This window comes from Ursus americanus, chromosome 14 (genome assembly GCF_024610735.1).
Source record: "Ursus americanus isolate L20-20 chromosome 14, mUrsAme1.1.p, whole genome shotgun sequence".
Lineage (NCBI taxonomy): Eukaryota > Metazoa > Chordata > Mammalia > Carnivora > Ursidae > Ursus > Ursus americanus.
In genome coordinates, this window is record NC_142140.1 from 46,015,884 (window position 1) to 46,123,869 (window position 107,986).

A 107,986-nucleotide genomic window follows, 5' to 3' on the forward strand; every position below is an offset into this window, starting at 1 on the left:
GATTTTGTTCAGCAAACTGCCCAAAGATATCCATAAAAACAAATCATCAACCTGCTCCATGGAGAATGCCCAAGGATTTTAGCTTCTCAGATGACTACAAACATTTGGGAACATTTCATTAAATAGTGAAGATAGGGAGCTCACAAATGCATCACAAATTTCCTTTTATTTGCTCCCACAAAATTATCTCTAAGAGAATTCCTCTTTAAACAACCCCCAAGGGCCAATGACTAACTTCAGAATGAAGTGTCTACTACAATGGTCCCCATAAGAAAAACTGTAGCCTTCTTAGAGACCATAAGTCCCTAATTCCTTCCCATTGGAGGACAATGAAAATGACAATATTGGTTGTTTCAAAAGAGCTAAGACCACAACAATTTTCCCATGTTTGAAAATTACTCGGTCTAGCTCAACAATGGCAAAGGCAGATGAAGCTAAAAGCATATTCTGGGAGAAGGAAGAATTTTCTTGCCAATATTCATCAATCCTGCTAAGGCTGAAGGTGTCTTCTCTAAGGAAAGGGGAGATTTGGCCCCAGGATGTATGAGCTATCTATGCTGCATAACAAATTACTCCGAAAGTTGTTGGCTTAAAATTAAAAGTGTTTATTATTTCACAGTTTCTGGGAGTTAGGAATCCAGGTGTGGCTTAGCTGAGTCCTTAGTTGGAATTACAGGGCTGCAAAGTGTTGGCCAGGCTGTGGTCTCATGTGAAGGCTTGACTATGGAAGGATATCCTTTCAATGCTGCCCAGGTGGTGGTGAGCAGAGCTAAGTTCCTTGTAACTGTTGGACTGAGAACTTTGGCTCCTTTGCCAGCTGTTGACCAGAAGATACCTTTAGCCCCTTGCCACATGGGCCTCTCCTATATGGCAGCTTGCTTCATCAAAATGCGCGAGCTGAAAAGTCAAAAGAGAGTCCAGCTAGATGAAAGCCAGTCTTCTGTAACCTGATCATGAAAGTGACATCCCATGACTTCTGACAGAATCGCTTCATTACCAGCAGATCACTAGGTCTGGCCCAAATTCAAGAAGTGATCACACCAGGGTGTGAATACCAGAAGGTGGGGAGTCACAGGGAGTCATCTTTGAAAGTTGCCTATCACATAATACTAGTACAATTCCAGACATAGACGTTCTTCTTTTTCTTTTTTTAAGATTTTATTCATTCTGGGGCGTGTGGGTGGCTCAGTCAGTTAAGCGTTTACCTTGCTCAGGTCATGATCCCAGGGTCTTGGGATTGAGCCCCGCATCAGGCTCCCTGCTCAGTGGGGAGTCTGCTTCTTCCTCTCCCACTCCCCTGGCTTGTGTTCTCTTTCTCCCTCTGTCAAATAAATAAAATCTTTAAAAAAATAAGACTGAAAAAAAAAAGATTTCATTCATTCATTTGACCCACAGACTGAGAGAGTGAGAGAGAGAGAGAGAGAGAGAGAGAAGCAGGGTCCCCGCTGAGCAGAGAGCCCAACACGGGGCTTAATCCCAGGACCCTGAGATGATGACCTGAGCAGAAGGCAGACGCTTAACCGACTGAGTCATCCAGGTGCCCCTAGAGATGTTCTTCTTAGATTCCAAGTGCCTGCTTCGTCAGCCCATTTTTTTGAAGATGAAAGGAACAAAAGAGATGTAGGCTTTCAGTCCTGACATGTACTTAAGACTGATGAGAGCAGGTTATTCGTACAAAGCTTTAAAAACAGCCTACTCATGGAGTCCCTGCTAAAATAAGTTTTATCAGCCATCCTTCCCCACAACAGCCTGTTTTCAACATTGGTGAAAATTGGTCAAGGCAAGAAACCTTCCTTACTCAGCAAACGCCAAAGAGAATGTTTTTAGCAGCTGGCGTAGCCTCACTTGGCTCACTGCCACTCATTCTGATGCCATGATTCCGGGCCTTGAACTCATGGGACCGTCAGGGGCTCATGACCAAAATTTTACCAGCAACACTTTTAGCAGCCTCCAAGCTTTGGAATCACCAGCCTCCTGTGGGAGTCTTATACTAGAAGGTGTCTTACAATGGGGCTCATTTCCTGGCCATATGTTCAAAAGTTTGTACATTGCAACCGTATCATTTGCCTTGTCTATTTACCTTTCTTGCTCAGGCAGTTTTCTTTACATATGTCATTCATTCTTTCCCTAAAAAATGGAAACACAGGGGCACCTGGGTGGCTCAGTCGGTTAAGCATCTGACTCTTGGTTTCAGTTCAGGTCATGATCTCAGGGTTGTGGGATCGAGCTCTGTGTCCAGCTCCATGCAGTGTAGTCTGCTTAAGATTCCCTCTCTCCCTCTGCCCCTCCCCCTACTAGTGCGTGTGCATGCTTTCTCTCTAAAATGAAATAAAATCTTTTAAAAAATTGAAACACAAAATATGCATAAAACATAGGCATAGAATTACAAAGCTAGTGCCCAGTCAAATCGCAGAACACTTCTCATTCATGTAAGATGAAAAAATTCTAGAGATTTGCTATACAACATTGTGCTTATAGTTCACTGTACCATATACTTAAAAAAGTAAGAGGGTAGATCGCACACTTTGTTGTTGTTGTTGCAGGGTTTTTTTTTTGTTTTGTTTTTTTGTTTTACACCACATTAAAATACTGGCTGTGCCCACCCACCCCCTCACCTCTTCCGGGCCACCCTTTCAGGCAACCACTGGTGACTGTTTTTCTTTATAGTTTTATTTCTCTAAAACCTTCCATCTATTTTTCTGTTTTAAAAATCAACACAGCAATGGAATCATCACATATACACACGGGCCTTGCTTCCTTGATTTCCTATTATGTTTGCAAGATTCACCCATGTTGTCCCATGTGGTTGTGGTTAGTTCCTCTCCATTGTATCATGATCTATTCATCCTGCCGTGGGTGAACATTCGCCTTGTCTTCAGGGTGGGACCTTCAGAACACAGCTGCTCTGAACCTTCTTCAGAGTATCAGCAAATTTCCAAGGGACTGGAATTAGTGGGCCACAGAGTATACAGAGCTTCAACTTCACCAGATAAGGCCAAACTGTTTTCTAAAATGATTGAACCAAACGATGAACAATATACGAGTTTTCCCACTATCATTCGTTGACTTCAGATTCCTTCTTCTTGAGCAGTTTCATTCCATGCACAACATCTGCATTTTCTTTCCACTTTCAAACCTTTTTTTTATCACTTCTTTTTTTTAAAGATTTATTTATTTATTTGAGAGAGAGAGAGAGGGCACACAAGTGGGAGGGAGAGAGGGAGAGGGAGACAGAATCTCAAGAAAACTCCAAAGTGGGGCTTGATCTCACGACCCTGAGATCCTGATCTGAACCGAGACCAAGAGCCAGAAACTTAACCAACTGAGATACTCAGGCGCCCCTACTTCCTTTTTTTAAATTGCAGCCATATGGCACTTCATACCAGGTCTCCCAGTATCTCATTACTTTGAATGTGACAGTGAATGATGTTTGTCAAATACTTCAAAACGAAGCAAAAACATGGCAAAATACAAAATAACAAAGTAGCAGAAACTAAAAATTACCCTTAGGGCGATCGGCAACCATGCACCTGTTTCTGGCTGACAGAATTGCGATATTCTACTCTGAAGCTTATTTTTGTTCCTAGCTAGTTTATGAGTTAAAAACTGGCAAGCATAGGGGCACCTGGGTGGCTCAGTCATTGGGCGTCTGCCTTCGGCTCAGGGCGTGATCCTGGCATTCTGGGATCGAGCCCCACATCAGGCTCCTCTGCTGGGAGTCTGCTTCTTCCTCTCCCACTCCCCCTGCTTGTGTTCCCTCTCTCGCTGGCTGTCTCTCTCTCTGTTGAATGAATAAATAAAATCTTAAAAAAAAAAAAAGAAAAATTGGCAAGCATAATGGCAGATACATGTCATGACACATTTGTCAAACTCATAGAATAGGGGCACCTGCGTGGCTCAGACGGTTAAGCATCTGCCTTCGGCTCAGGTCATGATCTCAGGGTCCTGGGATTGAGCCCCATGTTCAGCTCCCTGCTCAATGGGGAGTGTTTCTGCTTCTCCCTCTCCCTCTGCGCCCCCCCAACCCGTGCTCACTCTTTCTCTCTCAAATAAATAAAATCTTTAAAAAAAAAACCCAACTCATAGAACATACAACACAGACAGTGAACCCGAATGTAAACTATGGACTTCAGTTAATACTCACATATCCATATTGGCTCATCAAGTGTAACAAATGTACCACACTATGCATATTAATAATGGGGGAAGTGGAGAGGGGAAGTAAGGGAGCGTATGGGAACTCTGTACTTTCCACTCAATTTTAACGTAAATCTAAAACTGCTAAAAACAAATGAAATAACAAAAAAACGCAAGCAGATTAGCTTCTGTAGAATGGTGAAGAAATTTCCATTTTCTAGACTTCAGAGTCTAGAGCAGGGAGCAGCACTACTGTCTATGGGACAAATCTAGACTGCTGTCTGTATATGTATAGCAAAGAATGGAATATATAAATAATAGTAACTTATATAAATATATGCAACAGAAATTTTCAAAAAAGAATAATATTTTGTGATTCCTGAAATTGGCATGAAATCCTAATTTTAGTATACATAACATTTTTTGGGGACATAGCCACACCCATTCACTTGTACATTAATTACGGCTGCTTTTTGTGCTACAATGGCAGAGCTACCAAGACTGGCAATTTTACAGATTGTATGGCCCACAAAACAAAACATTGACTACCCTTTTTTTTTTTCAAATATTGAAAAAAAACTGTCAACTCTGGTGCTAGAGAAAAGATGCAGGCAGTCTTCAACAAATCTTGAGATTTGACTTCTAAACTGTGTACATATGTGATCTTGGGTGAGCCACGCACCATCTCTAGGCTAACTATTAATTCCAGAACGTAACTCCATGGGCGAGTTCTCATTCGAAAGTGGGTGTGGATTCAGGCCATCACAAATCAAACACCTCCAGGTTTTCCAAAACTGACTCTGTTGATAAATTTATCCTTGCTTTTAAGAAAACACTAACACATTTTTTAAAGATTTAAAAAAGATTTTAAGTGACCTCTACACCCAGTGTAGGGCTTGAACCCACAACCCTGAGATCAAGAGTCACATGCTCCGCCAACTGAGCCGTCGAGGCATCCCAGATTTTTTTAATCTGGGAAAATGCTGGCAAGTAGGAAAGGAAAATGGTAAACATATAGGATGTTCACTCTTGTGACGGAAAAACTAGAAATGAATTAAATGTTCAAAATAAGGGAATAGTTAAATAAATTACAATCTGTCCCTACCAGATAACATACTGTATGTCATCTCGGAGTTATGTCCCAATTAGGCAGAACTCATGTGGAATGGCTTCTAAGATATATTACATGGGGGCGCCTGGGTGGCACGGCGGTTAAGCGTCTGCCTTCAGCTCAGGGTGTGATCCCGGTGTTCTGGGATTGAGCCCCCCATCAGGCTCTTCTGCTGGGAGCCTGCTTCTTCCTCTCCCACTCCTCCTGCTTGTGTTCCCTCTCTCGCTGGCTGTCTCTCTCTCTGTCAAACAAATAAATAATCTTAAAAAAAAAAAAGATATATTACATGAAAAAAAAGCATGCTACAAATTAACAAATACAGAATAATCCCTTTTGTTTTATAACAATACAACGATTTCTATGGATACATACTGATGCATAGAAAAGTCTAGACAGTGTATAGAGTTGTGGGACTACTATGTTGTATACCTGAAACTAATGTAACATTTGTGTGTCAACTACACTTTCACGACAACAACAAAAAGACCAAGGGACCCTGGCTGGCTCAGTCAGTAGAGCATTACAACTCTTGATCTTGCCGTTGTATGTTCCAGCCCCATGTTGGGCATAGAGCTTACTTAAAAAAATAAGTAAAATGTTGTCACAAAGAAAAAAGAAAAAAAAAAGTCTAGACCAGTGCTGTGCAATAGAAATATGTTGCAAGCTGTAAATGTAATTTTATATTTTCTAGTAGTTCACTAGTGGCTCAGTCGGTTGGGCATCTACAGTCAGCTCAGGTCATGATCCCAGGGTCCTGGGATGGAGTCCAGCATTGGGCTCCTTGCTCAGCAGGGAGCCTGTTTCTCCCTCTGACTGCCATTTCCCCTGCTTGTGCTCGTGTTCTCTCTCTCTTTCTCTGACAAATAAATAAAATATTTAATAAATAAATAAAAGAGTAAAAAGAAACTGGTAAAAATTAAATTTAATAATATATTTTACTTAATCCAATATACAAAGCATTATTTCAACATGTAACCAATACAAAAAATATTTTAATATTTTAATTATTTCAACATGTAATCAATACAAAAAGATATTTTACATGTTTTTTTCCTATTAAATCTTTGAAATGTAATGTGTATTTTACACCTACAGAACATTTCAATTTGAGCCAGCTTCATTTCAAGCACTCAATAGCCATGTGTGGTCCTAACAGACAGCACAGGTCTAAAACACATAGAAATGATAACAGCGGTTTCTCTAGTGAGGGAGGGGAAGAGATAAGAGGGATACTTTATTTTTTTCTCTATAATCTTTTGCATTGTTCAGTTAAAATGGTTTCATGTATTATCTTATTTACAATGAATAATGCATATTTAAAACCATTCAGAATTATAGTATGTACTTCATGTCTCATTCCTTAATATTTTTATTAATCTCTTCTGGTTTTTAGTATTGCAAACGCAGTAATAACAAGAGAACAAGAACTTATTATATGAACTATTAAAACAAAAATTTTTATGAAACTGATTCAACTAGATAAACATTTTCTGAGTTTAAGTTGTAAGGAGTTAGGGTCTGCACTATGGCAGACAAAAAGAATGGGACACCGTTGTCCAAAAGATTTTTGAAAACAGCTTTTGCAATTGCCTCTACAGTTTGCGTATTTTCTTCAGGTTGGACTTGACTTCTAGCAACAGTCCAAAGCCCTCCGGTTTGGTCCAGTAAATCAAGCTAGATGTTACAGTTTTGTTTCAATGAAGTGTGACTCAAGTAAAATGAAAGATTTTATTATGTGACTTGCAAACTGGCAGCTCCAAATTACTTCCAAAAACATTATCGGCAACAACAATAAATTAAGTAGATAATGCAAGAAGACAACGATGGAAAGGACAGCTTAAAATGGATACCTTCCGGTTCCCTTAAAAAGAAAAAAAATTGTTACTCCATATTCACATAGCCCTGGGTACTTTTGTATTCTTTTCCCACTTATGATCATCTTCCACAAATTGTTAAGCGTGCAAAACAAGGAGCCAGTAGATATTCACAAATTTCAGTATTCCGTAATACTTGATTAGAAGGAAGTTGACTAATAATCCAGGTACAATCACTTCCTTTATTTCTTGCACGTGATTATTTGTTATCTCATGCTTTGCTAAAGTAACAGATAAATTTAAGTCTTTTCTTTCCTCAGGACCCATCAGTGATTTATGATTGCCCTTGAAGCGTGAGCCAACACCATGACATTGACAAAACTATTTGCCATGCTAGGGTATTGATACATTTTGGAAGAAGGGGCCATCAGGGAATTTTTTAATTACCTAGACTTTTTAAAGGAACGGAATTTGCAATTTCTAGAAGATGGAACTAGAAGTACCAAAAGTGGGGCACCTGGGTGCCTCAGTTGGTTGAGCCTGGGACTTCTGATTTTAGCTCAGGTCACCATCTCAGCGTTGTGAGATGGAGCCCTGCCTGGGGCTCTGGGCTGGGTGGGTGTCCGCTTGGGATTCTCTCTCTCTCTCCCTCTGCCCTTTCCACTGCTCATGCTCAATCTCTCTCTCTCAAAATAAATAAAATCTTTAAAAAATAAAAGAAAGTGCCAAAAGAGTGAAGATAAGAGCAAAGGGGAAAAAGGTTTTGTTCCCCCATTTGAAAAATTTAACAGAATCATTTTATTTTTTTATTTTAATTTTTTAAAGTAAGCTCTCCAATCAACGTGGGGCTCAAACTCACAAACCCGCGATTAAGAGTCGCGGGGTCTTCCCACAGAGCCAGCCAGGCGCCCCCAGAATCTTCATCTTATACCGCAAGCGACCTAAACCTTAACCCCCTCGTTCTGTAAGTGGAGCTGACTTGCCTTCGAGGCTCAAGGCTGAGGGACGGCCGGCGGACAGCTGGAGGGCCCGCGCTGGGGGCCGGGCCCAGCACTTCCAGCCCTTGCATCCCCGCGGCGCCCCGCCGGGACAGACGCCGGCCGGGACAGACGCCCCCGCGGCCCTGCGCACAGTCGCCTCCGCCCTCTCCCGGCGCCCGGCGCGGCTGGCGGGCCGAAGCGTCCCAGCCTACTTCAACACCTTTCCGCCTTCCCAGCCGGGGGGCCCTCCTTGGCCTCTGCCGTCAGCCTCTGGGTCTCTCCTCACCTTCCTCCCTCTTGCTGAGGGTCTCATCAACAGAGCTTTCTTAAATTTTGGACGTCTCCCTTTGCCTTCACATCTTTTCCCTCAGTCCCAGCCTTCAGTCTGACAGGTCTCCCCTCCGTCCTCTCCCTTGGTCCGCAGGGTCACGCCCCTCCGTCTGATGGGGGTGCCCTCCCTGGGTCCGCCTGATCTCTGCACCCTCCCTCTGAGGGGTTCCCCCCAACCCCGCGCGCCCGCCTCCCCCACTCACCTCGCGCCCGCTAGCTCTGTAGAGCTCGCGGGCGCCGGGCGCGGTCGCGGGGCGCGCACGCCGGGCGGGCGGCGCGGGTCTGCGCGCGCAGCGTACGTGGTGACGTCAGTGCGCTGGCGGCGGCGGCGGCGGCGGCGGCAGGGCTGTTTGTTCTGCTCTCCCGCAGCCGAGGAGCCGAAGCGGTGGCTGCGGCGGCGGCGGCTGCCGGCAGTGCCCGCAGGCGAGCGGGGCCTGTGAGCGCGGCGGAGCGGCGGGCGCGGCGGGCGGGCCCCGGCGCCGCGCAGGCAGCCCGAAGAGGAGGGGGCGGCGGCCGGCGGGGGCGGCGTGCGGCCTAGCGTCTCAGGTGAGGACCGGTGCCCTTCGGGGCGGCGGGCGGCGCGGGGCGGCCGGCGGGGACCCGCGGCGCGGCCCGCGTAACCTGCATTGCGTAATGGGGCCGGTGCGCCAGCACCTACGCCATCGGCGCGGCGCGGGGGCGGGGAGGCCGGGGCGACGCGGGCTCGGGCCTCCGGGCCCTCCCGCGTCCGCGCGCGGTGCCGCTTGCGCCGGGCCGGGCCGGCCTGCGCCGTTGGTGTCGGAGTGGCCGGGCGGCTCGCGGCTCCCCGGCCGTTGGCGCCGCCGCCCCCCGGCTTGGGCCGGCCGGCGGGCGGGGGCGCGGGCGGGGGGCGCGGGCGCCGCGGCGGGGCGGGTGGCCGGGGGCGGGCGGGGGGCGGGCCGAGGCGCCCGGCACTTCCTGCCGCCGCCATTTTGTCAAGTGAGGAGGAGGAGGAGGAGGAGGAAGCGGCCCCGCGGAACCCGCGGCGCGCCCGGCCCCGGTAAGTCCGGGCCCGGCGTGGTGGCCGGGGGCTCCGCTGTCCTCGACCGCGTTCTCCGGGGCGCCCTCGGCCCCGCCGCTCACGTGGGCCGGGCTCAGCGCGCTCTCCCTCGGCGCCTGGGTCCTCCTGCCCGGGCTGGGGCAGCGCGCCCCCGCCCCCATTTCCTCGCTTTCCCGGCCGTCCCCGGAGCTCTGCGGAGAATGGGGCTGGTCCCCAGGTGGAGGGAGGAGGCTGCCGCTGCACGCCTGCCCGGAGACATCCCCGTGGGTGGGAGCGGTGCTGTGTGGGGCGAACCTGACCCCCTTTACCCACCCACTCCCAGCCTGGCAACCCTGCGCTGGGCGCTTTGTTTTGCTGGGTCGGTGCTCGCTGGCGTCCTTGCCACGGCCTCGTCTGTTCGCAGTGTTGCGCGGGGTGGTGATTTGGGGTGGGGATGTGGGGGAGTTGTGATTCAGCGAAATAAAATGACACCCCCCCCCCGCTCCAACGGAAGCAGCATAACTTTACCCGACTGAGCTGCCCCCAAGGCCTGGCCTTGGATGAAAATGGGAAATCCCACTTTGGTGTAGTAGACAGTGTAAATACTTATATTCAGGCCCTTGGATGAGTCATGTGCTTTTGCTGAGTGGCTGACCTCCCATTTACTCAAGACCACGCATTGTTTTTTGAAATGTTATTTTTATTTGTTTACTCATTTAATGTTTTCTGCAACCTGGTGGGGTTTATCTTGGTCTTTGGGTTCATTTTTATGTGTATGTTGGATGCAAGAAGTGACCTCTTGGAGTCTGTTTCGTGAGAACTGAAGTGTCTTTGCTTCCCTTTGAGAGGGCTCTATCTGTCCGTGTTTACAGAAACCAAGTTTCAGTGTAGCTCTAAGCCAGTGGCTCTTTGGTGCTGTAATAATGGTTGGGAGATTTTTATGAATGGGGCTGTCAAGTTCCTTAAGTTGTTAGTCCTTAGAATTTGTAGTTTGGAAGTGGTAAAGAAAGCTATACTCAGCAGGATTTATGAATGTGTTTTCAATTCCAAGTAGGTTTTGGATGATAAAATTTGTTTTATGACCTTGCCAGTATTTTAATAAAACATTCCTTTTGGTTTAATTTGGATGGGGATTATCTTTTCTTCAAGGTGTTACATATAACCAAGCTCTTCTCTCCCTGAACTTCATCCTGGGGAAGATAAACCTCTCAGATGGTTTCCATTGACTAAATCTAGAAGGAAAAGCATTATTTGGGGGAAAAATGCATTGCTCCCCTGTTATCCGCCATACCCCTTTCATTAGTAGAAAGCATCGTATCTCAGGGCTTAGGCCGTGGAGTAAATTTCCTAGTAAGATCACTTTAGTTGGTCATAACTGGAAGGAGATGAGCCCACCTGTGTACATCTAGCTAGAATTCAGCCCCAGCCAATTTGCTGAACATAAGCTTTGCCTACAGATGAAAGTTGGAACTTGAAAGTGGCTGCATTTTGAGGATAGGTTGACGGGTCCAGGTTGCCCGTATGACTGGCTTTCCTAGCTTGGATGGTGATGAGGAAAAAAAAATTACCTAAGAATTGTAAGAGAATTACTGGCCACTTTGTAAAATTTTCACTAAATTATTGAATTGTTTAAAGGAATTTAGACTTTGTTTCTAAAAGTTACCCTTTTGAGCCAGTTGTTGTGATCTTTGTACTAAATTGCACTTTTGTTTTTGGAGGTTTGGAGGATGCGATATTTTTCTGTTACACAATTCAGGTTATTGAATGACTTGAGATTTACAGATCTAGAAGGAGATGGGAATCCTTGTTCTTAATTTTAAAGCAAAAAACTATTTGGTACTTCAATGATTTGAAGACTCTGGGCTGTTAAATCTTTTGACGACCCACTGTCACCTGTCACAATTGTAAAGTATTTCGATTTCTGATTTTGAATAAATTTGTAAAGTAGATTGTTTGTCTTTATGTTCCTGGCATATGCATAAAAAGGGAAGAAAAGCTTGTCATTGGAAACTGCTACTAATATTTCATAAATCTTTGTGACTTTTTATGTTTAGCAAGGGCTGCATGTTTGCAAGGTGAGAAATGTGGGGATTCTTTGCAAATGCTGACAGTTCATTTTTAATTCATAAGACATGAGTTTGTAAAAAATAAAATTTTATGGTTTTTTGTTTGTTTTGTTTTACTGGAATGTAAGTTCCATGTAGGCAGGGTTACGTTTGCTTGGTTTTGCCTATTTTAATTCTGTTATATCCACAGCACCTAGAAGAGCACCTTAAATATTCTGTGAGTGAACAAACTGGAGAGATAATTGAGCAAGAATTTGGCATACCAAGTGCAAATAATTCTTCTTAATGTTAGGAGGGGACATAATTGGTTAGTAGTGATTTACAAGCAATGTGACTTTTAACTAGGATTGTAAGGTCCAGGAATTGCAGTGAACTTATTTATAGTCCGGGCAGTGTGGCATGCAGTTGCTTCTGTGCACTGTCTACTGTACATTTCCCACTTAGTTTGAAATGTGGTGAGTGGGTTTGGGCTGTGGTTCAACACTGGCCTGGGAAAAGTATTTTAAGAGGGAGATGAAGTGGGTAATAAACATGTATGGGTAGCATTTCTTAATGTGAATCTCCTGTTGTCAATAAAAACTTGATCTTTTTTATTTTATTTTATTTTTTAACATTGAGCATTTTCTTTTAATATTCGGGTTTCATGTGGATGTGATTGCCCAATTTCAGCGATTAATTCCTTGGTTCTTACTATGTGCAAAGGAAGACAGGATATTTGCATGAGAGTTTTCTTTGGTGGATTTGTTCTGTATTAACGTATTTATCTCTAAACATTTACTGAATTTAAATTCTGTATAACTTGAGCATTACAATGTTACTGTAATAAAATCCCACCACATATCCTTCTTTAAAGAAATAACAGCTTTCTCGAGATACAGTTCACACACCCAATACAGTTTTCCAGTTTAAAGCATACAATTCAGTAGTTTTTAGTATATTCAGAGTTGTGCAGCCATCAGCATAACGAATGTTAAGACATTTACATCCCTCCAAGAAGAAACCCCTGTACATTAGCAGTGGCTCTCTATCCCTGCCCCGCGCCCCCAATGCCTGGCAACCACTATTCTCTAACTCTATAGATTTGTCTCTTCTGGATATTTCAGGAATCATACAATATATAGCCATTCGTGTCTGATCTCTTTCAGTATAATGTTTTCAGGGTTTATACTATAGTATGAATCAGTACTTCATTCTTTTTATAACTGAATGATATTCTATTATGTGAACACATACCACATTTTATTTATCCGTTCTTTAGTTGGTGGACATTTGGATTGTTTCCACTTTGGCCGCTGTGAACATTCATGTACAAATTTTTGTGCAGACATTTTCTAGTGGGTAGATGTTTAGGAGTGGAATTGCTGGGTCAGGGTAACTATGTGACCATGTGCAATGGCTTTAACTGCCTTGATTTTCTAGTGCTTTCACAAGGGGTTAAAGGAAAAGCTTGCTGAGCTGTGGGTGTACCCATTTAAAAAAATGAGGAAATGGAAGTGCAAGGATGTCAGCATGTTGCATGTAGTACAGTCTGCATGGTTTGATCCTAAGTTTTTAAAAATTGTACATTCCTAGAGAACAGTTTGAAATGCTGGTAAGACAAACCCATCTGGAAGATGCACTCCAAACTTCTACTGTTGTATATTACTGTTAAAACCCTTACTTTTCTTTTGCAGTCTAAACAGGCTACAGCTCATTAAACTGCATCCACACATCCCAGCTTAAATCATGGGATATATTCCACTCTAAAGAAATAGATGGAGTCCGGTGTCAAAGTTAGGGCAAACAGCTATCTGTCCCATTCTTGACTGAACCCTGAAGAGGAATAGCACCGATTGGTCCACCATCATTTGAAAATGATATTGTACGTTGTTTATTTTTTTTTTCCTTCCTTAAACAAAAGTAGTTTGTGGTCGTTTGAAATAATTTGAAAAGTAAAAATGTTAACATAATGTTAAGTGTCAAAAACTATCCTTTAACCTCATTTGTATTCTAATTTTTATTTGTGAGTAACAAAATTAGATTATACTCTTAAATTTTCAAAAAATATTACATTGTGAACACTTCCAAGATGCTCTATTTAAATAGTTGTCTAATATTCTACCATATGAATGTACTGTAATTTAATTCTGCTATTTTTGGACTTGATTTTCAAGTTTTCTTCTTTTTTCATGTCTAGGGAGGGAATCACTACATCAAAGGGTGTGCATTTTTTAAACCTTGATACAAATTAGTTTTCCAGAAAAGTTCCATGAATGTCCATCTCTCCACAATTACAGCTTGACAGTGTCTTGTTTATAAAGGTGAGGTTTTTAACATTTTTTCCCCATAAAAAGCAATTGGGGAAGAACAAAATGTCGTCTATGTGATCTGAAGGCTTCTGAGAAGCGCATGTGTCTCGACATCTTGCTCTTTGACCTTTCTACTCTCTCCTGCCAGAGTTGGACTTTGTTTCCTGAAATCAAGTCTCAGAATTCCTGATCCTGTGATAGGAACCCAGTGTTATCTGAGTGCTCTGGGGAAGGGTACTGGGGAGGGCTTGTGCAGCCTCTTGGCATCTGATCCTGTCTCATATTTGCTAGCCTGCTCCAAAGACTGATAACCATCAGTGTGACACAGACCTGAGTTTGAGTCCTGGCCCTGCTGCCACCTGTGTGGCTTTCAGCTTGTCTCTCAATCTCTTGCAAACTTCACTTTTTTTCATCTGAGGGTATAATGAGGTGGTGCCCTCTCAGGGTTAGCTACTTACTTGCTATCATTGCCCAGGATGAAATATAGAAGTGGGAAGAAGTAGCCAGGTATGAGAGTAGTGCCCCTGAAGGTTAGGAAGGTGCACCAGCGGGTACTCCTAGAAATCATGTCACCAGGTGACACCAAGGGCAGCCAGGTGCCTTCTGAGGATTCCTTCCCTCTCTGTTGTGTCGCGTTCCCAAGAAAACAGTGCATGGAGACCAGTGGAGGAGGTGATTTAAAGTGGAGATTAGATTTTTTTTAAGTGAGGATTTGTTTTTATCTGATATTGAGATTAAAAGAAATGCTAATGGGATTAGGGGAAATTCAGTGGTTTGGGGGCATCCACTCTGGGATGTTGACCTCAGAGTTTGGGGAAATGATCCAGCAGGGAAATATAGCCTGGTGTATTTTTGGGCCTAAAGTGTAACTTTCCTATTTATTAAAACTTGATTGTATGAATAAAGGCAATGGCCATGGTGCCAGAAGTCGCTGGTGGACTTAAGTTTTTCCAGAGCACAAGCGCAGCATCTTTCCCTACCTTCTTTGGCCCTGATTTGAATTGTGGTGACATCTGGGTGTGACAGAAGGACTCCGATCTCCTTTAAATCAGCTTCTCCCTGGAAAAGAGGCAGGCAGCTGGATGGGCCAGGAAAGTGAAGTTCCTGATGGGAGGCTGAGGTCCTACTAATGGATTTTGGGCCTTGTTGACCCAGTGGACCAGTTGATGTCAGTCATTACTAGGGACCATCCAGATCCAGTGCCTTATGGGGTGTTTTTTGTGTTCAGCCCAATTGGAGAATTACTTTCAGAGATCAACCAAATCTGAGCATTTAACTGCAAATTAAAAGTGCTTCATTGAATATGCCATTTCTTCTTTTTGATCTATGACATAACAAAGATTTTTTTTAGTTCATCGTAAGTATAGGCTATTCTGTGATCTTTTCCTTGACAAGTATTGGCCTGTTCTACCCAATGTAGGAAGTTTTAGGTCTTTGGCCTGTGGAGAGCAGGCTTGGTTGGAGCTGTGTCACTGGAGAGGAGAACTGTGGAGTCCACTGTCGAGGTTCAGTCCTAGCCCTGCCCCCTTCTGGTCTTGACCTCAGGTGATTTACATAATCTCCCTAGACCTCAGTTTCCTTATTTGTGAAGTGGAATCTGTATACCTGCGCTTTGGCAGGTGGCCAGAAGGTGCAGGGGCAGGAGGGCTCACGTTTGTATTGTATTCGGATTGAGTGGGGTCTGAAGGGAGTGCTTGCTTTGCTCTGCCTGAAGGGCTTTGAGAAAAGCTGTCCAGACTCTACTTGCATGTGGTCACCTTCCTTGTCTTGGTTCCATTTAAGGCTGAAAGTCCCCTTGTTGCTGTCAAGTCAAGAGGCACTGGCACACTGTGGAAGCGGTGCCAGGGGAGAGGTGTTGGGCTTGGTATTACCCAATTTTCAGAAACAGGAATTAGTAATTCCTGTGTCCTTGTAGGTGGCTAATGTCCCCACTTGTCCTACCCCAGGCAATAACACATACACATCTATGAGCAAATTAGCCTTTGAGATTGTTTTGTTCCGTGTTTTAAGAATAAAGAAAAAGAAAGAGTGAGATCAGTTTGGGGATTTTACACTTGAAACATTTTCCATTGTTTTTGAGGAAACCTATATTTGGTGGGAGCAGATCGTTAATGTGAGGGTTGAAACAGGAGAACTGCGTGGGTGTGGAACCTGCCAGCACAGAGAGAGAGAGAGAGAGAGAGTGTGTGTGTGTGTGTGTGTGTGTGTGTGTTGTTACATACGTATGTACGTACACACGGGTGTGCATGTGCATGCATGAGAACTGGCTACAGGGGCACACTTGCATTGGACCACATACCCTCTCAAGTCTCAGTTTCTCATGCAAAATGGGGTAGTAGGTTTGGGCTCCAGAAAACTTTGACCAGAATCTAGATTTTAAGAAAGTCATTCTTGTTTTACATGTTTGTTTGTTTTTCCCCAAACTGATGGTAATGATGTGAACCTTATGGTTGCAATCATTGTTTAAGGGGAAAAAGGAAATGTCAAAGAGTATCACACATTGAAGAGTATTTCATAAAACCTTTACTTGGACTTTATGTATTGCTGTGTACATCATAAAACGTGTATCTTACCGTGGGTCCTGTCAGAACAGTGTGAAATAATATTGTTTTAGATACGACTCACTTTTAACTGTAGGTACCTTGATGGTAGTTTTTCCTCTTAACCTTATTGCAATCTATTTCTTCCCCACTTGTCCGAGGGTGACTTCTGCATATGCTTTCTAGTAGCAGGTGAATTGCATTGCTCTTCAGTTTTTCTTCCTTGTACCCACTGTTTGCTGAGTCTTCTCTGTAGGGCCTGGAGTGGGTGGGGGAGTCGAGAAAGCATGTTATTAGTGAAGGTTGTCAGTAGTTTGCAGCAGGCAAACAAGTATATAAAGAGTGGTGTGTGTGTGTTGTTAAAAAAATACAACCGAGTAAATTTTAAAAGATCTTAGTTGACTTTATTTGATGATTCATGAATCGGGCAACATCTCATCTAGTAAGTAGAAGGGAGCTCCAAAGAGCTGTATAAATAAAAGGTTTTTTACAGGCAGAAGGGGGCAGGATGAGGAAGTTACAAACAGTGAAAAGCAGATGGTTTTAGGCAAGGTCACCTTCCTTTTAGGGGCTGGGGTCTGTTGGGCAGATTACCTCACTAGTACTGACCAGGTAATTCCAGATTGACTGGTTTAAAATTCCACTCCTGGGAGAAGTTGAAACCATAATTATTAAGTCTCAGTTTGGTGACTGTGGGGCTAAGCACAAGTGATTCCATTTGGGGCCTTTTATCTCTTCAAGTGTGTGAGGCAAACTACCTGTCCTTTATTCTCAGAAACTGTCCTTCCAACTTTCTAATTAGGGTATCTCCCTCTCGCTCTCTTTTTGGAAATAGTTTTATTGGTTAGGTCTTTTTGGTATAAATAACTAATGTAAAACTGTAAAAGGGAAATCTGTTGGCTGATGTGACAAGAAATTGAGTGGGTCTCGAACAGGGACATCAGAGCTTGTTACCTATCACCGATACACTGATCTCAAGGTCAAGATTGAGTCCTTCCCTGGTAGTGCTGTTCGATGGCAGAAGACTCTGACTTGGATCATTGCCCATCACTGACCGTGTACAGAATGGGAATGTCAAACCACCTTGCCTCAAACATGGGACCTGTAGCCCATCTCTGCCCTCCACTTGCTTACCCCAAATAGTAGCTCCAGCAGCATCTTGTTCATCATTAGGAGGCATGCTAGGTGAAATACTTTGGCTGAGCAGTCTGTCTTTTCACTAGAAGTAGTGTGCCACTTAACTGGAAGCAAGAAATTTTGGATGGCTGAAAGGGAAGCCAGTTTCCCATACGAAGTCATAAACCAGAATTAAAATCAGCTTGAGTAACTCAAGAAAAGGGTATAGTGAGGATGGTTAAGAATTATGAATTCCAAGTCCTTTGGTAGAGGATTAAATCGTTTATTTTCCCAGGTGCTGGGTACAGAGGGAGCCACTGTGGGGAGCTGTGAGTGGGGTCAAGCCAAGTCTCAGTGTCTCTTTTGGGGAGTGAGAGGACTCAGGTCACCAGTGATGATAGCGTCCAGTTTGGCCAGAAAAATAGCCCTCAGGAAGCACAGGGGTGAGATGGGCTTATAACATCGAGGAAGCACAGGTTAAGACTTGGAAAGGAGACCGGGTAGGTAAATTTCAGTAAATGCTTGTATGAATGAAATTGTAATGGAGAACATTTCAGTGGACTGGGTTCATCTTTCGTCTATGCCTGTGAAAACTACAGTTGTAATTTTGCCATTTGCTAAGCTGTTTCTGTACTTAAGTTCTTGTAAAGTCTGCTGCTTGACATTCCTCTAGTATTACAGAAAGCCTACTCAGATTTCCATAATCAAAAACAAGTTTTAAGCACTGCTAGAGTAATCATTTTCCTACAGTTCTTGCTATTGAATTTATTCAGTCCTTTAAGGGGCTTGGAATAATTGAGGATCCAGTGGCCAAGGATGAGACCTGCCCTGCTTCTCTACTAGAGCTTCAGTTCTTAACTTGAGGGGAGGTCAGAGGTCATGTTGAGAATGTGATGAATGCTATGGGGTCCTTTCTCCAGAAAAAAAAATGCATATGCGTGAACATTGAACAGTTGCAGAGATGGTTCTCATAAACCAGAGTCCATCCAAGGAGCATGTACTAAAATGAATTTCCTAAATTTTACTTAGAGAATGTGTTTATTATTATGTTAATTAAAAGGCTCTTGGTGGTTTTGAAGAGTTTCCTTTTTGCACGTAGCCTGCTTTTGCAGACATTTACAAATTTATGATGTGGAAACAATGTGGAGTGCCCATTTTGGTTTGTCCTTGTAAAATCCTCCAGAGGGTGTTATAGAGCTGTTTAGTGTGAGAGTCACCAGTGGTACAAACCTGCCCAAGACCCCTGTGCACCCCCCTCTTTTCCCGCTTGTTTTCTTTCCTGGGGATGAGGAATGTCAGAATGGGTCTCTCAGTGGCTGCAGAGGTTTTTGTTCACTGAAGTTGCCACTGTTCGTAAAATTGTCTCCAGGATTTGGTGTTGGCCTGGAGCTTTTGCTGCAGAAGGTAACCCAGTGGGCCATTAGCTAGCCTGTCATTTGGTGGTGTTGGATGTGGGTAGATTTAGAATTATGGCTGTGGGTCCTTATTGTGATTTAGTGTACTTCATGCATACACCATGCATACACTAGAACTACATGCTGAGGGAGATAGAACTTGTGGGATAGCAAAGTATCATTCTTCAGCATAATGTTTATGCCTAGGAATATGTGGAACGTGATCCACTCTGCTGTCTCTCCCCACATCCCTGTATCGTGGAAGGAATAGGAAACACGGTAGCATAAACTTGAATAATTCATACTTCTGTAATTGGGGCAGAGTTGTTGGAGGAGGGAAAACAACTCCTGTTACTTCTAAGAATAGTGCATATTAAAAACTCCCTTACTCCTCCTCAATCTCTAAAGTTCGAAGATTAAACTTGTTATATGTTGATGGATATTTCACCCTTTCATTTACTGTTGTTGTTGGCTTTAATTAATCCCATTGCTCTGCTCAGTTGAATTACAGTCTTATTGTACAGGCATGATTTTTGTTGCTTGAGCAGTTTCCCCTTTCTATTCTGTAATTAAGAGAAAAGATAGGATACATGGAAGAGTTTTGTAAAAGGTGGTGCCATCCATGTGTAGGTTGTTTTCATTTATAATCTTTGTTGAAAATTACTTGGTGCTCAAGAGCTTTCAGTTATAAAAAACTGCTAAGTAAGAGAGTCATGTGTATGTGTCTTCATTTGTTTTCCTTTTGACACTAGGAAACAATTGAGCTGACAGATGAGCTGTCTGGAAATAACACCACCTTTGTGTTCATCTATTTCAGAATCATAACACGCATCTTTGTAATCTCGGGAATGCAGTTTTGAGTTACCAGTGTTGGAGCCCTTTTGAGTTGCAGCACATGCAGCCTGTAATTTAGTTGACCTGTCCTCAGGGTCCTCTCTCAGGACATCTCTAGGCTTGTTTGCTTTGGGAACCCTGTGAGCATCCTTCCCTTGTACTTGTGAGGGCTGAATGCTCTCCCTGGCCTGTGGCTCTTTCTGCTTGCCTTCCAGACCCCCACATTCCCTTTGTTCACTTTGAGGCAGTGCTTATCTTTAATCCATGACTGTGAAAAGGTTTGTGAAAAGTGTAGAACTATCTTTTCTGAATGTACAGGTTTTTTTTTCTCTGTTACTGCTTGCCTTTTGTTTAATGGGGAAGTTGAACATGAGTCACTTGGCTGTCTGTCAGCCTTAATGTATGGAGCTGCAGTGTGGGTCTCTTCTTTCTCACTGTTTCCCCAGACGGGAAGCTCGAGCATATGTTTATGAGCACTCTGTTTTAGTGAGTATTTGAGTGGTTACTGTGGCCCAGGTGCTAGATTTCTAAGAAAAGCTCCTATGTTTTCCTTAAGTCTTAAGAAAACAACCTTACTAACTAGATACTAGTATCATCTCCATTTTGTAAAAGAAAGCTGATGCCCAGAGAGCTCAGTCACTTGAGCAGGGATGTAAGGGCATGGAGCTGGTAAGTGGCAGCGCCTGGCTCCAGAGCCCACGTGCGCTCTCTATTCTATTCTATTTATTTGAGAGCGAGAGACAGCACGAGTAGGGTGGGGGCAGAGGGAGAAGCAGAGTCCCTGTTGAGCAGGGAGCCCAATGTGGGGCTCGATCTTGGGACTCCAGGATTCTCCAGGATCATGACCTGAGCCAAAGGCAGACGCTTAACCGACTGAGCCACCCAGGCGCCCCCTTTTCCTTTTTTTTTTTTTTTTTTTCAAGATTTTATTTTTAAGTAATCTCTACACCCAGCGTAGGGCTTGAACTTACAACCTGGAGATCAGAAGTTGCATTTTCCACCGACTGAGCCAGCCAGGTACCTCCCACGTGCTCTTGAGTTCTGTTCTACAAGCTGTGGAAGGAGGAAATCTGCCCCATGTAGATGGTTGTGCACATAATGTGCACAAGGTAGATAGCAGGAGTGCTTTCTCAGAGGTATAGTTCAGCCACTCTCAAGGAAGAGAGACCTTCCAGCTGTGAGCATAGGAAAGGAGCTGACATTTCAGCTGGTCCATCTGAGGACAGCTCAGGCCTGCATGGGGATCTGGACTGTTCTGCAAGCAAGCACCTGTCCCTTGGAGGCACTCACCAGGGTGGGGAATGGTCAGAGGAGGGGCATTACTCTGGCTGTGCAGATCTCCTTTTTATCTGGGCATCTGGTCACTAAATGCAGTGGCACTCTCCTGAGGAGTCTCACGAAGAAATTCACATGAGTGCAATTAAACTTCACCTGTCTTGATTCGGTTTCACCTCCATTTTTTCCTTGTTAGTCCAGTGAAAGTCTAAATACAGGAGAGGGAGTTTGGGCAGTCAGTAAGCTGGCGTCAACTTCATCGTCTTTAGTCCATGTGCCCCAGGCTTGTTAAAGCAGGGGTGTGAACTGGATGATCTCTTAGGATTATGATGAGTCTGTCTGTCTCAAAGTGCTGCTTATTGTAGGATGCAATTGAGTTCCAGCTTATGGGTGCTTATTTCCCACTTAGGGACTCTTGTTTAAAGGGAATTTCCTGCCTGAAGCAAACAGGCCAAATTCTGCCAGGGTGTGTGTAGGACTTACTAGGTAATCAAGCACTGTGCTATATTCTGTGTGTGCAGTGAAGATTCAGTGGCGAATAAAGATATTTTCCATGTCTGTGCCATGTACAATTAAAGCATGACTGAGGGCATAGTGAGGCAAGTGTTTCAGGGGTCTTAATATGTCCAGTGGTGGGCAGTGGCTCAGTGCTAGAAAGGTGGCAATTTATTTAATGAGACTGCCCTGAAGAAACAGATCATTTTACTTTGAAAACCTTTCTTTGACCTTGTAAGATGACAAATGATTTCATTGAGTAAGAGTTTGGTTCTGAGTAGCTGTGAGAAAAATCCAGTCAAGAGAAGATGGTAGAAGTCGTTAAACAGGCTTCGTGCAAAACAAAAAATTAGACCAGTAAGCTAGTTGGAATATGATCAAAATGTAATAGATTTATTGCAGAGAATTCTGTTGCTCTAAAACCTCACTGCATATGGGCTAAAACTCCCATCCTGTGGTACTCTGGGCCCTAGCTTCTATGACAGACTGCCGTCCCAGGTCTTTGATTCTTTGCTTTTTCTAGATGACCCCCCCCCCCCCCAGCTTTCAGGGTCCAGTTTGGATCTTATTTTACAGTAACCTACCCAATTTTTTTAAGTAAGCTTCACACCCAATGTGGGTCTTGAACTCACAACCCTAAGATCAAAAGTCACAAGCTCTTCCGACCTACCCAGTTTTTAAAGCAGTGCTGTCCTGTGGAACTTCTTGCAGTAATGGAAAATCTTGAGTTTCGAGTTATCCATCCAGCACAGTAGCCACTACGACCATGTGGCAAGTGTGCCTGATTTGACAGGTTTTAGAGAAGATAGGCTTATTTTAGTCCCGTGGTGCTTGTGGTTGAAACTGTCTTGTAGGCAGGTGGATGTGCAGTTCTGGAATGCAGGGGCAGGCCTAGGCCAGAAGTGGGGACTTTGGGCATTGCTGGGAGGATGGGTGAGGTCTTCTGGGGCTGTGTGGAGAGAGAAGAGGAGGGGCCTGGGGCCACATTTAGAGTAAGAGGACAGTCAGGAACTGAATCCTGATTTGTGGAGAAGGGCAAGTACCTTGCTCCCATTTCCACAGGAGGTTGGAAATGCGGTCCCAGCAAGGTCCCAGGCTAGAAAAAGCCAAGCCTGCATAGCCTAAGAACTCAGGTGGAGAATTAACCTTCATCAGCTCAGAGAAAGGGTTTTCTTTTGAAAACTATCCATTGTGAAGTGAACTCCAGTTACCTAGGTAAGTATGGTATTCTCCAGTCTCTTCCCTTCTGTTTTTATGGCCTAGAAAATTCCCTGCTCCTCCTTGGAATTTGCTTTATCTGACATCTTTCATTTCATTCATTCCATATATTTCCCTCCTCCCCCATTTTGTGAGCAGAGCTTTGGGGGAGGGCTGGTGCATTTGGCCCATTATCTTTGGGTGTGGAGAATGTGAACAAAGTCTGAAGCATGGTTATAGAAAATGCCGGTGGCGGGTCTGCCTGGATTGAGTCAACTGAACCAGGTGGATGAGGCCTGCCCACAGAGCTTGTGCTACTGGGCTGCAGACCAGACCTCAAGGCCCACTGTGATTGCATTATGAAATGTGCAAAGTTAATACCAAATCATAACATTCACTTTTATTAATAGGATTAATAGAGTTTATTGAACACTTGCTTTCTGTTGCATCCCATTTGACACTTAACGCCAGCCTGTGAGGGACAGTCTTATCTCCATTTCTGAGTTGAGGAATCTGTGGTGAAACCATCTGCCTTTTCTTTCCCTTGGTCAAAAATATACAAAAGTTTATCATCTTAATGTTTTTAAGTATGTGCACGTTGTTGTGCAATAGATCTCTAAAACTTTTTCATCTTGCAGAACTGAAACTATATCCATTTAACAACTCTCTCTTTCCCCTTCCCTCCAGCCCCTTGGCAACCACATACTACTTTCTGTTTCTAAGAGTTTGACTATTTTAGATACCTCACATAAGTGGAATCATGCAGTATTTGTCTTTTTGTCACAAGCCTATTTCACTTAGCAAATGTCTTCCACATTGTCACATATGAGAGGATTTCCTTTTTTAAAGGCAGAAAATATCCTATTGTACATTTTTTTTTTTAAGATTTTATTTATTTGACAGAGAGAGAGACAGCCAGTGAGAGAGGGAACACAAGCAGGGGGAGTGGGAGAGGAAGAAGCAGGCTCCCAGCGGAGGAGCCCGATGCAGGAGCCCGATGCGGGGGCTGGATCCCAGATCCCAGAATGCCAGGATCACGCCCTGACTGAGCCACCCAGGCGCCCCTCTATTGTACGTTCTTACCACATTTTCTTAATCCAGTCATATGTTGATGGACATTGGGATTGCTTCCCCTTCTTGGCTGTTATGAATAGTGCTGCAATGAAATGAACCTGGGTTTGCAAATAGGCACTTGTCTACTTTTGAACAAAGGTTCCTTTCCTTCCCTTTCCCTTTCCCTCCCCCTCCCTCCCCCTCCTCTCCCCCCTCCCCCTCTCCCTTTTCTTTTCTTTCTTTTTCTTTTTCTTTTCTTTTCTTTCCTTTTCTTTCCCCTTCCTTCCTTCCTTCCTTCCTTCCTTCCTTCCTTCCTTCCTTCCTTCCTTCCTAAGATTTTATTTATTTGTCAGAGAGAGAAAGAGCCCATGCACAAGCAGGGGGAGCAGCAGGCAGAGGGAGAAGCAGGCTCCACACTGGGCAAGGAGCCCGACACAGGACTCAATCCCGTGGGATCATGACCTCAGCCAAAGGCAGGCACTTAACCCCCTGAGCCAGTCAGGTGTCCCTGAACACAGGTTTCAGTTTAGAACTTGAATACAGAAGCCTGCTACAAAATTCCCATGTCCTGTTTGCATGCTGAAACCTGATTGGAGGGTTTTTATTAGGCAGCTGTGAAAAGTGGACACAAGGGTGACTGTAAATGCAGTGGACTCCACCCCTTCCTAGGGTCTTATCCTGTCAGTTACCCCACAGCCTTGGCTTTTCAACCCAACCCACTAACGACATTTTCCATGGCAAGTACCTTGACTTAGGTTTTCATTTCAGCCAGTCTAATCCTGAAACAGCTCACAGAATCATTGTAACTTAACATTTCTCTATGCATTGCCCCAGAATATGACCAGAACAGCTTAATTTACAAAATCCTTTAAGTGGGATGGCTCTTACCAACTCATGATCAGATAGATGTAGCAGAGGTGAGAGGTGCTTCCAGCATCAGTCTTGGCAGGCTCTGCCTTTTCCTGCATTCAGTGTCCTGAGACTTATGCCTGGACAGCTTAGATTGCTTCATCCTTCCTCCCACCTAGTGCAAGAAGCACCAAATGCCACCTGTGCTTGGAAGGCGAGCATAGAGCCTCAGGATAAATAAACTAGACAGCTTGCTCCCCCAAAAGGAAGCAGCTTAGATTTTGATTTTTCCTTTTTCAGAAAATCTGGTCACATTCTTATAAATGGGACCGTCCATTCATCAGTTCATGGACATGTGAATTTCTGCTTTTTGGTTCTTAAGAAAAACGCTACTATTAAGTTTCACATGCAAGTTTTTGTGTATACATGTTTTCCTTTCCTTTGAGGATATAGCTAGGGGTGAAACTTCCTCCTTATATGGTAACTATGTTTAATCTTTCCAGGAACTGTGGACTGCTTTCCAGAGTTGCTGCCCTATTTTTACATTCCTGTCAGCAATATATGAAGGTTCCAGTTTCCCTACATCATTGTCAGCACTTGTTATCTTTCTGATTGTAACAAATTCCTTTTCAACCTAGCAGAATTGAAGTAGTTTCAGCTTTTACTTCTTACTCTCTCCCTTTTGATCTTCTAGATAAGCAGCAATTGCAGGATAAGATGGTGTTTTCTCCGTGTTCTTGCAGGATACTTCTGCCTAGATGAGTCTTGTCATATGACATGCCAGTTGCAAGACACTGTATGCAGATCTGAATGCATGATATTGTCAAGAGGTTGAATTTTAAGTTGTATCGTGGGACTTATTTCTGTGAACTTTATTTCTAGTGATGCCTTAATCGATCTTTTAGGTAATACAGTGTTGATGTCTTCAGGTGAGGGTTCCAGGGCACATTCTCCATTCTAGTTTTACTCACAGTTGTGCATGTGTACCTGAGGCTAAAGATTTATCTCAGAACCCATCTTACTCTCTGTGCTTGTTGGTGAAACAGCTTCTGGTCCAGGGCAGAGGATGAGGGCTTGATTCATCAAGGATCTTAAGCAGACTTTGCCTCCCAGGTTTTGAAACCAGCTGTAACCTTGAAGTCACTCTTTACTGTTAAACAGCAGTTGGCATTCTCTTGTCCTGGTACCAGAATGGGCTAGTCACTCAGCATTTTGTTTCATGCTTAGCAGATGTTCTCTTTACCTCTGCTGTGTTTTACTTTGGCCAGTAGAGCATGCTGAAAATGGAATGGACCACGTAAGGAGGTAAACAGATGAGCTGTGACTAGTGGTATTAAAGCTGGAAATGGACACTCACTGGCATTTGGAGAAATGGATAGTGATCTGGGACAGGCTGCTTAACCTCTGAGCCTTTGTTTCCCTGTCAGTAAAATGAGATATCAAAAACCCCACCTCCCTCAAGTTTGTGAAGATCTGTCTGGGATCAAGTAGCTCTAGTGTTATTAACACACTGCCCCTGTCAGGCATAGCAGAGGGAACATGCTCTGATATCACAGAAGATGCAGTGGATTCAGTCATATGTGATTAAAGGTGCAGTGGTTTGCACTTTAAATCTGAGTGATTCTAATTTCTGTCTTCCAGCTTGAGGAGACCTCGCGTGACCAGTTCAGTTGCCTCTGCTTTGTGTATGCTTCTTTCCCTACCTCATTTCCTTGTCCATCCTGAATTTTGAAGTCGTCATCCTTTTTAATTTTGGTCTCAGTTGCATATACCTCTAAAGAGTACATTGCTTAGTATTACTGTTTTTCAGCTTTATTACCCAGGCCAACACATTATTTACAGACATCTGCCACTTCCTCATTTAAGTTCATGCATGTTGTGGTAGCTATACCTCATTCATTTTCACCAGTGTGTGAACGTATCACGATTGGTTCTCATATTGGTGGACATTTGGGTGCTCAGATTGATTGATTTTGAGATTTTGTTTTTAAGCAATTTCAATCCCCAACATGGGGTTCAAACTCACAACCCCACAATCAAGAGTCACATGCTCTACCAACTGAGCCAGGCAGGTGCCCCCTTTAGATTTATTTTTATTGAAGGAGGAAGGGAGGGTGGAATTGGTGTCATTAGAAAGCATTGTTGTTAGGAGCATTCTTCTGCATACAGACATGCCCCTGAGACCTGTGTACAAGTGTTTAAGTCAGTAAGTGCCAGGAGTGGGATTACTGGATCATCGGGGATGCCTTAATACCAAATGATTTTCGGAAACAGTCCCATCAGTTTACCTGCCTGCATCCTAAAATGTTGGACCACATTGTCACAAACATTGGCATTAATGGACTTTCTTATAGTTTACCAATCTTTTTTTTTTTTTTAAGATTTTATTTATTCATTTGAGAGCTCAAAAGCAAGAGCCAGAGAGCACAAGCAGAGGTGGTGAGAGAGCACGAGCGGGGTGAAGGGCAGAGGGGGCCTGATGCAGGGCTCGGTCCCAGGACTCCAGGACCATGACCTGAACCAAAGGCAGGCATCCAACCAACTGAGCCACCCACGAGCCCCAGTATTTTACCAGTCTTGATGGATACAAAATGTCATTGTGGTTTCAGTTATCAGGGAAATGAAGACTAATGAGGCTGAGCATCTTCTCTCTTTTTAATTTAATTTTATTTAAAATCAATCAGTTAACCTGTAGTGTATTACTAGTTTCAGAGGTAGAGTTCAGTGATTCATCAGTTGCATATAACAGCCAGTGCTCATTACATCAACGTGCCCTCCTTAATGCCCGTCACCTAGTTACCCCATCCCCCCACCCACCTCCCCTCCAGCAACTCTGTTCGTTTCCTATAGTTAAGTGTCTCTTAGGTTTGTCTCCCTCTCTGATTTCATGTTATTTTTTCCCTCCCGTCCCCTATGATCCTGTTTTGTTTCTTATATTCCACATATGAGTGAAATCATGATAATTCTTTTTCTGATTGACTTACTCTGATTAGCATAATACCCTCTAGTTCCATCCACATCGTTGCAAATGGCGAGATTTCATTCTTTTTGATGGTTAAGTAGTATTCCTCTGTGTGTGTGTGTGTGTGTGTGTGTGTGTGTGTATACCACAAATGTATCTATTCATCTCTCCAATGACATCTGGGCTCTTTCCATAGTTTGGCTATTGTGGACATTTCTGCTATAAACATTGAGGGGCAGGTGGCCCTTAGGATCACTATGTTTGTATTTTTCGGGTAAATAGCTAGTAATGTAATTTCTGGGTCCTGGGGTAGCTCTATTTTTAACTTTTCGAGGAACCTCCATACTGTTTCCCAGAGTGGCTGCACCAGCTTGCATTCCCACCAGCAGTGTAAGAGGGTTCCCTTTTCTCTGCATCCTCGCCAACATTTGTTGTTTCCCGACTTGTTAATTTTATTTTATTTATTATTATTTTTTAAAAATTTTATTTATTCATTTGAGAGAGAGAGAGAGACAGAGAGAGCACAAGCAAGGGGAGAAGCAGAGGGAGAAACACACTCCCCGCTGAGCTGGGAGCCGGACATGGGGCTTGATCTCAGGACCTGGAGATCATGACCTGAGCCGAAGGCAGATGCCCAACCATCTGAGCCACCCAGGCGCCCCCCGACTTGTTAATTTTAAAACTGAGCATTTTCTTTTTTTTTTTTTAATAAAGATTTTTTATTTATTTATTTGACAGAGATAGAGACAGCCAGCGAGAGAGGGAACACAAGCAGGGGGAGTGGGAGAGGAAGAAGCAGGCTCATAGAGGAGGAGCCTGACGTGGGGCTCGAACCCGGAACGCCGGGATCACGCCCTGAGCCGAAGGCAGACGCTTTAACCGCTGTGCCACCCAGGCGCCCCATAAAACTGAGCATTTTCTTGTGTGTATTTAATGTTGTTGTTGAAATGCTTGTTTCTGATTTTCATTTTTTTAGCTTGTTTGTTTATTTTTTTTTTAGTGAGTATGTGCAGGTACTAGCCGGGTGGGTGAGGGAGGGGCAGAGGGAGGGAGAGAATCCTAAGCAGGCTCCATGCCCAGTGCAGAGCCAGACGTGGGGCTTGATCTCACAACCGTGGGATCCTGACCTGAGCCGAAATCAAGAATCCCGTGCTTAACCGACTGAGCCACCTACGTGCCCCTAGCTTGTTTATCTTTTTTAATTGATATGCAGAAGTTGTTTATAGAATATGAGTGCCAGATCTCTGTGGATAATAGATTTTTTGCAAATATTTTTCCCTAGTTTAGTGCTGCCCCCCTCCCCCATAGTCTTTTGACAAACAGGAGATGTTAGTATTAACATGGGTGAATTTATGAATCTTTGTTTTACAGTTAGTGAGAAGAACACTACCTGGAAAGTACTCTGTATTGTTTTCTAAAAGTTGTAAGGTTTTGCCTTTCCAGTGTATGCCCTTAATTCATCAGGAAATGATTTTTGGGTATAGGGTGAGAAGTTGTGCAGGCTTCGTGACCTCAGAGGAATGAATGACATTTCTAGCATCAGCAGCCTCATCCATGAAACTGAGATCTTAGTCCCTACCTGTGTAAGTTTCTCATGGGGTGTGGGATACAGCATCCTAGCACACTGGGCCTGAGAGCCTCAGTAAGCTCAGTAATTGCTCACTGGTCTGAGTCCAACTGCATTCCCTAAGCATGTGGACATTCAGGGAAAGTTGGCGCTTAAATGGGAAAGTTGTTTCTTATACATCGCCTGCCAACCACTACAGGCATCGTGGCCAGACTGGGTTTGGCTGCTCAGCAAATCCTCTGGCAGGGCACTTGGCTAGCTTGGAGAATGTTCAGCTGTATGCAAAGCTTGCCTGATTCAGGCAGGTGCTCAGTCAGTACCAGAGCTAATTGCTGTGATATCTGATGCATTCTAGAAGTGGCTGCTTCCTAGGTCCCTAGTGTAGTCCCAAGCCTGAGTCCAAGATACTCTCCTAACCAGGAACTTTGGGCCTTGAGTGGAGCTTGTTTAGTGACTGACATTGAGTACCTGTGCAGACACGGACATATCTTTGTGTGCTCTGGGAGGTCAGATGTCAAAATGAGGGCTTTGGGAGACCGAAGGGCATTGATTCCAACCCCTGCTCATGGAATTTGTTGCGGTGGAGAGTGCCCTCTCTGTGAGCCTTTTCCAGTTAGGCTCTCCCAGTGTTCTTGCTGGCATTTTGACCAGGGGCTTTGTCATATACCGTTTACGGAGGGGAACACTGAGCTGGGCATGTGATAATAAGCCATCAAATGTTTTTTGATCCCTCTCAACCCTGTAATGTCCACATTGGAAAACTGGAAATATCTCAGCGTAAAACAGCTGGCTGTGGTTTGTGAGCTTTGGCCTTTCTTCTAATGATGGGTAGCAGTGGCCGTCACTTCACTGTTAAAGGTGATGGGTCTGTATATACATCCCATCAACACTAGAACACAGAATATGAGGAGAATATTGATTGTGGGTAACCCTGGGTGCTTCTGCACTTGAAAATAGGTGTTATTACTTTTTAAAAAATATTTTATTTACTTATTTGAGAGAGAGAGCATGAGCAAGGGGGAAGGGTAGAGGGGGAAGCCGACTCCCCGCTGAGCAGGGAGCCCGATGTGGGACTTGATCTCAGGACCCTGAGATCATGACCTGAGCCGAAGGCAGATGCTTAACTGACTGAGCCACCCAGGTGCCCGAAAATAGGTGTTATGATGTGGGGTGACCTTTTCCCTACTTGTGGCTTTGTTGCATTTTATTGTAAGGACAGTGAAATGTTTTAATCAGAAGACCTCATTTCACAGGTAAAATTGTCCTGCTGCTTGTTCCCTCTGAACCTGAAGGTGTTCTCCTGTTGGCCAGGAGGGAATTGCTTGCTTCTCTGACACTTCATTGTCTAGGAGCCACCTCACCTGCCCCTGCCCCCCTTTACTAGTTTTGAGATTCAATCAAAACTTTAAAATTGAGTCAAGGTCCTCTAGGAAGCATTTAGTTTGAAAAATTATTCTACCCAGTAGCTTTGTGTATCTCGGTAAGTTAGTTGTCTCAAAAGATTAACGAACTGTACTTGGATCACAGTCATGGATCAAAGATAAGCGCTGCCTCAAGGTGAACAAAGGAAATGTGGGGGTCTGGAAGGCAAGCAGAAAGAGCCACAGGCCAGGGAGAGCATTCAGCCCTCACAAGTACGAGGGAAGGATGCTCACAGGGTTCCCAAAGCAAACAGGCCTAGAGATGTCCTGAGAGAGGACCCTGAGGACAGGTCAACTAAATTACAGGCTGCATGTGCTGCAACTCAAAAGCTGAGTATCCGTTTTCCCCCTGCTCTGAGTTAGGAGTAGTCCTCTTCCTCGGTTGATGTGAGTGCAGGAAATGCTGTGGTCGTACAGCCCACAAGGATTTTTGTTACTGTTTTATGATTGTTAGTCTTGCTGGTTTTCTGTCTTAAGTATAAACCACAAATCACAGAACCCGTTCTTTACCTTCAACTAGAGCTTTCCTTTCAGAAAAGTACTTTTTAACACTTAATTGTTTAGCTTTCCAGTCGCTCTGATTTATAGGAGTCTCATTCTACACAGGTGGATTTCTAGTCCACAAAATAGAATATTTGGGTTCCATCCCCCTTGCTTTTAATAACTGTTATTAAACAACACTGAGCACTTCACATATGGCAGCACCCTTTGTAAACCTGCTAATCCACGGGACAGCCCTGAGGGTCGGCCCTGTGAAGCATGGGTTCACAGATGAGGAGTCATGAGCCTGACAGTGACTGGTGTCTCCTAGCTCAGCTTTGGAGCTTGGTGTTCAGACCAGGCTATTCCTGTTTTTGTTCAGCACTTGCAGGTCTGTGTGTGCCCTCCTTGCATGGCAGCAGGTCTAAGTGGGCAGGGCCCAGTCGTGGTTTATTTGTTTATTCATTTTCTTAACTTTGCTGTAAAAGTCACTCTGACAGATTGACTACCAGAGTCAGAAACAGTATTTCTAGCATCCCCCCCAAATTCTCCTTGTGCCTTTTTGTAGTCAGCTCCTCCTCCCACTCCCAGCTCTACACATGGGTTTTTAAAACAAGCTCCCCCCAAAATTAACTTTGCAGCCAGAGATGAGAGCTGCCACCTTACAAGCTCTTTGCGGAGCAGCAGTCAAGTCATTTTTTGCTTATGATCCTTGGTGTGGGTGAGGTATAGAAATGGGTGGTCACAGATAGCACCAGAATGTTGGGTCCTGCTCCGGAGTGGTGGCTGCCTTGTGGCAGCCTGTTGCTGCAGGAAGGAGGAAGCATTGATGGCATGCCACGGAGTGCACTCATATTGGGCCACCAAAGGAGCCCTGGAAACGTGTCCCTGTTCCATTTGCCTCTCTATATCTGTCCATATTGGGAATTCTGCCTGAGGTTAGGGCATCTTTTACAGGGACTCCCCAAATTGCTTTTTTAGCTGGGATTGGCCAAACCTGGATGCCCCACATGTCCCATCACCCACTTCTACCAAGGGGCCCTGAGTTGATTACTCTGCTGACTGAGCACGGATATCACTGCAAAAGAATTGTGTGACTTAGTGAAAGTTGCAGAACTCTCTAGGGGAAGATTCTTCTCAAAATGTGGGGGGACACTCTGCTCATTCATGCGTAATTACTTTCTATTTTTTTAAAAATATTTTTTTTATTTATTTGACAGGGAACACAAGCAGGGGGAGTGGGAGAGCGAGAAGCAGGCTTCCTGCTGAGCAGGGAGCCCAGTGTGGGGCTCTATCCCAGAAGCTGAAGGCAGACGCTTAACAACTGAACCACCCAGGCGCCCACATGATCACCTTCTAATAAGATGCTGGGATCTTCTGGGGCGCCTGGGTGGCTCAGTCATTAAGCGTCTGCCTTCGGCTCAGGGCGTGATCCCAGAGTCCTGGGATCGAGCCCCACATCAGGCTCCTCCGCTGGGAGCCTGCTTCTTCCTCTGCCACTCCCCCTGCTTGTGTTCCCTCTCTCGCTGGCTGTCTCTCTGTCAAATAAATAAATAAAATCTTAAAAAAAAAAAAAAAGATGCTGGGATCTTCTGCTATAAGACAGGCATGTGGATCACAAGTGAGCAGTGTCAGGTTAGAGCCTCGGGTATTCATGCAGGTAGCTGTGGTAGCTGAGCACATTTGCTCCCCAGGTGTCTGTGTCTGCAAGTGTTTGTTGTGCCCTGTGACAGGGAACAGCTCTGTGCCAGCAGAAGTCATCTGTGCAGGGCATGACCCATAAAGGTGACATAGTGATGTGCCAGCAGTTAACCCAAATGCTGGAATCCTAGGACATTAGCCTGGACTGCTTAGGGATCTCTTAGCAGCATGGGGCCTATTTTCTTTGCTGAGACCTTGGGTGGAGTTGGATTGTGTCTTTAGGGATAGCTTTTTGGCGTCCTTTCTGTTAAGCTGATTTTCTGGTTATAGGAAGTAGATTGTTATAATTTTGGTTTAGTTCACAACTCTTAGGGAAGCTGTATAGAAGTGCACTTTCGTACCTTTTTGGGGGGGGTGAGGGGTGGGAAGTAGGGAGAGGAGTGATGTGACCACAGGCTTTTACGTTAAGAACGCCAGGAAAGGGGCGCCTGGGTGGGTCAGTCGTCAAGCGCCTGCCTTCGGCTCAGGTCATGATCCCAGGGTCCTGGGATTGAGCCCCACGTCGGGCTCCCTGCTCAGCGGGAAGCCTGCTTCTCCCTCTCCCACTCCCCCTACTTGTATTCCCTCTCTCGCTGTGTCTCTCTTTGTCAAATAAATAAAATCTTAAAAAAAAAAAAAAAAAAAGAATGCCAGGAAAGCATTTTGCAGCTTTTATTTTTATTTTTTGGACATCCTTTTCAATTAACCACAATCTTGTTACCAACTTAGCCAAGATTCAGGCAGAAATGAACCAAGTACTTTGGCAGTGCTTACAGTAAATATTTCTGTTTGTGGATTCTACCTCTGTCCCATGTTTGTGTGTTTTGCAGAGGCCATCAGTAAACCAGTGCTTAATAATGAAGTTCAAATTAACTGGGTTGTGAGTATGTTGGCTGCCGAATAACCAGGTATGTGGCGGCCTGTCATGTTGTTGCTGATAGTGATTCTCCCAGCTAGCAACACTGGTTGTAACAGAACTTCCTGTTGTGCTTCACCTTCATCTTAAGGATGAGATTGCAGAAAGGCCTGATTAGGATTGGGGATGGAGACATTGCAGACAGCACCCCTTTCTCCCTGCTGCTGGTCCTTTGGGAGTCCAGGGTGTTTGGTTTAAGCCGGGCCCTTCTATTCTGCTCTTAGCATTCCATCTTCTTATCCAATTCAAACGGCTGCTTTCTGCCTCTTACATCATCCACCTATCAGGAAATGAGGACGCTCCTAGTGGGAGCCCACATCTGTATTCCCTTTGTCAGCACGTGGGGCATTTCCCACTAGACCTGAGCCACGTGCAAAGGCAGAGATCAAAAAGCAGATGAAAAGTCAACATGCTCTGAAAGAGACCTGCTGACTATGCAAATAGAAAATTTCTTATACTTGTCCAGCAGACAAAACAAAGGAAGGTGTGGGAGTGTGTCAGGTTTTGATGAGTAAAAAACTTAAGCAAGGGAAGCCCCCACAAGGCTCTTTACAAATTTTGTGAAGGCATACTTGAGGGGCTCTGAATGCTTCTCTATGTTGTTCGTGCATGAAGATGAGGGAGTAATATATTCCATCTGATACGTGCTTAGCAACAGAAAAGGGTAATGCTCTCAGTACATTTAGAACTGCCTCACGAACAGTTTGAGAAGGCCTCATAGCCTCTGTGCCCTGGTCACAGGAGGGTGACAGGTTTCCTTGGCCTTTTTGACCTGTGAAAGTGCCATACTGGTTGCCATGCTGTGTCCTTTGTCAAGATTGTGAGAATGTAACCAAAGCCTGTTACTGTTTTAAATCTTGACATTAGGGGCACCTGGGTGGGTCAGTCGTTAGGCATCTGCCTTTGGCTCAGGTCATGGTTCTGGGATCGAGCCCCACATCGGGCTCCGTGCTCAGTGGGAAGCCTCCTTCTCCCTTTCCCACTCCCCCTGCTTGTGTTCCCTCTCTTGCTGTTTCTCTGTTAGATAAATAAATAAAATCTTAAAAAAAAAATCTTGATATTACCTATTTGTGTGTGGAAAGGGAAGGAGCTGATTTTTTTTTTTTAAATCATTTGCTAGAAGCTGTGCCAACTGCTTTTTTCTTTTTTTTAGTCCTTACAGAAACGCAAGGTAGATATTTAAAAATCCTACAAGAAGAAAGGCCTCGGACTGCAGTTCCTGCCCAGGGTTGTATGGATAGGATCTGAACCAAGGTCTTGCTGGATTTGAAGTACATGTTTCATGGGGGGGGGGGCGGTGTTGGGTGTCACCACCATCAAAAACCACTCCCCATGAAAGGGAGGCAAAAGGGGTCATGTGTTTAGAGAAGTGGAGAGAAATCAGTTGTTCTCCAGTTTAGAGACGCCTGTCAATATACCTCCTTTGTTAACTGAATTTTCAGAGGATTTGAGAGTTAGTTTGTCTTCCTTTAGTCGCTTGGGTTTTCATATCTTAAATTTAAAGCCTGAGGTTGAGCAGAGTGCTGCTTCAGGAGCCGGAGTTTGGTGCAGTTGAGAGATCAGTGGACTGTGCATTGGGGTGCCATCCATTCCTATGCTGATTGCCTGGGCTCTCTGTTGACTTTAGCAGCCATCACATACTCTGCATTACTGCTGTCTGAAGACATATTGACTCATCTGCAGGCATCCTGCCCTCTTTCTGGGTCTCTGTCCTAGACTTTAGGCTTTGTGTGACTGGCATTTGTGGTTGGTTTCTGGCTTGCTTTAACATTTACTGGGACCTTTCAACCTGCCAGGTGCTGACTTGATGCTATTCATAGCAGTATGAACTTGGAGGAAAAGGAGCAAGCACCATCATAGTTTGGTGGATGCTTGGTTGCTTCCAATTTCAAATTCCAATTTTTCATTGCTGGTATATAGGAAAGTTAACTTTTTGCGTATCAACCTTGTATCTTGCAGCCTTGCTATAATTGCTTCTTAGTTCCAGGCGATTTTAGATTCTTTGGGATTTCTACATAGACAGTCCTGTCATCTGCAAATAAAAAGTTTTATTCCTTCCTTTCTGGTCTGTATCTCTCATTTCCTTTTCTTAATTCATTAGGACTTCCAGGACAGTGTTGAAAAGGAGTGGTAAGAAAGGACACTCTTGCCTTGGTCCAGATCTTAGGGGGAAAAAGCATCGAGCTTCTCAGCATTGAGTAAATCCTGTGTTTGTGATGAGACAAAATCTGGCCACAGGAATCCTTGAGAAGATGACGTAAGGCGGACTTGGTGTATGTGGGGGTAGGGGTAGGGACTCACGGAAGGCTTTTTGAAGGAGAGGGGTTTGCCAGGATGGGGTGCTGTGGAGGACAGGGTATTCCAGACAGGGAAGGTCTAGTATATTCAAAGAAAGAAATCAGGAGTGTCAGGGGGTGCCTGGGTGCCTCGGTCAGTTAAATGTTGGACTCTTGATTTTGGCTCAGGTCATGATCTCAGGGTTGCAAGATCCGAGTCCTGCGTTGGGCTCCAAACTCAGCATGGGGTCTACTTGTCCCTCTCCCTCTGCTACCCTCCCCCCTCCCTCCGCTTCTGCCACTTGCACACGCACTCAAGTCTTTTTTAAGAAAGTGTCAGAATGGTACATGTGCAAGCAACAATGAGCATGTCTGTGGGAGAGAAGGGGAACCTGACTAGAATCACTGGGCTCCTAACATTTGCCAGGTGCCCTGAGGTGGCAGGGACACATTTTACGTAGCTGCCAGACCACCCCCAGGCTGCAGTCGGAGTTCAGATGTGGCGTAACTTCCTTTAGCAAGCTGACTCTCTGGAGTGGGCAGGGTCTGCCAAGGTTGAGCTTCAACTGTATCGCTTGTTCCTTGGTCCAGTGTCCCCCTTCATGGCCCCTGTGATGGGTGGCTGACTTGGAGAGTCTACACAGCACAGGTAGTGTTACGGTGTTGAATGTTGAGGCAGTTGCAGAAACAGTCATAGCTAAAGAATAGTTTTATCTCTTCCCTTTTTGAAGGTAGACATGTAATTCTTTGTTCCCTGAATGGCTTCCCGGGTCTAGGATAGCTTGCCCCATGCTGTTCACTCTTCTTGACTGTCGTGCCACTTTACCACACGGGGCCCCAAACTCCATGCCTCGCCCCATACTGGCTCTCTGCATCCTAGGAATCTTGGATGTCAGCCAGATCCTAGAGCTCCAGGCTCCGAGGAGATCAGTGATTCTGTTCATTTTGGATTAGCCCTGGCACCCAGCCATCATTTACAACATTCTTCCCTGGGAATCCAGCAGAGAAAAGTCCCAGGAACTGGCTTGATGTTACCTTTGGAACATGAGCCTGCCCTAGGTTTCTGGTTGGCCGTGGTATGTTAAGATTTTTCTGCAAGAGCAGTGGGAAAGGGGAAATTTCCACACCCAGAAATTAGCTCTGGAATTATAGCCAACTTTTAATCATATTCAGTGCTAGTGGCAGAATCCTATCCCACCATTCCTCTTTTCATCCCCTTGGCTTCTGGACTGAAGAGGAAATGAATGGACCCAGGAAATCTCTACATGAGGGTGTTTTCGTCTAAGCTGGTGGAGATCACAGTGAAGTGCCTGGTGCCTTGTCTGTCACATGTGTACGTAGAGGTCGGGGTGTCTCCTCCACTGTGAACTGCCCATCCAGACCAAAACCAGTTACAGCTGCAGAAATGCAAGTGAAGGAGAGCATTCCACTTTGGTGTTTTCATTTATATTTTACTCAACACAGAAATGTTTAGCTTCAGATTATGAGCAAATTGCCATGAATTATATATGTGAAAACTTGTGGACTCCGGTATGTCCTGGCATGGTGCCCCATTTCTTGATCTTGATTGTACAGTGGTTCACAATCTTGGCTTGGGTATTAGAATCACCTGGGGAGTTTTTGAAAATCCTAATACTTGGCCCCCACCCAGGATCCTTTTCATTGGAATCTCTGTGGGAACAGGCCAGGGAGTCACTATTTTTTAAGGTTCCCTGAATGCTGTCAGTTGTATACTTCTGTAAACTGCTGCTTGTACCTGAGTTCACCCTGGTCAGGTGACAAACGTAGAGCATACTAGAAGGGGCACAATGTCATGAGGAGAGACATGATACTGGGCAAGTTGCAGGCTCTTCTGGGAATGCTTGGCTAAAGGTTTTTATTTATTTCCACCCCTGGATTTTTCCTTTGCTATCTTCACTGCTGAGCACCATCTTCTTAGTCTGGGGACTTGAGGGAATGGTGGTCTGGTTTATTAAATTAAGACCCAGTTGACTGTTTCAGCTACATTTGCGCCCTGCTGAAATCTGGGAACTGGGGCCCTGACTGCTGCTGAAGCTATTCCTGCTATTTATTTGAGATGGAAAACTTTCTGAAATCTTTGCCCTCGGGTAGAAAGGGGTGTGCCTTCAGCAGTGTTCATAACAGCACTGTTCACAGAAGCCAAAAGGTAGAAGCAATCCAAATGTCTACTGACAGTCGAATGGATAAACAAAACATGGCATAGCTGTATAATGGAATATTACTCACTTGAAAAAGGAAGGAAATTCTGGCACATGCCACAACATGGATGAACCTTGAAGACATCATGCCAAGTGAAATAAACCAGATACAAAAGGACAAATACTGTATGATCCCACTTATATGGGATACCTTATAAAATTCCTAGAGACAGAAAATGGAATAGTGGGTGCCAGGGGTGGGGGAGGAGGTGGAGTGGGAGTTATTTAAGGCAGAATTTTGGTTTGGGATGATGAAAAAGTTCTGGAGGGTAGTGTTGATGGTTGCACAACAGTATGAATGTACTTAATGCCACTGAGCTGTACACTTAAAAATAGTTAAAATGGTAAACTTTATGTTGTGTATATTTGCACACACACACACACACAATTTTTTTTTTTTTTAATGAGATGTCTTGCCTCTAACAGACAGATAGCTGGGGGCCCCCTCGCTGAGTTTTGATCTTAATTCACCACAGAATAATAAGTGGCGCCTGCATAGGTTGCCTAAGGTTGTTGCCCTCTACCATGGCAGTTAAATTGTTCACTGTTTTTCTTTTGGTAAAACGGCATAGTTTTCTCCTTGCCTGCTATCACATTGCGAACTGTTGCTTCTGCTCCTGTGCCTTCAACTGCTCCGCTCCCCTTTCAGCGGGCTGCCTCTAATCTGGTGTTATGGGAACAGAGATAAGCCTGCCTTCCCAGTGGTGTGAAACTTTGTGGTGGTCCTACCCAGGGCCACTCTCCTAGGACTTCAAGTGTCCAGGAACCCCCCTCATCAACCACTCTGGTAGAGCTAAACTGTTGAGTTTCAGGTTTATTTTTTAGCTTCAGTTTTTACATTGACATTCCAGAGTTAGCTAATCTTGTTTTGAGTTAAAGAGGAGTTTGTTATTCACTGGTTTTTCTGTCTCAAAGTCACTTTTTTTTTTTTTTAAAGATTTTATTTATTTATTTGACAGAGACAGCCAGTGAGAGAGGGAACACAAGCAGGGGGAGTGGGAGAAGAAGCAGGCTCTTAGCGGAGGAGCCTGATGTGGGGCTCGATCCCAGAACGCCAGGATCACGCCCTGAGCCAAAGGCAGATGCTTAACAACTGCGCCACCCAGGCGCCCCTCAAAGTCACTGTTTTCAGTGGTGCTTCCATTGGTCCCCCCTTAAGCTGTTGGCATCAGCTGTAGATGGCTGTCGTGAGGACGCCTGGGTGTGCACTTGGCATAGTGGTCTGACATGAGCCAGCCTTTCCAAGGGCACTGAACATCAAGAGAGCGTGCTCGTCCTCCTGCCTTCCCAATGCTGAGCAGAGAGCTCCTCTCCTTTTGCTGGAATCTGCTTGGGGCTGAAATTGTGAAACCCAGGACTTAGGATGCTTTCAGTTTGGGGTGTTTGGGTTTTTCAGAAAACATCTGTAGATGTTTTCTCTTGTGCTCATGGTGCCTTATTAGGCAAACAGTTTTTCACATAGTCCATTGTGTAATCCAAATAATGCCAAGGGCTTCTGGGGCCGGGGTTTCCAGCAGCAGAGAGAGACCCATGGGGTGTAGAGACGTCACCAGAATCTGCAGTGAAGGGTAAGGGTCGTGAAGGCATCTCCCCAGATGGTTGTGACGTAAGGCTCTTTTGCCTTCAGCACATAGGAACTGTGAAACCTTTGAGGATTCTGGGATAGAGAGAGGACCAGGTCGTTACGTGGCTTGTTGTCATAACTAGGGGACTCTTGGGTCCCTGGGTGGCTCAGTCGGTTAAGCGGCTGCCTAAGGTCATGATCCCAGGGTCCTGGGATTGAGTCCTGCATCAGGCTCCCTGCTCAGTGGGAAACCTGTTGCTCCCCCTACTGTGCACTCTCACTCTCTCACAAATAAAGTCTTAAAAAAAAAATAATTAGGGGACTCTCTTTTGGCCTGCTTTCCTTTTTTTTTTTTTTTTTTTTAAAGATTTTATTTATTTATTCGACAGAGAGAGAGACAGCCAGCGAGAGAGGGAACACAAGCAGGGGGAGTGGGAGAGGAAGAAGCAGGCTCCCAGCGGAGGAGCCTGATGTGGGGCTCGATCCCAGAACGCTGGGATCACGCCCTGAGCTGAAGGCAGACGCTTAACCGCTGTGCCACCCAGGCGCCTCTTGGCTTGCTTTCCTAAAGTAAAGATGGAGCATATTTGTGAAATGAAAAATCAGGACTTGGTCAGCTGAATAGCTGTCATTCAGCTTGCAGTTGTGGCATTTATTTATTTAGGGAATCATTTAGTAACTATCAGCAAAATAACTGGTGTACTGAAAGGAATTAGCATCTTTCTGACTGTAACAATATGTAAGCCTAGGGTTTGCTGTCACCCTAACCTACCTGAGGGATAAAATCTAAGGCGACATGACTGACACTTGATTCTGCAACAAAATGTGTCTATACTGGTTATAATCAACGTCTAGGCTAAAAGTAAAGTTGTGATACAGAACAAGCTGTGTTGTCTTGTCCGTAAATTATCAAAGGTAAATAAATTCTGTCCTTTTTCGTTGTCTTTAAAGATGATAGTGTAAAAATGGTATTACTGAATAGAAGCTGCAATTTTAAGTAAGCCACAAGCCTTGGTGTATATAGCAGATATATATAGATATATATAGATATATAGCAGATATATATATATAGATATATATATCTATATATCTATATATATCTATATATATATATAGATATAGATATATATATATATCTGGCTTTAGAGTATTTTACCCGTGAAAGATGTTTCTGTGGAGGAAGTTTGTTTTCGGGGCACCTGGGTGACTAAGTCGGTTAAGTGTCTGTCTTTAGCTCAGGTCATGATCCTGGGATTAAGCCCCACGTCCCACTTCCTGTTCAGCAGGAAGTCTGCTTCTCCCTCTTCCTCTGCCCCTCGCCCTGCTCGTGCTCAGTTGCCCGTGTGTGCTTGTGCTCAGTTGCCTGTGCGTACACGCGCGTGCTCTCTCTAATAAATAAATAAAATCTTTAAAAATAAATAAGTAGTATTTTTTTTTAAGTTTGTTTTCTGGGTGGACTGGTATCCCATTTAATGAATAATACGGAGGAAATGAGGTCAGAAACCACAGAACCTTGCTTGTGAAAGTCCCAAGGGATTCCTTTTTAAAAAGCTTAAAAATTTTTAAAAAGCCCCAATCTCATGTGCCCCTGCTTTCTTTTTTTTCTGTAGTATACCACATAATTTTAGTTGTCATTTTCATTCTTGATCGTCCCCATCCCCCCACCTGTGGGCTGAAATGTGAACCCATGACTGCAGGTGTCTTTGTGTTGAATCCCAAGAGCTTACAGTGTTGCAAGATACATAGTTTGTTGAGTGGCTGAGTCAGAAATCCAAAGTTTTTACCTAAACCACCAAAGATGGGGTATACCCACTCATTCCCAAGGTCCTGTTTCTTGGCCAGCCAGGAGTTGATTTTCAGCCTGTTCTTCACCTCAACACCCATCTCCTTACAGACCTATGCCAAAACATACATACTAGCACATAACAGATACATATTAGCATATATCAGCAAAGGGGGGCAGCAAAAGTCAAGCAGAGCAGGCCAAGTAGATACTGTTTATGAGGGGAGGAACAATATTCACATTACAGGAGCAAAGCTAACAGAAGGAGCCCTTACCAGAACCCCTTGATTTGGGGTTTTGCAGGGTCCAGAGTGCCTTTACACCTGCCTCTTCCCATCTAGGTCCTGCTGTGGGACCATTACTTCTGTGATGCAGTAAGGCTTTTTTCATTTATAAAGAACACTTTTTAAAACATCTCAAATCAAAGCTTGGGTTGAAATCAGATCTATCTACAGTGGCCTGTGTCTCTGCCTTTACTCACTAGAGATAGTGACCTTATCCACCAGGGACCTTGTGTCTATTTCGGGGGAGCGGAGCTTACATTTTCATGAATATGGGTCAGTATGAAAATGGAACAAATCAGAAACATGACAGCTGTGGACCTGGAGCCGGAAGAAGGCATGTGTGCTTTGAGCTTGATCACTTCTGGGGTGTGCTAGGGTGGGAGCAGAGTTATGGTGGGTCTCAGTAAGAAGGCAGCCTGGCCAGGTCAGTTGTGTTTGCTTCCAGGATCTTCCCTAGGGCTGATGTTCTATATGTTTGTGTTGTGTGAATGAGTGAAATTCCTTCTTCTGCCAGGCCTGTAAGCACGTCTGTTTGGGCGGTGGTCTAGGTATACTTGAGGTACTTGCACCCATTTATTATAAAAGGGATTTGAGTTTGAACTGGATTTGATGGGGATTTTTCTTCAGCACCCATGGTGCATTTCTTCACCCGAAAGTATAATGCATTTTGATGCCATTTCTATGGCAACTGGTGAACTCCAAGGGAACAGATTCTATTTTTGTGCTCTAACATGGTAACAGGATTAGTGAAGGCACATCAAAAATTCCATTATAAGTCAGTGCTACATTTTGAAGAGAATTGAAATGGTCCAGTACTAAATTTTTAACATTGACTCCATTTGAATACATTTGTAATAATTTGCATGTCAGGCAACTTAGTCTCTGTTTTCAATGTCATTAAATTTTGTAGGGTTGGGAGGGGATTGATGGGAGCTTATTTTTAATTCCAAATGGGTCCTCCATAAAGTCTTAAGGAGCTCTGTTCTCTGGGTTTCAAAAGTACCTTGTTCAAACACCTTGTGTGAAGTGTGTGACACCCTCCCCCCACCTGAACCTGCAGGTCAGGTGTTTTTGTTTTTGTTTTTGTTTTTGTTTTTGTTTTTGTTTTTGTTTTTTTTTTTTTACTTGTCTCTCCTGCCTTTAAACCAGACCTCTCTGAGAGACAAAATAAAACAATAAAGTGAACTCTGCTGTGGACCTGAGAAAGAGCACTTCCTCAGGAATCCTTCCAGGACCTGAGCCCCTTGCTGAGGTGCCAGTGTCCCCCTGGGACGTAGTGCCCTCTACCTTCCTGTCTGAGGGCAAGGAGCTAGTAGTGGTGGGTGGCCTCCCGGTGGGAGGGGGGTGGTCCAGTGCCCCAACGAACACACTTTGCTCCCATTGCTTGTGAGCCATACCTTTCTTGGCTTCCAAGCTCTTGGTTTCATTAGATTGAGCTCTCCTGATAGCAGTTTGGGATTGGGGAAATGATACCCACCTGTTTTCTGATTTTAACTCAGTAAGAAGCCTAAGCTTTCCTCTGCGGTGGTTTGGAGACATTTGGGATGAAGCATCTCAATCCTCGCTGGCTCCAGGTACTTGTGTCTGAACCTGGAAGTGGGGTGAGGGGTGGGCGGGGATGTGGGGAGCTGAACAAGGGTAGCCAGAGGTAGAAGAAAGACGAGAAAATCTGGTGTGGTTCTGCACTTTGGTTTCCCCTAGTTGTTGAGGACAGAGAGACTGTAGCTTCTGTTTAGCTTCTTGTGTTAGGCCTTGTCTGTTCCAGCCGCCTTGAATGATAGGGACCTGGGCAATTGTTTTTACCAGAGTGTGGAGGGCTGAGGACTTCGTGCCTGTTCCTCTGACCTTTCTCTCCCCTCAGCAGATGGTACTGTTGGGTGTTCTCCTTCGCCGGTGAAAGAGCTCATTCATGCCATTCACTGAGGGTGGACTCAGAGCTCTGCCCTCCTCCATCTGCTGGGGACGGGACCCGCCACCCAGCTTGGAGGCTGCCCTCATGTGTTGACTTCCTCACGTTGGCCTGATGCCAGGCACTGTCCTGGGTAGCATGAGCTGCTCAGCGGCCAAATCTGAACAAGGAAATGCAGAGTCTCTCTCTGCTTCTGCGCCAGTGAGTTTGGGGGGGGGGGGGTGTGCTCAGGGCAGCGTCAGTAGTCCGGGCTGCATTCTGCATGTGTCTCACAAAACAGCTTCTGGGAAGGAGTTTATGGGTGGATCCTGCATGCCATTCCCCTCCTAGTTATGAGGAGCCTGGAGGCCCAGGATCACGTTTTGCCCAGGCTCTGAAACCTTTGGAGGTTACTTTCACATCTCACCTCTCCCTGTGTTTACCTTGGTCTAAAATTCTCCTTTAGGCTCTGGTGCTTTTTTCTAGGATGGTGTCCACTTCCTCCCCTTTCATATTACTATTCATCTCTCAGAGGACAAACACATTTCTCCCAGTCCTCTGGTTAGGTTGCCCGAGCAGCCTGATTGAAGAATCTCAGGAGCAGCTGTGTGCCTGAAACCAGATGGCACACGCCTTGTCTCTACTTTGCCTTGCGGTGTCCGCATCCAAGAGGCTGCAGAGTCGTCCCCAGCAGGGACTTCAGTTGATATTCTTCTGGGTACTCTCCTCTCTGGGCACAAAATTTCCTGTGTGGTCTTACTCAGCCCTGTTACTCAGCTGCTACTCTGCTCTGCTCCTATTCCCTGGTAATCAGCTTTTCACCAGAGACAGTTTGTCTTGTGATGGTTCAGCAGTTGAGGTTAATCCTGGACTCTCCCTTGACCTCAACAATTGGGATTCAGCTTCTTAAAATTGTCTCAGACTGATCCCATCCTCTGCCCTTTTTTTGGTCTTGTTTTGCTCCTACAATAAATAGCCTCCATGTTAAACTTGCTCTCCCCCCCCCACTCCCCCTGTCATAATGTTCCCAGATTGTGGGATGCCTAAGTTAGGTGACTGTAGCTAGACCAGGGCTGGCATTCCCTGTGGGAGGAGGGCACACTTTGCCCTTCAGTTTCTTGCAGTCCTGCTCACATTGAGGAGAAAGTCTCGCTGGGTGCTAATCTCCCTTGGTGCAAATTGAGCGTGGCTCAGACTCCGGCCAGCAGCCACTCCAGTGATGATGTTTTCATTGTACTTATTTTTACACTGGCTTTCTCTTCATAGCAGCTGGTGCTGGTTTTTAAGTTAATGACTTTTTTTTTTCTTTTAACTTCACATATTTATCAGTGCACAGGTTTTTTGTTTGTTTTGGTAGATCTTTTGAAAGTGAATTGCAGATGTGATTTTACCTCGTGTGCTAAGGCAAACATCCCTTTAAGAATAAGGGCATTTTCTTGGAAAGCAGGGACTATATGTCTGTGTTCGAAGCAGCATCAGTCAAAATGGCCAAAAAGGTAGAAGCAACCCAAGTGTCCATGGATGGATGAATAGATAAACAAATGTGGCCTAACTAACCATACAGTGGAATATTTATTCAACCTTAAAAAGGAAGGAAATTCTCACACAGGTTACAACATGGATGAGGACATTTCGCAAAGTGAAAGAAGCCAGTCGAAAAAGGACAGATTGAATGATTCCATTTATACGAGTTACTTAGAGTAGTCTGATTCATGGAGACACAGTAGAACGGTGAGTGCTGGGTGAAAGGAGGGAATGGAGAGTTACTGTTTAACAGCTTTGGTTTTGCAAGACAAAAAAGTTCTGGAGATGGATGGTAGTGAGGGTTGCACACCAGTGTGAATGTACTTAGTGCCACTGAGTGGTACATTTAAAAATGGATAAAATGGTAAATTTTATGAAAAGTCCATTTTACCATAATGAGAAGATTTTTCAGAGATTATTAAAATTGTTTTTTTTCTTTAAGATTTCATTTATGTATTTGAAATTTATTTATTTATTCATTTATTATTCATTTATTTATCCTCCAAGCAGGGGGAGTGGCAGGCAGAGGTGCAAGTATACAGTATCTGCTTTCTCTCTGCAGCAGCTCCCACTACCATCCTCCGGGTCCTCCTCTTATTTCTCTTTCTGGGCTACTGAGATTTTAGGCCCTGTTGGGTTTTGGTGAATTCTCACTGTAGTCTCTTCCACTTGCTCAGTCCTTCTGTCTTAACAAGGCCTCAGGCCTGTGAGTATGTGAGCCCTAGGCACACCTGCGCTCCTCTACTAAGTATTAGGCTTAGTGGAAGGGGCTCTGTCACATCCCTACCTGTGCAGGGTTTGCTGGGAGGCAGGAGGAATATGAGGTCTGATTCGTGTTCCTGGCTACATGAGAGAACACCCCTCTGTTCCTCCTCGGTCTAGCTCTTTGCCCCAGGTCCTCAGCAGAGGTGTGGGAATCATTGGTGGGGAGGGCATTGGGACCCCAGAGTGGATAGAGGGGGCACTAGCTCAGCTCAGCTCTACTCTCTCCCTGGTGACACAGGCCCAGGATGGAGAGCTGGGAAAGGCCTGGGTCTCCAGCTTTCCCTGTGCACAAGCTCAAAACCACTTACTAAACCCAGTGCGGGGCCGTTTTCACTGAGGAACATGCATGTGTGCACATTTTTGTTTATTCAGTCATTATGCTAGACCCTAGTTCGAAGATTCATACACGATGAACGTTAGTTCCACTTCCTTAAATATTTTTCAGTTTTAATACAAAGGTAGTGAGGAGTTGTGGGGAATGCTGCAAGTTCGTTGAGTGAGTGATAGTCTGTGCACGGGGGCAGGTGTTTTGGTTTTTGACGAGTTGAAAGCTCCTCACCAGTGAGCAGCTCTTATTCCTAAGTGGACGCTAAGGACAAGCTGACTGTGTCTGCCAGGGAGTAAGTTTGAGCTGTGCAACAGAATCTAAGTCTGAGATGTTGGCTTGGCTGCATCTGAGACTCTGGGGCAGGATCACTGCCTGCCGTCAAGGCCCATGCTGCGTGGGGGAGAGCGGTGGCCTGGAGACAAGAGGAGGGGGACCGCAGGTGGGTCCTGCAAGGAGATCAGATATGCTTTATGTCATGTGTCCTTTTCTCTGTGATATCTGCATCCCCCCTCCTGTCAGAGTTGAGGGACTTAACCTCTCTGGGTCATTTGCTTCAGTGGAAGTTAGGTGGGATTAATGGCAGTAAGATCACTATTTCTCACAAAACAACAGATCCCTTCAAGATCTTTTGCTTCTTTGGCTGTTGTCTTCTGAAATGATGTGAGTTTTGTCCCTGCTCAGCTCCTTTGCACTCTGAAAGTTACTGAGATCGAGAGGAGGTTGGTTTATTTAAATCCACCTCAAAACTGATGCGGGTAGATTGTCAGGATAGAAGTAGACACTGATTGTTTGCTGAGGGCTGAGGCCTCCCAACAGACAAAGGAGTGATAAGCTTACCCTTTACCTGATAGAAGAGGTGCCTGACAGGAAGTCAAGGCCGTGTGGAGGGTGGGCCCCTTGGCCTGTTTTCCTGGTGCTCCTTGATTCTCAGAGGACCAGCCTTTGCTGTGTACTCCTAAGTAATATCTCTAGTTTTGATGCTGTCAGCTCTCATGACTGACTGTCTTTAGGCCTTGGGTCAGTCTTTCAGTTCCTGCTTTGGCAGCTGGGGACTTGGGGTCTTTCCAGTTCTGATGTTAACTTTGTCACTTTCTTTGTTCCCTTTCCTTTGGGAAGTGATGTTCTCTCCTACTCCCACCCATATTATTTGGGTTCTGTACCTGATGAAAACTGAGGCATGGTGAGAAGAAAAGTCATCTTTCCTAGAGTCATTTCCTGAGAGTGCCTGATACTGACATATGTGATCTTTTTCACTTTTTTTTTTTTAAATTCAGCTTCACAGTGAGTGTCAGAGGGTGACACTGTTGAGGTAAAGGTTACCCACCAAATATCAGCTCTTCATCAGTGTAACCAAGCTCCTGCAGCTCTAAACCCAGAGTCCGCATGTGCCCTTGTCCTTCATGGATTCACTGTTCCTGGCTCCTTGGAATGTCTTCATGTCTCTCTGTGTCCTCTTGGCCATTGAAGGCCTGGTTTGGCCTTTTCTCTCTGTGAGGGCTCTCAGTGGTCATGGCATCTCTGGAAACACTTTTGCCGGCCCTGTTCCTGATGCCCATTTGTCCCCAGTGATCATGTGGGTCCCAGGGACACCTTGAGTCTTGCTCTCAGCCACCATGCTACTGATTTGAAGAGAAGTTTAGAGGCAGGATATGCTCTTGGGAAATCTATCCTGCCCCACCCTGTTACGTCTGCTTCCCAGGGTATGAAATTGTAGGAACGTTGACTGGAATGTTGCCTTTCCCGCTCGTGGGTCTGTTCACGTGTTGAATGTTGTTTCCACTTACATACAGCTGACTTGTGTGCTGAGAGCTGGCGTGTTCTGGAATGTTTCAGCCACAGGCAGTGAACCACCTCTCCCCTGTGTGGTGCTAGCCACTGGCTGTGCAGGTTGTTCATCACCTGCACTTCACTCACCTCCCTCTTCTTGGCCTCCCAGATTCCCAAAGAGTTTGACATTGATCAAGCACTAACCTGTCTCCCTGGTGTTTGATGTGTTGGAAACACCATAGCTAATTGTCTTTTTTTAAAATAGTTTTGAAGTTTGTTCATGAGGATCATGAACTTGATTTTTATCCTTTTGTTGGAAGTGAGAGGGTTCCAGAGGATACCGTATGATGTCATCCTCAGAAGCTTTCTGATCTACATCGGGGCAGCCCAAGACTATATATTATCAGCCTAGTTGGGACTAATCCTAGTTTCTCACTCTTTTCCCCCTCATTTCAGTAGTTTTCACTGTCCTATGAGAGGTGAACATTGACCCCCACTCTTGGTGCCTCGAAGATTCTTCTGTTTTCCCAGTAAAACAGAAGAATCTTCAGGTGTCTATGTGTCCTTCCTACTGGAAAACCTGTGTGTCCTTCCTCCTGGAAAGCCCTCATCTAAGTGAAGGAAGAACTACTCAGCCTCGCTCTCTGCTCAGCTTTGCAGTCTGCATGCCTTTGTACCCGTCTCAGAGTTCATCTTTCAAAGCAGGACTTTTCTACTTGAATTAACAGTCCTTTTGCATTCCATATTACAGTGTAGGTTAACCTCAGTGCCCCGTACACCATACCAGCTCTTTTGGAAAAGCAGATAACTGGGGAAGGGGGGGTAGTGTAAAAGTGAAGTCAGGTAAAGAAGTTGGAGTAATAGCTTTATTATTATTTTTTAAGATTTTATTTATTTGACAGAGAAAACAATCATGGGGAGCGGCAGGCAGAGGGAGAGGGGGAAACAGGCTCCCCACAGAGCAGGGGGCCCAATGAGGGGCTCGATCCCAGGAGCCTGGGATCATGACCTGAGTCGAAGGCAGATGCTTAACCGACTGAGCCACCTGGATGCCCCCGGAGTAATAGCTTTAAAAAGAGGCAACCTGAGAAAAATGTCACTTAACCTTCCTATGAAGGGCACAGCCCTAGACCCAGGTCAATGGGAATGCATCATTTGTATTAATGGCATCGTATTTCTTTTCTTTTCTTTCTTTTTTTTTTTTTTAAGATTTTTTATTTTATTTATTTGACAGAGAGACAGCCAGCGAGAGAGGGAACACAGGCAGGGGGAGTGGGAGAGGAAGACGAAGGCTCCAAGCGGAGGAGCCTGATGTGGGGCTCGATCCCGCAACACCAGGATCACGCCCTGAGCTGAAGGCAGACGCTTAACGACTGAGCCACCCAGGCACCCCTGATGGCATTGTATTTCTATCATAACCTTCCAGCCTCTAATTTGGAGTCTTGGCCCAGGTCAAGGCGGCTTTGAGAAGCAGTGCCTGGAGGCCAGTTCACCAGGTAAAGAGGCAGACAGGCAGAGAGATGCACCACACCAACAGAGGTCAGTGGGGGCTTATGAAAGGAGGCTGATCACCAAGAGGCTAGGCTGTCTTTAAGTATGTATTGGTTTGGTTTTCAGGGTTAATAGGTATAGTCACCTACAGACCCACCACCTATGTCCCAGTTTATCCTATAGTTCCATGTACCCACTCATTTGCACATCTTTACCTAATTTCATCTGTAATTTTGTATTCTGTTTATCTTTCTTTTATTTATTTAATTTTAAAGGTTTTATTTATTTGAGAGAGAGCGCACAGGCGTGAGAGAGCACCAGCGGGAGTGGGGGGAGAGAAAGAGGGAGAAGCAGGCTCCCCGTTCAGCAGGGAGCCTGACAAGGCGCTTGATCCCAGGACCCTGGGATCATGACCCGAGCCAAACGCAGATGCTTAACGGACTGAGTCATCCAGGTGTCCCTCTAACATAACATTTTCTAACATAACACTTTGTCATATGTTTCCCTTCCCTTGACTTTAGAACTCTTTGGAACAAAACTACAGCCTGTGGGTCAGTCTGAGTTTTATTGGCACACGGCCACAACTCATTTGTCTAAGGATTGTCAGTGGGCTGGTTTTTACAATACAGCATGGCAGAATGGAGTATTGCAATAGACTGTATGTTTTATACAGCCTGACTGTATTTACTCTCTGGCTCTTTATTGGAAAAATCAGCCTGCCCCTGCTGGAATATGTTTTAGCTTAGCAGTTTTGATCTTATCCACATCAGAGTTTTGTTTTTACTACATGCCCATCACAGGAACTTTTTTTTTTTTTTTTTTTTAAAGATTTCATTCATTTATTTGACAGAGCAAGAGAGCTCAAGCAGGGGGAGCGGCAGGCAGAGAGGGGAAGAAGCAAGGAGCCAGATGCGGGGCTTGATTCCAGGACCCTGGGATCATGACCCAAGCCGAAGGCAGACGCTTAACCAACTGAGCCACCAAGGCGCCTCTCACAGGAGCATTTTACTTTTTATTTTTTAAAAAAGATTTTTATTTATTTATTTATTTATTTATTTATTTATTTATTTGAGGGGGCCGGATAGGGGCAGAGAGAGAGAGAATTTTTTTTTTCTTTTCCTTTTCTTTTTTTTTTTTAATGATTTTTTATTATACTATGTTAGTCACCATACAGTACATCCCCGGTTTCCGATGTAAAGTTCGATGATTCATTAGTTGCGTATAACACCCAGTGCACCATGCAATACGTGCCCTCCTTACTACCCATCACCGGTCTGTCCCATTCCCCCACTCCCCTCCCCTCTGAGGCCCTCAGTTTGTTTCAGAGAGAGAGAGAATCTTAAGCAGGCTCCATGTTCAGTGCAGAGCCCAATGTGGGGCTTGATCTCACGACCCTGAGATCATGATCCGAGCCGAAATCGAGATGGGTGCCTGACCGACTGAGCTGCCCAGGCACCCTCACAGGAACATTTCAAATTCACAAGTCCATCCACCCACTTCTAACCATCAGCACCATGATGTAAACGGTATGTAACAATGGAACTTTACTGTGGCTGAGTTGGTCATCCCTCCAGCTTCTGGCAGGTTTTGCAGGAAAAGATGGCACAGAATTCTCAGTGCCCCTGATTTAATGGGTCTGCTGATTGGTTTATAAAGCAAAAGGAAAGGAATTCTGATTGGCATTGTTGTGATCTGCTGGGCCTCGCTCCCAGTCCTCCTGGCTACTGAGGTCCATGTGAGCCTGGTGCCTCCTCCCCACCCCCCCACCCCCTTGGGGAACAGAGAGCTTGTGTGTGTCTCCACTCCCCTAGCAGGAAAGTGGCTCATCTCCACCTTGGGTCACCTTGCTCAAGGCAGGCTGCAGGGCTGAGTCTGAGGTAATGCGCCCCTGCTTGGCAGGTCTGAGGGGCAGGAGTCAGGGTTTACAAGCTGCACGAAGGAGGATTAAGTCTTCTGAGAGCTGCCTGCCTTAGCGTACAGCCACTGGCCAGGCTCCAGACAGTGCGGTCTGGCTGATGACACGAATGCTTTTCTCACCAGCTGCCTGAGCCGGTCAGATGGAAAAGTAATCCTGTTTGTGCTTCCTCACTGCCACAGATGCACAATGAAATGGGCTGTGGCCATGAATGGAAATATCTTCTGCTCTGGGACCAGGAGGGAATGGACCTTCTGATATTAGTGTTCCATAACTAGTGTAACCATTTCAAGAAAGAGGTTCTTAGGACAGGATAAGATTTGTTGAAATTGAGTGGTACTGAGAAAGTACTAGATTTTTACCAAAGTCAGGATCCCCCAACCCCTTCTTTTTATCTCTGGGTAGAATCTTGCACTTCCCCCAAATGATTCTTTATAGGAGAGCCTTGCAATGGTGGAGAGGTGTCTTCCTCTGAAGGATGTGTGTAACTGTGAACTTGTAATTTCATGAAGGGCCAGGGTCAGCTGGCATTGGCTAGCATTTTGCTTGGCATGAAACAGGTTTAAGTTAAGTCACAGCTCTTTGTGGCCCTTACTGTGTGGGAAACATAACAACTTGGACTCTGTTCCCTCAACTCTGTCCCTGTGACATCAGCAGGGAAGTATGTTTCAGATTTCACCTAGGATGTGGGCCGAGTCACACTATAAACCGACAAACAGCCAGGTGCTGTGAGAGTTATCTTGGCTCTGATTTGTTTCTGGGGGGAAATTCTTTTGGAAACAATACTTCTGGAAATCTGACTTGAGACCCAGCTCGAGGGTCACATGGCATTCAGCTGCTTCTGCGGAGGGGCAGTCCCGGCCCGCTGATTAATACATGCCAGAATGTGGAAGTGGGGTGCCCTTGGGCGAACCAGTCCTACCAGGCCCAGCAGCCAGTCCTACCAGGCCCAGCAGTGCTGGTCAACTGGGCCTCTGCCCCTGTGCTTGGTGAGCAGAGGCAGCTGTGGAGCAGAGTACTTGAGATACACGCAGCCCCGGGTGACCTCCAGTTGACTGACCAGGCCACCATCCACTCTTATGTTACCACAGGGATGAAGGTGATATTGCCACTTGCCTTGTAGGGTTGCAGTGAGGATTAGCTAAGCAGGTACAGCTTAAGTGCTCAATAGGGCCCTGGCCCAGGACGTCGCAGGTACCGATGAGCTTGCCTAGGCCGTAGTGCAGGTGAGTGTGTTGATGGCTTGCGTAAAGCTGGTCACAGTATTTCATTGGAGAATTCATAAGGCCTTCCAGTTAACCTGCACTTCTCCTATTTTCCCTGGTGTCTTGCTGCCTAGGTGCTGTGTCATGTTAGGGTGAACATGACAGAGTGGAGGTGGGGTCCCTTGGCTTTGTGGGCTCTTTGAGAGTCCAGGATTTCGGATGGAACTACAAGTACAAAATCTACCTGGCCACAACCCCCTAGGTTTACTCAGCCTCTTGAGATGGATAGAACTAGGGCCAAATATCCAGAAATCAGCTTATTTCTGGGCAGTTGTATATGGCCTTTCTCTTCTCTTGCTTGTCCTCAAAGTCCCAGAATCAAGCCTACTCATGTCAGTTTCTGTCTTGCCTCCTAATCTCCAGGAAATGAAACTTGCTTTCTGTTAATTTGAAAAACATAGTTGTATTGTCTGCTAAGTACTGTCTGTCCTTAAAATTTTCTCAGATCATTTAGAGGAGTTGGGATGTTAGCAGACAGTATCCCTGAAAGCAGGAATGTTTAATCTGGGGCCTACTTAGGAAAAAAATTTGTTATTTTTATTTTCATTAACCCAGAGGTTTCCAAACTTTCTGGTTCACAGCATCCTCAGCATCTATTTTTCGTGATGCTCCTAGGCCGAAGGAAATACCTAACAGTTTTGTTTATTAGGTAGTTTTAGATACAAAGAACTGAATAAGTACTAATGTCCCAATAACTGTTTGAAGAAATAAAACACAGAAACTGAAAGGGAAAATATTATACCCTTTCATAATCACAGTTACTCCTTAATGGAATGTGTGTGCCTGTTGGGCACTGCTTGATTCCTCAGACCTTAGAGCCAGATCCGATACCTGCCACCTGCATTTCCTGGTCCATGTCGGATTTTATGTGGGATTTGCTTTTTAAAAAGATTTTATTTACTTTTAGGGAGCGGTGCAGAGGGGCAGAGAGTCTTAAGCAGACTCTGCTGAGCGCAGAGCCCAGTGTGGGTCTCAGTCCCACAACCCTGAGATCACGACCTGAGCCTAAATCAAGAGTCAGACGCTTAACCGACTGCATCACCCAGGCACCCCTGTGGTATTTGCTTTTCGTTACAGCATTTGCTGAATGCCAAGCTTTGTAAGATGTGACATTGTCAGAAGGCATATAATGCTATCTAATGTTGAAATTATTGATTGCCTTGTACCTGTAGTTCTGTGGTACTCCTCTGAGATACCATGAAACCCTTGACACTCAGTTTGGGGACCAGGGCACTAACCATCTAATCTCTCTTCATCTTTTTCTTATTCCTTAAATTGGGAAATTGTTGTAGGATATCTGTTGGGAATAGATCCAGGAATAGGACACCCAGTTTAATCATGCAGCCTTCTTTGAGTTGGAAACAGTAGGTGAAATTCTCTTCCTGTCCCTTGTCCTTCAACTAACTCAACACAGTGAGTGGTGGCTCCTGACTCTTGGCCACAGGTCGGTATGAAAACAGGCAGTAGCATTTTAGGATCTTTTAGATTCAAAACTTTGCTTGAAGATGATGTCTGCCGTATCACAGGAATCCTCCATTCTCACATGCGCAGGTAGATTTTTGAGTTTCTGAGCTTTCGGCTTGTCTCTCCCCCATTTAGCCTTGGTGCTGAGCCATTGATTTACCCTGTCCCTTTGCATTGCCTTTTGGGTTCTCTGTCTTTTGCATCTGTAAACTGCAGTGGTGTAGGTGTAGTTGAAAATGAAACATCAAGCAGGAATGAGATTCTCCTATTGTATCTACGTGTTCTGAATGACCCTGGAATCTGCCCTCCATGCCCATCCAAGCACAACCCTGCCTTTGCTCCTCCCACTGTATTCTCTACCCTGAGTCAAGGACACATGAAGGACAAAAGCCCAGTGTGGTCACATGGCCCCTGTGCTTTGTCTCCACCCCTACCCCCCATCAGCTCCTCAAATGCTGTGGTATCTCCCCTGCCTCCAGACGGTGCCTGTGTCACAGCATTGGTCCTGCCTTCTTTGACAAGCCTGGTCCTTTTCTGTCCCTCTCTGCCCCACCCACCACATGAGCGCACACCCTCCCTGTCCTTGGCCAGAGCAGCCTGGCCCTTTTCCTTACGGTACTTGCCCAAGTATTGCTTAATCACTGGAAGAATGTCATGTTGACCGCAGAGTCCTGGGCCTGGCATGTAGTTGACACGGCATGCATTGGCTGAACAAGTGAAAGTCTGGCAGTCACCACATTTTTCTGTGTAAGAGCGAGAGCTGCTTTCCTTTTCCAAAGCTTCAGGATTGATCTAGAATAGAATCCCCAGGGTGATGTTCGTGTGTGGTCAGTGTAGGATGTCTTCTGTACCTGAATCATTCACTGAGCACTTGCTGTATATTAGGAGGACAAGAATGACATAAAGATGGCCCTGCCCTTGGGCTTCCAGGTGTGTGTGCGTGCGTGGGGCCGGCTGGCAAAGCCACTGTAGACAGATCAGGGAAGCACAGGTGCAGTGCAGCAAATGAAAGGTCTTCAAGGTCACAGGGAAGGGGGCCCACCGTGGCAGCTCTGTTGAGAGTGTTGATGCTGTGGTCTGGGGGCAGTGCAGGGTGGGGGTGTCCGCTGTGGGAAGAATTTAAGGTGTCAACCTAGTTGGATCTGTGTGTCAGAGAAGTCACCCTGGCTCTTACACAGAGCTGCTTGCCAGTGCCTCTCTTTCTTGGCCCAAAGCAGGCTAGAGAGTCTTGTTCGTTTCCCTTGTGTTCTTTCCTGAAATGTGGGTGAGTGGCTTCGGAAGTTTCATAAGGATTGTACTTGCCTGCAGTTCTGTAAGGGCTGAGCTGCAAGGTGCAGGTTGTCGGGGCATGGCCTCTCAAGGTGTGGGTGCTCTTGAGGCCCGAGTGAGTGTGGAACAGGACATTCTGGGCATCTCATGGTGATTCCTCACATCGGGGCCATGGATGTCACCTGTCATTGGTTGTCCTCACAGCCTCCTCAAAGAAACTTTCAGGTGTTTGTGTCTCCCAGGTCCGTCTGATCTGTTAAACTGTATCATGCCTTCCATTTGAACTCTAGCAGTTTCTGTCCTTGTGAAATTGACCTTGGTCATTGAAGTGTGTGGGTCTTGTCCTTAATTTTTCATGTGACTTAAGATGGGTCTGCCTGTCCCGACCATTTGTACTGGACCCTTCTGGGGTTGTATGTTCATCTCCTAAATGGGGACTTCCTTGGTTCCAAATCCAGCTGAAACTTCCCAGGAGTTGTGCTAGACTCTGGGCTACTGTGACTAGTTAGGTCTGATCTTTCTACTTCCTGGATAAGTTATTTTTCTGTGCCTCAGTTTCTTCATCTTTAAAATGGGGATAAGACCAGAAGCAGTCTCAGAGTTGTTTTGAGGATTTAAATGTTACTGTATATTAAATGTGAGAGGGCTGGCTAGGGAAGGGTGTTTTGGCTTTTGTTGTGAAGGTAGCGGTTTAAACCACAGAAATGAGGCAAAATTTAGGGTCAGGCTTTCTGTATAAAAACCTCTGTTCATTTGGTGAACAAAAAATGCAGCTTCCTTGGCTCAAGGGCCCATCTGGCCTGGCTCAAAGGTGAAGAAAAGTGGTTATGTCCAGAGCCCTCTGTTCCTTGGCCTCCCTGAAAGACCATTTGGAAAGGGAAAAAAGTCTATAGCCCACAGGTTCCAGAACTCAGTTACCTTGACTTCACCTTGCCTCCAGGAGATTTCAGAATAATGTCGTTGCTTAATGGAAAATGGGACTGCTTCCTCCCAGTGGGATGCTCTTGGCCCCCTGACATTCTTTGTCCTTGTGGCTGACCGGGCTCCTCCACTGCCCTGGGTCCAGAATGTCTCCTCCACGATGGGGCTGCCCCTTGCCTGCTGCAGCTTACCTGGCATGTGCTTGGCTGTGTAATTCTCAAGTTGCTTTCTAGGAGAAATTGAATAGCAGAAACCAAACTGCATGTCATTCTTTATACTCACTTAATGCCACCCTCCCTCCCGGGCTCACTTCAGTGCATCCGGCCTCCCTTCATGATGGGGCCACATTTACACTTGTTCCCTTTTATTCTTGTGGACATTTTGGTCCTGTTGCGTGGAGACCCTCTCCTAGCTAACTCCAGGGCTCCTTAAAAACCCCACTGACATATTTCCTTCTCTGTGATGCTGCCTCCCTGTTGATACTTGTTATCCAAGCACTCAGCATGTCCTGTATCTCTCTGTGCCTGGTCCATGGCCACCATACCAAAGGATCCTGGCCAGCTGGCACATTGTCCATGTCATTCTTCCCTATGTCCGCCTCACTGGCCCCACTCCAGTTTCTGTAATTGCCCAATAAATGATTACTCCCTTCTACTTAACTGTGGAGGATTTTTGAGGGAGGTGCTCCAAAGTCCCTGCAGTCCTGTGCATGGCTTCCCATCCCTCACCGCCCCCCCCCCCCAGCAGTTTCCTGCAAACTCTCCTGACCCACCGGCTTCTCCACCTGGAGCCCGTGGTCCGTCTTGGCTGGCTCCCCTCCAGAGAGAGGTGTTTGGTTTTGTTTTTTTAAATCAGTTTACTCTTTTGTTTATAGTACCTTTATTTTGAAAGGAAGCTAAATCAAAAGCCACACATGGGTATAAGTAAAATTAAATATCATGAGAACAAAACAGCGTTGTTAAATTCTATGTGGATGATCATACTGTGCACCTCTGTGCACAACCTTTTACACTGGTACCAGGCAGGGACTTCCCTTGTCAACACTGGAATGAGTAAAATGAAAACGGAAACACACACCAGGTAATTAAATGCCGTCTCCCTAAAGCTGCCCTGTGAACCCTCCCACAGCCCCACCTGAGCCCTGACATGTTGCTCTCTGGTGGCTGTAGACCTTGCTTCTCTGAGATTGAGGTCCCACTCTTCATTGATGAAAGCTCGGAGCTTGGAGAAACCCTCTTCTGTCTTTCTTGCTGCTTACCTCAGCAGTGAAGGCACGCTTTTTGAGGGCTTCCATGCATGGCTGAATGCAGCTTCTGGAATGCTCCCTCCCTTCTCTCCAGGTCCTACTCAATGACTTGTGACTCAGCCATGGTCTCTTCTTCCCTCTGTTCTCTCCTCTGAGCAAGCTTTTTCTGATGGTTTCACACCTTACCCCACCCTTTGGGTGCTTCCCCTCCCTGGATCTGTATGTGTCTCCTTCCTGCTCCCATTGGGGTGCATTTACTCAAATCACTGGCCTCTGGGGCCCACCCCAGAAATGCTTTCTTAGCTCCCAGCTGGGCTCACCTCATGCAACCCTCATGTGCCTCCCTCCCTCCTAGTAGGGCCTCCATCCCTTCAGTCCTGCCTTGATTCATGCCCCAGGCACTTCTTTGCAGGACCACATGGCCATTAGTTCTGGCCAGACTTGTACCAGAAGTACCTCTGAGGGGAGAGGGGGGAAGTGTCTTATCCCCTCAGCCTGGAGCAGGCGTATCCAGTCACATTTGCCCTTGGAGACTATTGTAGTCCATGATATTCTCACTGTTCCCATCTTTGAATGAAGTTGATTTGGGGAAATGCCCCTCTGTGGTCCTGAACTCCTGGAGCACCGCTCTTGTCTTGTGAGGTGCTCTGCAGGCTGCTGCCCAGTTCCCCACCTCCAGTGCCCCCTCAGGCTCTGATGCCAGATGACTGGTTTTAGCTCTGGGTGCTCCTTCCCCATCTTTAGCACCATGCGAGAGGTACCAGGAAATGGCTTCACACCTGCAAAGCCCCCCCTAATTTCCCTTCCTTAAGTGTTCTTCCTGGGCTGGTGTTCTCCCAGTAGAGCACACCCATTTTAGAGGTTGCCATAGGAGCTTCCCTCCCCTTCTGGAGTCTCGGGAGGACCCTGAGAGGGCACAGACTATAAGTACTCACCTGGTGTCTTGGACACAGTTGGGCCTCATTAAATACTTAAGTTGAGCTTGGATGCTAAAGGCCACATCTAGACCCCTCTAAGTTGCACTGCTGTAACATACCCACGCTCCAGTGCCTTGGATAGCAGCACTAGTGTTTCTCTCCACAGTGTCGTCCCTACTGTGAGCTAAATGATTAGTGAATTATTCAGTTTTGGGTTTTGAGTGATTGTCATCCCATCCGTGAAAAGGCGAAAGGCACTCATAGATCTCTTACTTGTTTGGTGAAAAAGGATAAAGAACAGTCTTTCCTCTTAAAGCAAACATGGATTCAGTTCTCAGACTAAGTCTGTAAGATTCAGGGTCTTGCACGTGATGGCTTTGGGCTGTTCCCACCTGGGTCCCCTCTCTGCAGCAGCCTTCTCCTTGTAGCAGTGTCCTCTCCACGTGGTCACTAGCCAGTTGATAGCTAGACCTACAGTCAGCCAGAGCACCCTGGAAGGAATGTTGTCTCCTTGACCAGGTCAGTTTTGTCAGCTCTTGGGCTCATGCTGCAACTAGGACGTATGTGTGGGGGTGGTCAGCCTCAGCCTAGGAGTTCCAGCTCTCCACAGCCCCCTAGGACAGACTCAGCACGGAGTTGCATTTATACAGCAAGCTTTCGTCTGGTGCTTTTCAAATTTGTTAACTTGCCAGAACTGCATTTACAAAAACCTTTGTGGGGACTTTGGTTTAAATTACACTTGGGTTGAATTATAAAGGAATACTTTAGCAGCCAGAGTGCATAGTGTGTCCTGTATTCCAGAAAGAAAGCCATGATAGAGCCAGCGAACTTGTCCTGTCTTTTTTCATCATTTCTGCCTACCAGAGTGTGGTTGTAAAATCTGTCTGTTTTTCCTCAGCCCTTTCCTGACTTCCTCAGCCAGAGAGGTTTTCTTACCCGCACTGGACTCCTAGGTTTATTACTGGAGATGCTAATTAGATGCAGGCAGCTCCTAGATTACAGTCTTTCTTATTCCAGGGACTGGGTTTAAAGGTGATACTTCCTTTTTCTTGCCGGTAGAAAAATGTAGAAACACAAAACACAGAAAGAATGCCAAATAGTACACGTTTGAACAAATGTTTCCTCTCATTAATAGAGTGTAGGAACTCTAGGCACTACTGCAAGTAAGGGGTAGGTTAGTGTGTTTCTGGAGGGCAGTTTGGCAGTAACAACATGTACCCAGGATCTGTGGTTTTGTTAGAGTAACTGGACGAGGTGCACAGAGTTGCCATTGCAAGGATACTCGTGACAGGTTTTGTGTTGTTGGCATGGCCTGAAGCAGGGGTCATTCAGGTGAGGGGAGTGCACAGGATGGGGTGCTCATACAGGCCTTGAGCCTGGGGGTCTCGTCTCGCACCCCCTGTGCAGGTCGCAAGAGGTGCCGTTTTTATATCTCTCTAAATAAGCTTTGAAAACTTGGTTAATAAAGTGGGAAGTGGAGTGTGGATTCATTTTTAGGTTAGCAGTTACCTTGTAGGATTTCTTGAATCAGCAAATGTGCATTATTTTCAGTTACCAGGGAAGTGGTCTCGCTGAGTGTGAGGCTTTACCCTGAGCAGTCAGCAGTGACTACGTGGGCCACTCTCCCTTCCTGTCCCCAATCACCAAACAGAATTACTGACATGGCTCGATGTTTCGTGAGCCACAGGTGCAAAGAATTTTAATGTAAAGGACACATTTGGGGGTTTGCAGGTCCTCCTTTCTCCCACACAGGCAGTGTCCCTTAAAAACTCTCGGGTGTTGTGAAAACCTGGTTTGTTGCTCATTTTTCCCCTTTCTGCGTGGATTCAGTAGTGTCCACAGCCCTTGCCTCTTCCTGGTCGGCTCTTCTCTCCGAGCCCTGTGTCCCTCTTGCCCCTCGCCGCTGGTGCTTGAACCCTCTTCCCTGCTGTAGGATACATCTTTGAGGAGAGTGGACACAGGGGCTCTTTTAGTCAGTGCATGGAGTGGCTCTCTGGTCAGCCCGGCCACTTTCCACCAGAGGAGCTCAGCCCTTGGAGGCCACAGCCGTGTGTTACTATGAGTGGTGCCCATCTGTTGCCTGGTTTCTGATGATGGCTTTTCTCTTTCCTTGTAGAGTGCCCAGTGAAGAATGTGATGGGATCAGTAGCATGTCTGCGGAGAGCGGCCCTGGGACGAGATTGAGAAATCTGCCCGTAATGGGGGATGGACTAGAAACTACCCAAATGTCTACAACACAGGCCCAGGCCCAACCCCAGCAAGCCAACGCAGCCAGCACCAACCCCCCACCCCCAGAGACCTCCAACCCCAACAAGCCCAAGAGGCAGACGAACCAACTGCAATATCTGCTCAAAGTGGTGCTCAAGACACTATGGAAACACCAGTTTGCGTGGCCTTTCCAGCAGCCTGTGGACGCCGTCAAGCTAAACCTCCCTGTGAGTAACTTGGGCAGGGCCTAGGGCTGCTGTCCTCCAGGTCTCTTCCCATGTTGCTACTGGTGAGGGTGGGCTCGTGGCGGGGACAGAGATACCTTTGGGGCCCAGCTCTTGAAGTCCCCAGTACTCACAAGGCCCTTGAGTGAGTGGTTTCAGTTGTCCTGATGGTTGGAAATAGGAAGGGGGAAGAGAATGTACTAACTCACACGGTAACTAGCTCTTAGATGTTAGGATCCAGGAGGTACTGTGTAGAGCGGTTGAAATAGGGGTGAAGGAGTGCTTGCAACTTTCCTTCCGATTCCATAGCGGAGCTGAAGTGGGAGCAATTGGTGGTCCAGGCCCCCTACTTCTCAGACATGGTTGGCTGACTCAGCATAAGTAGATGTGGTTGGTCACACTGTGGAAGGGGGACTGGTTTCCTGCAGTATCTTCTCTGGTACCGGCATCATCATTGTCACCACCCAGAGCACAGGGCAGGAAAAGGTAGTGGAATAGCTCCCAGGGAGCAAGCACATGCAGGAGGCCTGGTTGGAGAGCAGTGGGGTGGGTGCAGCTGTGCCCTCAACAGCCTCTATGCACACCCTCCACCTGCTGTGTCGTAGCCACAGTGTACTTGCTCTTATTCTTTGTACCCCTCCTCTTCCCCTATAGAGTTTTCCTTTTGCCCACATCCCTAACAAATGGTTCTGGAAATCAGTTTGTATATCTGACTGAACCTTAGGGAAGAAATAGGATAGATTTTTTTTTTTTCTTCTCTTCAAAGCATCAAGGTCCGACTGTTTTTAAGTTAACCCCTGCTGGGGTGCCTGGGTGGCTCAGTCAGTTAAGCGTCTGCCTTTGGCTCAGGTCATGATGCCAGGGTCCTAGGATTGAGCCCTACATTGGGCTCCCTGCTCAGTGGGGAACCTGCTTCTCCCTCTGTGTGCCTCTCCCCCTACTTGTGCTCGCTCATGTGCTCGCTCGCTCTCTCTCTCAAATAAATACATTTTTAAAAAAAGAAAAGTTAACCCCTGCTGTTTGCTAAGTCCCACACACCCCCAGATGAGGAATTAGGTGATTATTGCCATAGACCCAGGCAGGGGTCTGTGAGTGTTAGAACTGCACCAGTGTAGGAACCTCAGCCTCTGCCAGGCATTCGGTTTCAAGACAGGTGAATACAGTAGTGTGACCCTCCTGTCTGTGGCAGTTGTCGAGTTATCTCTGCTGAGTCATATGCATTTGTCATATGCAAGTCAGGAGGAGGCCCTGCAGGTCTAGATAATGAATTAGCTCAAGAGAGGGGTTGGAGACAAAAGAGGGTCCTTACCAGATCTGGGCTTCAGAGGCTACTCTTACTCTTGACCATAAGTAGGAGTAGAGGCAGACTGCCTGGCAGTCGCTGGGGGGAGGTTCTTGGGAGAGTTTGCTACAGCATAACCTTGGGCTGGGCCAAGCCTCACAGGGTCCACAGGTGAGGGTGACCTTCCTAGAGTAAATGCAAAGAATGGGGACAGAAGGAACGGGATTGGGGGGGGGCGGGATCCAGGGGGGCTGAGGCTCTGATAGCACCAGAGGGCGGTGGGAGGCTTAACAGAAGAGCCAGGACAAGCACCAGCAGAGAGCAGCCCCCCACCCCCCGTTCCCACATCAGAGGCTACAGGGAGGTCAAAGAGATGAGAATTCCGACCTGACCCTCCTGTTGGCCTTTAGGAGGGCATTGGTGACCTTAGGAAGATGTGACGCAGAAGTAGAAACCAGATTCCCGACGGTGTGAATGAGAAGGTGAGGATGTGAAGCCATCATTTCAAGAAATTTGGCTTTGAAGGGAAAGCACAGCAGGGCCAGAATGGAGGAGGGGTTGGTTTGTCACAGGAAGACACAGAGGGCTGAGAGGGTGAAGACAGAGGAAAAGGGGGGCACTGGGGGACCTGAGATCCTGAAGAGGCAGTGTCCCAGCCAGTGGGACAGACACGGGTGTGGGTGGTCTGTAAGGCCCACTGCTTGGGGGAGTTTGAGGTCATTCACTGTGAAGTGGAGGCCAGGCTCCCCAGGGGTAACGGTGAGTCTCTGTCTCTGTGACTATTGGATGTCACCCTCAGCAGCTCTGACTAGGAAGAAGAGGGCTTTGGAAGGTGCCACTGATCTGGTATCTTCAGGGAGGTGGGAGAGCAAGGAGCTGGCCCAAAGAAGCAGGGCGGGGCTGGTCAGCTGGGAGCCATGTCATGCTCAAAGCCCCATTTTCCCGGGACCTGTCCCTGGAAGCATTTCTTTCTCTCCTTGAGGAAATGTTAATACAGCCACCAAAAGAAGGATTCCTTCTTTTTTCTTTTCTGACACCTTCCAGGAATCTTGGCTTGCGTTTGGCCTCTGATCCCTACTGGACTTTTCACTAGAATGCCTGCCTCTCTTGTTCAGTAAACATGTATAGTGGGATTGTTATGCCCCTAAACCCACTGCCCCCTTGTCAGCGTGCTCTGCCCTCAACAACTGTCCTGTTTGCCCTTGAGCCACTTGACAGGCCATGGGCGGTTCAAGCCTTTGACACCATTGTCGGCCATAGAATAAAGTATGTTTCCACTGGGGCACATATATTTGGCTTTGGTTCTCTTGGGAAAGGTGGTCAGAGCCATGGTATAGGTTAGAAAGTCTGGTGGGATCTGTCCTTGTGGCCTCCTGGCCAGGGTACCCAGGCATGCATGTGCAGCCGTCATCCGGTCAGGGACTTGATCTCTGCCACTCGTTATGTGTAAGCTTGTTGTTTTTGTTCCTTTCTCATGGGTGTCAGAGCAACCTAAAACCTTACACCCCGTGCTCACCTTTTTAGTACTGTGCACCATTTCCAGGCGAGACCTTGGTACTTGCTAAAGGATAGGCCTCTCTTTCTGCCATCGGTTCCCACTTGAACTTGGTTCTGATATCCCACTCGTGCCTAATTACGGGAGACTCTGAGATTGAGGACCTTGGAGTGGGCCAGATGACACAGGTCCCCCTGCCTTCGCTCTGTTTGATCTTTCTGCCTGGAAACCTGTTGTGTTGCCTGTTCTGCCCCAAGACACCTCCTGTAGTTTTTAAAAATAAACATTTAGTTTTAGGATAGGTTTAGATTTGGTGAAAAGCTGGGAATAGTAGAGTTTCATTTGAAGGGCTTTAGGATATCTCCACCTGCCATCTGGCTCCTTCTGTTTGGCACTTATAGAGTAAGATCTGAAGCTTTGAGGAGTAGGGTCTGTGGATTTTTTTAAATTGAGGATTGTACAGATTGTCCAGATTCCTCATTAACCTGGTTAGTTGTTCAACTATATCCAGGTACTACTAATGGATCCTTAGACTGTGTGCTAGTAAAAGAAATGGAAGTGCGATGAACTTGAGTGAAGGTGGAGGTTTCTGCTCCGTGGTTCTTCAGTGTGCCCAGAAGCAGGGAGTCCAGTTGTTCCAGGTGGGCTTTAATGCTGGTTCCATAGGATTTTGCATTTTATGGACCAGTAACATTTCCAATGGTAGAGGAAAAGTAGAACTTGCCATGGGGTGGTTTTATTAGATAAGAAGTGCTTTTAAGAAGGCTTTATGTTTTCCCCATTATTAGTTAAAAATTAAAGGATTTTAACACCACCACCACCAACAACAACAACAACTAGAAAAAAAGCATAGATCTCCGTAAATACAACCTGTTCCCAGACCAGGCAGTTGAGAGACTTGCACATTTTTCCTCCAGATTGCCACCCAACATTTAAGAATTCTTCCCTGATTCACTTTATCTTGGGATTCCCCTTGAGATTGCTTGCCGAGACCATGGAAGTCTGTGCTGTGGCTCTCACCTGTGCTCCTAGAGTGAGATCCACAGGTCCACCATGAGTGCTGTGTGGCCCGGGAGGTGACACTGGCCTTTTGCTCTCTTTGCTCTCCAGGATTACTATAAAATCATTAAAACACCTATGGATATGGGAACAATAAAGAAGCGCTTGGAAAACAACTATTACTGGAATGCTCAGGAATGTATCCAGGACTTCAACACTATGTTTACAAATTGTTACATCTACAACAAGGTGAGATGTGGTGGCATATGTCCAGCTGTCCTGCGGGGAGGGGAGGGGTGGATAAGGAGGCTGGCATATCTGGAGTCTGTGGGCAGGGGTGCTTGGGAGCAGGTGGGGTTAGTGTAATGGGAGGAGACCATTTGGAGGCAGAAATACTGGGACCCATGGTTTTGCCTGTGACTGGGTGTTTCTTTTTTGGGGAGGAGGGTGCTGGCCTTGTTTGACTTCCAAGCCATCCTTGTTAGCTTGAAGCATGTGCTTGGGATTTTGGTTCTTGAGCATGGTCTAGAGAAGGTGTGACTGACAGTGATGACTCATTAAAAAGTCCCATTTGGGTGATACAAATGGTCAGGAAGGAGCCTACTGAAATGTAGTTGTGCAAAGGTGTGCTCAAACAGAAACCTCAAAGTAAGAGAGGGTGTGATGGGGCCCACTGCATCTGGAACTGTGGACATCACAATTGACAACTCGTGGCCATAGAATTGAATGTCCCCTGATCTCACACGTAGACCTGAAGGTCCCTTCTTAACCCCGTTAGCCAAACCTTTCGGCTCGGCTGTGCCATGAAGCCAGATCATTTGTTTACAGTTCAGACCACAGATGTGATTAAAACCAACCCTTTCATATAGAACGGCTCTGGAGGGAGACCCTATACAGAACTCAGCTTTTGGCCTCTGCTGGTGTAGTGGGTAAAATTGCCCAGAAGAGATGGGTAGGTGAGTTTCTTGAAGTTTACTGTGTTTTTTTAAAGTCTTAGCTCCCACCGCTAGGTTTAAGTAACATGTGCACAGATAAGGTTCTCTCGGGTTAGAGCTGAGTGGGAATAGCATGTTGTAGACAAGGCAACAGAGTGGGGATCCATAATCAGTTCAAGATAGGCATTGCCCTGAGCCCCGATGAGCTGCCTTGAGGGTACACTGGGGAGCATTATCAGAGCCCTGCTAATGTATCTGTGGCAAGAAATCCTGTGTAATTCAAGTATTTGTAGTGAAGTTGAATTGTGTCAAAGGAGGGCTTCTGTCAGTGATGGGCAGGGCTTGTTAGATACTTACGGCATTAGGATGGCTTCTCAGGCCAGAGTTTAAAAGACGAGAGGGAGGTGCAGGCAGATGGGTGCTGGTTCAGGCATATGAGCCTTCATGATAATCTGGTGGTATAACTGTTGTGGCCCTTTAGGGTTCAGATTGGGAAGGACCCTGACTATGATACCAGATGCTTTGGAGCATGGAGTGGGTGGCACAGGGTGGGGAGCTCTTGCTCTGTCTGGAGAGGTGGTGAGGGCTTTCAGACCCTCACCCCCGTGTCTCCTTTTCCAGCCTGGAGATGACATAGTCTTAATGGCAGAAGCTCTGGAGAAGCTCTTCTTGCAGAAAATCAATGAACTGCCCACTGAAGAAACCGAGATCATGATAGTCCAGGCAAAAGGAAGAGGACGTGGGAGAAAAGAAGCAGGTAGGGTACCTCCAGTGCACCCAGCACTGTTGGCTTCACACTGAAACAGCAAGGACATTGGCTTTCCTTCTCCCCAGTCTTTGCTCCTTCTCCAGGTTCAGTGGAGGGCCAGGGGCTGAGGCTGGGGTCAGGGTTGGGGTCGGGGGGCTGGCAGGCTTAGCAGTGGACGTGCCCCAGAGGGTCACATGACTGGGTGGCCTCCCACAAAGTAGAAATAATGGGGCCTTGCCTTTTTTGGTGGACTTCGGTTAAAAAGGAAGTATAATTTTTTCAAAGCATTTTTAAGTTATTTGAATTATTCACCCCATTTTAGAGAAAAGAAATTAACCTGGCCAAGGGCAATTTTAACTAATAATCCCTATCCTGGAACCTCAAGGTTGGTTATTTTAATTACCTTAAGATGCTTATGTCAGAGCCATGTCTGCTTTATGATGCTGCTTAAGTCGAAGTGAAGCCTTCCACTCCTTGCCCCTGTCTCTTAGCCTGACACAGGATTCCAAAGGCCAGCTGGTGGGGAGGGAGGAGAAACAGTGAAATGTTTCTGTCGGGGAAAAGCTCTAAGGGCTGCCTTCTGCATCTTGCCATCCTCAGCTCTGTGCTGTGGTGGCCTATGCTGTGAGTTGTTTGCTTCTCTGCAGAGAGAGGGCTTTCACCTGGCTTCCCACCCTGTTCAGAAGTGGTGGCTTCACTGGAGCAAAGGGGGTTGGCTGGATCCCAGACAGTGCTGAGGGGTAGCCAAGGAGAGGTGGTCCTGAGGGTCACCCCTTAGCCGTGGATCCTGCCAAGAGGTGTCCTGTATCCTTAACACCCAGGAGTACTGCCCTTGTGGCCTGGGACCAGGAGTTTAGTCTGCACATGGGACAGACGCGGGGTGTTGTGTGTTTGGGCTCACGCGCACAGCTGCAGGGAGGCAGTCTGAGCCGGTCACAAAGGGCAGCAGCCGTCCAGCCTCCTCCTGTGGCTCAGGGAGGTGGAAGCTTGCCAGTTTCCAGAAACCTTGTCCACGGCTGCCAGTGCCGGCCCCCTGCCAGAATTGCTTACTCAGAAGGCAGCGCTTCTGGGAATGAACACAGCTCTGTCCGAAAGCGCCAAGGAACATTTTTCCCCTCTCCATCTACCGTCCTGGTGCTAACTCTCAGCGTGTATTTCCTGCTCCTTTGGCCCAGGCCTCCGCGCTCTTGAAGGCATCTTTGTGCCTGATTTGGGACTTGAAGCCAGGATGCCTCAGGAAGTGTGGAATGTAGTGTGCTACTTCTCTCAGAGAACCCGAGGGCAGGTGGACCAATTTGGCCGAGGTCTGGGGTGTTCGGGTTGTTCTGTCTCTAGGCGAATAGTTACCGTGACAGTGTGGGCCATGCCCACACACATGTGTGCTCACCACATGTGACAGCGTCCCCATAAGGTCAGCCAGCATGTGTCAGGCTCGGTATCTAACCACCTGTCCGTTTTATGATTGATAGGGACGGCAAAACCTGGCGTCTCTACGGTACCAAACACAACGCAGGCATCGACTCCTCCGCAGACCCAGACCCCCCAGCAGAACCCTCCGCCAGTGCAGGCCACACCTCACCCCTTCCCTGTGGTCACCCCAGACCTCATTGTCCAGACGCCCGTCATGACAGTGGTGCCTCCCCAGCCACTGCAGACACCCCCACCAGTTCCCCCTCAGCCACCACCCCCACCCGCACCAAACCCCCAGCCTGTGCAGAGCCACCCGCCCATCATCGCGGCCACCCCACAGCCTGTGAAGGTGAGCATCCTGTTCGTGCGTGTGCGGCCCGGCCCGGCCCAGTGGCTGGCGGGTTCCTGCCACTTCAGCTAGCGCCCCCGCTCTTGTCTTCTGCTGCATAGCAGTGAGGCTGGCAGGAGACAGTCACTTGTCCCTGCCAGTGCTTCATGAAGATCCTGTCCTGGCTCTTGAGGCACTTGTGGGTGTTTTGGGGGGTGGGGGGGGGTGGATTGTGCAGTGTTCAAGTCACAGCCTAGAAGCTGCTTCCCTGATGGCCTGGAGATTCCATAGTTGAGACCCACCTTGCTGGGGCTTGCTGACGTCCTCTCCTGTATTTCTCAGGCAGACCGTGTGTATTTGCAGATGCTGCCCAAGTAGTCTCTGTAATGTACCTCCTGTGGGGGGCCAGTGTGATGAGGCTTGGCTTTGAGCGACTTCCCTGGCATTAAGTAGGAAGCTGCTTCCAGAGGTTTCTTTGGGCTCCAGTGAGCAGGTTCTGTACTCGGGTGTGTGCTTCCTCCTATCGCTGGTGGGTGTCCTGTCCCAGCTGCAGAGCAGAGTGGTGGGACAGGGTCTTTTCTTGCCACGGTTCTTCACCCGTGGAGTTACCTTTGAGTCTCATTCCCTGAGAATGTTGGAACCCTAGAAAGGACCTAGCTTCAGGAGTGACCTGAGGGCCATCCGTGCCAGCAGCCACCTCTGACCACACTTGTTGCACGTGTGCTCTTGGCAGACAAAGAAGGGAGTTAAGAGGAAAGCAGATACCACCACCCCCACCACCATCGACCCCATTCATGAACCACCATCACTACCCCCGGAGCCTAAGACCACCAAGCTGGGCCCCCGGCGGGAGAGTAGCCGGCCTGTGAAGCCCCCCAAAAAGGATGTGCCCGACTCACAGCAGCACCCAGTGCCGGATAAGAGCAGCAAGGTCTCAGAGCAGCTTAAGTGCTGCAGTGGCATCCTCAAGGAGATGTTTGCCAAGAAGCACGCAGCCTACGCCTGGCCATTCTACAAGCCCGTGGATGTAGAGGCGCTGGGTCTGCACGACTACTGTGACATCATTAAGCACCCCATGGACATGAGCACAATCAAGGTGAGCAGATATCCCCTCCCAGAGCTGGGGATGGGGCTTCCTAGGACAGAGGAGGTCAGAACCTCCTAGGCTAGTCCAAGAGGAGGGCCCAGGCTTTGGGCTCTGGTGAACTGTGCTCTTAGTAGCTTCTCTTCTTACCAGCTCAAAAGAAGCCCAGCGCCCCCTGCTGGGAATTGTGGGGACAACCTCCAGGATCTCGTGCTTTTCTTCTCAGGCAGCACTGCTGCCCTCTTGTTTAGAGACAAGCCCTCTGTGGCTTTGGGCCCCACTGCCCATAGGCACCTTGCACAGTAGATGCTCCAGGACAGGTTGAGGGTTGGTGACTCTGCCAGGCTCTGTCATGCAGAGGGCCTTGATGTCATGTCTCAGTAGGAGGCACACAGTGCTAGCATTTTCATTATAGTATTTTGAGGCCTTTTGATTGTTTATTTTAAGCCATTTTGCATGTTTGATTGGGAGTGGAGTAAGCCTGCCCAAACATGGGACAGGTGGGAGGAGGCAGTGCTTGTGTCCCCCTACCCCCCCCCCTTTTAAAGACGTATTCATTTTAGAGCGCGTGAACAAGTGTGGGAGGGACAGGAGGAGAGAGGGGAGAGGGAGAGAGAGAAACTTTAGGAGCCTCCGCGCTGAGCACGGATCCTGACTTGGGGCTTGATCTCATGACCTGAGGTGAAACCAAGAGTCAGACACTTAACCGACTGCGCCACCCAGGGGCCCCCGCTTGTGTTCCTTTTGACCAGTGTCCTGCCCTTTGTCACCAAGACCAAGTGTATGTCAGGTCAGAACTCATCCTAGCCCTCCCCTTAGAGTCTGGCTCAGGCTCTCCCTCCATTTATTTTGTGCCCCAGAGCCCATCACAGTGGCCAGGGTGGGTGGGTCTGGCATGGCAGCAGGGCGTTTCCCAGCCCTGAGCCTTGATTTTGAGTGTCTCCTTGTCCACTTGACATAGAGAAGAAGTAAGGTGATGATGACTTCTTCTCTGCTCCACTGAGAAGCCAGCTTGCTCCTACAGGCAGCCCTTCTGGCTGTCACATCCCCATTGGAACAGGGGCAGGCATAACCAACAAGGACCTGTCTGTCTTTTCAGTCTAAACTGGAGGCCCGTGAGTACCGTGATGCTCAGGAATTTGGTGCTGATGTCCGATTGATGTTCTCCAACTGCTACAAGTACAATCCTCCTGACCATGAGGTGGTGGCCATGGCCCGCAAGCTGCAGGTGAGGTTCTGGGGAAACTCCGAGCACAACATCCTGTGGTAGGCAGGCTGGGGTCCTATGTGGGCCAGGCCCCTGTGGGCCTTTGTATATTTTATTTCTGTCATTTGCTTTGGTATGATGCTGTGTTGTTTTGAAGATGGACTCAAACAGGATAATGTGTTCTTTTACATTGAGATTATTTCATTATAATTAAAGCAGGGTGGTTAGTTTGGGTCTTGGGTATTTGGGGTTTTGTTCTGGGGTGTCCCACTGAAAGCCCCCTGCCCAATAACTGCATTTGGTTGCCCTTGGCCAGGAAGAGTGCACGTGCTGTGGATGGCCCAATCTGTACTCCAAAACAGACCTGTCTCACGTTGGTGTATGACAGTCTTGTAGACGCTTGGATACAGTTGTGAGCTGAAGTAACTATTTGTCTGTGGGCATTTCTACACCAGAGCCTTGAAATCTTTTGCCTTCTAGCTGTGGGGTTGCTGCTTCGAGGCATTCTGTGAGGCCACATCTCCCTCATGGGTGCCCTTGGGGATTGTGGCCCCTTCAGGTTGATCTGGGTGGTGCACACTGTCAAACAAGTGTGGGTGGAAGGGAGGGGGGCAGGTGACCACATAATTTATGACCGGACTTTACTTTGCTTGATTTAAAAAAGGAAAAATTTACCCAAATTTCAACAGTGGTTATCTTTGGGTAGAAGGATCAGGGGTTAAAAATTATGGAGAATTGGAGCACCTGGCTGGCTCAGTCGGTGGAGCCTGCCACTCTTGATCTTGGGGTCGTGAGTTTAAGCTCTACATTGGGTGTAGAGATGACCAAAAAAGAAAGAAAGAAAACCCAAAAAATCCCACTCTTAAAAATATGGAGAATAAAGTATATTTAGTACTTTCATAATCTGTTTTTTTTTTTTTTAATTCTTTAAAATTACAGATATAAATATTTCCAGCCTTTTCTCCTCAAGACCCCTTCAGTTCTCAGTCAGAGCAGGCCCTGGGCTGGGTCACCTGCCATCACAAGGGGCAGGCAGTCTGGTTGGAGCCCAGTGCCAGTTTGCACATCTCCTGTCCCACTCCCACCACCAGGCTGGGGGGAGGTGGATGGGGGGGGTGTGGTTCCTCACACCTGGCTTTCCTAGCCATCTGTGGAGTGCTTCCAGGGCAGAGGTGAGGACTTGCCTTTGGCAGTCTGTGGGTCTGTTCTGTTCAGAGGCTGCCTGAGTCCCTTTGCTCACCTGCCTTCTAGTTCTGTTAGCTCCACACGTTGTCCCAGACTCAACATCGTAGTGTCTCCTACGTCCTCACATTGGAGCCAAGGCGCGCTCTCTCCTGTTCCTTCACTTGGCCCCTGGTCTGGGTCTTGGATTGCCTTGGGTTCAAAGGAATGTCCTGAAGCTCTTAGGGTAAATAAAAAACTAACTACTGTATGAACGTGGCTGTTATTTAAATGGCACATTCAGCCTTGATAGTTTTTACAGTTTCTCCTGCTTGTTTTTTGGTCTTATTTTTGCTGAGGTTTTTTTTCGAGGGGGGTGGCTCTTAATTTGTTGCTCTCTGATTTCTTAACAAAGCTGCCCTTTCACTGTTTACTTCTGCATTTCCCGTTCTTAAAGGAGCTCAGACTTTGTGATTTTATGGCAATTCTCCTACATGGCCACCAAGTGGCAGTGGTGCCCTCAGATCTGTGTCTTCAACCTCCTCTTGGGAGGACTAGGGAAAGGCGGTAGCTTTTCCCCAGATTGATGCCCATACTCTTTATTTGCTCTCCTGGAAACAGCTAAACCAAAACAAGTTCTCTGTCAGCACCAAGATTGCTATTCTGAGCTACTTTACTTTAAAAAAACAGAAAAGAGAAAGAAAGTCTAGCACTCTCTCTCTAATATTTTTGCCTTTTTTTAAGTGTTTTGATTTTGGTTTTTCTCCATTTTTCTCCTGGGAGTGGCGTGAACATGGCCCAAACATGGGGTTTACCCATTGCAGGAGCACTGAGCTATATTCCACACAGTAGCCTCTTTCTAAACATACCAGGCTAGCCTAGGTAAGGTCCTTGGCCTGAAAGAGGGTCCATTTCAGGCAGGGGCAGTGCCTGGGTGAGCCATTTGGCATGGAGCTGCCTCTGCCCCTCGCCTGTTTTGCCCACCTCAGGGTGGGTTGCAGTGTTACTGAAAGTAATGTCATTTCTCCATTGCCACGAGGCAGGTGGAGATATCTGCTTCAAGTGCAGAGTCAATATGAAGGGCTTCTTGTCTGGAAGGTAGTTACTGGGCTTGTAGCATTTCAAGTTTTTTCCTCTTCCTCTCTAAGCTTTCCTGGATCAGCATGGTTTAGATGACTAGATTGTCCAGAAGAAGGGAGGAGCAACAAAGTCCCAGTCCTTGTTTGCCTCTTCAAGAGGTGTTAGACCTGCCTCCTCTTAAGTAGACTGTGCCCAAGGACTGGGATTTACCTGAAAAGTTATATGGAAAAGGATCTACTGTGTTTTCCTCTTCTGGTCTCTAAAGTCCAGGCCTTTAGAAAACTCACATCCCACCACCTGGCAGCCATGGTCACAAAGACACGTCAGGAATGTCTGGGCTCAGGGTTTCCTCAGCCCAAGGGTGGCTTGGGCTAAGGCCTGCCAGCCTATCTGGTAGGCCCAGAGCTTCTGGTGGTACTCTCCTCTACTCTGTCACGAAGTGAGGAGTCATTTAGGAAGTTTGGTACCCATGTAGATTACCAGAGTTCTATTTCAAGAAAAAGTGCAAATTCAAGGTGGTATGCAATTATTTTTACAGCAAGGAAAAATGAAAATTGCATTGGGATATCCTGCATTAGATCCCAGAGGCAGGAAGCTTTTGAGGTGTGTGTAAATGTGTGTGTCTGTGTGTCCACTCATGGCTGCGTCTCCAGCACCTGGCACCTAGTGACCTGCCACTGCCTGCGTTCTACTGCATCGCCACCACCCCCATCCTCCGGGCCCTGGTATGCCCAGGTATGGCCATGCCCCACCGCCATATCCAGACTTGGCCATGCTTGACCTTTTGGCACTCCAGCAACTGGTTTAACTAGAGGGGTGGGGGGGTGTGCTTGCCCGTGAATCTGATGCAGCCCAGAGTAGGTGAACATTCTAGCAAGAGGAGACACATGATCTGAAACCAGTGTGCTTTGCTGGTTGATGCTTAGAGTTGCAGTGTGGGTGGAAGTGATGGCATCGGTGGAGGAGCTGGGTCCACCTGGAGACACTACAAGTCCTAGTGTGGGAGGCTGAGCCCCTGTTCCCCTAGAGAATGCTGGTTGTTGGTATTCACTGCTCCTTGCCATCACTGTCCTCCCTCACAAGACCTTAATCTAAGTGCGTCTCATTTGGTTTTAGCATCCTTTTGCCTGACCCCACGCCCTTTCCACCAATTCTCCACCTGGCCACCAGGATGAGCACCTGGATTCATGAGTCACACCTTTCTCTCCTTAGAGCCATCCTTGCTGGATCTCTGTAGCTGTTGGCATCATGTCCCCCACTTTCGGGTTTCCCACAGGCTGTCCACCGCACCCTTTCTGTGTCCACCTTAACACTTACAGCACTTTACAGCTATTCATGTTCACTCCTTGAGGGCAGGGAGCACATCATTTGTGTTTACCACACAGTAGGCCTCAGCAGGCGCCATCCTATCTCAGCCACTTGGGAAGGTTCTTCTGCCGTAGCCTTTGGCTCACTGGCACTAAGTAAGGCTCAAGTACATTTCCCAGGACGTCCCCCACTGGGGCCAGAGCAGATGGGAGGAGGACAGGTCTTACAGCTGGGTATGGCCAGGAAACCAGGAGTCCCAGCTTGCAGGTGCTGCATTGCTTTCCCAGCCAGCCCACCTGGTCTCCTGTCTTGTGCTCTTCGCTATTTATGGTCTTGGGATGGCAGGGTCCTAGAGTACCCTCGGAGTGGAAAGAGGCCACAGGGTGAGTCCTGCCCCCCCCCCCCAATTTCCCCAACAGCCACAGCCTGTTGGGGAGGAGTAGGGAGTGGCAAGAGTAGTACTGTCTGGCAGTTGGCAGGAGAGGCTGGGTACACAGACAAGTGGCACGAGGCAGCTCCCACCTAGTAAAGGCTCATCTCCCAGCAACAGCAAGTACTTGGCCGTGCCTGCCGCCCTCTTCCCTTGGTGGGGTCCTGACACACCAGGCATACTCCTCTAACCTGCCCTCTGCTTCTGGGCAGCAGGCCTGGCTTTTCGTGGATGCTTGTGTAGGGCTCCTGGGGACCCAGGCCTGCCCGTATCCACGGCACTGTGGGGCCCCTGCTCTGGTGCGAGCCTCTGTCTCCTTGGCACCCTGGGCGGTGATGGTCTCTGCTCAGCCCTTTTGTGTGTCTTCCCCATTGCTGTCAGACCTGCTCCAGAATTTATTTTTGTGTGAATTAAATAAGACATTACCCTCCCAGTATTTAGTCTGGTAGCAAAACCATTTAGACAGCAAAGTCTAGGTTCTCCCTTGCTGGGAGGAGGAGCTGCCTTGGAGGAGGCTGAACTGGGTGGTCTGGAAGGGAGGGGACAGCACTGCAGTTGCGGATGAACCTACCCTTTTCCCTGGGTCACCTTTCCTAGCTGCCTTGGGGAGGGGAAACCTGAAGCTGTTTCCAGGAGAGGTTTCTAGGGCCAGCAGTGTCAAGTGTAGCCTAGTTTGTTTGACACAGCAGCCCTAGAGCTTGATCCCACAGCCTTCCTGGGCCGTGCTGCTCTGAAGTATCGACTCACATTTGGGGAAGGCCTCTTCTCTTATGTGAGATGCCATGTTGACCACCTTTTTGCAGGCTTAAAGCAGGTCCTAAAATCCTGCTGGGAAGCTAGCTCTTTCCTTTCACAGCTGTGCTCTGTCCTGAGTCATCACTGGATTTATGATCCCAGAGCCCTCAGGGTAGGAAGGGACCTGCCAGCTGGCTGGTGAGGCAGCACAGGTGGACCCAGATCCCCAGGCGGAGCTGTTGCTCCCAAGTTCTGTGACCACACATGAGTTCCATCAGATTCCTGGGTCTTAGATTTGGAAGGTCTCAGTCTCCTGTCAAGGGATCCCATGCTTAATAGCCCTGGGGCCTTTGCTTAGGTCACTGGCACCTCACAAGACCTACTCCCTCCTCCAGCCCATCCTCAACACCCCCCACAGCTACTCTCCTATACCTTTCCCACCTTGCTGGGCATGCCCTGGAGACAGCTCAGCCACTGGCATGGCTCTGCTCAGTTACATGCCGCAGAGGTGATCTCTGAGGAGTGGGGAGGCAGGTGCAGACATGGGCCCACTGTAGCAGAGGCTTAATTGCCTCGCTGGCCATGGGCTGTGTGCCAGGCATATTTACTACTGCAGGGCTGGGCCTTTGCATGTGCTTTTTCCTTTGCCTGGAATGCTTTCTAAAACTGCAGAACGCAACCACTTCCTACAGGAATGTGAACCCGAAGTGGGCAGAGGCTCCTGTTCTGTTCACTGCTGTTTCTTGGTGCCTGGCCCCAGCATCCAGAAGGCTCCCTGAGGAAGTGCCGAATAAGTACAGACCTGACGAGAGCCTTAGGGCACTCTTTGTGGGTCCTTCCCTTGACCTGCCATCTGTCTTCAATCCACAAGCAGACATCCTCAGTGGACCAGCTGCCTTCTGTGACCTGGGTCGCATGTTACCTGGGCTGTGTCTCCTGGGGAGTGGGTGCCAGGCCATGGCAGGAGCGTATTTCTTTCCAAAGTGAAATTTGTGAGGAGTGTTGGAAGAACTGGCAAGGGGTCTTGGCCCACCCGTTGCCTTAGTGGGCAGGGCCGGGGGGGTCACCATCAGCCCAGCCCTCTTTGACCCTCCCGCTTACTTCCTGTTGAGTCAACCCCAGTAGCCAAGGAGGCTGTGGTGATGCTGAGCCACATCGCAGGCAGCCCCCTGCCACACATGCCTGGGCACTTGGGAGCCATCATGGGCACGGCTTCTCCCCCCACCAGGATGTGTTCGAGATGCGCTTTGCCAAGATGCCAGATGAGCCAGAGGAGCCTGTAGTGGCCGTGTCCTCCCCGGCGGTGCCACCCCCCACCAAAGTGGTGGCCCCACCCTCATCCAGCGACAGCAGCAGTGATAGCTCCTCGGACAGTGACAGCTCCACTGATGACTCTGAAGAGGAGCGAGCCCAGCGGCTGGCAGAGCTCCAGGAGCAGGTGAGGGTGCAGGAGGCCCCATTCCCAGTCCCCCAGAATCCATGGACTGGGCTGTCTCCCCAGGGGTCTCCACGATATGGGGAGTTCTAGTTCTGAGTTCCAGCAGGAGCAGAATTCCCACTGGTCCCCCCGTGCCAGGTGCACATGCATTATAAACACAGAATTGACCCTTGAGCAATGTGGAGTTTAGGGGTGCTGGCCTCCCGTGCAGTCGAAAATCTGTGTATAATTTTTGACTCCCCCAGAAAACTTGTAATAGTCTACCCTTGCCCAGAAGCCTTACCTGTAATAGTTGATTAATATATGTTTTATAGGTTACGTGCATTATGTACTGTATTCTTAATAAAGTAAGCTGTTAATAAAGTGAAAAAAACCCGTAAGCAATAGAAGATACATTTACAGTACTGTATTGATTGGCGGCGGGGAAGCTACATATAAGTTGACCTGCATTGTTCAAACCTGTGCTCAAGAGTCAATTGTACATTCATGGATGTTTTGTTGGGGAGATGTGGCTGTTCTGTGGGCAGAGGTGAGGCTTCTAGATCTTTCCAATATCTGGAAGGAGGAGCTTGAGCCAGGATGTCCATCTCTCCTGGGGCTCTACAAACCAGACAACAGGGCCTTAGTACCCAGCCTCCAGGGGACCCTCCTCCTGGATTGCCATGGAGCTCCGTGTCTGCCAGCTTAGGCAGCTCCTCTAGCAAAGAAGGACACTGGCCACCCTTGGAGTCAGTGGCCTGGGTGGGCATGGGCACTTTGAAAATTTGGTGAGTCAACAGGTCACAAGGCTGAGGGCCAGGCCCCCTCCCTATGCTTCCCTCCTCCCTTGACCCCTGACGCCTGGGGGTCTACACAGAGACCAGGATGATGGGCATGTGTGTCTTGCCTGTCTGCTTCACAGCTCAAAGCCGTGCACGAGCAGCTTGCAGCCCTCTCCCAGCCCCAGCAGAACAAACCAAAGAAAAAGGAGAAAGACAAAAAAGAAAAGAAAAAGGAAAAGCACAAAAAGAAGGAGGAAGTGGAGGAGAATAAGAAGAGCAAAGCCAAGGAACTTCCTCCCAAAAAGACCAAGAAAAATAATAGCAACAGCAATGTGAGGTCTGTGCCTCCCCAGTCTGCCCTGGGTGGGAGCCCTGCCCGCCATGGTGGGTAGGGAGGCTTGTATGTCTGCCCTTTCCTCTAGAATGGATCTCTGGTGCCCACTGTGTTTGGGAAGGGAGGGAGGATAGCAGGTAGCATGAAGCAGGTGGTGAGGACAGAGCACGGTTTGCAGTCTTGTCTCCAGCGGGTGCTTCCGAGAAGGCCTTGCCAGCCTCCCATCTCCCTCGAGGGCCATATGGGTGGGGGTGTGGAAGCCGTCCACTAAGCTCCAAATGGAGGAATGGGTGCCTGGCTTTCCCAGGACACCTGTTCCTCACAGTGTCTGCATCATCCCTTCATAGCAAGAAGGAGCCAGCACCCATGAAGAGCAAGCCCCCTCCTGCGTATGAGTCGGAGGAGGAGGACAAGTGCAAGCCCATGTCGTATGAGGAGAAGCGGCAGCTCAGCCTGGACATCAATAAGCTCCCTGGCGAGAAGCTGGGCCGTGTGGTGCACATCATCCAGTCGCGGGAGCCCTCCCTCAAGAACTCCAACCCCGATGAGATCGAGATTGACTTTGAGACTCTGAAGCCGTCCACCCTGCGAGAACTGGAGCGCTATGTAACCTCTTGTTTGCGGAAGAAAAGGAAACCTCAAGGTGCCCTTGGGCCCCCTGGGCAGGGTGTGTTCTCAGTCCTGGCCATCCCAGCCAAGAGGAAGGAGGCTATCTGCAGTTCATTTTGCCTTCCAGACATGGCCCTCTCCCTGTGCAGGCTGTTCTCCAATTATAAAGGCTGTGTCCGAGGCAGAGAAACCTTGGGGGGGGGGGGGACATCACACTGGACCCTGGGCTGTGGGTGCCGTTCTTGGCCTCCTGGCTGGTACCCACCTGGGGCCCGCCTGCCCTCAGCGGCCCCGGGCCCTGCTCTGAGTACTGCTATTTTCACTCTTGCCACTTAGCTTCTGCCAAAGCCAGCCACTCCCACCCTGCCATTGGTTGTTTGTAACAGGCGTGGGGGGTGGAGGCAGGGCCCAGGAGGAGAGGTGGTAAGTCAGCCTGGTCGATGCCTGTTGTTCGTCCCTAGTTCCACACGGCCCCCTCTGTGACAGTCTGCCAGGCTGCTCTTTCCCGTTAGAAATGCCTTGTCTTAGCTCACAGTGTCTGTCTTGAGACCAGTAGGACTTAGGATCCATGTCAGAGTGTGGTGCACAGCCTCTCTCCCAGCCTGGACTGCCTCCTGGGGTTCTTGGGCCCCTCCCTGGGGCGCTGCACAGTGACACTCAGCCCTTGGTCTACACGCCGAGGTGCTGGGAGACTCCTGGGGCTCTTTCATGTCTTGGTTTGTCTCTGCTGTGTCCCCTTTGGGTCCCCTTCACCCTCTGCCCGAGAAGTAGCTGAGGGAGCCCCAGCCCAGCAGTTCCTCGTGTTAGGGAATTCCTTCCTTCCTTGTCTTGTACTCTTTGAGGAACCCAGCACAGGTTGGAGGGGCTTTGAAATTCTGGTATTAAGCCAAGTTTTGGCTGGTGTACGGTAGGCTAGCAGCTTACCACTGGGAAATGTGGGACCAACAGGGCCTCTTAGCAGCAGCCCTCTGGCTCACAAGGCACTGACTCCCTGCTGGCCCTTCTTGCAGGCTGTTGGGGTGTGCCCGTGGCCAACGGCAGCCTCCTACGTGGGGGCCCTGCCTGACTCAGTCCCTGTTGCCTTATTACAGCTGAGAAAGTTGACGTGATTGCTGGCTCCTCCAAGATGAAGGGCTTCTCGTCCTCGGAGTCGGAGAGCACCAGCGAGTCCAGCTCCTCTGACAGCGAAGACTCCGAAACAGGTTAGGTGTCTTCCTTCGTGTCTCGTCACATTCCTGCCTGTGTCGGGCTTAGATATGTGTCCAGGCTGCTAGATCAGAGATGGCGGTCCTAAGAACTTTTTGGGCCCTCCCATCTTAGAGGGCTGCCATGGTGACCCTCTACCTGGGGCCGTGGGTGACCCTGTACCCTGAGGAGGAGTTGCTGAGAGTATTGACACTGCACAGTCCTGGGGGAGGTGGTAGTGGGGGGTGGGGCTGGAGAGGACCTTGGGTGTGGGGGCCCAGGTGGTGGTATTGACCTTAGTGTGACCCTGCCCAGTCCTAAGGTCTTCCCGATGCCACAGTCGCATGCAGCATGGCTGTTCCAGGTGATGTGCTTTTGCAGGTATGGAGCAGTTTGCTCTCTGCTCTGGTGTCACCAGGCTCAGGGCATTGCCTTTCTCCCCAGAGGGTGCTCTTGGCTGTAGTGGCTGCTCTTAACTGTGCACGCACTTGGTGGACCAGCATGTCCTACAATCTCTCACAGTTCCTCTCTCCATGTTTCATGGGCCTGCCCATGTGCCCCCTGGTGCCCTGGCAGAGCCCACTGCCCGCCTGAGCAGCGGCTTCAGTTTGGGGGGTGGGAGCAAGTAAGGGCAGGCAGAGGTGCTAAGAGCCGCATGGTCCAGGGAGAGGAGCTTTTCCTCCAGGTGTGTGCTTTCCTGATTATTCTTGGGGAGCAGGCAAGTGCTTAACATTGGCTTGGAGGAGAGGCTAGAGAAGAAGCCTGGCAACCAGGCTGGGCTGTGAGGTGGAGCTGGCCGTACGTGTCTGGGTGAGTGAGGTTGCCCCCGGGTAGGTCTAGCTCCAGCAGCTGAGCAGACAGTCTGCAGACCACCGAAGAGCCAGCCCTGGGGCCTTAGGCATGTCCCTCCAGGCAGGCTGTGGTCTGCATATCCACAGTGGGAAACAAAGACCCCTGGTGTTTTCTTTCATAGGTCTGTCCCCTCTCTGGCATTTTATTCTTAATGGAAATAAACAGTAAGCCCCACTTAAATCAGTTCATGAAAATAATGTGATCTGATTGTGCCAAGAAAAGTGTGAGGCTTGCTCACAGCAGCTGGGTGATCCCACTCCAAGGCTTGTGCACATACAGGTTCTTGTGTGGGCTCAGCCTGCTTCTGTTTGGGGACGTGGAGGATGGGAGGGTTTCTGGGCCTTCTCAGTCTTCCTCTTCGCTTTTATGGTAAAGGGTACCAGACTTCCCTAGTGGGTTGGAGGGCTTGCCTTGGGGTGGGCTAAGGGCTTCTCCAGGACTCCAAATTCTGTGGACCACCTCATTTCCAGTGGGCTCAAGTGAGACTCATTAAGCTATATTTTGTATTTATTAAGCTCCACTGTGTGCAGAGACTTGTTGTGGGCAGTTTGCTGTCCTCCTGTCTCCATCCTTTGTCCTTTTCTTCCTAACCAGCAACTCCCCCCCCCCACCGCATGGCTTTTTAATCAACCAGCAGGGGGCGCCACACGCCAAGGCTGCCCGGAAGGGTTGGCCCGGAGCCAGGTCCCACTGCCCTCAGTAGGATGAATGGCCATATTCTTGGGCCCAATTAGCATTCCTGGTGGCCACCGACTTCTCACTTTCGGTGCCAGCCACACCTCGGATTTGACTTTGCTCTGGGCTTTTGCACCTCCTGTGGTTCCTAGCAGGCTGCTCCTACTAGGGGTTTCACAGCCTTTTCTCCTAAGGATCTGAGTTGACCAAAAGAAAGCTCCAAAGGTTGGAATTGGCCGGGGCCCAGATTGTTAAAACAGTGAGGGCAGACCGCTTTGGCCCCGACGTGGCACCCGGCCATCAGGTCCTGATTGCAAGTCTGTGACTGTGGCCTTTGTCCCTGATCCCCAAGCTTTTCTTTGGGGCATGTTTGCTTGAGGAGGGAGTTCTCCTGGGCCTCCGAGTGCCCTGCACCCACCTCGTGCCGTGTGCTGCGGGGTGGCTGTGACGGCATCTCCAGCAGCTCTTGACTACTGAGATTATTTTTCCCTTTTTGTCCCCCCTTTGAAAGAAATGGAAAGATTGTGCAACAAGTAATCTGAGAGTCCTGGGAACAGCTGTCTGGGCGGGAAGGAGGGTGAGATTTACAGTCTCTGAGCCGCCGGCCTTCAGGCTCCCAGGCTCCAGCAATTCGGCCCCAATGGCTTGCTTGGCTGCTTCCGGCTCATCCCTCTTTCCAGGCACCCTCCCCACCTTGAGTCTTGGAAGGCTCCCATTTGTCTTCAAGGTCCTGGCTTTTCCTTTTTCATCTGTGTGCTCTGGAGAGCTCTATGTGGGTCGACTGGGCACTTCCATCCCGTGGGTTTGTGCCCTCGGGGTCAGACACTGTCAGCCCCAAAGTGGGAGCTTCCACCCCTACACCACTGAATACAGCCATCCCCCACCCCATCCCACACAGGAAACCGCACTCACTTCCAGGGCAGCTCCTCCAGCAGCTGCTGGAGCTGGGTCCCTGGAGCTAGGCAGCCCCGATTTCTGTGACCAGTTAGTGGGGATAGGGCAGGGTGGGGGGCACTGAAGGTATTTCCTTTGGTCTTTGGGGGCTTAATTGTTTTGCTCTCCTTGTTCTTGTGTTTCCATTTGGACCGGAGCCGAAATTCCTGAAAGGGCCTATTTTTGTCACTTGTACTAAGGGTCATTTCTGCTGACAGGGTTCAGAGACATGAATCACCAAAAGAAACTGAACAGAGGCACGAAATTGGGACTTGATGGGGGTGGGTGGTTTCTTAGACCCCTCCTGGTCTCTCTCCGTAGATAAGGATGTTGTGGGTTGCTCAAGGCATGGGGCTGGTCCATGGTGCCAAGCTGTAGTTCAGGGAGGTGGTACCCGCACAGATGGGGATTGGGGTTGGGGAGGTGGGTTGGACTTTCCTAGCTCTGTTCCCAGGCCACCATGTGGTGTGTCCCGCCTCCCCCACCACCCGCCCAGAAGCACGCTGTTGACCAGTCCTGCCACATCCTCTGAACCCAGCTATTACTTGGGTTGTGGTCTTTTGTTGGGCTTCAATTCTGACTAACGACTGAATCTGCTTCAGGGTTCAGTACTGGGGACAGGACAGGGGATACAAATGCTCCTTTTCCATGGCCATCCCAGGTGGGTTATGGGCAGAGCTGTGCCTCCCTGTCACCTGTGCTGGGATCATGTCTGTCTGGCTCATGGGGCCAGGAGGGATGTCTCAGGACTCTTTGTCCAGCCTTCCACCCATCACATTGCTGATGATGGTCTCTTTCCACATGCCATCCACAGGTCTTTCTGGGCAGGGTGGACACCACAGCTCATGTCCCTCCTAGGAGCATATCCTCCTACCCCAGCTTCCTGGGCTGGGACGGGTTCGGGAAGGTGTGGGGGCAATGCTCTTGGATTTGGGCTTGGTCTTCTAGTTGCAGTGGGAGCACACTCCAGCTATTTTAGTCTCCTTGTTTCCTTTTCCCAGGATTAGAGCATGTGGGTGTTTCTTAATAGCTCCAGGGGAAAAAGGAATGCTTGATGTTTTGGAAATATTTGAGCCGGAAAGTGCAGACGGAGGCCATGGAGCGTTCTTCCCAGACAACCAGCCTCAGCTTCGAACCCCTGGGGTCTTTGAGGGACTAGGTCCCAGTCCTATGTTGGGGCCTGCTGCTGCCTGCTCCAGGGGTGTGACGCTTGTTCTTGGGAAAAGGGAGAGGCCCCTGATGGAGGGATGGGGGTGGGGTGGGGATAGGAAGAGACTTGGTGGATGGGACTGTAGCTGGTCTGCCTGTACTGTCACGTGACCCCTCATACACCCACATGCAGGGGTCGCAGCTGGAGGGACTCTGGGGCTTCATGGGCAAGGGCGAGCCTTGTGGAATGTGCCCTGAATGATAGGCCGGCCGGTGGGTGGGTTTTTCCCACGCGCACACTCGAAGACCATGGGAGCTCAGTGTTGGTTGCATCTGCAACTCTAACGGAGGCATCCGCTCTTCTGTGTGGGTGGGAACGTGCCCCACGCCCCTCTCCGGTCAAGGGGAAACACACTCGATGCCCTGGGAAAGGAGGACAGCTTTGCTCCTCAGCCTGTGTTCGTTTTGTTTTTCCCCCCACCTTGACAGTTTGTATAATTGCTTCCTCTTTTTATGATTTGGGTGGAGTTTTTTGTTGTTTTTGGTGGGGTATTTTTGTTGTTGTTTTTTGTTTTATTTTTTGGTGGTGGTGGTTGTTTCTTGGGGTTTGTAGGAATGCAGAAATGAGGCTGTTTGCTGGACGTCCTGCACTCCAGAGGCCCTTTCTGGGGAACTTCCTTATCTCTGCCCAGGCCCTGAGGAAGGGCTGGCATCACTTCCGTGAGGTAGACAGTGTGCAGAAAAGCAGATCCAGAGGGGACAAGCTTAGAGTTGGGGTGCTTGATGGGTGTGGCACACTTGGCTGGTCTTCAGGAGTGATGGCAAGTAGGGCAGGCAAGGGCGCCTCTCACATTCAGAGACCTTCAGTAAAGGAAATGCCGGCCTGCACTCAGGGTGCACATGGAACTTGTTACTGGAAGCAGCTGTTCTGTGTAGAAGCATAAACAAGGCTCTGGGTGGTTTTGGAGATGTCCGCATGTGCCGGAACTGTGCCCCTTGTAAAAGGAAGGTGGGTCTGTCGCCGCCTGTGGCTGGCCAGGCAGGGGGCAGGGCTGCCAGGCTCCGGCGCTGTTCTCTCGTGCCCTGTCAGCGGGCAGGGCACAGGAGGCTGGCTCGGTCTGTGGTTCTTCTGTTCTTGTGACTTGAACGGTACATTCCACACCATTTCTCTCACACTGGTTTCTCTCTCCCTCTATGTAGGTCCTGCCTAATCATTGGACACGGACTCTTAATAAAACGGTCTTCAGTTCCAGATTCCTTCCCAGCAAGCTATAGCTTAAGTCCATTTTCTTCTGTGAAAGGGACAGGACTCCATCAAGTTATGGAATTCCTCAGAGCCTTGGGCTTGTCCCCCAGGGTGGATTAGTCATGTCCAGCAGTACACGCCTAGTCCTGCCTCTGGGAAGGCTGCCTGCTTGGCTGGCCACCTGGGCCTCCTGTGTAAAGACTGCCTGGCTGTCCTGCCCAGCCTCCCTGGTCGTCTGGGGTCTTCGGGTGGGTGGCATCTCCCAGCGGGTGATGACAATCCCCCCCTGCACACACATACATGTGGTGCTGCTCCGTGTGCAAGGCCCCATCACAAGTATGTTTTCTCTCTTCATCCCTCCCTCTTTGTCTGGATTCTAACTGCTTTCCTCCTGGACCTTAAAATGATGTTAGCCCAGGGAAGGTCTCATTCAGCTGAAGGAAGAACACTCTTTAACATCTAGAGTTTTCCCCAGTGAGGAACCAGGGGGACCTGAAGGCTCGTGGGGCTGTCCCTCAGCATGCCCTCTCTCTGGTGGCTTGTGAGACTCCATCAGCTGGAGGCTGTAACCAGCTACAGCTGATTCCCAGGCCCCTGGAGTCTTTCTTCTGTTTTCATTGTTCCCATTGTTGCCTGTTGGGCATTTTCCCAACTTTTTTGGCCTCTTTGCCTAAAGTCACAGAGGGGAAAGTACCTCTTGGGCTGCCTCCCTGTCCCTCCCAAGGAATTAGAAGCAGGCTGCAGTGGGCAAGAGCTGCTTTCAGGAAGGTCACTGCTGAGGGGCACTCGAGGAGAAACAGCCGTGCAGCCAGCTGACCTAGCCCCTCGAGTCCATGATTCCTGTCCCCAGTGGGGTTGGGGCCCTGGGCAAGTGGACGAGAAAGGGCTCTCTAACCCAGAGCACTGGACCAGTCCCTCGTGAGGCCATCCGAGTCCTTGGGGCCTGCTCCGTGCACATCTCTGAGGGGTGTTGGCAGTGCAGACACCCTCCTATTCTTCAGTGCCCTAGAATAATGACAGCCTCTGGGGGTGGGGCAGGCCAGGGTGGCTGCATCATCCAAGCCCTCTGAGAGGCACTGAATAGGATTTTTTGCTCTAAAAATAAATATCGGCCCTTTTTTGGTCATGAATCCAGCATTTCAGCAGAAAACTGCCTGATGAAAAGTCCCCTAAGGAACAGCATCTGTGTTTCAGGGAGTGCTCCCCCCCCTTCTCCTTTTTAAAGTGTAGTTTGTGTGTACTTCTTGAAGGCCTATAGCAGTTTCCCGGCGTCTTGGAGCCCGCCTTCTGGAGCTGGAAGCAAGTTTGAGGAGGTGTAGTTCACCGTCAGCAGGCCCTCGGGCACTGGCCTCCTCCTGTGCAGAAACCCTGGGACCTGTCCTCTGGGTTTTGTGTTCTAGATCAGCTTCTCCAGAGCCTCCAGGGCCCTGCCATGATGCTTGCAAGTTCCTAGGCTGCTCTCTGATCCTCTGGCCAGTCGATTTCCAGTCAGGCTCCATTTGCCAAACAGACTATTTTGAGCTGCCCTTTGGCCTGTGCCTGATGTGTTCCCAGTGCAGCTCGGCCTGGCTGGAGCCAGGGGGCTTCATGCCCGGAGATTCCCACAGGACAGTTGGGAAGCTGTTGGCATTGTCTTTCTGGGAAGATTCTGCTGTCTTGGAACAAATGGCAGCCTGGATTCCCACAGTGTCGGCCTATGTGCTGCCCCGCCCCTTCCCACACTCGTGCATACCAGCTATAGCCACAGGCCAGTTCTCCTGCAGGGTCTTTGCACCCTTTCTGTCCGTGGATCCTGGCCTCCTTGCCCGTGGGGCTTCCATCTGTCAGAGAACTTGATCTTTAGACTCGAGCCGTCACACCTGTGCCCAGTACCCCAGGAATAGAGCAGAGAGAGCAGTACCAACTCACTCCTCATTGGCAGCCTCCTGTGTGCAGGCAGGGGAAATGCCACCTTGACACACCAGCCGGCCTGTGGGGGCCTGAGGAGTTGCTGTGGGAGGGGTGGGTGGCCTGGGCCTCTGCTAGTGCAGAGGCTCCCCAGTCAGTTGAGTTGAAGGGGCTCTGTGCCTCTGCCCTACCCTTACCCTCAATCCTGTCTCCTTCCCTTGAGTGGGGGTGGGGGGCGGGAGGAATCAGTGTTTTAATCAGATTTTACAAAAAAAAAAGTTTTAATTCTTTGTACAATTACCATCCTATGTAAAGATGAAATTTGTGTTGAGTTCAAGATTTTCATGGAATAAAGATCACACAGTACTTGAGGCCATCTTCATGTAACCCTTTCTAGAGAGTTTTGTGTGGGGTGTCTTGGGGCTGGTGTGTTGTGAAGCTGTGCACTTCCTGTCTTGTCTTCCTACCAGTAACTCCCGACAGGAGGCTCGGGCCGTGTGAGCCAGATGCAGCTGTCCCAAACAGGCTCCAGCACTCCTTGGTCCCCAACGCTAGCCCCTTTAGTGTCCTCTGGTCCTGCAGATCTGTTGTACACGTCCCACTGGCTCTCCCACTCTAGGCCTGCCCCCTCTCCCTACCAGCACTTCCTCATGGAGACCTGGACCTGGGACACTTTCCAAGGCAGCCAAGACCCGCTCTCTGGATCTCCTGGGCCCCACTGCATTTTATCCCCATGAGTGCTCATGTGGTCCTCTCTGCTCACTGGCTGCAGGGAGATAGTGAAGGCTCAGAGCCACCATCCCTTCTTTATGGTGGAAAAAACCGTGCTTCCCCTGGGGCCATGAGATGACAGGCTACCCCAGTCCTCTCCCCACAACACAGTGTCTTCTCCTGGTCAGACTTTACCGGTTGGCCCCTTTCTTAGCCCCCGTTTCCGGTCCCCCAGCCTTTGAAAGGCCTGCCCAGTGTGCGAGCAGCTATTCCAGACTCCCTCGAGCTTCAATTTATGTTACTGGAATCTGCTGGGAGAGGTGCCTATCCTGGAGGGACCCTCGGCCCCTTTCTCCTGCTCCCTTTGGCTCAGTGGCTCTGAATATTGTGCTTTCCCCCAGCGCATGTAGGGTCAGTCCTTTTGGTCCTGGGCCTCCCACCTCTGTAGTTCAGTGTGCCTCCTTTACCCTGCAGCTGCTAGTCCCGTGGCTGTGATCCTGCAAGTCACTCAAACTGTCCCCTTTTGTATGTCCCACCCACAAGAGTGTTCCTCTCACCTGGTTTCCTGCTGTGACCCAAAGAACCCTGAACCCTGTATCCTGGTATCTCCAGTGTCCAGGTTTGAGGCTGGGCATACGGTGCCCGTGTCCCAGATGTCCCCAGTTGCTGCCATTTGTATGAGGACATGTGTCTGTAGCTGCTGAGGTCTGTGTCACGCTGTCTTGTCTCTTGCATGGAGTGGTGAGCTCTCGCAGGGCACGAGGTCCCTTCTCATCCCTTTTGGTAGCGCGCTGCCCAGTGTGGCCTTGCACCTCACAGAAGCTTAGCATGGCCCTCAGTGAAGCAGCTGCAAGTGGGGGTAGCAGAGCATGTGTCCTCCAACACCAGCAAGATCCGGCACCCTGGCAAGGAGCTTAGGGGATGCCACACAAAGCCATGAGGTGTCTCTTGGTGACAGGAATTGGAAAAGCACCATGGGTCCCCTCCCACCTGGCTGGTGACTTCATCATTTCCCAGCCCATGAGTATTATTGACTGGTTCTCCTCTCCCTCACTGCGGTTTGCACGCCAGCGATTGTTGGTGAGGGGCAGACAGCTGGCAGAAGATCCTTAGCCTGACTCTGGGGGGCGGGTGCAGGGGTGGGTGTGCACTGGTTCCTGCACATTCCTTGCAGGCGCAGGCCCACCCTGGACGAATCCACACGACGGCGGCAACCAGCCATCGGCCCTTGAGAGACCAGGGCACACACGGCAGGGAGGGTCCCTGCAGCACATTGGCTGTGTCCCAACACAGGGACCTCTTTGATGCCGGTCTCCCAGGAGGAAGAGGGTGCTGGTTGGTGGCCTCCCTGGGCTGGCCAGTGGTAGTGAGCACCTTCCCTGTTTCCTCCTGGTCATTCCTGGGAGGCCGGCCTGTTTCTTCCCTCCCACCCTCCCTTAAAGTGCTCACTCTGTGGCCAGGCCTGTTGGCATGGGCCGGCACCACTGCACTCTCTCACCCCCAGTTGTGCATCTGCTTCTCCTGGGAGGATGGGAAGGAGCCAGCGTAGAGGGCAGTGCAATTGGAGGCCAGCATGTTGTTAACTCTGTAGCTGTGTGACACGGGGCAAGTCCCTTAATTTCTCTGAGTCTCACTTGGCTGCTCCATCAAATGGGTGTGATGCTTTCTAATGCCACGATTGTTCCAAAGCAAGGCAGGTTGGGGTGCAGACACCTGGGTCACCATAGTGGCGTCTGACCAGCAAGTAGGGGGAGACACTGGGCAGGGAGGTGTGTCCGTAGCTCAGCTCCCAGTGTACCCAGGTGTCATCCTTTAATGGAGCCAGCTGGTGGTCTGGAAATTGGCAGGGAGCCTTTTCAAATATGGTCCCCACTAGGAAAAGTGGCAGGCAATGGGTAGGTGACACCCCACATGTCTTTCCCTTTCCCGTGACCGACTCCCATCCCAGACAGAACCCAGCTACCCTCCATCTCACCGTCACTGGCCCTTCTCCTGAGCTTACCCTCCGTTTTCTCCTTGCTCTGCCTCCGAGGCCAGCTCACAGTCCGCTCCCCCAGAGCCTCACCACCTTCTCTTTCCCTCTGCAGAGATGGCTCCGAAGTCGAAAAAGAAGGGGCATCCCGGGAGGGAGCAGAAGAAGGTACGTGATTTCAGGGGTGTCCTCCAGCAGGTGAGCAGTGACTGCCTGCCCTTGAGGACCCGGAGGGTACCCGGGTGTGTGCCGCCTGCCTGATGTCAGCCTGTCTGTCTGCAGCACCATCACCACCATCATCAGCAGATGCAGCAGGCCCCGGCCCCTGTGCCCCAGCAGCCCCCGCCGCCTCCCCAGCAGCCCCCGCCGCCCCCACCTGCGCAGCAGCAGCAGCAGCAGCCCCCGCCCCCACCGCCCCCACCTGCCATGCCGCCGCAGGCAGCCCCCACGATGAAGTCCTCGCCTCCGCCCTTCATCGCCGCCCAGGTGCCCGTCCTGGAGCCCCAGCTCCCAAGCAGCGTCTTCGACCCCATCGGCCACTTCACCCAGCCCATCCTGCACCTGCCGCAGCCTGAGCTGCCCCCCCACCTGCCCCAGCCGCCCGAGCACAGCACTCCACCTCATCTCAACCAGCACTCGGTGGTCTCTCCTCCAGGTGAGCTGCAGCCACGCCTGCCCAGGTGCAGGGAGGCCCCCTTCCCACCCTGCTCTTTCACTGTGACTAGGCACTCTGGGCGACCTGTGGAGTCCCCATGTTGTCTTGCCTCCAAGGGGAGGTCGGTGACTACCCAAGCCATTAAGGAAAACATGAGCCACTGAGGCCCAGGGTCTGCATAGGTAGTGCCTCAGTATGGAAGATACTCTTTTCTTCTGCTGGGCCAAGCATTGTGTGAGATGGAAAAAAGATGTGTGCGCCCCCTCCCCGCCACCGCCCCAGCTCCCAGTTGAGGATGGAGGTGCTGGGACACACACACACCTGGGGGATTCAGGGAAGGCCTGCCTACTCTGAGACCTGAAGGGCAAGTGTGAAAATAGGGAGCAGCTGAAGGGAAGGGAAGGGAGGAAGGTTGGGGGTGCAGAGTATAAGGTAGAATAGCAGTGGTGAGCATCCCAATCCTGTAGACTTCTCTGGAAGCTGTTCTTACCTGGAGTTTATGGGAAGCCAAGGAGGGCGGAGTGAGATGGCTAGTTGGAGGGAGACCAGCAGGAAGTCATGATGGAGCAGAAAGGCTGGGCTGAGGGCCATGGGGTACAGAAGCTGTGAGCCTCACTGCCACGCTGTCGTGTCCTTCCAGCTTTGCACAACGCGCTGCCCCAGCAGCCATCGCGGCCCAGCAACCGAGCCGCCGCCCTGCCCCCTAAGCCTGCCCGGCCCCCGGCCGTGTCGCCTGCCCTGGCCCAGCCACCCCTTCTCCCACAGCCCCCCATGGCTCAGCCCCCCCAAGTGCTATTGCAAGAGGACGAAGAGCCACCCGCCCCACCCCTCACCTCGATGCAGATGCAGCTCTACCTGCAGCAGCTGCAGAAGGTGCAGCCCCCCACACCACTACTCCCTTCCGTGAAGGTGCAGTCCCAGCCCCCACCCCCCCTGCCCCCTCCACCCCACCCTTCAGTGCAGCAGCAGCTTCAGCAGCAGCCACCGCCACCACCCCCCCAGCCACAGCCACCACCCCAGCAGCAGCACCAGCCCCCCCCACGGCCCGTGCACATGCAGCCCATGCAGTTCCCTACCCACATCCAGCAGCCCCCACCGCCCCCAGGCCAGCAGCCCCCACACCCACCCCCAGGCCAGCAGCCGCCACCACCGCAGCCTGCCAAGCCTCAGCAAGTCATCCAGCATCACCCTTCACCCCGGCACCACAAGTCGGACCCCTATTCAACCGGTAAGTTGGCTTTTGCCCCTGGGCTCTGGGGAGGCTGGTGCTGGGCCCAGAATTTTGTCTTTAAGAAGCCAGACTGGTCAGCTCATGCTTCAGGCTGAGATGGGCTCAGAGCCCCACCTTGAAAGCTCTGGGTTGGTTCCAGAGGTGGCTGAAAGGGGGCATTGGTCCTTCACATAGTGTTGTTATCTGGCTTGCAACCTGATGACTGGGAACAAGGTCCCCACTGACGCTTCTCTTGGAACTCACAGTTAAGAGTATTACAGTGCATCGTGATCCTGCTAGTTGGGGAAGACAGGGAGACACCTGATCTGTTTCTGGAAGTCAGGGCAGACTTCCTGGAGGAGGTGATCAGAGGGTGAGCCAGAGCTAATTTAACAAACAGAGTAGGGGGTGAGGCCCAGGCAGAGCTAGGGGCAGGCCTGGACAGCCGGGGGCTCTTTGGGAACCTATAGGACTCGGTGCTCTGCTCTCAGTGAGGCTCACTTGGTGGGAGTCAGGACCTTGTGGGAGAGAATTGGGCTAAAGCTGAAAGGTATCTTGGGGTGTACACGGGAGCTGTTTCCCTTTCCCTGGTCCATGTCTCCACAGTGATCCAGGCTGTCCTTTTTCTGTTGGTAGTGTTTATCAGGCCACGCCCTCTCGCCTTTCCTGGCACTTGTTTCCTAAGTGTCTGTGACCAGAATGTGCTGGCCGGCCTCAGCAAGGGAATCGTTCCAGTCAATGCCTCATGGTGTGGTGACATGTGAGGTTCAGGGTTGGGGCTCCTGGACTTGGCAGTACAGACCATGTAGCCTGGCGAGGGAGTGCAGGTGCCGCCTACAAATTGAACAACAAGGCTGTTGATCTTAGGCTGTGACTGCTCCGAGACCTTGCAAAAGCTTCCAGGTACCAAGTGGATCATTGGACGCCCTGAGCCAAGAACAGCTGGCTGGCCTCCCTGAGAAGGCTGGTGCTGGTCCTGGTCCTGGCAGCTAGCTGTGCAGCTGTGCCTGTTTTCACCCTTAAGGAAGGCCAGGCTTCCCTGTGGGGGGGGCAGTGATGAGCAGGAGATAGATGCCTTTGGTGGAGCTAGTTCTTAGTGGGGCAAATTTCCTCTGGCGACCTACACTGTGAGTCCTCATGCCCCCCTCCTCTGAGCTCCTGTGGCCTGGGGTGGGTCACAGGGGGCAGCGTGGGTTGGAGTGTGGCTCAGGACTTTGGGCCAAAGCCGAGTTGGAGTCCCAAGGAGGTGCATCCCTGGGCACCTGGCCAGCTTGCAGGCACTACCCCTGAGCCACTGGGCCTCCCCTCCAGCTGCTGGTGGGTGAAGCCACTGGCTGGCAGTTGATACAAATCATAGATCCAAGCATCTGCCTGCTGTCACCCAGGTCAAGCCTCAGCAGGTGCTGCTGAGGGAGCCACCCCGGACGAGAGACTGTCACAGTCGTGTGCCTGCAGATCCCTAGGCCTGGACTGGGGCCCCCAACACCAAGGCTGGTGAAACCAGCCACATGGGGCTGGAGACCAAGGTGCAGGTGTGGGCTGGTCTTCACGACCATGTTGTCTCCGAGCAGCTGTTCTGCCTTTCTAGGGTTAGGAGCAAGCTCTGGCTTTAGAGAGATGGGCAGGGAGGGTCCACCATACGTGAGGCATTGTGGTCTGTGCCTGGTCTGTGCCAGGCCCAGGGGGCTGGTGGAAGACTGAGGGTGTTGGTGTGTCTGCTGGCAGATGGCAGCTGGAATCCAATCTGAAGGAGGGCAGTGGAAGGGCTCCATGCAGAGCTTGGGTTAGGTTGTTCAGGGCCAGGAGCAAGTGCACTGCAGAGAGGTGGCTTTGTTTTGTGGACAAGTGCGGCTTGTCCCATGCTGGAGCTGGCCAAGACATGTCAGGGATTCAAGCAAGCAGGAAGGTGTTTCCATGCTAGAGCAGGTAGAAGAGTTGAAGGCAGGTCTTGGTGACTGTGACCTAGGGCTATTTCTCCTCAGTGAAGCTGAGGTGTCAGACTTAAGTGCTCTGATAGTGCTTTCCAGGCTCCTGCCTTGTGCCAGGTAACTTGGACTTTGTGGCTGCCTGGATCTCTACTCTCCCACCCACCCACCTTTGCTTTGAGGGAGGTGGGTGGTGGGCTGGCCCAATTCCTGTAAGAACCATAAGCCGAGGACCTGTTCTACCAGCTCTGCTATGGTGCAGGCCAGTTCCAGGCATCCTTCTTGTGTGGGGCTTGCAGACTGAGTTGTGTGGGGAGGGTCTCCTGGGGATCCGGTCCCGGTTTGGTTTCGTCCATGCAGGCAGGTTAAGCCATGTACAGGGATAGCTGGGAGCCCAGGCTGTCTGTTCTGTAAGGTTATTGATGTTCCTTTTTTTTTTTTTTTTTTAAAGATTTTATTTATTTACTTGTCAGAGCACGTGCACACAAGCAGGGGGAGCAGCAGGCAGAAGGAGAAGCAGGCTCCCTGCCGAGCAAGGACCCCCATGCAGGACTCAATCCCAGGACCCTGGGATCATGCATGACCTGAGCCAAAGGCAGGCGCTTAACCAACTGAGGCACCCAGGCATCCTATTGATGTCCCTTGTATTTAACCCAGGCTGTGCCGTGGAGCCACCAGGAGAACTTCTAAAAAGTACTCAGGCCCAGACCTTACCTGTGAGCAACTACATCAGGATCTGCACTTGTCAGAGATTCCTGATGATTCTGACACACAGGGCATCAGATGCCAGGACTGATCTCATGGCTCCAAGAAGCCCTGCTGTACGCTGAGCTCAGGGCCTGAGGTGCCTGGGGCTCAGCCAGTGTGGGTCCCCCCCAGGTTAGGAGGGCGCCTGGCTGGGCCCAGGCCAGTGGCGGCCACACAAGTTCTGACATGCTCCTTGTCCCCTCTCCTAGGTCACCTCCGCGAAGCCCCCTCCCCGCTTATGATACATTCCCCCCAGATGCCACCGTTCCAGAGCCTAACCCACCAGTCGCCACCCCAGCAAAACGTTCAGCCTAAGAAGCAGGTAAAGGGCAGGGCTGGGCCACAGCCCCCAGGGCCAGGTGCGGGCCGGTGCCAGAAGCACCCACCTGCCTCACCGGCCACCGTGCCTGTGCCATCCCAGGAGCTGCGTGCGGCCTCTGTGGTCCAGCCCCAGCCCCTGGTGGTGGTGAAGGAGGAGAAGATCCACTCACCCATCATTCGCAGCGAGCCTTTCAGCCCCTCACTGCGGCCAGAGCCCCCTAAACACCCGGAGAGCATCAAGGCGCCTGTTCACTTGCCCCAACGTGAGTGTCCTCTCTGCCCCTGGCCTGCACTGGACGGGAGCTTTCTGTGGGCTGGTTGACTCGACCCTGCTGGGCTTGGGGGCAGGGGGGAATGGGCCCCGGCCCAGGCCCACAAGCTCTTCGTGTTCCAGGGCCTGAGATGAAGCCTGTGGACGTCGGGAGGCCTGTGATCCGGCCCCCTGAGCAAAACGCGCCCCCAGCAGGGGCGCCTGACAAGGACAAACAGAAACAGGAGCCTAAGACGCCAGTTGCACCCAAAAAGGTAGGAACAGTGAGTCCACAAGTGTCCCCATGCCAGGGAGGCACCTTGGGGGAGGGAGGTGTGCCCTTATGCTTTGGGACTGTCAGGAGGAGTCCAGGTGCGGAAGAGCCGCTCAGCCACCCTGTGGTTTCTCTGCCTGGCAGGACTTGAAAATCAAGAACATGGGCTCTTGGGCTAGCTTGGTGCAGAAGCATCCCACCACCCCGTCCTCCACAGCCAAGTCCTCGAGTGACAGCTTCGAGCAGTTCCGCCGGGCTGCCAGGGAGAAGGAGGAGCGCGAGAAGGCCCTGAAGGCGCAGGCCGAGCACGCTGAGAAGGAGAAGGAGCGACTTCGGCAGGAACGCATGAGGTGGGCTGGGGTCGCAGGCAGCCTGGGGCCTCTGGGGCTGGCGCCGCCCCCGTGCTGACGGGCAGCTCTGCTCTGCTCTGCTCTGCTCAGGAGCCGAGAGGATGAGGATGTGCTGGAGCAGGCCCGGCGAGCCCATGAGGAGGCACGCCGGCGCCAGGAGCAGCAGCAGCAGCAACGGCAGGAGCAGCAGCAGCAGCAGCAGCAACAGCAGGCCGCCGCTGTGGCCGCCGCCGCAGCCCCCCAGGCCCAGAGCTCCCAGCCCCAGTCCATGCTGGACCAACAGAGGGAGTTGGCCCGAAAGCGGGAGCAAGAGCGAAGGCGCCGGGAAGCGGTGAGTTAGGGGACCTCTGGGCCGGGGTCCACCCTTGGAGGGGCTTGGGAAGGGGACTGGGAACCTCGGGGTGAGGGCAGTCACTCTCTGAGAGGTGGGGTGCGTGGGAAGCTCGTGGGGTGGGTGCTCAGGACGGGGCTCCTGCTTGTCTGCACTGTGCTGGCCTCGAGGTCTCACAGGTGGCTCAGGCTCAGGCCCAGTGTTGGGAGGTTCCTGGGTGTGGCCCTGGGGGCCTAGCCTGTGCTGGGGGTGGGGGTGGGGGATTTGGAAGCTGTAGTAAGGGTAGGACACCTAGTCTTACTGCCTTCCTCCCTCCCTCCTCTCCCATCCAGATGGCAGCTACCATTGACATGAATTTCCAGAGTGATCTATTGTCAATATTTGAAGAAAATCTTTTCTGAGAGCACCTAGGTGACTTCTGACTTTGATTTTCTGGCGAAACGTTGACTCTCCATAGTGTTAGGGGCGGCAGTGGAGGCGGTAGCAGCGGCAAGGGGGTGTCTCCGGGCCTGGCCCTCCTGCATGCTATGCCCGGGGCAGGCCTGACGGGCAGCTGAGGATCGCAGAGCCTGTCTGCCTTACAGCCAGCTGGACGTCCCGCCACCCACCACCCCCTCACAGGACGTCAGCTCAGAGCACGCCTCTCCACGAGCAAGTGCCGGCCAGACCCAAGCCGCGTGTCCCCGCGTGCGGGGCAGAGGTCCTGCTCTCCGCCAAATGTCTACACAGTATACAGAGGACATTGTTGCTGCCGCCACCGTGACTGGTTTTCTGTCCCCGAGAACGTGACGTTTGTGACGTCCTGCCCACCAGGAGTCCTTCCCCCACATCCCAGCCACCACCGCCCGCTCCCAGGAGGCCAGGGCAGGCCCAAGCGAGCTGGAGGCGGGCGAGGGCGCGGGCCCACCCCCTTGCTGGCACTGACTTTGCCTTGAACAGACCCCACCCCTCCCCTCCCCCCACAAGCCTTTAATCGAGAGCCGCTCTCTGTAAGTGTTCGCTTGTGCAAAAGGGAATAGTGCCGTGGAGGTGTGTGTGTGTCCATGGCAATTTGGAGCGAGGTGACTGTCACACGTGCGTGTGTGGGCCGGCCTCGCCCAGTGAGTGAGGCCACCAACCAAAGTCAGTTCCTTCCCACCTGTGTTTCTGGGTGTTTTTTTTTTCTTTCTATATATATATTTTTTGTCGGATTCTATTTTATTTTTAATTCTCTCTTCTCCTCCAGACACAATGGCACTGCTTATCTCCGAAATGGTGTGATCGTCTCCTCATTGAGCGGCGGCTGCCACCGCGCTGTGGGTAGTGTGTGACCGTGGCTGTACTGTGTAGTGAACATAGTTGGCATATCTTTGTTTGAAGTTTGTTGGTGACTCCACCAAACTGGTGTAAAAAAACTCAAAAAAAAAAAAAAAAACCCCACAAAAAACAAAACAAAACACAAAAAAAAAACTGCCTATATTTTACTCAGTTTCAAACTTTATTAGTCTATTTTTAATTATAAAGCCATGTTTTCTTTTCCCTCCCCCCCTTGTTTGTTTTTAACGTCAGATCTTTCTGAGTTTTTTTTTGTTTGTTTGTTTGTTTTTTTTTACCAGGAAAGGAAGGGCCAGGGGACGAGGCAGGCACCAGGGGCTGGGGGGCCGCAGACTGCTGAGGTAGAGGCTCCCCACCCAGCCCGACCAGCTGGCTGCCCCTTCCCCATTTTTTTTTTTTTTTTAAATTTTATAATTGGAGCCCTTGGTGAGGTTACGTGTGCCATGAGAACCCACTCTACACCACAACGCTGGTGCCTCAGTGTTGGCCAAACTCTGGAGTCACTGACTGGTTTGACTTTCATACGGTGAATATGCATTTGGTCTGTACTGATCATGGAATAAACACATCTCTCTTTTTTAATGCTGGCGTCTTCCTGACATTTCTTTGTGAACCACCTGTTGCCTAGGCTAGGCCCAGGGGCCCCTCCGGATCCCCGACCACCTCTGTACAAGAATTAGCATCAGGGGCCACCTAGCCCATCTCCCGTGACCAAGCTGAAGCTGTGACAGGGAGCCCAGGTACCCATTCTTCCTGTGGACCCTGGCCTTCTAGGTGGGTAACGTGCTCCAGCAGAACCTGGCCAAACTCCAGACAGTATTCTTCCCTCTCGCCCTCCTCCGTCCTGGTCCCCCACTCACCAGAGGACTTGGGCTGCTTCTCCCACCTTGTCTGCCTCTACCTTAACTACTCCTTTCATTTAAGCTCAGGGTTACCAGATGTTCCTAGATAAGTGTACACCGCACCCCCTCAACCAGGATCCTCACCTCCCACGCATGTAGGCACGCACACATTCCTACCTAAGAGAGCCTGCCGTGTGGCTGCCGGTGTGCCCATCAGCATGCACAAGGCAAGGGCAGCACTCAAAAGTGGCCCCGGGATGTAAGATGAAAGTGTATCATTTATGTGTGCAGAGACACAAACTGAAGTATTTCTAGCACTGTTTATTAACCCTTATCCCCCTTTGTTTTTCAACCAGAAAAGCCCTTGTATCATCTTGTGTTTGGGATCTGTGAAACCTCCCGGCAAGGGTATAGTTCAGGCATCTAGCCAGAGGCCCCCAGTTGCCTCTCTGCCCCTGCCCCCAACCCCCAGCAGGCACTTCCTCGTGTCACTGTGCTGGTTCAAGTGGGACTTAGATTTTGGTTCTTTGGGGTTTCTTCCATCTCATCCCGCCCCCTCATTTCTGTTCTGTGTTTTGTTCAGTAACTTCCCCAGGCCAGGTCCGACTGTTTAGCTGGAGAAATGGTTTTGTCTGCACCTTCCTTCTAAAGATAGAACTCTGCCATGGCCCTCTCCACACCTTCCTGATGGGTGTTTCTCTAACTGGGTTGTAATTAAAACTTGATCTACTATTTAATTTCTCTGGCCATTTCCCACTCCCTCCCACAGTACTAGAAATCTTAGTCCTATACAAGAGTAAGAGGTGTGTACAAAAGCCCCCACTGTACTGTATGCACGGATCGCTTGGCCAATAATTATGTCAGTGAATCTGAGACTTGTATTAAACACTTTAGACATTTGTAGAAGGGAATTCGTAGACTTTTCACTTATATACTAAAGGTTTTTTTTTTTTTTGTGCAGTTCTCATTGCAAAAATAAACATTTGTACTGAATATAAAATTACCAACCTGTGACTACCGCTGTCTTTTTATTTGAGGGTAGAGCTGGGGGTCGGGGGACGGTGAGAGTCAGTTTTGTGTAGCAGAGGAAGAAGGGAGATCCCCAGACACCCACTAGCCATGCAGCCAGATTAGAGGACTTGGGAGGGATACCGGGATCATCCAGTGGTTGGAGAACGGATTTGATGGAAAGTGTAAAAGAAACCAAAGCTTTGATACAGGCTAATAGTGCAAGAAAAGAAAGGTACTAAGTAAAGAGAGAATAAACCTTTGTACAATACCTCACCGTCTACCGACGCTGAGATACGTTGTTTACTGAGGCAGAACCACATAAGCCACTATTCCACTTTACGTAGGAGCCCACAGACTTAATTATGGTCCCAGGGCAGTGTAATGTTTAGCAGCCAGAACAATGCAAAGGTAAGGTTAGCAGTGGGAGGTGACAAAAACAATGAGTGGAGTGCTTACAGTTAAAGGAAACCAATAGGAAAACTAAAAACGGGTAGGGCCTGTCCAGTGGTGACGACGAGTCGATGCAATGCTTAATGCCCCAAATTGGTCATCAAGAAATAGCCACACAAGCGCATTGAGAGTTACCTGGATAACCACCAGAAGAAAGCTAAAAGCATTCTGATGGCTGCCTCCGGGCGGAAGGAGAGGTGGAGCCCGAGATTGTTGCTTTTTTCTGTAAATCCTGTTTAGCAAGCTGTGTGGCTTTAGGCAAATGACTTAATCCCCGAGTTTCAGGTTCGTGGTCTGTAATACAGGAGTGTGATAATAGTGCCTGCACTTAATAGGGGTGTTATACAGGTTAAACGATGAGTGACCCTGAAATGTTCAGGATCTTGGGGGAAGGTTGCAAAACAGGAGGAAGCTGGCCTTGGCCTGTCGCCCGACCCTGCCCCACTTCCTCTTTCAGACAGAGCTCCAGCGGCTCAACCGGCCCGGTCCTCCGGCTCCCAGGCCAGGCCTGTCTTTTCTAGAAGTCTGTCTCCGGGTCTTCATTGGTCGGCACCGGCGGAGCCCTGGGCCTCAACACCTGCTGATTGGCTGCCGGGCGAGGCCTGTCGCCCGCACGTCAATAACCACCGCCTTCCAATCACAGCCGTGCAGGGGCGGGCCGACGGACGGGCCCGCTGGACTAACTGGAGACTGGCGCGGGGTCGAGGCCACTGGACCCGCCGTTGGAACCAGGCCCGGGTGAGGGTGCTGCTAGGTCTCTCCCATCCAGGCCAAGGACAGGGTCGCGCGCTCCAGGAAGGGGAGCTCTCGGAGGGCGGCGGCAAGGGCCCCCCCGGCCTCCTCTGCTTGCGGCGACCACCCGCGCCTCCCTACTAATCCCAGCCAAGGTACTACCTGTCCCCCTCCTTCCGCTTCCGGGCCCGCCCTCCCCGCCATATTAGGTTCCGGCCCCGCCCCCCGTCTCATTGGCCCGGACTCAGGCCGACCCCCAGCTTATTGGCTCAAGCCCTCGCACCCAAACCATAGGGCCCAGCTTCGGGCCTTCTCCCGCCCAACTTCAGGCCCCACTTCATCTAAGCCCCACCCTCTCCCCGCCCACCTTTAAGCCACGCCCCACTCCTGCATAGCTTCTAGGCCAAGTTGGGGTCAAGTTTCTGGCTCGTAGGCCGCACCTACCCTGCGTTGCCCCGCCCCTTCGCTCCAGGCTCCGCCCATCTCACCCAGGTACCCCACCCCCACCCCCCGCCTCCGTTAGTCCACCTATCAATCTCCCCCTACACTTCAGATCCCAACCCACCCGCGGCGGGAGTCCTACTAGACCCCGCCCCCTTCTTAAGCCCCGCCCAAGCCTGCCTAGGCCCTGCCCGCAGTTCGCATCCCTTCTCCTCAAGGCTCCTCCCCAGCCACCGAAGCCTGGTCCTCGCAGGCTCCATCCCCGCACCCATCCTGTTCCCTGTCGCCGTCGCGCCCAGGTGTTTACCTGGCACTTAGGTGAGTCGTGTGCGGCGGCGGTTTCGGTCTAAGCCTCCCGCCTCTTCTCCCGGAGCGTTCCTCAAGCCCCGAAGGCACGGAGGGGCCCCAGACCAAAGGCGGTGGGCTTCCCAGCCCGGGTCCCGCCTCCGTGCGGCTGCTCGCGCCCCCCGCCCACACCCCCAAAGGCAGCGCCGAAGTCGTCCCGGGTCGCGGCGACATGCCCGAGCTGGTGGTGACAGCGCTACTGGCGCCGTCGCGCCTCACTCTGAAGCTGCTGCGCGCCTTCATGTGGAGCCTCGTGTTCTCCGCGGCGCTGGTGGCCGCCGCCGTCTACGGCTGCATCGCGTTCACACACGTGCTGTGCCGGCCCCGGCGCGGCTGCTGCGGGCGCCCCCGGAGCACCCCGCCCGCCTGTTTGAGCAACCCGACACTGGGCGAACACTGCTTCCTGACCCTCAAGGTGAGCGCGCGCGCGCCCCGGAGCGGGGGGGAGGGGGTGTGGCCGTGGGGGCTTGGAGGGTCGAGCAGCCCGGGAGGTCGGGCTTGTGGGGCTGGAGCGGGCGGGGTGAGCAGACAGCAACTGGTTGAATCCAAATCTGGGTCTGCACGTGGCCGGGGTGTTCAAGCCTAGCGAGGAAGGGTTCCCCAGGTCTCAGACGGTGCCCTCCCGCAGAGCTCGGGCTTGCGTCTGCACTACGTCTCAGCTGGACGTGGCAATGGGCCCCTCATGCTGTTTCTGCACGGCTTCCCAGAGAACTGGTAGGTCTGAAGGCCAGGGTCCCGGGGCACACAAGGCTGGAGGTGGAGCAGGAAGTGGAACTTGGACCAACAGGGCATCCAGGAGGCGGGCACTCGGGCTGGATAGATTGAGGGCACAAAGCGTACAGATGGGGTGCTGGAGGACAGGGGTCTGTGTACAGGAGGAGGCCCTGACAGGATGGGACAATCCGGTCTTGGATCCAGGGTGCAGCTGACCTTGCCCTAGGCCTGGGGCTCCCCCATCTTCCTTTCTGGGAAGCCCAGGGCAGGAAGGTGGGGCCCCCGGAAGGCCCCTGCTGGGCGTAGTGCAGAGGTGAAGCCTGGGGACCCTGACAGCCTCCCTCCCCACCCGCCTGACAGGTTCTCCTGGCGCTACCAGCTTTGGGAGTTCCAGAGCCGCTTCCACGTGGTGGCTGTGGACCTACGGGGATACGGCTCCTCAGATGCCCCTCGGGATGTAGACTGTTACACCACGGACCTACTGATGACGGACATCCAAGATGTCATCCTGGGCCTGGGTGGGGTACCCACATCCCAGGCCTGGCCTCCCTCACCCTGCCTCGCCTCTCCCTGGTATCTTACTTACACCGGTTCGTCTGGCCCCCCAGGTTATTCCAAGTGTATCCTGGTGGCCCATGACTGGGGTGCGCTCCTCGCCTGGAATTTCTCCATCTACTACCCATCCCTGGTCGAGCGGATGGTAATTGTCAGTGCTGCCCCCATGTCTGTGTACCAAGGTGTGTTGGGGAGTCCAGGGCACTGGGATATGCCTGTGTGGAGGAGCCTGTGTCTGTGTTTTCACCTCCTGGTCCACCGGTCAACACTTCAGGGCCTGGGGACACACATGACACTCCCAATCTACAGTCAATGACAATACACTTAGGAGTGACTCATATGTTTTAAGCACTTACAGGTAATCATTGTTCTGACAAGGAGCTTGCATACAGTAACCGACACAAGCCTCCTGAGCGTATGAAAGTGTTATTGTCTTCGTGGTCCAGTTGGGGGAAACTGAGGCAAGAGAGGTTAAATGCCTTTCTTCTGGCAAGGAAGGTATAGATCAGTAAGCAACTACAATAGCATGAGATGCCTGTCACCTCACCTGATCCTAATTCCCAGTGTCACAGCCGAAGTGACATAGTGACATGGCCTCTATTATCTTTTTTCTCTTTCTCTCTGTCTCCCTTTTTCTCCCTCTCTCCCTCCCTCTTGGTTATCTTTTCTTGTCTGTCTCTGTCTGTAGACTGTCAGCTCCCCGGGGGCAGGGGAGTTTTGTCTGTTCTGTTTACTACTGTGTCTCCAGGGTTTTAAACGGGTCCTGGTACCCAGTAGGTGCTCAATAAATACTGAAATGCATCCAGGCCTGGGCAGGGGAAGCACACCAGTGGCTCTGGGGGCCCCTGGGAGCTGCAGAGGGAGGTGCCCGCATTCTGTGGGTACAGTGACAACTCTGCGGGGGGGGGGGGGAGAGCTGCTATCCAGGCCCGGAGGAGTGTCGAGAGTCCTCACGGGCTCTGGCAGACAGCGACGACATTCCTGAGTGTTGGCGCATCCTGTGTGCCTGACCTGGGTGCCTGTAGGAGTGCAGGGGTGTGGGGCCACCTCAGGCCCAGGCCTCACATCTGCCTTTCCCCTGCCCCCAGACTACTCTATACGCCACATCGGCCAGTTCTTCCGTTCCAACTACATTTTCCTGTTCCAGCTTCCCTGGCTGCCTGAGAAACTACTGTCCATGTCTGACTTCCAGGTGCAGTGGGGCGAAGGCCGTCCGTAGGTGGAGGGTAGCGGGTTGGGCCTGGGAAGACTGGGCACTGAAACCACAGTCCTGTTGTGTACCCAGATCCTGAAGACCACCCTCACACACCGCAAGAGAGGCATCCCACACTTAACCCCCAGCGAGCTTGAGGCCTTCCTTTATGACTTCTCACAGCCCGGTGGTCTCACGGGGCCCCTCAACTATTACCGAAACCTCTTCAGGTGAGAGCAGACCCAGGGCGGAAAGCTCAGGAGAGTTGTGGGGGCAGGGAGTTGGGGCGGTGATTCTTCTGTCTGTCTATGTCTTGGCCATAGGAACTTCCCCCTGGAGCCCCAGGAGCTGGCCACACCCACGCTGCTGCTGTGGGGAGAGAAGGACACCTACTTCGAGCAGGGGCTGGTGGGAGCCATCAGCAGTCGCTTTGTGCCTGGCCGGCTGGAGGCCCACATCCTGCCAGGCGTGGGGCACTGGATCCCACAGAGCAACCCTGGGGAGATGCACGAGTACATGTGGGCCTTCTTGCGAGACCTGCTGGACTAGTGGCCCTCGCTCGCTGGCTTGTGTGCGCGTAGGAGTCCACACAACGTACATACAAGGGTGGGCTCCCAGATGGTGCGCAGGCGTGGAACTCCTAGGCCGCACACAAGGGTGTCTGTGGATGCCCTCAGGCACACCAGCCTGTAGGCTCACTCACAGGTGTGAGTGTGTGTGCAGGTGAACAAGCCCTTCAACCCTGGAGAACCAGGTACAACTCTTCTCTGGAGCTAGATGCGGAAGTCCTACCTCTCCCCTCCCCTGGGGCCTTACTCTTCTTACCAAAGTCAGCCCCCAGAGCAGCACCAACCCCAGACCCTGACCTTCCTGTCCCTGGCTTTCCTCTCCAGTCCGAGTCTTCAGCTAAATGGTGCAGTGTCCAACAGGGTACTGGCAGCCACATCTGGCTGCTTCAGTTCACATGCAAAGTAATTAAAATCAATTAAAAATTCAGTTCCTCAGTCACTCTGGCTATACTCCAAGGGCTCAATTGCCACATCAGTGGAAAGCATTCAGTTGGACAGTGCTGAGGAGGGTGCTCCTAGACTAGGGGTATCCACACCTGGCTCCTGACCCGCTCCCCCAGGGAGGGCCCTCATGTGCAAGCAGCTGGGTGTCTAGAGTCCTGTCTAGCCTGGCCCTGAACAGCTCCCACGGTCTTCCTCCCAGTTGTGACTCCAGGCCTCGTAAGGTCAAGTTCTCTTGCTGCGGCCTGCGAAGGATCCCTGGGACCCCTGTCTCCGATCCATGGAAAAACAGCTCTAGGCTCTGTTAGGTTGGGAGTGTGAGATTCTGGACTGGCACAGGAAGGGACCAGCTCCCCGAAGGATCATCTGAGGACTGAGGCCTGCCTCTCCAGCTCCTGGAATCTTCTCTAAATGAACCACAGTGTCTGGGGATTCTTTCTGGGGTCGTCTGGCTCCAGCCTTCGGAAAAGGGTGGTACAAGTAGAGGGCGAACCATCCAGCCCTTCTATCTCAGCACTTCTATCTCCCCAGCCTTCACCTGGCCTTTGGGGACAGTGCCATGACCTGCTGCATGATGAATCTCTCTGGGGACCAGCAGTGTCAGAAATACATTCTCTTATTCCTGGGATGGGCCAGCCTGGCTAACGCCTGCCTGCTGGTCATCCTCCTCTGTCCTCTCTTGTCTCCAACGTAACATCCTTCCACTCATCATGTGTGTCAGGCACTGATCTAGGCCCTCGTTGTGGAGTTAGCAGAGAACAGGTGCAGAGAGCTATGTAAGCGTATGATGGCTCGGAAAAGGCTTCCCTCGCTGGGGGACGCACTTTTGAGCATAAGTAGGAAGGTCGGAGGCAGAAATAAGCTTGGGCTACTGGAGTAACAACGTGGGGATTAGCGGCTGCTAGGGCAGAGAAAAGGAGGAGAAGAGGTCACACAGCCAGACCGCCAGGGGCTGCCACGACTTTGGATTCGATTCTCAAGGGGAGCCAGGGGAGGGTTTTCATCAGGGGAGGGACATGGCTTGAATTTTGAAAAGCTCCCTGTTGTGGCTGGACAGTCCCACGCAAGAGAGCGAGCGGGGTGACAGGCAGGGGGCTATGCATAGCCTCAGCACAGGGCGGCCGTTAGGCCCGACGGGAGCCGGGATCCCCAGCGCCCGCCCCGCCCCGGGGGCCCTCCACCACCCCTGCCAGGGTGGGAGCAGTGCCCCCTAGGGGCGAGGAGATGGGCCGGAGGGGAAGGGGACCCCGCGATCTCGGAGCCTGGGGCCAGGAGGCCTGCGGGCAGGATGAGGACGTTGTGTCCAGGGGGCGGTGGGTCTGGCGACGGTTGCCAGGGTGACGGGGAGAGGGCTGATGGTTGACCGGAACGGGTAGCGGTTGTCTGGGTGATTGAAGGGGCCCAGGCGAAGGCTGACGGGAGGCCTCGGACAGTTGCCGGGGCGACGGATCCGCTGACGGTTGCCAGGGCAACCAGAAGGCGCCGTCTTCCGCCTCCTCTGCCGCAGGCTGGAGGGAATCAGAGTCTGGGGGTGGAGGGGGGAATTCTTCGCGGTGACTGGACGGAGTCCTGGATGATGAGCCAATAGAGACTCGTGGCCCGGCCGAAGCCCGCCTCTCCCAGCCTGAGCCAATCCGGGAGCGCCTTTCTCCAGGACCGGGGGGGGGGGGGGGCTCCGCGCGCGCAACCCTTCGAGCGGGAGAAGGGAAGGGACCCGAGGGCTGGGAGGAGGGTGGCTCCGGCTGAGGCCCCTCCCAGGCCCGGCAACTCCCTCTCCTTGCTCTGAGCCGCCTCCAGATCACCTTTCACCACTCATTCATTCAGTCAGTCAGTCAGTCAGTCATTCACTCGTTCATCTGTCCCTACTACCAGCTCTAAGACCAGAGGGGCGGGGGGGAGACGCAGCCGGGCTCAGGTTCGAGGAGAATAAGGAACTGGCTGCATACTTGAGGAGTGGGAGGGAAGGCTCCCTGGAGGAGGCAGCCTTGGAGCTAAACCCTACAAGGCTGTGCTCCAACCCACGCAAGCCTCCACGCACAGCTGATTGTGTTCCGCGGGAAAGTTTTGGATGGGAAGACATGGGATTACAAAGGACTTCGAACATCAGGCGAGGAGCTTGATCCCCAGCAGGGGAGGGTTCCCGACAGATCTGTGTGTTTGGAATCTTACGTGGGCGCTGGTGAGGGGGAAGGACCAGAGGGGGAAGACTGAGGGTCGAGAGGCCTGGAAGGAGGATGGGCATGGTTCCGGCAAAAAAGGATGAGGCCTAAATCCAGGCACTGGGTGAGGAGCAGATATGAAAGGAAGGCCAGAAGCAGGTTTGGGTCATGTTCAGTCGAAGGGGCCTGAGTCCCTGCGGCAAGGACCCAGGCGCATCTGCGGATTAAAGACAAAGATGGCCAAACGACTGTCTCTGTGTGGTGGGGCAGAGGGATGCCGAAGCTGGGAGAGGATGAAGTCTCCCCAGAATACAGCAGACAGCAAGACTGGAGACTGAGCCCTTAGGGCCCCAACATCTAAGGGATAGGCAGAGCAGAGAAACCACAGAGTTAGGAGGGGAAGCAGGCAAGTGTGGTGCCCCAGCAGCGGTGGTGGTTGTGGTGGTGGTGGTGGTGGGTGTCAAGGAGGAGGGGCACAGCCCATGGAGTCACTAGCTGCTGACAGATTGAGAGGACTGAGCCATGCACATCGTGAGGGAGGGAATCTGAGAGTGGAGGCTAAGGACGCAGGACTTGAACGTTCTGAGCACCCTTAAGCAGGAGTGAGGAGGGAAGCATGGGGACCCCAGCTGGGAGCCTAGGGGAAATAAGTGGCACCTTCAAGTGGGGTAATTTGAGGCAGGTTTGCTACAGGGCATATGCAGTGGGCAGCATTGGGGAAACCAAAGGGGCGAGCACCCATGGAGAGCCATTACCATCTCCTGGTCCCCCTGACCAGACAAAGGGAAAGAAGAATGTTAGAGCCCAGGGATAGATTTACGTGCACAGGGCCTTTCGTCAAGGGATACAACCAGCAGAGGCGATGCTATGGGAAGGGATGCAGGAGGATTAATATCCCATTCTCTCCCTTGGCTTCATCTTCGCCAGTGCCTCCTATTGGCCAAACCCACCTGGAACCCAGAGGACAAGGCTGTCCATTGATGCCGTCTGTAGAGGTCAGCCTCTGGGGGCACGGAGTGGAGTGGAGAAAGGGAAGAATGAAGCCAGGCATGTGCAGAGAAGCAGGGGAGAGAGTCACGGGGGTGGGGGAATGTGAGACGAGCATTTGCTGTGGATTCCTGTGAACTTCACTTTATCATGGAAGAGACCTCAGCCTGTGGCCAAGGGAACAGGTAATGGAAAGCCCTGGGGAGGCATTCTCTTTTCTAGACAGGTGCCACACCTACAGGAAGGAGGACGAGCTTCAAGGACAGGCAGGGGACATGAGACCATCATGGTTCAGACTTGAGCAGGAGGAGGTGGGGTCTGGGGCAAGGTCACGGACATGGAAGATTAGAGTGGTCTGAGCCCAGAATCTGTGAGGCCAAGACATCCAGTGGATGTCCCACCCAATGGAGGGTCCTAAGACAGGGAAACCTCCAGAAGGCGTGGGGGGGGGGGTGGCCTCTCCTTTCGCTTGTCCAGAGCTGCAGAGCCCATAGCTTCTCAATTGTAACGAGTTCCCTTCTCTTCACTCTCTTCCATACTCAGTTCTCACCCTGTCTCCTCCTCCGAGAAGCCCCACCAGCCCCCATCCCTGCCTCTGACCTAGCCCTGATCTAATGGGGACGTCTCAAGGGATGGCACCGGGCACATTCATGTCCCAGCTCCTGGGTCCTGCTCTGCACTGAGATCTGTTTGGTATAGCCATTCATTCGACCTACTGTGAAATAGATCTATGCTAGACACTGGGGATTCAGTGGGGGGGGGGGGCAGTAAGGATCACGTGGAGTGAAGAGGCCATGGGAGCCCAGAGGAGACTGTGTGAAGCCTCAGGGACAACTTCCTGGGAGAGAAGAAGGCAGAGCTTCCAAAGTGGTCTTCTCCAACCTCAGACAGATCAGCTTTTCCGCACTAAAACCCTCCAGTGGCAGCCACCATGCTTGCGATAGAATCCCAGACCCTGTGTCCCCTTGAGACTTGGCCCGCATCACCTTCCTCCACCTCCCACCCCTTGCTCGCTCTGTGCCCAGCACCCTGGCTTCGTCGCTGTTCCTGTCATCAGCTTGCCCCTTTCTCCTCTGGGCCTTTGCACTTGCCATTCCCTCTACCTGGCACCCCCCTCCACTGGCTGTTTGCTCCTGCTTGACTCCTTCTCCTTCAGGTCTCAGTTGTAATGTCCCCCAACTCAGTGAGGCCTGTCCTGCCCCCGACACTGAAATCTCTCCTTCCCTTATGTCACACTCAATGGTTCTTATTTGTCTGCCTTCTTGTTTCTGGTCTGTCTCCCCCATCAGGGCAGGGAACAGCTCTTTGTCGCCTCTGGCTCTAAAAGGGCCTGGCACCAAGTAGGCAGTCAGTAATGTTTGTTCAATGAATGAATGAAGGTGAGAAGAGCTAGAGGG

At 49.8% G+C, this 107,986-nt stretch overlaps 2 protein-coding genes and 1 long non-coding RNA gene across 7 annotated transcripts; 2 read left to right on the plus strand and 1 right to left on the minus strand.

Annotated features, from left to right (window-relative positions):
- Positions 1-562: 562 nt before the first annotated feature.
- On the minus strand, positions 563-8,563 carry LOC148108958 (uncharacterized). Its single transcript, XR_015726701.1, has 3 exons — positions 5,243-8,563; positions 1,206-1,321; positions 563-897 (listed from the first exon to the last, which is right to left on the minus strand). It is a non-coding gene; the product is annotated as an uncharacterized LOC148108958 (long non-coding RNA).
- Positions 8,564-8,716: 153 nt separating this feature from the next.
- BRD4 (bromodomain containing 4) lies at positions 8,717-96,733 on the plus strand. Of its 4 annotated transcripts, XM_087867204.1 has the most exons (20): positions 8,718-8,918; positions 60,505-60,823; positions 64,708-64,845; positions 66,153-66,288; positions 67,749-68,038; positions 68,751-69,113; positions 70,201-70,329; positions 76,251-76,460; positions 77,362-77,558; positions 77,903-78,198; positions 79,256-79,366; positions 88,890-88,942; positions 89,057-89,429; positions 90,070-90,657; positions 93,521-93,633; positions 93,733-93,895; positions 94,027-94,157; positions 94,301-94,506; positions 94,597-94,837; positions 95,170-96,733. In XM_087867204.1, the coding sequence occupies exons 2-20, from the start codon at positions 60,539-60,541 to the stop codon at positions 95,236-95,238; spliced, it is 4,092 nt and encodes a 1,363-aa protein (XP_087723330.1). In that variant the 5' UTR covers positions 8,718-8,918; positions 60,505-60,538; the 3' UTR covers positions 95,239-96,733. The 4 variants fall into 4 exon arrangements, with proteins under 4 accessions (XP_045634786.1, XP_087723330.1, XP_045634785.1 ...); XM_045778830.2 differs by having other exon boundaries at positions 8,717-8,918; positions 93,521-93,895; XM_045778829.2 differs by lacking the exon at positions 8,718-8,918 and adding an exon at positions 9,284-9,390 and having other exon boundaries at positions 93,521-93,895.
- A 2,195-nt stretch (positions 96,734-98,928) lies between these two features.
- EPHX3 (epoxide hydrolase 3) lies at positions 98,929-103,429 on the plus strand. 2 transcript variants are annotated; one of them, XM_045778762.2, is made up of 9 exons: positions 98,929-99,341; positions 99,582-99,678; positions 99,846-100,387; positions 100,601-100,686; positions 101,047-101,204; positions 101,295-101,423; positions 102,330-102,433; positions 102,527-102,663; positions 102,757-103,429. In XM_045778762.2, the coding sequence occupies exons 3-9, from the start codon at positions 100,145-100,147 to the stop codon at positions 102,980-102,982; spliced, it is 1,083 nt and encodes a 360-aa protein (XP_045634718.1). In that variant the 5' UTR covers positions 98,929-99,341; positions 99,582-99,678; positions 99,846-100,144; the 3' UTR covers positions 102,983-103,429. The 2 variants fall into 2 exon arrangements, with proteins under 2 accessions (XP_045634718.1, XP_045634717.1); XM_045778761.2 differs by lacking the exon at positions 99,582-99,678.
- The last annotated feature ends 4,557 nt before the right edge of the window (positions 103,430-107,986 follow it).

Excerpts from the sequence above, each read along its gene's own strand:
- BRD4 (XM_045778830.2), top strand. The coding sequence starts at position 60,539 with ATGTCTGCGGAGAGCGGCCCTGGGACGAGATTGAGAAATCTGCCCGTA. Across the intron at positions 66,289-67,748 it reads ACGTGGGAGAAAAGAAGCAG|GGACGGCAAAACCTGGCGTC; the intron begins GTAGGGTACCTC and ends TATGATTGATAG. Across the intron at positions 78,199-79,255 it reads GAAGAAAAGGAAACCTCAAG|CTGAGAAAGTTGACGTGATT; the intron begins GTGCCCTTGGGC and ends GCCTTATTACAG.
- EPHX3 (XM_045778762.2), top strand. The coding sequence starts at position 100,145 with ATGCCCGAGCTGGTGGTGACAGCGCTACTGGCGCCGTCGCGCCTCACT. Across the intron at positions 100,388-100,600 it reads ACTGCTTCCTGACCCTCAAG|AGCTCGGGCTTGCGTCTGCA; the intron begins GTGAGCGCGCGC and ends GCCCTCCCGCAG. Across the intron at positions 101,205-101,294 it reads AGATGTCATCCTGGGCCTGG|GTTATTCCAAGTGTATCCTG; the intron begins GTGGGGTACCCA and ends CTGGCCCCCCAG.